The sequence below is a fragment of the Anabrus simplex genome, chromosome 12 (genome assembly GCF_040414725.1).
Source record: "Anabrus simplex isolate iqAnaSimp1 chromosome 12, ASM4041472v1, whole genome shotgun sequence".
Lineage (NCBI taxonomy): Eukaryota > Metazoa > Arthropoda > Insecta > Orthoptera > Tettigoniidae > Anabrus > Anabrus simplex.
The window spans coordinates 80,189,823-80,334,001 of NC_090276.1; the positions used below are offsets into that span (position 1 = coordinate 80,189,823).

Here is a 144,179-nt window from a genome sequence, read left to right on the forward strand (position 1 = left end):
AAATTGTAAACCACATGAAAATCGCCATTGTATCTATGTATAACCATTGTATCTCTAAATGTAAATATGTAACACCATTGTATCTTACCTAATAAAAAGCACAAGAGCAGATACTGCACACTTAGCCAAGAGGCCAAACTCCTTCACATCTCCAAATCCAAAAGCTACTCCCCTCTTAACTACAAACCCCATCAAATCCCCAAACCCCGCCAAATCTCCTGGCCAGAGAGAAGGCGTAACCTTCTAGGTGGCCCGCCCCTCCCCTTCGGGGAGGGGAATGAAAACATCCCCCTTGGTCCCTTGGTCCTTGTCTCGGTGCCACTTCAATAACATCTTTCGCAGTATGTGAACATATATAGCAGGGGGCGGGAAGCGCCTTTTTCTTCAGGCAGCAGTTCATCCACAAGGTAATGGCCGTTTAATAACTTTATTTCTTGCTAGCTCAGCAGTTTAACCCTCGGGGCAGGTTCGAAACCTTCCTCATGTAACCTATATTTAAAATGTAATAGACACTTGGTAAAATTTCGTCTCTTTAACTATAAATTGGGATAGAGAGTGCCTAACCCTCTCGAGCTCCCACTCGTATTGCTTTGAGGTGACGACGTTTTCATAACCGTTTTTCTTCTCCTCGTAATGTAATAAAATTTTCTTATCGTGTCACCTCCATAGTATGGGATTAGCCCCTGTATCCTCTAGAGACCCAAGGTCAAATTTGTTTCGTGAAATATGATTCTCTGAATTAATTTTACTCTTTCAGGCTTGAAAATGGTACTTTCACTAAAAAATTTTTTTTTGGGTTTCCATTGTGGCAGGAGGGGATGTATCATATATGATACAGTGGGTCTGTATCAAGAACAAACATTTATTCTAAGAACATTTATTTACATGATAATACAGGTTAAAATAAGCTCTTTCATAGCCTTTTACTTGTTAGAACTATTAGACATTGAAAGAATGAATTTTAGGGTTGCTTTTCCATACCCATCCAACAGGCAACTCCCTCTTGTGGTATGGAAATCTCGGAAGCAGTTCCTTTGGGAAGTGAAACATAGAAACACGTTACAATCTATGCGTCTGACATATGTTAGTGCAGATCATCCGGGAGCTCTACACCTTGATCTTGACTTCTGTTGAGTCATCATTTCTAGTAAATGCATGGCATTTCTTGATCTTTTTGCCATTGGTGGAAGTGGCTGGGTTGGGGTTCGTTTTCTTTGTTCTTCTGCTAATTCGTCATCTTCGTCTTCACTTTCACTTTCTACACTTTTCCTAGTGATATGAGAGTAGATGAGATGCTCTGCAATACATAGCTTGAATGAGAAATAGGTTAGAATGTCTTTCCTTAGCCACTTATTTTGCACAGCAGCCATTCGATACTCGATCCAAGCGGATGCCAACACAAAATCGAAAAAATGGTGGATTGTTCTAATTGTCCACTTATTAGTCCTATTTCTCATAGCATACCCGCTGAGGATTCTATCCAAGAGATCAACACCTCCCACGAGGTTGTTGTACATTTTGACTAGGAATGGTCGAGGAATACGTATGTACTGATCATCTTTCTTTGACCAACGTCTGCAGTCTTCAATGGGAGGAACACCGTAGTCTGTTGAAATGAATTTACTATAACCATCTTTTCATCTACTCTTACAACCTGGTCACTTCCACCTCTCCTTTCGCGCCTCACATCACCATCTCGTTTCAGTGTCACAGATTTTGGAATCCTGTTTACCATGATTGTACCACAAGCTAAAATGGACCTGTGGGTAAACAATGCATCAAAGAGAGTCACAGATAATAAATATCTGTCCATAAAAATGGTTGAACCAGAAGGTAGATAGTCCAAGAGTTTAAGTACAACCCTTCATCCAATGTCCATTTTCTCTGGGAGAGGAAGCTTTTCCGACAGAATTTCCCTTCCAACTCCTTCGTACAAGGTAAAATCTAAGGGAAGGCCACTGGTACTTGTCATAACAAAGTTTTTTAACCCAACAGGTTGGGGTTTTCCTTTCACATACTGTTTCATCTTCACTTGGCCATGAAAGGGGCATGATGAGATGGCCCCAGAAACCTGAAAAGAAAAACAAACCATAAAATTAGTAACAAGATACTTTTTACTGTTTGAACTACAACACACAATGAGATAATCTGTAGAAATTGGCTTTTATCTGGGTTGATTATTTATTAAATGGACCAGTTGACAAAATTACTCACTCTGTTTTGTGGCGCCATCGCTGAGTAGGATCCCTTCTGGCAGAAATGTCATGATTGGAAACTGTTCCATCATTAGAATCATCATCATCATCATCATCATCATCATAAGCTCCTTCTTTCAGAACGCCAGTACTAACTGCTGGAGCTTGAATATCAGCCTCAACATCCTCATCTTCAATTTCAATATCTGAATTGTTTGGATCTACGCCATCCAACATCTCAAAAATCTCATCATCATCCAGCCCTAACAAAAGAAATCGGAAGAAAGTAACTAGATATGGTTGGGGAGATAGAAAGACTGAGACAATGATTGATCTTATTCTGGTGGAGAAGGAGAAACGTAGACAACTCGAAGATGTGACAGCAATGCCAAGAGCAGATTTCGAACAAGACCATAAAGCGGTGGTAGCCAAATTAAGACTTGGTAAAATAACAAAGTTAATAGAAAAAAGGGAAAGGAAAATAAAGGGATGGAAGCTAAAAGAGAAAGAAGTAAGGGAAAAGTTTCAAGAGGATCTGAAGAAAGAAATTCCCAAAGATGACATGATCAGTGTGGAAGAGGAATGGACATGTTTCAGAAATGGATTTGTAAAGTGTGCAGTAAACACCTGTGGAAGACTATCAGGGAACAGCAGGGTAAAGGAAGCAGTTAAAGGGAAACAAATGGCTTGGAGGAAGTGGATAGGCAGCAATAGTACAGATAATTGGCAAAAATATAAAGAAGCAAAAAAGGTATGTAAGAAAATAGTACAAAAAGGGAAACGGAAGAGCTGGGAAAGTTTCACAGAAAATTTACAGGAGGATATGAAGGAAAGTAAAAAGGTTTTGTATGGTTTGATGAAGAATAGTTTACAAAATAGAGAAGGTAAAAAATTTGTAAAAACTTAAACAGGGCAGATATTGATGCAAAGAGATGACATACTAAAAAGATGGGAAGAATACTTCTCAGAATTGCTAAATATTAAATACATTGAACTGGTAGAATAGAAGGAGCAAGAAGAACCAATGGGGAAAGAAGAAGAACAAGAAAAGGAGATATCAACGTTAGAAATAGAGGAAGTCATACAAAAGATGAAGAGTGGTAAAGCAGCAGGAGTGGACGAGGTAACTACAGAAATTATAAAATCACAGGGGCGGTGCGTGGTATTAATGCAGGGTTGCACAACACCCAATCATTTTGCACTTCATTTGTCGTCTTTTCGTCTAATATTTTAGTTTAATAAACCTAACATATTTTCGAAAACATCTTAAAATGAACCTTCCTCGGTCGTTCACTGTCCTGATGCTTCGTAACGGACCAACAAACTCTGCTGGCTTCGAATCAAACTCAGGGGGTGTGCTTTCCTACGTCAACTTTCTAGCGGACAGCGCGGTGCAGTATACTTCAGCAGGGACGAGCCTAAGCCTGCATAGCATCAGATAGCATGCTCGCCAGCATCGGTCTCAGGGAGTTGTATGAGACTAGCAAGTCCCCTAGCGAGAAACAGTTCTAAATGTCCCCGTTAGATTGCACCACTCTGCGGAGATTACTTCATACCTACTTTCTCTCCTCTCGCAAAGGTAATTTATTTCCATTTTTGCACCGACGCAGATAGGTCTTACGGTGACGATGGGACAGGAAAGGACTAGGAGTTGGAAGGAAGCCACAGCATTTGCCTGGTGTGAAAATGGGAAACCATGGAAAACCAACTTCAGGGCTTCGGACAGTGGTGTTCGAACCCACTGTACCCCAAATGCAAGCTCACAGCTACACAACCCTGACAGCACGGCCACCTTGCTAGGTAATTTCTTTTCCGCGCCATACCAGACCACCCACAATATTACCAACATCTTGCTTCAATGAAAAACAGGACGGCAAATTTTCAATTCATGTGAGGCAAGTAACTGTGCCAGGCTAAGTGGCTCAGGCGGCTGACCTCAACGTGGCAGGTTCGATCCTGGCTCGGTATTTCAACGTGCTCAAATACGTCAGCCTCGTGTCAGTAGATTTACTGGCATGTAAAAGAACTCCGCCGCCTCAGCGTCTCCGAAAACCGTAAAAAGTCATTAATGGTAAGTAAAGCGAATAACATTATTATTAAGAGTAATTGTAGTTAAAGTGTATAATTAGCCTCTTATTAGCCAGATATATTACAGTTTTAGCTGGGAATGTAGTTCATTACTTAACGATAATAGAGTTCCTTGTTATTTCTGTAAGCTATAAAAATGTGACTCTGAAAATGTTGGTGCAACATCCAGCTTCAGATACCACCAGCCGCCACTGTAAAATCATCAAGACCAATAGGGCTACAGTGGCTGTATCGATTATCTAGAGTAATCTGGAGCAAGAAAGAGATCCCAGTGGCTGTATAGATTATCTAGAGTAATCTGGAGCAAGAAAGAGATCCCAGAAGAGTGGGGAAAGGGTTTAATTATCTCGATATTTAAAAAAGGTGATAAAAAAGGAATGCAATAACTACAGAGGGATCACCCTTATTGCCCATGTAGCTAAGATATTTGAGATAGTATTGGAAAGAAGACTGAGGAAGAAGTAGAAGGAGAAACAGAAGAATAACAGTATGGTTTCAGGAAAGACAGATCAATATTTGACCTGATTTTTACATTAAGACATATGGTGGAGAAAAGATGGGAGTTTGGAAAAGACATAGTGATGACATTTATTGACATTGAGAAGGCCTATGACAGTGTGAACAGACAGCTGATTTGGGACAAATTAAGCAAAAAACAAGTTAACAGAGTGGAAGTGCAAATGATAAAAGCTATGTACAAAAATTGTGTTAGTGGTGTGAAGACCAGTATAGGAAAAACAAAATGGTTCAAAGTTGAAACTGGTCTCTGACAGGGAAGTGTACTATCCCCCATACTATTCATCATAGTCATGGATGAAATTCATAATAACATTAAACAGAGGGTGGGAAGACAGGCAACAAAAGCCATGTTCTTTGCAGATGACATAGTGATATGGGGTGAGGATGAAACCGAAGTGCAAAAACAAGTAGATGTATGCATGGGCGCCCCTGGATAGTTTGTAGGGGGGGGGGGGGGAGTGGGGGGCTGGACTTGGGGGTATGTACAGTACTATTTTCAATATTTTGGAAGATGAATGGCGAGTTGTATTCCACGGTAGAATTAAACACACGGTAACCCCTACCACTTCTACGTAATACCGATTTTTAAATCATTTTCTTGAAAGAAAAACACCTGAATATATTCGATTCTTTCCTTTCCCTGAGAGCTAGCCGGGGGGCTGCGTCCCCACCTTGCCCCCGGGCATGGGCGCCCATGGATGTATGGAAACAAGAGAGAGAAAAATTTGGGATGAAAGTAAGCACAGAGAAAAGTAAAACAATAGTGATGACAAGGGAAAGGAATGAAGGGTGGAAGGAAGGAAGGAAAGAAGAGAAAAGATAAAACTGAATCGTAAAATTCTGGAAGTGGTTAAAAATTTCAAGTACTCGGGAAGTGTGATCACAGAAGATGGAAATATAACCGAGGAAATTGGGAAAAGAGTACAACAAGCAAACAGCTCCTACCAGAGTGTAAGTGGTATTTTGATGTCCCAAAGAAATGTAAGAAAGTATTATATTCAATGTATTATGAACCCATACTAATCTACTCAGCTGGATCGTGGACTACAACAAAACGAGAGGAGAGCAGAATACGGGCAGCGGAGATAAAATTCCTATGAAGTATCAAGGGCAAGACCAGAAAGGACAGGCATCTTGAAACTTCAAGAACGGATATAAACAACAAAGCTAAAGTGGTATGGGCATATGGTGAGAATGGGAGAAGAAAGAGCTTTCTCAGAGAAGTTAACAGGAAAGAGACCATGAAGAAGACCCCGCAGGAGGTGGACAGATTCAACATGGGAGTGCATAGAGAAGAGGGGAGGAAAACCAGAATATGTAGTTGAAAAAGGAGAAGACAGGTGGAGAGACGGGCAGCGATTGAGGTCCTTGATTCACAACCTGACCCGGGAAGCTGAAAACGTAAATGAAGATGATGATGATGATGACTCCTTTCTTAACATGTTAAGGGTTATTCGAACTATAGAACAATATTACTGTTTCTTGACTGATGTTTTCATGCGAGTGCTACTGCAGTATGCTTGTGGTGAGAGTTATTGTTGACTCCCAGGTTGAGGTAGGGTATAGATCTGCACCATTTCTAATTTCCACGAGAGTTAACACGTAAGCCAACTTTTCTCAAGAAGAGTTTGAAGAAATGCAAGTATCTTAACATGTCGTTTAATTGTTAACACGGTGTTAAAAAATAACTTGTTAGTATTCATTTAACAATTGTTGATGAAACCCCCAACAGAGGAGGAAGAATGTCACCATATATTCTTTCAATTGAAATGCATTACTTTCATAAAAATATCAAGAACTTAACATTAATTTAGCAAGTGACTAATTTTGCATTTCATTGATACCTTAATTCAAAAGGTGATACAATGAAGTCTTAAAACAGGGAGACATAGCCTGGTGCATTGTATATATTTTTCACTCGTAAATGCTAACCACCTCAGACCATTTTGATTGGCTACGATTTATCACTTGTTCCTAGGTCTCCTTTGCTTAATTACGGTATTTCATCATTGCATGTTTATGGTAGCTGTGTAGCCTTCATATTCATACTTCCTCTGTTTGGTATGCATTCTGCCTCCCCAATACAACTTGTTCTCTCTCTCTCAATAAATACCACAGTGAATTGCTTTTTTTAACGTAATGATTACTTTCTCTTTTCCACCATCCATAAAAATTAGTTAAATTATTAATCTGTACTTTAAGGATATGAATTATCTCGCCTTGTAGGGGAGGGGGCAGCGATAGTGAACACATCTCTCTACATAGAGGTTGGTGTCAGGAAGGGCATCTGGCTGTAAAACTGGTCGCCCCCCCCCCAAGTAATTGCAGAAGACCAGGAAGTTCAAGCTTAACATATTTCCTCTCAACTCGTTCAGAGGTTGGTGTCAGGAAGGGCATCTGGCTGTAAAACTGGTCACTGCCAAGTAATTGCAGAAGACCAGGAAGTTCAAGCTGAACCCCAACTCATTCTTTTCCGAGGTTTGCGAGGCCTAGAGAGTTTCATTTTCACACCCTTCTTTTTTTTTTTTTTGCCAACACTTTAAATTTTTTATCTCTTCCTTTTTCTCCTCTATTTAGTATTAAGAGAGATATTATAAGTAGAATTTTGTAAACAATATAAATTTATTAAGGATGATGTGTGTGTTTAATAGAACAAATTATTAGCGTAAATTGTATAATATTGTATTCTAGGAAAATTTTCTTCGTCTCTTGTTAATTTAAAATTTAGTGCTTGACAATAATGTATTTTAGTGTACCATTTGCCACCGAGGTAGACACCTCACTTGCAAATAAAGAGATTTTGATTTGATTTTGAAGAGAGGATGGTTGTCCGTTTGTACTTTGTCTTAAAATAATTATTACCGCCGCCTCCCGCATAAAATAATTTGTTTTTACTATGACTGAATTCACTTAGGCATGTTGCTACATCAATAAATCGCACACGACTGGCCTTGTTTACCTGCCTGATAGACAAAAGGACATATATATTTCATTTTTTGAGTTCAAATCTACAATATGTTTTATGTATATGTACTCTTTTTTATCAAGCTTGAAACATGATCTTGGAGATTTAGCAACTATAGAATGAGAGAAGAAATCATTTGAAAAGATTCATTGCAGTAGATTGAAGGGGCGTCAGCTTCAACTCCCAGCTGTGCCAGTGATTTTAGCTGTTTCTGGTTGATTCTTTTCGCTCAGTTTGATTACAGCACAACACATTACACTACTAAGCTCCACAGAAATGCAAAATAGTGAACACATTCTTCTACATAAGGCATCTGGCTACAAGACTGGTCGCCATCAAGTAATTTGCAAAAGACAAGGAAGAATATTTCACTGTATTCAACAAAGTTTAAGCTACCTAGCATAACATTATGATGTTACAGACATGAACATTTCTTTTCCAGAAAGAAAAATGGATGGAAGTGCTTCTTTCAATCAAAATTTAAATGCTTGTTAAGTGAATTCATAAATTACTGAATCTGTATAAATTATATCAATAAAATCCCTGAAAACTCCGCCATTGTCAGGTCCCAAGTCCGGAATGAGAAAGGAGGAGGGTTTGCTGGTCTGGCACCCAGCTGTAAAACTGCCAACGCCAAGTGTTGGGCAGCGGGAAATAATCTGAATCCCTAAGGGGGCCAACGGCTTTGGGCGAATGAGCCCCTTTAGGTGGGGTGATGGTCCCCACAGTGGAGGAAATGCCACTGCAGCGTCTGTTCTCCAGGTTAGGGGCGGCTGCACAAGGCGTTTGTACTCCAGAGGAGCGGGCTCATTATCACCTCACAGGATCACATCCAGAGTTGTAATTCGGGACCTAGTCCCACATAGGTGACACCTTGACAGTCAACCATGGAAGGTCTTTTAAGGAATACTCCACCGGCTGAACCAAGAGTTCAGAGAAGGCAGCATTCAGATACGGTGGCCTGCCACCTAAAAGATACCATGAAGTCGGAGGCATGGAAATACGCTAGTACCACATACACGAACAAGACAGAAACAAGAATCAAACCAAAGCAGATAACATACTTCTCTACACACAATATACAGTAAACTCACTCATGCAAACCGGTAAACTAAAAGTGATCACCGACATAATGGACCAACATAATTTTATCATGGGATTACAGAAAATTGGAAACACTGACCAGGATGCCTTGGAATCTCAAGGGTATAGACTTTTTAAAGGTACTAGCAAATGTACCCGTGCTTCGCTACGGTATTCTACATTGTGTACGGATATCAAAGTAAATTACTGTACATGAAATGAATAAGATTTTTAAATTGCATGTCTCTTGGCGTTATCCGAGAAACAGCATAGGGAGGTCCGCAGACGTTGTTTCCAAAGTAAAGTGCGAGTAGCGGAGTAGTGATAATAACGACAGGTCCACTTGTCTACTGCAATTCACTATGCGTAACGTCAGTCATATTTTGATGGGTAAATTTGTTTATAATGGGGGGTACCCTTGCAAGGAGCCACCTTTGCCTACTGACAAACAGAATCCGGTAAAGGAGTTTTGAAAAAAATTGAACACTCCCTTGCCTTCTGCTAGTCAAATCAAGAAGGGAATTATTCATTACAATGGTACACAGGAGTTGGAGGAGGACCCCATTCCTCCTGCCAGTTAAAGTCGATGTGGGGAGTACTGATTACAATATCAGATGCCCTCCTGCTGACAGTCACTGTTGATTTGTAAAGTATTAATTACAATGGCAGACACACCCCATCTAGATCGCTACAAATTGACTTCAATGAATAAATATACGTAGTTCAACAAATGAAAGTCTATGCATGTTCACCTTCATTTACAGAATAACTGTTGCTAAACGGTGCATCATACCGAAAAATGGATTGTACGATAAGACACCTCTGGCCTCACTTAGCTATCTAAGTGGCTGGTCCTATTGATATTTCCTCGTATCTCATCTATTTAAAGGTAAGATTGTTTTAGAAACGTTGAATAGGGTAAAATTTGTGTAAGGTTTTCACACATTGAATTACTTTTTAGATACTTATGTGACAGCTTCAAACATAGAATTTGGCTCACAAATGACCACTGGATGGACCAATATTCATGTAGAATTTGATGATCCTATCTTTCCTATAAGTGATTCAAACCATCAATTATACATGTACAAATTGCGAAATTTAGGTAAATGCAGAAATAGAGCCAAATTTAACATATAAGGGATAGAGATATGACAAAATGTCATAGGACCAAAGTTGTAGATCAAAATTTGGAGTGTCACTACTCACCTCAGCAACTCCGAAAACTATGGATTCAACACTATTTTTGATTATTTTGATACCTGACCCCCCACCCCTAAGGGGGATAGGGATGGCTTACCCCCACAGCGCTCGTCTCCAGATAGCAAATAATAAGTGTTCAAAATTTGATTGAAATTGCTCCAGTGGTTTAGGAGGAGACGTGTCATTTACACACATACATCCATTTTTATATATACTGTAATGTAATAAGATACCTGGGAAGAGAGTGATGAAGAATGTCCCACAATTTGGAACAGGATTTTTGGTCAGCCTTAAAATAAAAAGCCGGCCCCGTGGTGTAGGGGTAGCATGCCTGCCTCTTACCTGGAGGCCCTGGGTTCGATTCCCAGCCAGGTCAAGGATTTTTACCTGGACCTGAGGGCTGGTTCGAGGTCCGCTCAGCCTACATGATTAGAATTGAGGAGCTATCTGACGGTGAGATAGCGGCCCCGGTCTAGAAAGCCAAGAATAACAGCCGAGAGGATTTGTCGTGCTGACCACACAACACCTCATCATCTGCAGGCCTTCGGACTGAGCAGTGGTCTCAAGGGCTGTAGTACCATGGGGTTTTGTTTGTTTTGTTTCTTAAAATAATAAACTCAGTTCAAGAATTCAAATCACAGTCTCCACAACTCCCAACGCTCACCTTAAAGGCATCTAATAAAATCTATACTATAATAAATGCCCATGATAAAAACAACTCCTCAAAAGGCCATGAGGAAACAGAAGAATTTTGGGACCTATTGGACCAGATCATAGATAACATCCCAAAACACCATGTACAATTATTAATAGGCGACTTCAACGCTCAACTAGGCAGAGAAAGAAAATACTGTGACATTATCAGAAAATGGCCAGCACACAAGAAAACAAAAATGGAGAGAGACTAGTTGACCTGTGTAGAAACCATAACTTAATCTCAAAATCTACATGTTTTAAGAGGAAACCTCAAAAACTCAAAACATGGAAACACTCTGACTACACTAAAGGAGAATGGCAACTGGATCACATCTGCATGGACAAATACCACCACAAAGAGATCTATAACGTCAAAGTCCTCCGAGGAATAGACACAGGTTCAGATCACTAAGTAGTTAAAATTAAAATTAAACTCCCTCCCCAGAGGAGACAACAAAAGTAAGCCCTTAAAACTAAAAGAAAAATAGATCCCAACCAGCTAATCAACAACAAATATTACCAGAAAGCAACTGAAAAAATAAAAATCACAGATAAACTTGAAGACTTAGTACACAACCTTAAACAAATTGCAGAAGACCTGGCTCCAATTACCGTAAACCATGTAAAAAACACCAATGGTGGAACAGTGAATGTGATGAAACAGTGGAGAAAAGACATCAGGCATGGCTATTACATCAGTCCCACAAAACAGAAATATCCTATCAAAATCTAGTAAAACAGAGAAAAGAAACTACCCAAGTCTTAAGTAGTATAAAAAGACAACATCATAAGGACACACTGCAGTTAATTGAAGAACAATTCAATAAAACTCAATCAAGGGACTACTACAAAACCTTCAGAAAACAGCTCCAAAAATATGAACCTCCAACCCTACTGATGAAGGATGAAAATGGTAAGCTGGCTAATAACAATAAAGACAATGCAGAAATTCTGGCTAAATATTTCAACAAGCTTTTAAATTGTGAGGAACCTACAGAAATCCTTCATTTGGACACCAACATCCCGATAAAAACACCACCAGAGAACATCAATCCCCCCACAATAAAGGAAGTCCACCAAGCTCTGAATAAATTAAAAAATTACAAAGCGCCAGGAGAAGGTCAGACCTTTGCGGAAATCTGGAAATATGCAGGAAGATCAGCAAAAGTTGCCCTCCATCAACAACTTGTCTCTATCTGGATTAAAGAAGAACTAACAGAACACTCGACAATAGCCCTCATTTATCCACTGCACAAAAAAGGAGACAAATCCGATCCTAAGAACTACAGGGGAATCTCGCTCTTAGGCATAACATACAAAATATTTTCAATAATCATCTTTAATAGGATAAGTTTACAACTTGAGAAAGAACTAGGAGAATATCAAGGAGGTTTCAGACCCTGGAGGAGCTGTCCTGATCAGATCATGAGTCTTAAGTTGATAATGGACTATAACAGGAGAAGAAACAGAGATATGGTCATAATATTTGTAGATTTCAAGAAAGCTTATGACTGCATCCATAGAGAATCTTTGTTAAAAATTTTAAGACACCATGGACTACACCCCAAATTAATAAACATGATAAAATTGACTCTCACTAACACCAAATCAAAAGTGAAGTTTAGGGGTGAAACAACAGAGACATTTGAAATAAAAACTGGACTACGGCAGGGAGATGGGCTCTCACCAGTATTATTTAATTGTGCTCTAGAAATGGTAATGAGGGAATGGTTTAGGAAATGTCCCCCAAAAATAAAGATTGGCCGAAAAATCAAAACAAATTGCCTGGGTTTCGCTGACGATTTAGCATTCATTCATTCATTCATTCATTTATTTAGCTTCCATAGACTGCACAATTACATATTTTGAAATATGCCAACAGTATAGGAGTTGTCAAGTGATTTCCTAATACTAACAATAATATATGCACAATAATGAACATTTTGAAAAAGAAGAAAAACAGAAACACCAAATACCTCAATATTAGGACAGCACATCTTAATTTTTTAAAATAATATTAATAACCAATATTTACAAGACAAAATAAAAATATATTGGTGTGGTGTTAATAATATGTACATAATCAATGTGACATTAACATATTTTTAAGGCTATACCGGTATACTAGATATTAAGAAAGTTTACAAGTTAATAAGTAATAGCATCATTACCAGCACTTCATCATGTATTCTTCTGTACTGTAGAAGCAGCTACTCAGCAGGAGATTTGTTAAAGCTGTGGTAAATGAACTGACAGGACTAATATCTTTAATCCTATTTGGAAGCTTATTATACAACAGTCTACATGTCTCAAGGCATTGGTTTTACTCTTGTGCTCGATAAAAATATTATTTCTTGTTCGTGTCTGGTAATTGTGATTGTAAAAATTCCTTCTGAAGTGATCAATATTTTTTTTCATGTGTAGAATGCATTGCATGATGTACCAGTATATGCTTGGTACTGGGAGTATCCTTAGTCTCTTAAATAATGGTCTGCAATGATCTAACCTGTTACGTCTCGATATAATTCTGATAGCTCGTTTCTGTATTCGAAAAATAACATCAAGATTTGATTTGTAGCAGCCCCAGAGACCAATAGTATAAATCATGACTGAATGGAAATATCCAAAATATGCTATTCTAACATATTCTTCATTACAACTATTAGACAAAATCCTTAAAGCAAAACAAACAGAACTCAGAGACTTCCCTATTTTTTTAACATGACAATCCCATCTTAATTTTTCATCTATATGGACACCTAAAAATGTTGTGGTCAATGTATTTTGAATTGCATTTGCATTTAATATAAGGTTGTGTTTTTTTGCAGTTTTGTCATGGTAGTTAGATGCCTTGAATTCCATGTATTGGGTCTTTTTTAAGTTAAATGTTAATTTGTTTTTCCTGAGCCATGATTCTAACCTAGAAAGGACTGTATTTGCTGTAGTTTCTATAGACATAGGGTCAGAATTATTAATAATTATGTTTGCATCATCAGCATACAGAACTGCTGTTTCTACTTGATTATTGTGAGGAAGATCATTCACATATAACAAGAAAAGAACAGGCACCAAAATACTACCCTGCGGAATACCTAAGTCTATGCTTTTTACCTGAGAGTGATATGTCTCATTATGCCCTTTACTGTTACAATGTGTAATTTCCAGGTATGATCTAAACCAGTCATTAACAATTCCTCTAACTCCAATGTGATATAATTTGCGCAACAATACTTCATGATCAACAGTATCAAATGCCTTTGAAAGGTCAAGAAATAGTCCTATCACAGTTTCATCATTATCAAGAGCATTTACGACCAACTGTGTAAAATGTGATAAAGCAGACAAAGTACTTCTGCCAGCTCTGAACCCGTGTTGTGCATTATTTAACAAGTTATATTTGATTAAAAATTTAGTAAGCCGATCTTTCATAACACATTCAAATATTTTTGAAATAACAGTAGGTATTGATATTGGTAAATCGTTATGTAAATCGTGTAAGTTTCCACTTTTAAAGACTAGGATAACTTTAGCTATTTTTAGGAGATTAGGAAACTGACCACTAGAAAATGATTCACTGATGAGATAAGTTAAAGGCTGTACCAGATAAGGATCACATTTTTTAATGAATTTTGTGCGAACTTCATCTACACCTGTGGAAGTTTTGTTCTTCAAAGACTGTATGATTTTAAGAACTTCCAGTTCTGTTACTAGAGTTAACTGCATAGAGTTTTGCACAAATGTTGGTAATACATCTGATTTATTTGCATTTTCAAGTTTGTATGGTAGAGATAGAAAGAAATCATTTATATCATTAGCCAAATGATGAGGGTCATTCATTTGTATTCCCTTATCATTTTTTATGGCAGCAACTTTATTTCCAACTACGTGTCTGTTGGTTTCTTCCTTGATTACCTTCCATATGGTTCGTGATTTGTTGCACGACTCTTTAACTTTCTTGTTATTGTGCATTATCTTAGCTGCCCTAAGAACTCTTCGATAGACTGATTTGTACTTTTTAACATATTTACAAAAAACCCGGTCACAACTCTGCTGTGCTAATCTACTTAGTAACTTACATTTTTGACTTGAAATCCGTATCCCTTTGTGATCCATGGCTTTTTTGAAGATTCATTAATTACTGCAAGTTTTTTTGGAAAATGTAATTCAAATTGCATTAAAAAATGTTAAAAAATGTTCTATACTTTTGGTCAATGCTATGACCAAATGTTATTGGAGTCCAGGTCTGAAGTTTAAGGCTTTCAATGAAACTGCCACATGTAGCTGCAGAGAAAAAATTAGTTAATTGTGCTTGCTTCATTTTGGTTGAATGCTTGCTAGCATTCTCAAATTCCAGTTGTAAAATTTAGCATGATGATCTGATAATCCAACATTTATATTGGACGCTTGCATTTTAGAACAATGGAAATTAATACAAATGTTGTCTATCGTTGTAGCTGAGGTGGCAGTTACCCGGGTGGGTGTAAAATTGAAGTGTTTTAGATTACAGCTTTGAAGAACATGCAGTAGTTGTGATGTTGACGGAAGGTTCCCTTCAGCAAAATCTATGTAAAAATCACCACAAAGTATTACTTCTGTCCTGCTATTCCTACCGAAAATGTTATGAAGGACTTGATTTAATTTTCCTAAGAAAATCTCCACATCAGCATCCAGTGAACGGTACACGGTTAATAGAATTACCCTTTTACCATAGGGAAGCTTAAATTCCACTGAAGTTAGTTCAAATTCTAATTCAGAATTATGCACTTCAAGATCCTTCCTTTACATTCAATTCCTGACTTAGCAAAAATACAAACTCCCCCATGCTCTTTATTAACCCGACTGTAATTACTTGCCAGATAATAACCTTCAATATTAATGAGTTCAAGTTCATCATTATTACACCAATGTTCATCCAAAAAGATAAACATAACATCCTGTATTAAATTTAAAATAACTTGTAATTCTAAAATTTTATTTTTAAGACACTGAATGTTCTGATGAAATATTTTGAACCGCCTATTCCCACCCTGCAAGTCATTACCGGTATTTAATTCTGGACCCACATTTTCGATTGAAATGTTATTGGGTCCAGAATCTAACACATGTTTCCCAGACTAGGTAGTTCTAGGACAGTCTTTTCCTCATCTTTACTTGTAATGATGTTACTTACCTATTAACTTGCTTACATATTGCTTCCCAAGTCTATTCAAGTGCATGCCATGCCTCGTATGAGAAGTTCGGTTTCATTTACTAATGTCTAACAGTGTAACATTTATGAAATGACTACATATTTGCCTGAATTTTTCATTTGTGTCCTTGACAGCTTTATTCACGATTGACCAGTCAGTTAAATCATGTCTATGGGGTATGTTTTTCACTATCAAATTTGTATGGGTCAGCTTACCTAGAGTCCTTTTCAGAATACTTGCAGCCTGATGGCCTTCATTTCTCGCTACGTCGTTGGTTCCGCCGACAATAACTATGACGTTGTTTGAAAAGAGTTTATCAGCATTTCTCAAGAGGGGTTTCACTACTTCTGAAAAGGGGGCACCTGGTTGAATAACACCTGTCACTTCACTGTCGGCTCGCAACTCTGCTATATTTGCTGAAAGGCCTCGACCGTGACTACCACCAAACAGTTTCACTTTCTTTTCCTTCCTTACTTACTAGCAATGGACATAAAAGAAGCAAAAACACAGGTATCAGAACTTCAAAACATTGCAAATAAAATTGGCTTCAAAATATCATTTAAAAAAACAGAAATTATGCCAAAAAACAAACACAACTAAAATAAGTTACCATAAATGGTAATAAAATCAAAATAGTAACTCAATTTAAATATCTTGAAGAAGTAAACACATAACCTAAATGAAAAAATCTCAATCCAAACAAGAAAAAATAGATTAGCTGAAGCACAAAAATTAACAAAAACAAATGTCTATCAATAAATGCAAAAATAAAACACTACAACAAAGTTATAAAACCGGAAGCTACATATGCAGCAGAAACACTTTTTCACCTGAATAAACAATCAGACTGACAGACTTCAGAAAATTGAAAGGAGGATTGGAAGAACCTGCATCAACAAAAAATGCCAGAAAGATGGACAGTGGCAGATAATACCTAAAAAGTCATGTACAAAGAGCTAGAACCCATTACAGATACTATGCATAAGAGGAGACTGGGATTCCTTGGACATATCATGAGGATGGAGGATTCGAGACTTCTGAAACAACTAGTACAACACAATCTCATCTCAAAAATACCACAACAGGATGTAAATGGATCAGAGAAGTAAGAGAGGATCTGAAGGAAATAGGCCTTACAACAGAAGACACCACAAATAAGATAAAATTGAATACAAACCTCCGCTTTACCCTTACACCAAACAAACCAACAACATGCATATTTTCAACTGAGGAAAGGGCATGAAGTTCGGACCGTCTGAAGATGTACTGGGAGGACCGCAAATCCCAAACAATCCCTTCAAAGAGACCTGAACGATGGACTGACCAAAGTGATCCTATGTGGTCATAAAAGAAGAAAAAGAAGAAGAAAATCCCTGAATCTTACACACCACTTTGTGACGTCATACAAAATGTAATTTCTCTAAAGTAATGATTTTAAAAAAGGCCATCTGTACATAAAAGTGGTAGCAGCAACTAGACTGCTAAAATTTTCACTTGTTACTCAAGATGGAAATACATTCCTGAGTTGGTTCTATCTCTGTACAATTTTACTGTGACCTCCAAGTAGCGAGAATGTAGGAAATTTTGTGTAATACTTGCCAAGTTCTTTGAAACAGGTGTCCAGACAGATGGCATGTAAAACAAAATGGGAGAGAAGTCTTTAGGTGTTTGTTCTGGATCTTGTATGTTGACAAATCCTACAGAAATTGAAGCTACAAGAATAAAATTAAAACCTTAAATGGCAATAATCTCTCTTTTGTTGTTGTTGTTGTTTGAGTTGTCAGTCCATAGACTGGTTTGATGCAGCTCACCATGCCATCATATTCCTATGAAATCATATTCACTAGTCAAAAGAATCAATGTTGAATATCAGGGAAAGAAAAGTATGGTAATTTTACTTTCGAGATTTTACTTGTGTTAGGTATTACTGACATATTTTATTTTAAAAGTAGTATCAAACAAAAATAACAATAGCAATTCTACTGAAATAGGAGACATGCTGAGCATCCACAAAGTGGCAACATCGTCAAAGTCCATTTACATGTCTTATCGGGGCAGGGGGAGGGCATTAAGGAACTTTTGTTTTAAGTTTTACAAGTAATGCAAGGTATAATAGTTGGATAAATTAAGCAACACGTTTTTGAACATTGTGTACAGGATTGCTCCAGGTTTTATTTTTATATCTATCTGCAAACTTCGGTCACACTCAGCGCACAGAATACGACCCTTCCTTTTGATCTATGTCTAGGCTACTAGTGTCAAAGTATAACATTCAAAATGTATTCAATTTGAGATCTTTTCATTGCTTTAATCTTAGAATAATTTTATAAATTTGTCCATACCTTCCATTCTTTTAAAGTGAGAAATAAAATCAACAAATGAAGAAACTAGGAGAGAGAGAGAGAGAGAGAGAGAGAGAGAAACAGGAACGCAGAAGAAATAGTTGCACCTTCTGTAACAATGACTTGAAACTAGCACCAGCAACACAACCCAAGTTCGTTCATTCATTCAGTCAGACACTTTTAAACAACAATAAAATAAGTGGCAGTATCAAACAGCAGCAATCAGAAATGCTGGTGTTGATTTCAAGTATTCTATCATCGGCTTTTCTGCTGTTTTCTTATTTATACAAGAGCCTGCTACTGAAATAGTAGAACAAAAAGAATAAATCAATTGCAGTCTGTACTCAGTAAGGACCACATTGTCTTCTGTTCATCCACTTGTCCAAACTTTTAAAAATATTGCTCTTCACCTCCCACAGGGAAGGGCCCCCACTTGTTTTAAAAACTCAACCAGCAAACACTAAATAAAAAAGTTTTGATCATTAACAAAACTTGCAGCTAATGATGAGAAATGTACTTCATTTATATTTATACACTGACTGACAGAGCAAATGCAACACCAAGAAGGAGTGGTCAGAACTTTATGCCAATTGCAGGGTAGACTGACGTCACTGAGGTATGCTCATGATGTGAAAAGCGCCGCTGTGCTGCGCACGTAGCGAACGATAAATGGGACACGGCGTTGGCGAATGGCCCACTTCGTACCGTGATTTCTCAGCTGACAGTCATTGTAGAACGTGTTGTCGTGTGCCACAGGACACGTGTATAGCTAAGAATGCCAGGCCGCCGTCAACGGAGGCATTTCCAGCAGACAGACGACTTTACGAGGGGTATGGTGATCGGGCTGAGAAGGGCAGGTTGGTCGCTTCGTCAAATCGCAGCCGATACCCATAGGGATGTGTCCACGGTGCAGCGCCTGTGACGAAGATGGTTGGCACAGGGACATGTGGCACGTGCGACGGGTCCAGGCGCAGCCCGAGTGACGTCAGCACGCGAGGATCGGCGCATCCGCCGCCAAGCGGTGGCAGCCCCGCACGCCACGTCAACCGCCATTCTTCAGCATGTGCAAGACACCCTGGCTGTTCCAATATCGACCAGAACAATTTCCCGTCGATTGGTTGAAGGAGGCCTGCACTCCCGGCGTCCGCTCAGAAGACTACCATTGACTCCACAGCATAGACGTGCACGCCTGGCATGGTGCCGGGCTAGAGCGACTTGGATGAGGGAATGGCGGAATGTCGTGTTCTCCGATGAGTCACGCTTCTGTTCTGTCAGTGATAGTCACCGCAGACGAGTGTGGCGTCGGCGTGGAGAAAGGTCAAATCCGGCAGTAACTGTGGAGCGCCCTACCGCTAGACAACACGGCATCATGGTTTGGGGCGCTATTGCGTATGATTCCACGTCACCTCTAGTGCGTATTCAAGGCACGTTAAATGCCCACCGCTACGTGCAGCATGTGCTGCGGCCGGTGGCACTCCCGTACCTTCAGGGGCTGCCCAATGCTCTGTTTCAGCAGGATAATGCCCGCCCACACACTGCTCGCATCTCCCAACAGGCTCTACGAGGTGTACAGATGCTTCCGTGGCCAGCGTACTCTCCGGATCTCTCACCAATCGAACACATGTGGGATCTCATTGGACGCCGTTTGCAAACTCTGCCCCAGCCTCGTACGGACTACCAACTGTGGCAAATGGTTGACAGAGAATGGAGAACCATCCCTCAGGACACCATCCGCACTCTTATTGACTCTGTACCTCGACGTGTTTCTGCGTGCATCGCCGCTCGCGTTGGTCCTACATCCTACTGAGTCGATGCCGTGCGCATTGGGTAACCTGCATATCGGTTTGAAATAAACATCAATTATTCATCCATGCCGTCTCTGTTTTTTTTCCCCAACTTTCATCCCTTTCGAACCACTCCTCCTTGGTGTTGCATTGTCACTGTCAGTCAGTGTATATAACCAATGAGTATGGTATTTTAGAGAGCCATAACAAATTAAATTATAATTAGCTAGATTTAATATCTTGGACAAAGTAGGGAAGAAGAGAGCTCGAGGAAAGGGGAAGAGGGAGGGCTCTAGTCTACAATACAATTTCATACCTCAACTATTAACCTAACTATACAAATTGTTTCTTAATCAGTAAACAATATCAATACAGAATACTTCACGCAACGCTGTTATGATTACAACAAGTATTTACCTGTAAATGTACTTGGAATACCCTTTTAATGCTTAGAAAGTTTTTCTTCTTTATTTTCTTCATTCTTCATATTTGACAGTTCTCGTATTTTTTATGTAGTTTCTTCATTTTGTAAAATAATATTAACAAACAGCTAGTCACATTATGCACCACAATGTATTGCTTTTCCTTACAATTACTGTTGTTTCATTGATCTGTGAGAGTGAAATGTACGGGTGTAATAATTCATTCATACAATCCACTGGTGGTCCATAATCCGTTAGAGGAGAGATCCTCACTTGGACTATGTGTAAGTAGGGTAGCATCCTGCTTCATGAATTTACCAAGCTCAGAACATTTTAAGAAATCCTCGGACCTATGGGAGTAACGGAGTCCCACTCCCATTTGACAGGCGAGGGACTCCTTGGAAACAACTTGTCGAACAAAATGGAATTCGATGGGGAGCTATTAATATTAATGGGGCTTATGGAAGAAATAAATTAGAACTGCCTGAGTCAGCAAAGAGGATGAATCTGGATGTGCTAGGAGTAAGTGACATTCGGGTAAGGAGAAATAAAAAGGAATATGTAGGAGATTATAAAGTGTACTTGACGGGTGTTAGAAAGGGCAGGGCAGAATATGGGATAGGGCTGTTTATCAGGAATACCATTGCACACAACATAGTTTCTGTTAGGCACGTAAATGAGTGAATGATGTGGGTAGATTCGGCAGTTGGAGGAATTAGGACGAGAATTGTCTCAGTGTATTCACCATGTGAGGGTGCAGATGAGGATGAAGTTGACAAGTTTTATGAAGCATTGAGTGACATTGTGGTCAGAGTCAACAGCACGGATAGAATAGTGCTAATGGGCGATTTTAATGCGAGAGTTGGAAATAGAACTGAAGGATATGATAGGGTGATTGGTAAATGTGGGGAAGATATGGAAGCTAATAGGAATGGGAAGCGTTTGCTGGACTTCTGTGCTAGTACGAGTTTAGCAGTTACGAATACATTCTTCAAGCATAAGGCTATTCACTGCTATACATGGGAGGCTAGGGGTACCAGCTCCATAATAGACTATATCTTAACCAACTTCAAATTCAGGAAATCTGTTAGGAATGTACGAGTTTTCCAGGGATTTTTCGATGATACAGACCACTATCTGATCTGTAGTGAACTAAGTATCTCTAGGCCTAGGGTAGAGAAAGTGAAATCTGTCTGCAAACTAATAAGAGTAGAAAATCTCCAGGACGAGGAAATTAGACATAAGTACATGGATATGATTAGTGAAAAGTTTCGAACAGTAGACAGTAAACAGGTTCAGGATATAGAAAGAGAATGGGTGGCATACAGGGATGCTTGGTAGAAACAGCAAGGGAATGCTTGGGAACAACTGTGTGTAAAGATGGCAAAAGGCGAACATCTTGGTGGAATGATGAAGTGAGAGCAACTTGTAAACGTAAAAAGAAGGCTTATCAGAAATGGCTACAAACAAGGGCCGAGGAAGACCGAGATTTGTACGTAGATGAAAGAAACAGAGCAAAACAAATAGTTGTTGAATCCAAAAAGAAGTCTTGGGAAGATTTTGGTAATAACCTGGAAAGGCTAGGTCAAGCAGCAAGAAAACCTTTTTGGACAGTAATAAAGAATCTTAGGAAAGGAGGAAAAAAGGAAATGAACAGTGTTTTGAGTAATTCAGGTGAACTCATGATAGATCCCAGGGAATCATTGGAGAGGTGGAGGGAATATTTTGAACATCTTCTCAACGTAAAAGGAAATCTTCCTTGTGATGTTGCGAACAGCCAAGCTCATGGGGAGGAGGAAAATGACGTTGGTGAAATTACGCTTGAGGAAGTGGAAAGGATGGTAAATAGACGAAATTAGACATGAAATGGTGAAGTATAGTGGGAAGGCAGGGATGAAATGGCTTCACAGAGTAGTAAGATTAGCATGGAGTGTTGGTAAGGTACCTTCAGATTGGACAAAAGCAGTAATTGCACCTATCTATAAGCAAGGGAACAGGAAGGATAGCAACAACTATCGAGGTAACTCATTGATTAGTATGCCAGGCAAAGTATTCACTGGCATCTTGGAAGGGAGGGTGCGATCAATAGTTGAGAGGAAGTTGGATGAAAACCAGTGTGGTTACAGACCACAGAGGGGCTGTCAGAATCAGATTTTCAGTATGCGCCAGGTAATTGAACAATGCTACGAGAGGAATAGGCAGTTGTGTTTATGTTTCGTAGATCTAGAGAAAGCATATGACAGGGTACCAAGGGAAAAGATGTTCGCCATACTGGGGGACTATGGAATTAAAGGTAGATTATTAAAATCAATCAAAGGCATTTATATTGACAATTGGGCTGCAGTGAGAATTGATGGTAGAGTGAGTTCTTGGTTCAGGGTACTTAATGGGGTTAGTCAAGGCTGTAATCTTTCACCTTTGCTGTTCGTAGTATACATGGATCATCTGCTGAAAGGTATAAAATGGCATGGAGGGATTTAGTTAGGTAGAAATGTAGTAAGCAGTCTGGGCTATGCTGATGACTTGGTCTTAATGGCAGATTGTGCCCAAAGCCTGCAGTCTAATATCTTGGAACTTGAAAATAGGTGCAATGAGTATGGTATGAAAATTAGCCTTTCAAAGACTAAATTGATGTCAGTAGGTAAGAAATTCACCAGAATTGAATGTCAGATTGGAGGTACAAAGCTGGAACTGGTGGATAATTTCAAGTATTTAGGGTGTGTGTTCTCCCAGGATGGGAATATAGCAAGTGAGATTGAATCAAGGTGTAGTAAAACTAATGCAGTGAGCTCGCAGTTGCGATCAACAGTATTCTGTAAGAAGGAAAGTCAGCTCCCAGACGAAACTATCTTTACATTGGTCTGTTTTCAGGCCAACTTTGCTTTACGGGAGTAAAAGCTGGGTGGACTCAGGATATCTTATTCATAAGTTAGAAGTAACAGACATGAAAGTAGCGAGAATGATTGCTGGTACAAACAGGTGGGAACAATAGCAGGAGGGTACTCGGAATGAGGAGATAAGGCTAATTTAGAAATGAGCTCGATGGATGAAGCTGTACGCATAAACCGCCTTCAGTGGTGGGGTCATATGAGGCGAATGGAGGAGGATAGGTTACCTAGGAGAATAATGGACTCTGTTATGGAGGGTAAGAGAAGTAGAGGGAGACCAAGATGACGATGGTTAGACTCGATTTCTAACGATTTAAAGATAAGAGGTATAGAACTAAATGAGGCCACAGCACTAGTTGCAAGTAGAGGATTGTGGCGATGTTTAATAAATTCACAGAGGCTTGCAGACTGAACGCTGAAAGGCATAACAGTCTATAATGATAATGTATGTATATATGTATGTATGTATGTATTAATTAATTGCTCGTTGTGCAACGTTAAGTTTGCATCTATAGAATGTCCTGTTAACACAGACTTTTCTAGCCCCCCATTCCCCTACTCCTACTTTACTATTGCATTCACAGAGAAAGAAATCTCATTATGTATAACCATTAGTCACGGCACAAAACACAGTGTCCGCAAGAAGAAGAGACACAGAAACATAAGAGTGAATTCGGCAGTGTATTTTATTTTCACACAGTTACGGATTCTTAACCTATTCAAAGAGATACCCTCAGGGGACAAAACTGGTGGCGGCATAGGCTTCAGGCCCGGCTGCTGCTGCAGGACCTGTGTGCCGTGTTGTCCTCCAACTACGTACTGCATCTGGTCTGGAGGGACTTGGAGGGGTTGCAGTTGTTGAATCATGTTTGGTGATGGTTGCCGTAAGCCTGGATTCACTTGTAGAGCGGGATTCGATGGATACCTGCAACCAAACAATGAGTCTTTTTTAACCTATCATTCTCCATAGTTGGTCCCATCTGAATTTATCTTAAAAGTCATTACTGATATTTTTGTGCACAAATTCAGACAAGTAAGTTTTGAAATGTTTTCGGCCATTTATTAGGTGACAAGGCATTGCTGTCAAGTAGGACGTTATGGTTGATTTAACTCTAAAACATGTCTATACTCCGCACTGCTTTACTTCTAAATTGATTTTTGGCCGATTTTGGCTCTGTCTGGTGGTTATGCGCTGAAACATAGACATACAACCAACCCCAAGCCGCCATTCATATCGACTGATATCGGCAGACTGCGATCTCAAAACCTAGTTGCCAACTATAATATTTACATTCACCACGTGGTTAACCTATCTCGCTCAATGTGTATGGTATTCGGCACGGTTCACAATATTTTGCATTTTTCATCAATAATTAGTGTTTTCATTATTAGTGTCTCTAGTAGCTTGGTGGAAAGCAGTGCAGGTACTCGTTGAACTGTGTGCTTTATGCTATCATTTACAGTTTAGCATAAGTTAGTACAATACTGGTTTAGTAGTTCAGTGCACAAAAATAGCTGTAGTTTTATTTACATCCGTGTATTTTTGTAGTGTACTCAGTTGTGCGTGTTTAGCATGTCTCAGTGTAGTTCAGGACAGACAAGTGGCAAGAAAGTGACTCTGAAATCAGTGAAGTGTTCCCTTTGTAGGCCATAACCTTCTTTCTGTGCCAGCCATTAGTGGCAAATGATGTGTTATTTCCTCATTCTTTTTAATTCTTAATGATATATTCTCTTTTTGTGTCTGATGTTGTTAGTAAGTATAGTGTTTGGGAATTTATTTTCAATCCCGATTCATTAGCTATTCTGAGTGCGGTATTACATTTTACGAGGGCTGATTACCTCAGTCGTATTGCATCAGCTGTTCTCGCATAAGTAGCGTGCTGGCAACAGAGGTAAGACGATGCTCATTTGTTTTGCAAAACGTCAATTTAGAAGTAAAGCCGTGCAGAGTATAATTTCTATTCATCAGTTCTACACCTTCCACATGATTCTTCATCTTTGCTCTTTGATTTTATATCAACTGTTCAGCAAAAATTCTAAATTATTTCTATATTAATTGAGAGGATATTAGATACTTCCTCAGTTGGTATCACAAGGGTAAGTGAATCCCATTCCAGCCTCCGGTCTACAATTAAAATCCTCGGACTGGACAGGAATCGAACACGGGGCCTGGCGGTAAGAGGCTAGCATGTTACCCCTAACCCATTAACTCCAGATAGTCCTAAAAATACACGTACTAACGGTTGGAGATTTATTTGTCTAAACGTGCACATTCCAATAGCACAATATATACCTTGGAGTCCACTGGTTCATGGGAATAAGATGTGGTCCCTCTGCACTAGGCCCCATCTGGATGGTTCTTTGCTTCACCTGCGGCTGGCCAACAACAATCCCAGGAGGATTTCCTTTGAAATAGCCTCCTTGACCATGTGGAGCCTGTTGTCGTGCTGCCTCTTCCTGCACCTGTCACGTACAACATAAAACAATTCATACACTACAGTATTTCAATAAACAATGTGTCTGTAAGAAAATATGAAACATTTAAACAAAATTATCAATATCCCTTGATTTACTTCACGGTGATTTTCACTCCTTAGCAATAAGCTATTTTTCAGATGCATTGTTGCATTTAACATGGTTTATTTCATTTTGTAATAACTTAGTTCCCTACTTTTTTCCATATGTTTGACCTAGATCATTAACATAGGCTTTTTTAAAGTGACAAAATCCCTAGCGCATACTTCCCATGGTGCCAAATCTTTTGTGGTTGCAGTGCTTCTCGTGAAATGTTACAACTAAATAATGGGAAATTGCACAATCCCATGATATTCTGGGTTACATATTCAAGGCAAGTCACGGGTGAGCTGCTCTGTTTATGCGGCATAATAACCTGTCATTAATCTATTAAAGAAGCTAGGCATTTAAAATAGTTTATGTTGGGTCCCTTCAACAGTATATGAAAGAATAAATAATTTTCAGTCATTAAAAGTGTATTGACAAGGTGGACCCAACATAAACTATTTTAAATAGTTTTTTTAATAGATTTAGACAAGTCAATACAGGATCAAACCTGTCATAACGACTGCTCCAATAATGTTTCACAGGTTAAAGCAGCCCTAAAGCTTATTATCATGTCTACAATTACAGGCCGTGAAAGCATCAGTTTTTGATTATGTCAAAGACAATTTTATTAAAGGACAACTTAGTAGATAAGGCAGGCAGCAAACCACTTTTTCTTCCTCATAATTGGAATGTCTTCAAAACCTTCACAGACCACTAACATATGTGAGGTGTGGCATAGAAGATTGAATACATTAGTATGAAATAACCTGGGAGATAAGGTAAACACCAGGAATGCATGATAAATGCGGTGGTACTGTCTATCTTGGGTAAGGCATAAAAAATACTCTACATGTGTTAAGTAATGTTATTTCAAAGTAAAAGTTATGTACGTCATCTAAATCCATTTATCTTCATTTTTCACTTTTAAAAAGCTGTTTAGTTACGATTTATAATTGATACTCGTGCATTAAAGTGCCTTTTGAGAGGGGAACAGCCATTGCAGTACTCAGTAGCGGTTCATTTAGCTAACGTACAACCCATGTGCTTTCTGTTTACTGCTGTGTTCCGAGTGTTATTGGCACGCTAGTGACTTTGCATATTATTAAGTGTTTCTTTCGTGCTATTATTTAGTAATATATAATTATTAATTAAGTTGGTAGTCAGTCTTTGTCTTGGTGTTTAGGATTTAGTTAATAGTTTTAATTTATGTTTACATAACCTTTGGGTAAAGTTCCGTGCGCAGTGAAGATGGGTGAACCCAGCTATTCTAACATAAAACATAAGAAGGGAAGTCGAGAAAAACAGTGTGTTCTCAACGTTTTTAAGAAGTTTAGTGACGCAAATGCTGGTAGTCCCCTCCAAAATGTGACGAGGTTCTTAATGTCATCCCACAGCATGTTAAGGACTCGTGTGGCGAGTATCGCGTAGATGATATCACATTGCAATCGGGAGGTTACCTAATTACCAAATTCTTCTTTAAATCCAATTGAAAATGTGTGGAGTCAAGTTAAAGGCCATGTTGCATGGGACAACAAAACTTTCACTCTTGCGGAAGTAAGAAAAACTGCTGCTGGAAGGGATTGAACTAGAGACCCCTCAACAGTGGGAAATGTGTGTAAAACACGTCATCGAGGGGGAACAAAAACGAATGTGGGATATAGAACAGTTAGTAGATGATGCCATTGAACAGATAGTGATAAATGTGAATGACTCTGGCAGTGATGACGACCACGACATGGAGGGAGTTGAGTAACCTTCCTTTCTTCTGCAGGAGACATTAGTGAGTAAATTAACCTTCAGAATTGTATTGAATATCATCTTGATTCATTCTGGTGATTGTATAAATCTTGTATTCTTCTTATAACATGTTATTACAGATTATTTGAATTAGTTATCGGAATCACGATTTCTTGACTGATGTCTTTTTGCGACTAGTACTACAACGCACATGTGGCCAGACTTGTAATTCTTATCTCCCAGGTAATTTGAGATAGAGTATAGTAGGAACATCCCACCCCTCTTTCTACCATCTCCTAGAATACAAACACACTCAGCACAATAAAATTAGTATAACAATGGGTTAACCAGCCTACAAATTAAAATAATGTGCTACATTTTGGTTTTCCTGATGCAATTAAGCCATTGCTCTACAACATACAATGTCACTTACATTCCTCAATTTCCTAGACAGCTAATGTGGTGCCGAATACTTCTTCCACTGAAACTAAGTTATAATTAGGGTGCAAACTTTTATATACAGTCAAGGTGCGAAATATTTATATAAAATGTAGTAAATATCAGTGAAATATGTAGCAGTACTAATGTTCATATTATGATATGGACAATAATACTGTTTTAAATAACTCCATATTTTATGATCGTTGTTGCTTTAGTTTATTTTCATAGTTTACTGCTTTTTAACTTTTGACAGGGAATATAGTTACTTATTGAACTATCAAATTAAAGATCTGTTCAAAATACTTCAAGTATTTAAAAAATGTTATGCACTGTAAACTGCAGAGTGTATTACACAATTTATGGTTACAGCTAATTTCCTGCTGCCCTTGTGCCCTGAAAATAAATAATAAACGTTTCAAAATAAAGTTTATATAGAATCTGTCTTTAAACCGCACTGTTAAGTAACAAATAGTATAGTAACTTTTATATCATGATGCACAGTGTGTCACCGAGTACCTCTCCATGTTTTGGTGCTAATCCAATAAATCTTCTTGTAGGCTGAGAAGGACCATTCAACAATGCAGGAAGTAGTAGCCTGCTTTCAGTTTGTTAAAAGGTTAAATGATCAATGCAACGCACATTCATAGATAGGATTAGTGCTATTATACAGAGCTGAGGCACTCTGACCTACTGTATTTCACAGCGTAGGAAATCCCGATAGTAATTGTAATATTTTCTTTACAAAAGGAAATTCACCAATAATTTCATTATTCTGAAAAATAAAAAAATAAACTCCTTCCTGGGAGACTGATTACCTCAGATCGAGTAGAGGTATTTTAGTCTCCTTTACAAAGAATACTGCAATGTATTTGAAATGTCGGCAAACTGTATTGCACGTAATGTGCAGAAAACAACACGGTTCAACCCGTAAAAAGAACTAACTAATTCTACACACCGTGGAAGCTTCACTTCTAAGATAGAACTGAAACAATCTTTTAATTACTAGTAATATGTAAAATTAAACCCAACTATAACAATTTGAGAACCACAATTTACTGACATTTTTTGTTAAAGGAGTGGATTATGTAATTACATAAGAATCCGGGCCCTAGTTATAATCAGAGAATGGATTTTTTAAGGTGCAACACCCTTCCAAAAATATAGTGCTTTCAAATTAATTATTGAAATGTGTATGAAATGAAGCAAAATGAACACATATTTTCATGCATCTTTTCGTGAGATTAGCACATTTATCCCCTCTCTCCCTACCTCCTTGATACTTCTGCACCTTATCCGTACCACTTATTTCATGGTTTGTTCAAGAATTGGACAGCTACATAATGTCCATGACGTCGAGCACAATTTGACCACCTGTGACTCATATTCAGAGTGATGAAAGAGTCCGTTTAAGGGGTGTTTAGAATACGTATGAGTGAGGGAAGAAGATGTGTAAATGGATAGCTTCTGTGTGTGTAAATGGTGGTTGCCTTAAACAACAATCACCACCACCTTTATTTTATAAATACTGGTTACTTAAAGATATTTCATATTTGCAATAGTGTTCATTAAAAGAATGTCAATGAAACTTTCTTAACCTGATAAAGGTATTTTACCAGTATTTCTCTTTTTGGCACCTTTTAGCACAGCTTTTGAAAATATTTCTTTCCCTTTTCCATTCACAATTTTGCACCTTACAATCCATTCTTCACTTAACATAAAAGCTTCTGCAAATTTGACAGACCACAACTCACACAAGCCACCCATCTGCACATTAGCTTCCATTTTCAATTCCTCACTCTTACGTATTCTCACTATTCCATCGCAGCCCTTAGCAATACACCCTACACTGGACTCCTCCATTGATTTGATTAACATTTTTGGCATTTTTGGAATACCCCCCCCCCCCACCAATCTACCAGTTGTAAGGTTCTCATGAAAGTGAGCTAGGTGAATAGATTATGGTATTTTTTTGTCATTCAAATTTAATTGACCCGTTAAGTGGGAAGCGCGCAATATGGTAACACCGTTCTGGTGGGGACTAATTTTCATAACTCAAAAAATAATCAAATAAATTCAAGAAACCTTCCAAATCTTGAAATACTTCATAATAAAATGCTACGTATATCCTAATTCTGATATAGAAAGTGATTTTTTGCCTATTTGTTAATATTTGCGGGTGTTTTAGTTTTGGAGCAAAAACAACCTTAGCTTCCGTATTGTACCAGAAAGGCCTAAGTCCTGGCACATATCAATTGAAAACAAACTTTATTCCAGCATAAAATTCCGTCTGACGTATGAACAGCTGAGCGAAGGAATGTTCCAGCATGTGCCAGACTCCACGAGTGGACTAGGCGAGGTCAAGTGACGTCACCTGCCGCTTGAAGCTCACCTACCCTAGAGATATTTCTCGAAAAGATTTTTCGTTTCGCAAGCTTTTTAACGCCTTAACTAATTTCAACGGGACAAACGCTGAATTGTAGCGGACGTCATAAAAGTTAATTCCTGTGAATTTTGAATTAATCTATCCCATGGTTGTTGAGTTATAATAATTTAAAGTCTAAGAAGACTGTGCACTCATGGTCACATGACCAAGAGAGCCACCCCTCCCAGCGCCGATATATATGTCAAGGCTAACAAGCAGCACAGAGCAGTACAAAGACGAGTACACAGATGTGTGTGAGTGAGAGAGAAGGAAGACCGACCCGCGTACAGTATGTCCGCGCAGTCGCGGTGAAAGTACGTGCCGTCGTGTTTCCGGAAGACGAAGTTGTATCGCCGATAAGATTATAAAAGATGTCTTATCGTGTCGTGATTACGGTCTACTTCTAAAGACATTTCAGAACATAATACGAGTGAACTTATTGAAGAGCAAATACCAAATATTTGATGTTCACAGATTATAACATTACGTGTGAACTTAACTTATTTCACATAATATTGAACTACCACAATGAACTGAAAGTAACATGTAGAATTACCAGGACTCATTTCTTTTAGAGTATTGAACTGTGTATTTTTATTCACGTAATGTTCATGCCATATTAGTACACGACTTACAGTAGTAAACGGGGTGAATACTAAGAACTCTTTTTGAGGTAAAGTGATATTATAATAATCAGAAAATCATCCTTAGTGACTCAAAACCCGTGTTCAAAGACTGTGATTAGAGACGGTGATTTGCCTTTCCAAGTGTTTGAACTGTGTAGTTTTGGACGTTCTAAGTGACGACTTTAAATAGTATTTCATACAGCCAGGACTGTGATTATTCATTTAATGTCTTAAAATTAAATTTCGCCATAAACTGTGTTCGACAGTAAATGACAGTGTCAGTGATAACTACTCGCACTAAGTGAATTTTCCGTGTGCGAAAAATCACCTCAACAAGCTGTAATTCTACGAGATCCAGTTCCAGCAATCATCACCTCATCGATGGTACCCATCGCGGGACAGCAACGTGGTGTGTTAATGGAACATCGCTCAACCTGATTCTCCATGGAACATTCCAGAATTCCATTCTTCAACATTTGTAAGCAACATTTTCTTACATTAAGTGACTAGTAACAAACTGACTGAATTTTTTTTCTCATTAATTTTGAACAGTGGAAACCTCAGTGCCGCGTGTGAACAAATATTTCAGAGTTCTCATAATTTCTCAGAAGTTCATTTTTTTGTGGTTAATGCATTTTTCAAATTTAATTTCAAATTTCATAGAAGAATTTTAGGCTTTTCAAGTGTTCTATACATCAAGGTTTACAAACTGAAAAACTCTCAACAGAAATTTAAATGCTTATGTCAATTTACAATTATCAGTGTGTGCTCATTTCATAAAATGGTTTAGAAAGACTGTAGGTGGAAATCCAATACCTAGTAATTTCATATATGAAAGACTTTGATATCAGTGATATTTATTTAATTTTCATGAACTACATTCAAGAAGATTACGTTCAAACGTTTAATTTCAATGCAAGATTTGAATCCCATAATCATATTGCAGGGTGAAAAATCAATAAATTGTTTTTAAAAATTTTATAACCATCTATTATTTGCTCTGCGAGTCTATCCTACTCTGTACTGGCTCCAAAACCAAGTTCCACTCCCTGAGGTCCTACTCATGCCAATTACCCACGAACTTTTCCTGGTACAGTATATTGCAAATATAAATTTCTTTTCGGAATATCTATATTTTCATATTAATTTGAGGAAAATTAAAAACACATACACTGCAAATACACTTCATCATTAACTAATCTACAATATCTGAAATAAATACCGCAGTTGAGAAAAATACATTTCATGCAGGGTTTGCAATTGCAGTAATAAGTTGAGTTTAAGTACTTACAATGGTAGCCTGGTTCTAATCATCTTCACACAATAATTACTTCTTTATTGCAATGAATTTAGACATCAGGACTGATTTCACTAATTATATTATTTACACTATTCACACAGTTTACATCTCACGCACTGTTTTTACATATCTTGCATGTGATAAGCACAGAAACATGGAGCTGCACAGAGAGCGACATCGCAGTCCCTGCACCTGTAGATTGTTTCACGTCTCTCCCTTTTCGCCAGACACACCACGCACCTCTTCACACCAGGGTGGATTCACATCAGGAAAATGCCTACCGTTGAATCTTTCTGTGGGAGCAGCTGGAGGTGGTCTAACTGAAAGGACAGGCATTGCTTCAGCGGGGGTTGAACCTGTGTACTTTTTGAGGATTTTATCAATGAGGTGAATTCTGAACTGTAGGTAAGTGAATTTTCCTCCATGTTGTCAGAAAATGATGAATGAATTGAATACCACGAGGTCCAGAAGATGCCGAAAAATTTTCTGGTAATATTTCTTCATTCGCTTCCTTGCTGTGGAGTACGTAATGACGTACTGATCAGAAAGATCAACTCCGCCCATTGAATCATTTTAGTCAATGCAAACTATAGGTTACTCTTTGGTTTAGTCCTTTCCTCTGATAGGGACATACTACTGAGCATGCAAACGTCTCTCTTGTCCTTCCACGAGTTTCTTTTGATAAGCAGCTGTTACCTCTCCTTTCTTCAGCTTTTTACTCATAAGTTCCTTAGGGAGATTTTACTAGTTGGTTCTAACTGTACCCACTACGTCAGTATTAAGGTCATTTAGCAGGTCGTATAATTCAGGGTTACAAGTAATAAATCTCATTGTGGACCGTATTGGACATCAGAACATGAACATTAAAATAGAATAATAGTTAACACCACCTTTCCAATACCTTCCTTATCTTTCCTTATATTTAGGAAATAAACATTACAACAGGCGTTGTAAGATGGGACATGTTTCGCTTAACAGTCGTAAGCATCATCAGCTGAGAATAAATCTTAGCCTAAAGTTAGGTCAGAGCCCCGAACCTAGTGTCCTTATCATATATGGCACCCTAAGTATCAACATTTATTTTTAGAAGATCAAAATATGCTTAAAACTAGAGTGACAAAAACATAAAATGTTACAACATGGCTAAGAGAAAAAGAAAACACAATCGAGTTGAGTCAGAGGATGGAATAGAAAGTACAATACAGAGCTGGTAGTGAAATAATTAAAATCATTGGATATCATTGCTACCAGTCAGTCAATTAGAATGTTCAAACATAAAACAAGTGTGACAATATATAGTGTTCATCATGGCTGAGTGAGAAAAAATATACGTAATCGAGTTGCCAGAGATTAAAAACAAATTAAAAACAAGAAGTTTTAGACAATAAATTGACTTTTCTTAAGGAATCAAAAACTAAATTCGTCAAATCTTTCAAAACCACAGGAACACCCTTTCCCCAAATCAAAGTTGTTCCAAACACTGTAAATTTGTCCAACACTAACTTTTCAAACAGTGAAATGGATCTTTTGAACAAAGGTTTCAAATTCAATTGGCCCAACCCCAATAAAATTGACGATCTGGTGACCAATATTGCCGAAATCGAATCAAATATTTCAAAACTTCCTATTGAACACCGTAATGATGTTAAATACGAAATTAAAAAGAAGCTCCCGTTACTAACCAGTGAAATAAATTCCAAGCCTTCTTTAAATCTTAACAAGCAAATAATTGAAGTAAAGAACAAAATCAGAAATAATAATATAATAGTCACAAAAGTCGACAAAGGCTCTACAACTATATTATTGAACAAAAATGAATATATTAGTAGAACTGAACATTTCTTTTCCACCAATAACTACAAACTGATTGACAACGATCCCACTTTAAAGATCCAGCGTGGTTTAAAGAACTTGCTGAAAAATTCATCTTTTCTCTTTCAAGAGCACGAACAACAAAAACTCACCATTATGAACCCCAGGTTACCTACTGCTAAAGCCTTACCAAAAATACATAAGAAAGACGTGCCAATGCGTCCTATTATAAACTGTCGAAATAGTCCCACCTACAAGGTTTCTAAATTTTTACACCATTTTTAAATAGCCATTATAAGTTCAATAATGAAGCCTATATCAAAAATTCAGTTGATTTTTGTAATAAACTTTCTAAATTCAAGTTGCATGACAATCACATCATGGTTTCGTATGATGTCACCAATATGTATACTAGTATACTAGTAAATGAGACCATTAGTTTAATAGAAACTAACCTTTTGAAACATAACACTATAAGCAAATGTGAAATAGATGAACTGATCAGCTTGCTAAAATTTGTGGTAAACAATAACTTCTTTACATTCAATAACAAAATTTACCAACAGGAGGGACTAGCGATGGGTGACCTGATATCTGGAATCCTTGCTAACATTTTTATGGACCACCTCTAAGCTACCAAGATAATCAATAAAATCAATGGTCTACAGCTTTGGCTAAGATACATCGATGACACATTTGCCATCATCGAGACACATCACAATAATAGTGATAACATTTTAAAGACCCTTAATGACCTTGACCACAATATCAGGTTCACTAAGGAAGACGAAATCAACAGATCTTTAAATTTCCTGGACTTAACCTTGACCAGAGCCAGTGATAATTTCATTTTCCAAATTTACAGAAAGCCCTCCGCTGCTCCTTTGGCAATGAATGAGTCTTTACACCCTCAATCTCATAAACAAGCAACTTTCTACAGTTTAGTTCATCGAGCATTAAATATTCCACTATCCCCTTCTAACCGAAAGAAAGAGTTTGACTATATAAAAGAACTTGCAAAACTTAACGGCTATAAACCTAACCTGATCGATAAGATTATCGGTAAAATAAAATCAAAAAATACTACAAATTTAATTCCAGATAAGCCCAAAAGAATAAACACTGCCACCTTCACCTTCACTAACCCCACCATATACAGCATTACTAACCAATTTAAGATGCATAACATCAGAATTGCCTACCGAACTCGCAACACTAATCGGAATATATTCTTTAATTCCAACTTGGTAAATACTTCTCAGGACAAATTTTCAAACTCTGATATTTACAGACTCAAATGCCCCCAGTGTGAATTTTCTTACATCGGACAAACTGGCCGCAGTTTCAGAACTAGATACTTGGAACATTATAATGCCTTAAAGCATAAAAAGTACTCTGCCATTAGCAACCATATGAGGGATTCTGGCCACAATTATTCTACAATTGATCAGGACATCCACATTATAAAATATGTAAATAAAAGCAGCTTAATGACTGGATTGGAAAATACATACATTTTCTTGGATCAACATTTTAATAATAATAATAATAATAATAATTTGAATGATGTCCCTGAGAACAACAGCCCAATAATTGAACAAGTCCCCAAGTTACTCACTAATTTTAATATAAATCATAACAATTACACAAAAATCTTCAATTATAAACCTTTAAATACCCCTCCGGTCGCCATAACAGATTCCACCTTACCCCCTCCCCATAATACAACTCCGCCGCCAGCTTCCAGCACTCTCATTGTTGCACCTACCCCTCCCGTCCCAACTTACTCTCCGCCTAGGCAAGCACACAGATACAACACACGCAGCAACGGACATACGTTTAACAGACCCCTTCGAACGGCTAATGTCTCCGGTCAATGCTCATCCAACATAAGAGGTAAGCGATATTAGACTCCCATTTTGAACACCCTATTTTCAAGGCACAAGTACATCTTTTTCTTTTTTCCATTTTTCTGATTTCAGTTCACGCACTTGGCTTCCTATTTTTTCTGTTTTGAACTTGAATTAACAGCAAAAATGAAGCGGCTTCAGGCGTGATCCTTCCTGTTTGAAGTGTTACTACTCCATGTCTGCTACAATATATGATTTCTCTTGCCCGTCTCATGTATCTACACAAGAGTGGGATTTAATTATTTTTTCTTCATTCAAAAGAATATAATCACCATGTTTTGTTATGTATGAACATTCTTATTAACTGACTGGCAGCCATGAGTTTGATTATTACACTGCCAGCACTGTGTTGCACTCTATGTTTTTAACCTCTGGCAACTCGATTACGTATATTTTTTCTCACTCAGCCATGATGAACACTATATATTGTCACACTTGTTTTATGTTTGAACATTCTAATTGACTGACTGGTAGCAATGATATCCAATGATTTTAATTATTTCACTATCAGCTCTGTATTGTACTTTCTATTCCATCCTCTGACTCAACTCGATTGTGTTCTCTTTTTTCTCTTAGCCAAGTTGTAACATTCTATGTTTTTGTCACACTAGTTTCAAGCTTATTTTGATCTTCTAAAAATAAATGTTGATACTTAGGGTGCCATATATGATAAGGACACTAGGTTCGGGGCCCTGACCTAACTTTAGGCTAAGATTTATTCTCGGCTGATGATGCTTACGACTGTTAAGCGAAACATGTCCCATCTTACAACGCCTGTTGTAATGTTTATTTCCTAAATATAAGGAAAGATAAGTATTGGAAAGGTGGTGTTAACTATTATTCTATTTTAATGTTCATAATTCAGGGTTCCCAAAATAGTTGTCCGTTCCTATCAGGTATCCTTGTTTCAGTAGATTATCTGCCGGAGTACACACAATTCTCGTCGGCTTGGAAGACTGTGATAGATCAATGCCGTGGACTTCATTGTTGAGTTCTGTTGATTTTCCAGTATACCACAACATATTCCACACGTAACCCGTTTTTGCTTTGCAAATTTTGTAAGATTCCATTCCGAACTGGGACCTTTTCTGTGGAATGTATACCTTCCAGCCAAGGCGAACTTTCCATAGGAGAAGGCTTTCGTCTGTGGATAGCTGGTCATCCGGAATGTAAGCCTGTTGAAACATTTTCTCAAAGTGATCGAAGACTGGCTTTACATTGTATAGTTGAGGATACATCTGCCCATCGTATGCCTCACTGTCAGAAAAATGGAGAAATTTCAAGAGAAGGAAAAACATCTTTTCCGTCATGATCTCGTAAAATATGGGCGTGGCCAGTTACTTGTTATGAGAGTAATAATGCCCCATTGTAGATTTGTGGATAATCCCTTGAAGAACCAAAAGTCCGAATAAGAGTTTTATTTCATCCTTATTTGTAGGAATCCAGTCTTTTTCCCTACTCCTCCGTTTCATCTTGTTTGCCAGTGTTTTCCCACAAATTTTCTGTTGAGCATAAATATAAGTTTGCTCAGCAATATACTGACAGATAGTATTGTCCACAAACAGTTCGTAAATATCCTCTGGAGTCTTTACATCCAAGAACCGTCCTTTTACTCCAAGAATGAATTTTGCTGGAAATCTACTCTTTTTCTGTCCATCTTCTACCCACATAATAGGCCCTGACATATCACTGCAGTTTGAGTCTGCCTGTATCTCTCCATCATCACTGTCATCACCCGAGGTGTCACTTTTGAACCTGCGACCATTCACTATGATAGCACCAGAATGCTCTCCTGTACCACTTGTGCCTCCTTCTCCAGAGAACGAATTATCTTCACTATCTGAATGGAAGTCACTGAAGTCATGGTCCTCGTCGCTAAACTCCAACATTTCATATACAAGTGAACGCAAGCTGTCATCATGTAATTCTTCAACTCGATGACCTTTAGAAGACATAATTATGACTGAAAAGTACTTTCATGAAACAACAAAAGTGCAACGCATCTATAAGTTCAAATTCACTCCTCCCCATAATTACTCCTTTTCACACTGATATACTATACACTTCCCAGTCTCATGAAACACTAAAGCATTTGAGTAAGCACATAGCAAGAACGCAGCTGATTAGCCTAGTTCCCGCACGAGGCAAACACATAGCGCGCTTTTGCACGGAAGCAAATTTTGTTGAATGATATACAGCTCTGTCTGCTCTGTTTCTTTAAACATAAGGAACTTCATCTTTTTGTCCGTATTGAACTGAGATCACAATTAAATTAGAATCTAGCGGGTTCCACCTTTTCAATACAAAATACAATGTTGTTGGATGATATTTACAACATTATTTATTACAGAACATGTTTCGGTGTTCAGTTTTTGACACCATCATCAGCTGCTTAGAAAGTGTGAAAAAACTTAGCGATCTAAACATTAAACAACATATTGTCATACTTAACTCATTAGTATACATATATACAGACAATGGAATATTGCACTAGTTAAATCCTAAACATCTATATTATGCTATATTAAAAACTCTAATATGTAACAAGAGGATTCTTGTAAGTCATAAATATAAAATTTCTCATCTGGTTGATGAGTTGTCTTCACATTCCTTAATGTCTGTGATTCTATACTCTTGTACTGTCGAATTCAAATGTGAACTTAAGATTGAGGAATTAAAGTTGCATGCAGCCCATTTGATGTTAAAATGTTCATTTCATGTATATATTAGCCACTTTCTTGGATTAAAAGTTCATTATATACAATATGATTGTTAAAACTGAGCTGTCTTCTTAAATTTATTAAGTACAAAAACTTCATATTTTTAATGCTGTATGCATAGTTGGAACTGTAATTTAATTTGTCCTACAGTTGTTAGGCGGACATATCTTCTCAGTTCAATGGAACCCTGTAATGATGAAACCCAATGTTAAAAGAAAAGCGAGAATATTAATAAAGAAAACTGATTGAATCTAACTGTTGATACAGCTGACTCACCTCTACAGCTGTGTACTTCACATGACGGCTGCAGCGTGACGAGTGTGTCTGCTAGTATCTTGTGCTGTGTGATGAAGTGTTAGGGAAGGAGAAGTAGGGGTGGCAAAGGGGATGTTTCTAGAACATTGAACTTTTAGGAGAGGATCCGGGGGGCGTTGTGGACAAAGACAGTAGTACGCAAAGTTGTTACGTAGAGTTCGGAATATGTTCGAATTTTCTGTAATTTAAGTAATAGAATCAAACAATCAAATAATACCTCGGGTTTTTCCGATATTTCATTCATATTAAGGTTAGCGTTATAGTATAGGTCAAGATGTATTAGACATGCTTCCGTAATGTCAAGCTTCTGTCCCTTAGACAGTGTTTCCATGATTTCGAGGTCTTTATCTATGTCTGTGAATTTATGTTTGTACTCATGGATATGCTGGCCTACCACTGAGAATCTGTGATGTTTTACAGCGTTAAGGTGTTCCTGATACCTGATATTAAAGCTACGCCCAGTTTGTCCTATGTATCTGCTTCCACAGTCTCTACATTCGAATCTATATACCCCTCATTTAGAATATGGATTTACTTTGTTGACAACAGAAGCATTATGTAAAGTTGTTGTACTTCTATTATCTGTCTTGAATGCGATCCTAATGTTACGTTTCTTGAAAATATTTGTAATTCTGTACACATCTTTATTAAACGTGAAGGTTGCGATTTCCTTTGCTTCTGTTTTATTTTTCATCAGACTCGTGTGAGGGCGATATTTGAATTTGCTTATTATTCGTTCTATAAAATTCTCTTTAAAACCGTTAGCTTTAGCCATAGCTTGAATGATGTTCAGTTCCTTGTCCAAGTTTCGTTTGGACATTGGTATGCTAAAAGCGCGATTCACCAAGCTGTTATAGGTCGCGCATTTATGAGCTAAGGGGTGTATCGAATCATTTCGTATTGTAACTACAGTTTGTGTGGGTTTTCTGTAAATACTAAAAGAAAATGAAGAGGCGTGCCTATTGATCTTTAGGTCCAGATAATTAATGGATTTTTCTATTTTGGATTCTAAAGTAAATTTTATATTCGTATCTATTGTGTTAAGATTATTAAGAGTCGTAGAGGCGTTGGTTATGCGTTCATCCAGGATAACGAACGCATCGTCTACATACCTAGACCAAAATAGAACATTCTTTAATTTTTCATTATTAATTATTTGTGTGTCCTCTAAAAAATCTAAATAAATTTCTGCCAAAATTCCTGAGGCCGGAGACCCCATTGCAAGGCCATTCTGTTTATAAATGATCTGGTCGAAAGTAAAATAGTTGTTATTGATCAGCAATTTTAAAACCGCCATGAATTCATCAATTTCAAGCTTGCTTAAGCGACTCTATTTTTTCAAATTCTTGGCAATAATGGGAAGCAATTTATTAGTTTTAATATTAGGAAACATATTTACTATATCAAAAGAATGTCTTGTGTGGTGATCCTGTAGTCGAAATTTAATTAATTCTTTAGTGAATTCTACGGAATTCTTTATGGATTTATTTGCAGTGAATCTGTAATGTTGTTTTAAGAATTTTTTAATATACTGAACTAATTTGTAAAGGGGGCTAGGTCTGTAATGCTAATTAATTTCTGCTTCTCTTATTCGTTAAAGAGGAAAGAAGATGTCTTCATTGTTTGTTTCAATTGCTTCTGCAAAGACTGAGTTGGGTCCTTCTTAATAATAGAAAAAGAGTCATCGTTAAATTTTTTTTTGTTTTTTGGATGTTATCAGCTTTATGCATAATAACGGTCATGTTGCCTTTATCAGCTTTAGTGACTATAAGCTCTTCGTTTTTTATTTTAAGTTCAAGTATTTGTTTCCTATCCTTGAAGGAATCTTTAGGGATGACAAACTTATTAATTTTTTTTTTTTTTAATACATCGAGTTGAGCCTCTATGGACTGCGTGGTAACAACCAACTTCATTTCAGTGTCTAGGTCTTGTTCTTGTTCCGGCTTTGACTTCCTGCCAGTATCTTCTGAGCCCAGCGACGAGTGCCTGTTTATGCTCATCAGACAGAGGTCCTTTCCGTCTTCTGGAAGTTGATGCCATTTGGAAACCTTGATAGTTGTTCACCAATCTTCTAAATGTGCTCCTGTTATGAATTTCTTGGTCTGAAATACCAATCTGCATCAGATCTTTTTCGCATTCCTGGAACCATCTCGGCCTTGTTGCCTTAGATTGAATAAAATTCCATATTCTTTTTGTTAGCCGACCATCAGTCATCCTCAAGAGATGACCGTAAAATAATAGCCATCTCTTCTTAATTGACGCTGTGAGAGGTTCTGTCTTGCTGTACAAATCCTTATTTGGTCTCATTCGCCACTGTCCATCAACCCACCTATTACCTAGGATTTTTCTTAGTATCCTGCGCTCTCTTTTTTCCAGCCGATCAGCTTGACCTTTACAACTTAAGGTCAAAGTTTCAGATGCATATAATCCTTCAGGTTTTACAACTGTGTTATAGTGTCGGAACTTGGCCCCTATACTCATAGACTTTTTATTATAGATATTCTTTGTCATTTGGTATGCCTGGTCTAACTTCCTCATCCTGACATTGATTGCTTCCTCTTCTAATCCATTCTGCTGGATGACTTCACCAAGATATCTGAAATTCTTGACTCGACCGATTTTTCCAAGATTAGTGATCATCCATTCTGGTCCATCACAGATGTTTGTCATATATTTTGTCTTTGGAATAGAAATCTGGAGTCCTACCTTTTCAGCAACTTCTGACAGCCTATTGATCTTATTGACTGCTGAATCTATGTTGTTAGCAAAAATGGCCAGATCATCCGCAAAGGCCAGGCAGTCAACGTACACCCCTTTGTGCTTAGGACCAAGTCTGAACTGATCTTCCTTTGTTTCTTCTTGGTCTAACAACTTCCTCCACTCTCGAATGACTTTTTCCAAAACACAGTTGAAGAGGACTGAGGATAGTCCATCTCCCTGTCTGACACCCGTTCTGATTGTAAACGGTTCTGAGATCTCACCCGTAAATTTTACTTTCGACACTGTGTTGGTTAGAGTTTGTTTGATCAAATTTCTTGACGTATCGTCCACTCCAAACTCTTCCAAAATATTCATTAATGACTCGCGGTCAATGGAGTCATATGCTTTCTGAAAGTCAACAAACACAACCACGTAGCTGTGTCCTCCTGTCTTCTTGTACCTTATGATGCTCTTCAGGTTAAATATCTGTTCTGGGGACGAACGGTTTTTTCTGAAGCCAACCTGATATTCCCCAATATGTTGGTCAATGTGAGCTTTAATTCGGTTCTGAACTGCTTGGAGAAAATCTTATAGGGAACAGATACTAATGAGATGCCCCTATAGTTGTTGACATTCTTTTTATCACCTTTCTTGTGCAAAGGGTGGATTAGTGCTGACAGCCTTTCAGTTGGTATCACCCCAGTTCTCCAGATATCTTCAAAAAGCTTGACTAGTACATCTAGAGTTTCATCATTTGCCAGCTTCAGTAGTTCTGCCACTATCAAAACTTCACCAGCTGCCTTATTATTCTTTAAGCTGTTTATAATCTGTTTGATCTCCTCTTTACAAGGAGGGGTTGAGTTGGGTAATTTGTGGATCGGGTCACACACAGGGAATCTTTCTTTTGGTTCTTCACAATTAAGAAGGTTTTCAAAATACCGAGATATGATCGTACAGTTTTCTTTGTTGGTCAACCCTAGCTTTCCATTTTCTTCTCTAAAACAAAGGCTGGGGGCTTGGTACCCTCTGAAATTAGTCTTGAAACTTATTATTATTATTATTATTATTATTATTATTATTATTATTATTATTATTATTATTATTATTATTAACCGTTTTGTTCAGCTGTTTCTTTACTTCTATTCTGACTTCATCCTGCAAGTCGAGTGGCAATTTTCCAAGCACGATTTCTGTTTCTATGATCAGATCTTTAGTTACTTTAGCTTGATTGAAGGTCGGCCAATTATGTTTAGCGCCTTTCTCAAGGATAAGTCTTTCCTCTTTGTTCAAGTTGACATTGGAAAGGTTAATGACTGGAGCACGAAACTGTTTCAATGGATCTTCGTAAGGTGTAAAATTGGACCTTTGAATCGGGGATGAAGTTTGGGTTCGACCTTTTTCTGCTTCCTTCCTTAGCATTTCTAGCTTTTTCTCCAGTGTTAATTGTTTACTTGCAAGTACGTTAGATAATTTGAATTGAACTTTATTTTGAAAAAGGTTCCATTGTGATGTCTTCGTCCACAATGCCCCCCGGACCCTCTCCTAAAAGTTCAATGTTCTAGAAACATCCCCTTTGCCGCCCCTACTTCTCCTTCCCTAGCGCTTCATCACATAGCACAAGATACTAGCAGACACACTCGTCACGCTGCAGCCGTCACGCGAAGTACACAGCTGTGGAGAGGTGAGTCAGCCGTATCAACAGTTAGATTCAATCAGTTTTCTTTATTAATATTCTCGCTTTTCTTTTAACATTGGGTTTCATCATTACAGGGTTCCATTGAACTGAGAAGATATGTCCGCCTAACAACTGTAGGACAGATTAAATTACAGTTCCAACTATGCATACAGCATTAAAAATACGAAGTTTTTGTACTTAATAAATTTAAGAAGACAGCTCAGTTTTAACAATCATATTGTATATAACAAACTTTTAATCCAACAAAGTGGCTAATATATACATGAAATGAACATTTTAACATCAAATGGACTGCATGCAACTTTAATTCCTCAATCTTAAGTTCACATTTGAATTCGACAGTACGAGAGTATAGAATCACAGACATTAAGGAATGTGAAGACAACTCATCAACCAGATGAGAAATTTTATATTTATGACTTACAAGAATCCTCTTGTTACATATTAGAGTTTTTAATATAGCATAATATAGATGTTTAGGATTTAACTAGTGCAATATTCTATTGTCTGTATATATGTATACTAATGAGTTAAGTATGACAATATGTTGTTTAATGTTTAGATCGCTAAGTTTTTTCACACTTTCTAAGCAGCTGATGATGGTGTCAAAAACTGAACACCGAAACATATTCTGTAATAAATAATGTTGTAAATATCATCCAACAACATTGTATTTTGTATTGAAAAGGTGGAACCCGCTAGATTCTAATTTAATTGTGCTCTGTTTCTGTCAAGCGGAAGTACTTACTAAAAATACCACTTGATGACAGGGGCATGCAGATAACGAGGACTGAATTTCATAACTCTGGCTAGGCTGAGAGTCGAGGAAAAAATAAAACAGCAGCGTATGACTGAAGTCGCTCTCCCCACCTGGCTGGTTATTTCCTCGACTGACTTAAGTTGCACTCCCCGGTATACGGGTTTTAACATGATGTCAGTGTTATAAACAAAACAGTTTCAACAATATATCAGACTACTTACTTTCAATTTACATCAGTTGATAACTGTATTTAAGGGGTAAAATTATGAAATAACTTACCTGACAATGTTTTGCACGGTAACAGCACAAGGCAATGGGACAGCCACCATTGGTTTTCCGTTTGCAGAGCTTTGTGTGCTGAACCACTCTCTTCATCTTCTGACAGCTCGGCAGACGACACTTTGCATCTCGGCACTGACAAGTATGCACCAAGGACTGGATACACCTCTGGATCGACAGTTTTCTTGCTTCCTGAAGTGTACAATATCATCATTTGATACGACTCATTTACAAACAACATAATTGATAAACTAACTTGCTTGTGAAGGGCTACTGCTCAAATGACTGGCAATAAGTTTTTCTTTGGTCTTTTGTATTAATAACGTGTTATACAATAAATGCAGCCAACTGATTATACAGATAGGCCTAAAAGTCATATCATCACATTTTATAGCTCTTTTTTTTAAATTTAGAAACACTGCCTCCTAACAAATGTAACTGTTTATATATACAAATACTCATAAATAAAATTACTCAAAAACTGAATAAAATACTTAAAATAAATGAAATTAATAAAAATAATTAATCAAAATGTCCATAGTATGAGTGCCTGAGTTCACCAGAATGGATCCCTCAAATTTAGATAGAGCATGATAATTCTTTATCTTGCAGGGCGTGTACATAATGCTGCGTATTGGTACATCTGCTTCAGGCCTTACCTAACCTTCTGAAAATGACTAAATAGGTAGGAACTGCAACAACTCCACTGATTCTAAAATATCTAACTATATTCTCAATAAAATCCATGCATGAGCACCTCATCAACACACCAAAATATAATACACTCACAAAAGATTGCTGGAAGACGCCATATTTACAACAACAACAACAACAACAACAATGGAAACAGCGGGGGAAAACAAAAGCGAGAACTAATCCACCATTTGTAGTTAGTCCGTTGAACAATGCACATATATGTTCAACGACATTAACACTTGTTTAAAGATATATTCAATTGAGCAACACACGCTTGTCGTTCCTGAACATAAATTATGGAAAGTCTGAGATATAGCACCTCCCAGCTTTCAGCAACATGTAATACCAGACCACCACAAGTGCTACAATACTTCGTGCCTAAGCACTCCACAATTGTAGGTCAGCCACGTTCCACAAACATTTGAAGTCCAGTCCAGTATAGTGCAGCAGTGCCACTCCAGTACCGTATATCCAGTTTCACTCTCGTATCGTGTGTCAGCATTACTTCATTCCTGTACAGTGTGTGTTAGCACTACTTCCTTTCCGTACAGTATGTGTTTCACTTGCCGTATCGTCTGCATATATCTCTCAGCCTTCCCCTTCCTCTCATATGATCTGTCTGGATTCATCCTGACCAGCCAATCATGAGTAGATCCTCTAGTCAAAACCATGTCCTGAACTTCTTCTTGGTCCCAAGACAATAACAAATTCTGGGGTGTTTTACATGAGCCATAGAACTTTCCGATTACAACAATAAGTCCATCCCATCACACACTGGGATATACACATTATTCATGCAAATTTTCCAAGTTCAATATAGCAATGTTTTCCCAGCCGTTGTACAAAACAAATTACTCATACCACATATGGAGACCTCCCAGCTTACAAATATTAATGACAAAATATACCACTGAAATACAGATAATAATAATAATAATAATAATAATAATAATAATAATAATAATAATAATAATAATAATAATAATAATAATCCGTGCCCAGTGGGTAAGATCATGTGTAATGGTGCTGCGTCATTTGTCGGCTTATACAGAAGAACTGTACTTCTTTTATGGCTTCCAAGGAATAATAGTGGTTCTACTTGTGGTGTTACAAATGAGTTAGTGTTATCTTGTGATTTTGTTGTTATATAACAGGGTTTTTGGTTAATATTTAAAATGAATTTCATGCCGTAAATGTCCGCCATATTGGTAAATACGACAATTATTCCATAGATAACACGATCTATAGGTCACTTCATATATCTAGTGAACATTTTTGATATAACTGCACTCATTTTGTTTCCTTTGTCATCAATTCCATAGAAACCACAAATAAGATATGCAATATTCCTTTTACTATCAGCGTTGCCAAGGCCACACTGCCGGCCACTATATTGTCAGCCATTTTTAAGCCTGGCAATGTGACGTATATGTAATAGACAGCATAATGCATTATTACCTGGTCAGCTCACGTGGGGGTTTAGTTCCGAACTGAGTACGAACTAAGCATAACCCTGCGTGAGACACTGGGATGGGGCCCTCAACCCCGACACGGCGCGTCCCAATGACTAATAGGGAAGTCTCCTGTAGATATACAGGACAAGTGTGAATAAGACGTAGTCAAATAAGCACTCGCGGATCAACTGAGGAAACTAGAACTGTGGTCAACGGCTTCGATGGCAGAAGAGGACATATGTCTCAATGGCTGAGAGGGCGGAAGAACCAAAAATAAAATCCACCTCGCGTCTGACTCGGATCGAGCGGTGAAGTGGTCAGCGTCTGTTTACCTAGTAGGTACGGCTGTATAGTTACGTTCCAGGAACTAGCAATCCCTGGTCCTAATTTCCCAGTGGAAACACTGGATCAATCTTTGATTACAAGCTATGATGATTCGTGAGAGTAAAATCAGCATTACCCCAGGTGGTAACCAATCCACCCGTCATGAGACGGCTACTGGGTATTCGGATTCTGGGGAACCCAGGCAATCACGAACACAGAGAAAGTCGGAGTTCTCTGGCAAACTAACATCCAAAACCTTCACATACATTGGCATGTTCAATGTAAATACCTTAATCCAACCTGGTAAATTGCACAATCTTGCAACAGAACTAGATCAACAGAAAATTCAGATACTTGCCCTGCAGGAAATGAGATTCACTGATGAGGACATAGCTGATTATGGAAACTACCGTATCTTCAAGAGTAAAACGGAGCGGAGAGTTGGTAAGGGAACTCCCTTACTAGGAATGGCCTTCATGGTACATAAAAGTATTGTAGACTCAATAAAAGAAGTTACTCCCATAAGTAACCGGCTCATGACAATGCGAATCCAATGTGCTAACAAGAAATATACAATAGTGAATGTACATGCACCCACTAACGCGGACAATAAAAAAGAACCGCAAAAAACTGATGCATTCTGGGCTAAACTTGAGAAAATCATGGCGAAGATTCCAAAAGAGGATACAAAAATTTTGCTGGGCGACTTTAACGCACAAATTGGTAAAGAAAAAGAACATCAGAAAACTGTTGGCAAATTCCCTGCTCACAAATTCACTAACAAAAACGGGTTGAGACTCGTTGAACTGTGTCAACAAAACAATCTTAAAGTCATGTCAACTTCTCTGAGAAAATCTCCACGGAAACAGAAGACCTGGAGGTCTCCCGTTCCAGGGATCGGTGAATTTCAAATCGATCACATTGCCATCTCTCATCCCATGCAGAGAGAGGTACACGATGTACAGGTACGCCGAGGAGCAAACGTCGATTCCGATCACTACCTAGTGAGAATAAAAGTAAAATTCACCCCGAAGAAAATTCATCATAAGAGGTCACAAATACCGAAGTTTGATACGACACAGATTGGAAATACTAATCTGCAAGAAGTGTGGGAAAGGGAACATGCAGGCACCTGGGAGAAATTCCGCAACAAAATCATCCAGAAAGCTCGAGAGCAAATTCCCCTGAAAAAGAATACTAAACACCCTTGGTGGAATTCTGAATGTGAACGTGCCTTGAAGGAACGAAAAGAAGCATTCCAGAAATACAACAGCAAGAAATCACCAGAAAACCAAACATATTTCAATGAAACTAGAAAACGAGTAGCCAAAATCATCAGGCAGGTCAAGAGAAAACACTTGAAGCAACAACTGGACTCGATTGAAGATAACTTTCGTAACTACAATGTACGAGATTTCTACAAGGAATTCGGAGGACAAGTCCGTGGGTATGCTCCTCAAAACCTGGCCTTCAAAAGATCAGATGGAAAACTTGCATTCAGTAATCAGGATAATTGTCAGGAATTAGCACTTTACTTCGCTGATCTCCTCAACTGTCCAGAGCCCCTCACAAGATTCCCTCAAGAACCCCCAAGGTACACTTTCCCAGAATCTCCACCACCGACAGAGGAAGAAATCCGCGGCCACATCCTCAAACTTAAAAACAATAGGACCTCCGGAGAAGATGGCATCATTGCGGAACTTCTGAAAAATCTTGGACCTAACTCCCTCAAGGAGCTCACTCAAATCATCACAGATATCTGGCAATCGGAAGAATTACCTCAGGACTGGAAGTGCGCCCTCATCCACCCATTACACAAAAAGGGAGATAAGACCGACGTAAACAATTACAGGGGCATTTCTCTTCTCCAAGTGACTTACAAAATTCTTTCAGCTTGCCTTTTGAAGAGAACGCAAGAACAACTTGAACAAAGTATTGGCGAATATCAAGCAGGCTTCCGCCCTGGTCGCTCGTGTGCAGAACAAATATTCAACTTGAAGGCAACACTTAAATACAAAGCATTGAGGAACAAACCGGTCATCTGCATTTTTGTTGACTTCAGGAAAGCGTACGACTCGGTTGATCGACAGTCTCTCTTCGTTATTCTTGAGGAACTGGGGCTTGATTCCAAGACCCTCAACCTCATCAAGGCAACACTCACTGACACTATCTCCAAAGTTAAATTCATGGGGGAGATCTCTGAACCATTCCCGATTAAAACTGGCGTCCGACAAGGTGACGGCTTATCTCCGCTTCTTTTCAACCTCGTCCTAGACAAAGTCATCCGTGAGTGGGAAAAGGTATTGAAAGACATGGGATACTGGCGCCCCATACGACTAGGATGACCCAAAGACGGTATTGAGATATCATGCCTCGCTTTTGCAGATGACCTGGCCATACTTACAGATGATGTATTCAGAGCCGTTAAACAAATTGAAACCCTTAGCGAATGTGCTGGAAAGGTTGGCCTACAAATTTCCTTTGAAAAGACCAAGTTCTTCTGCTCAAAACTTGACATCCAAACTTTGAACACGACACATGGGCAAATCAACCGAGTACCACAATTCAAGTACTTGGGAGAAATACTTGAACCAACGGGAAGCGAGAAGGTTGCCCAGAAAATTCGCCTACAAAAATTTCGGAAAGCCTACGGTAGGGTTCACAACATATACAATAAAAAGTGCTTGTCCCGCCATGCAAAGATCAGACACTATAATACAGTAATAAAGCCCGAAGTCTTATATGCCAGTGAGACCCTTACACTAAACGGGAAAGGTGACCTAGAAAATATTTTAAAAGAAGAAAGGAGAATCCTGAGGAAAATTCTCGGTCCCCGAAAAACAGAAGATGGATATAAACTGAGGTTACGCAGAGAGACAGAAGAGCATTCCAACATTGCAGCAGACATCCGTAAAAGACGTCTGAAATTCTATGGGCACGTCTACAGATTGCCGGCAAGTAGACTGACACACAAGATTCTCACCTACATAGAACATCTAAAAAATATTCCATGGGTATTAGAAGTGAAGAAGGATCTGGAAAAAGCCCAGATAAACCCAAATGACACTGCGGACAGAAACCTTTATAGGAAAAAAATTAATGGATGGAAAGTGCAACCAGAGAACTAAGTGAAAAAGAAGACTGGAGCAAAGTGGACAGAAGAACGAAAAAGGATCCACGGAGAAAGGATGACAGCTGTTTGGCAACTCAGAAAACAGAATCGTTAGAGCTTTGCGTGATCCATTGGGTCCATATGCACATAATAATAATAATAATAATAATAATAATAATAATAATAATAATAATAATAATAATAATAATAATAATAATAATCTATATAAATAAAAATGAATTGCTAAATGTGTTGCTAAGCACAAAACTCGGGAACGGCTGGACCAATTCGACTAATTCTTTTTTCAAATAAAGTCGAAGTCCGAGTAAGGTTTTTACGAAGAGAAAAATTGGAAAAAGTGCCAGGAAAAACTGTAAAAGCCCCATTTATCTTTTTCCATTCAAACTGTTCGTCTCTCTTTCCTTCTCCCATGTTTGCGCTTAGCGCTGTCCTCCTCTAATCCAGCGCGTTTACCAAATGTCCGTAAATCTCAGTGTTATCGGTTAAAATGGGTGAATATCGGATTATGTACAAAATTTCAAGCCGCATTTGATGCCGTTAACAAAAAAAAGTTTACAAAATAATTGAGTGTGAAAATTTTAATATAATGGAATATTACCTCAAATGCAAAATCTTCTTTGCATAGAACTTATCATGTCATAACTCCTATTTTATATTCACTATATTAGTAATTTTTTCACTGCTGGTAAAGGAACATTTCAGCTCGACATATATAAATTTGTTTTTAAATTTAAATGATAAGAACATACACTATTTTGTTTCTTTTCAATCAAGTTCAGAGACTTTTATGTGTAGGCACGAAAAATTCAGTCGCTGGCCAACTTCTTTGCTATTGAATTTACATTGGGGGTCAAAGTGAGACAAATGGTCTTCAGATATGGAAGTTATTTTTAAAACAAACCCCAAGTTCTTATCTCACTTAGTTCTTAGTTTGTGACAGGAAGAATGTCTCCTTGGGTTTTGGTTTTGAGCGTACGCTCTCCAGACAGTCGCACCCAGTGTCGTAGTTAGAGACCTTTGTCTACCCTGATTGTTTTTAAATCTTCGCTTCTCAACAAACAAGTTCATCGATTTCTTTGGTTGATTGATTTATTTTGTGTATGCTTCCATATACAGTAAAATCATTTCAAGACTCATGCCGCCTATATGATGCGGGCGGAGCAACTTCGGTCGAAGAACTGGAAAATGCTGCAAGCCAAGCCAATTTTCAGTCTAATCGGACTGCACAAATTTACAAATCAGTGAAGAAATGTACAATGAGGCGTTGATATCAATTGAGAACATGTGCTTGATGATGTCAAACAAAGTATTATCTCAATTAGGCACGGCCACGCCCAATTGTCCGATGCACAACGCTTTTAAACAAGAGTTGCAACGCGAAAAACTGTACGATCTCGGTGCTTTAAGAGAATCAGTTCGAATAAATCTTCTGCTGTTGAAGCAACAACAAAAGTATGTATTTGATACTCTAATGAAAGTTGTAAATGATGGAACTGGAGGGATTTGCTTCTTGCACGCTCCCGGGGGTTCAGGAAAAACTTTCTTAATTTCATTGATTTTAGCAACAATTCGCTCACACAATTAAATTGCACTCGCACTTGCTTCATCAGGCATTGCAGCTACATTGTTGGAAGGTGGTCAAACAGCCCATTCAGCGCTAAAATTGCCATTGAATATGCAAAGCAACGAAACTCCGACCTGCAACATATCGAAGAACTCTGCAATAGCAAAGGTTTTTCAGCAATGTAAATTGAGAGTGTGGGATGAATGCACCATGGCACACAAAACGTCTTTGGAGGCATTAGACCGAACCATGCAAGATCTGCAGAACAATCAAAACCAATTTGGTGGAGCGATGATTTTGTTAGCAGGAGATTTTCGTCAAACATTGTCAGTGATTCCACAGTCAACGCCAGCTGATGAACTTAATGCATGTTTAAAGTCATCAGTTTTGTGGCAAAACATCAAGATACTAAATTTAAGCCAGAATATGCGTGTCGAGTTGCAAAATGATCCATCTGGAGAGATATTTTCAAAACAACTAATTGACATTGGTGTCCGGCTCCATGGCTAAGTGGTTAGCGTGCTGGCCTTTGGTCACAGGGGTTCGATAATCGGCAGGCTCGGGAATTTTAACCATCATTGGTTAATTTCGCAGACACAGGGACTGGGTGTATAAGCTGTCTTCATCATAACTTCATCCTCATCACGATGCGCAGGTCGCCTACGGGAGTCAAACCTAAAGACCTGCACCTGGCGAGCCGAACATGTCCTTGGACACTCTCGGCACTAAAAGCCATATGCCATTTCATTTTTTTTCTTTGACATTGGTAATGGTAAATTCCCTTCAGACGTTCTGACTGGCTGCATTACTTTTCCTGACAATTTTTGTCAGTTTACTGAATCCAAAACTGAACTCACTCAAGAGGTGTTCCCAAACATTGCCCAAAATTACACAGATCAAATTTGGTTGAGCGAACGAGCTATATTGGCTGCCAAAAACATGGATGTAAATTAATTAAATTTCAAAATTCAAAATGAAATTGCCGGTGAACTGAGGATATACAAATCAGTTGATTCCGCTACTAACCAAGATGATGTCGTCAACTATCCACCCGAATTTTTTAACTCGCTGGATTTGCCAGGATTGCCGCCTTGCATTCTTCAATTAAATGTTGCGAAATATCAACCAACCGCATCTTTTTAATGGCACACGGCTAGGGGTAAAAACATTACTGAACAACGTTATCGAAGAATAAAGGAGAAGACGTTTTGATACCACACATCCTTATGATTCCGACTAACATACCATTTGAATTTAAACGACTGCAGTTTCCAGTGCGGCTCGCTTTTGCTATGAACATAAATAAATCCCAGGCGCAGCCATTGAGTGTTTGTGGCATTAATCTTGAAAACCCATGTTTCTCGCATGGCCAATTGTATGTTGCCTGTTCCTGTGTTGGAAAACCATTAACTTTGTTTGTTTACGCGTCAGGCAATCAAACAAAACATATCGTGTACCTTAAAGCTTTACAATGAAAAATATCTTCATAGTGTTGATTGGAATCAGTGTTTTCTATGATAGTTATTTCCTATGAAGAAAGAGGAGTAAGTTTTGCCACATTATCTTCACGCCATCAACTTATCAAATTACTTGATTTGCAACGGGGCGCTGTGAGGCTGAACAGTTCCCATCTACGTTACAGTCAATCAGGGTTATTTCTGGGTAGTGATATGCTGTGACCCATTTGAGCATTTCCTTATTCACTATCAAGATATTAATATTGCAGGTAATGAAAACACATTTTTCCAGAAGTTTGTTACTAACTTTTGGTAGCAGTAGAAAATTAACTCATTTCATGTTGATGATTCATCATTTGCATTATTCAGATTTTTGCGCGCAGTACAGATTGAATTTGAGTTCGTTCCATTGTCATTTATTTTTGACAGAACGACGTTTGTCGGGTCAGCTAGTAGTAATAATAATAATAATAATAATAATAATAATAATAAATCGAATACTGACAATAATATCTCTCACTTCTACATATAGTGTGAGGGTGTGATATATGTACTATCACACAAAGATAGACAGTAAGACTCAGAATACACTTGTTAAGTTTGTTAAAGAATAGTGTAGAATATGTACATGTACAATTTATAGCTCTTTATAGCCTAGAAGTCATGCATTCACTGCTAGAAGTGGGAGGTCACAACAAACTGAACACCCCTTACTAGGTGAGAAAGAGATCTAATATATGGTAATTAGGTGTGGAGAATGAGTGAGAGATGTTAAAGTTATTCGTAGTGAATATCTATAGAAACCATAAGCTTCTGGTGGCCAAAGTGCAGGAGGTAATGACCATGAAGAGCATACCAAGAATTAAAGAGTGGAACTAAAGGAAGACGACTGTACACAGAAGTTCCAAGAAATGATCAAAAGCAAGTTACCAATGTCAGAGTCCAGCTGTAGCGATGTGGAATGGCATAATTTTAAAACTTGTTTCATCAGTAGTGCAGAAGAAATGTGCGGAAGAACAAGCAGGAAAGTAATGAATAAAAGAACGTCCTGGTCGTCCTGGTGGAAAGACAGAGTGAAAGAGGTGATAGAAAAACTAAATAAGGCCAAGAAACTGAGGGATGTTGAAAGATCCACAAACAGTGGCAACAATCAACTGAGAGACGGAAAAATACAAAAGCTAGACCAAGAATACTGAAATAGGAATTAGAGGATTGTGGGAGTAGAGAAGTACTGGGGTGAATTTACACAAAAACTACAGGAGGATAGTAAAGGAAACATGAAAATGATGTACAGTATGGTTAAGAGCAAGAGGTATGACAAAAAGGATATCAAAGCACTATAAACAGTAAATGGAAATATAGTCAGCAGCAAACAAGAGATTAGAAACAAAATGTAGACCTATTTTGATACACTCCTGAATGAGGGAGAAACTAATGAAGAGGTGGAAAATGCACTAAAAGAGGCAAAAAGTAGTAAATCAACTGGGAATGACAAAGTTACTGCCGCCATGTTCAAAGCAGCAATGTAGTGTGAAAATAGGGTTCCAGAGGACAGGGCAAAAAGCATTATTATCCCTTTATTTAAGAAAGTGTGCTTACTATAGAGGTATCAAACATCTCTCCCATGGTCTGAAAATAATGGAAAAAATTTATAGAAACCAGACTGTGAACAGTGATAGAACCTATCCTGGAAGACAACAAGAGCAGACCTGATCTTCACCCTCAGGATATTAATGGAACAGCAATGGGAGAGAGGGAAAGACCTAACTTTAGTGTTCTTACCGTCTTACTAATAAACGGTGTATAACTTTTATACAAGGTTTATACACCGTTTATGTGAAATTCGTTACTAATAAACCGTGTATAAGCCTCCTGTGTATACATCTGTTATAGTTTTTCACTGAATTGCTTATACACACCAGGACCCTTGTATAAGCGCTGTATAGCAGTGAGTAGCGGAAAAAGAAACGAGTGAGCAGTTTATTTTCGTGGTGCAGTAATATGATCGTGGTGAAATATTCGACTTATCCATTTAATATGATGATCTTCACAATATTTTAAACATACAGTAGAAGACATAAACCACTTTGAGGTTATGGAGGCTAGACATCTTCATAAAGTAAAACACTTTAAAGAGACGGAATGACAATGAAAAACTATAAAAGAAATTATGGTTGGGCGTATTTTTGTGTAATAATGTGTTACTGCTTAATAGAATTTTGAAATTGCGAGTTTATTATACATTATCTGCCTCTACAAATATTTTTCTCAAATTTGAGTATAAAAGGGACATATTCCTTGACATAAAAAGATGGTATAACTTGAAAACCATACGTAATATGATTTCCATACTTTGCAGTAGAATATCGTCGTTGCCGGGACAAAACCACCTATGTGAAATATTTTAGCTTAGAACTTTGGCCAGTAAGGTTCTGTCATGTAAGGTGCAATATTGTGTGACAATGGTCAAGGCATTCTCGCTCTTCATAATGTATGTGCTGTGGGTCAGTATATCTCCAAAATATTATCACATAGGAGGTTTCGTCCCGGCAATGATGATATGCAGATAACTTATATGATGTATAAATGTCTAATAGAAACTTTTTTGATCAAACCTTTCTTTTAGCTACAAAACAGTTTTTCCTTTCTCCTGAAAAGTAAGGATTTTCTGAATGTGTACCCTTTTCAATTCACCGATTCAATTACAATTGCTTACATTTTCCGTATTATCCCAGTTGGGAGCTCTTGATCTTTTCTTAAGCTTTTCCATTTATTTCATGGCTTTCATTACACAGGCAAGCTGGAATTCAAGAGGACAAATTGGAGCAAATATTCATTTATAGGTAGGGGAGTTAAGGATTGAAATAACTTACCAAAGGAGATGTTCAATAAATTTCCAATTTCTTTGCAATCATTTAAGAAAAGGCTAGGAAAACAACAGATAAGGAATCTGCCACCTGGGCAACTGCCCTAAATGCAGATCAGTAGTGATTGATTGATTGATTGATTGATTGATTGATTGATTGAAATGTTGATATCAATATAAGCCAATTTCCAGCTGTCTCACTTTGTGTTGCCACTGTCTTTTCGATATGCTGTGCTACTGCGCGACTTTCCGGAAAGTTCTGCTCGTAGATAACCAGCAGAAGCGATCATAAAGGCGGCGAGCGTGCAAAATACGCACAGACATATAGTAAATAGACTGGCAGCACTGTATCTCGTAGCATTGGTGCTGCTGAAGCCGGAAACCTTGCAGCCGCCGCCATGTGACGTCACTACAGATCCACTGTAAACATATGTGCAGTTTTGGTTTATGTTGTTTTTATGTACATTTCACATTAATTTTTCGGCAAACTACGGTGTGACAGAATGGTGAATACCCGCGTTTGGGTGTAGTTTTTCCTATTCACGATGAAAGAAGAAAGGAATAAGAGTTTCAGTACACTGGTAAGTGGCTTACATGTGCAATTAAATTCACTATTAAAGATGCCGAATTATGTAGGAGACAGAGAGCACTTCCTTCCAATATATATTTGTTGGCGTTATACCCCTTGTGAAGGAGTGTGGCATAGGGAATAATAATAATAATAATTGTACTGGGAGGTACACCCCAACACCGCGCATTTAAATCTAGCACCTAAAAGAACTCCTCTACTGGAGAATCCATGAACTTGAAACTAGACTTACCTAAAACTTTACTCACAAGATGTAACAACTAATATCAATGGAATTTTGTTATTTTGAAGTTTCCTGTACTGTGTGAATTTCTACTTGTTTTGTTTGTCCTTCATCAAGAAGTTTGGACATTTCTCCATAGATGACACCACTAAAAAACTATGATCATGCACCCTGGTGCAAAGTGAAAGAACTTTGAGTTAAAGAAATTTTGTATTCATTAGTTTTTTTTTTACTAATTGATGTTCATTTATTTTTGGGTTGGCAATATTTATCTTTTCTTTCTGCCAGTTTTGAATCTAGCCAATCCCTAATTTCTGTAATTAATTTTCTGCCTATCACAGGTTTCTTTCTCGATTCTGAGTGTCACTTTTGAATTTAACCAATAAAATTCTGTGGGTGTGTCTTGATTATTCATGAATGATCTCGAACTTTCCCCGAGGGTTTATAAACTGCGGCTTTTCTTGTCTCTTGGCCAATTGATCGTCGTCTATCTTAGTGTGTGTGTGTCAAGCAGGAGGTGGATGGTGCCTCTTTCATCAGGCAGCAGTTCTTCAGCAAGGTAATGGCCACATAACATCTTACTTTCTTGCTAGCTTCGCAGTTTAACCTGAGGGAAAGGTCTGTAACATTAACTATGTAACCTAGTTTTCCTAAAAATGTAACTTTCTGCTGGCTTATTGTAATAACTTCATAAAATCTTTAAATGTAAATCGGGGATAGAGAGTGATGTACCCTCTCGAGCTCCCCTTCATTTTGGTTTGAGGTGACTATGTTTAGTAACTGGTTTTCTTCCTTTCCGTAATGTCTTAATTTATTCTTCTACGAGTCACCTCCATAGTTTGGGAATAGCCCCTGTTTCACCTTAGGTTTGAAGTGCTCATATCTAGGAGTGCAAGCATCCGCCTCCTTTCATTTTGTGTTTGGGCCATTTATTTAACCGTTTTTCCTTTTACATGAAGGCCCTGTAGGTTGGGTATTAAAAACCCCTGTATAATAATTTTCCTATTGTAAGTTGTGCCTTCAGAGGCCAGATTTTGTAAGTTGGCGTTGCCTTGAATAGGCTTGAAAACTGAGAGCCTGTTAGCTCTTTTTCAAAGTAAGATTACTGTATGCCTCTTGGAGGCTAGATGTTGAATTTTGGGAGCAAGTGCTCCATGAATTTAGGGGATTTCTGCCCTTTGAACAAATTTGTGCTCATTTATAAATTTGAGCTGGGAGCTCAAATATTGTAAAGTGAGGTGCTTGAAGCCCAGGACCTGTAGAATTCACTAAAATTGTGTTTCCTTAACTTGGTTTTAAATTGCTCATTGTACCTGTTACATTGTTATTTGTTAATTTTGAAATTCTAAAGAAATATAACTTTTGTTAAAGTTTTAAATTCAATTCTTGACTTTGTAGTTAGACCCATTCCAGCCTGCACCTTCTTTAACCTCTTTCTGCTCCATGGGTAACCCCGTAATAATAATAATAATAATAATAATAATAATAATAATAATAATAATAATAATACCGAGCTCAATAGCTGCAGTCGCTTAAGTGCGGCCAATATCCAGTATTCGGGAGATAGTGGGTTCGAACCCCACTGTCCGCAGCCCTGAAGATGGTTTTCCGTGCTTTCCCATTTTCACACCAAGCAAATGCTGGGGCTGTACCTTAATTAAGGCTATGGGTGCTTCCTTCCCACTCCCAGCCCTTTCCTGTCCCATAGTCGCTGTAAGGCCTATCTGTGTTGGTGCGACGTAAAGCAACTTGCAAAAAAAAAATAATTGAATAATAGTGGCCTCGGTTCCTTCTAATTTTTAAAGACATATTATAAGGATGACAAACGCACTGATAAAATTAGAGTGGAAGGATTATTACAGATTATTATTAAATATGTCTCAGAATATGTGGTATAATAATTTCATGTGGCTATTTCTTTTTTTTTTTTTTTTTTTTTTTTTTTTTTTTTTTTTTTTTTTTTGCTATTTGCTTTACGTCGCACCGACACAGATATGTCTTACGGCGACGATGGGATAGGAAAGGCCTAGGAATTGGAAGGAAGCGGCCCTGGCCTTAATTAAGGTACAGCCCCGGCATTTGCCTGGTGTGAAAATGGGAAACCACGGAAAACCATCTTCAGGGCTGCCGACAGTGGGACTCGAACCCACTATCTCCCAATTACTGGATACTGGCCGCACTTAAGCGACTGCAGCTATCGAGCTCGGTGTGGCTATTTCTAGTTGGGTGCAACCCTTGTAAGGCAGGCCCTCCGATGAGGGTGTGGCGGCATCTGCCATGTGTAGGTAACTGCGTGTTATTGTGGTGGAGGATAGTGTTATGTGCATTGCAGGGATGTTGGGGACAGCACACTCAGCCCCCGAGCCACTGGAATTAACCAATGAAGGTTAAAATCCCTGATCCGGCCGGGAATCGAACCCGGTACCCTCTGAACTGAAGGCCAGTATGCTGACCAATCAGCCAACGAGTCGGACAGGATTTGTGGTGAAGATGTTAGTCAATTCTCTACAATGTGACACTTGTAGGGAAGTAGTTGTACGTAAAAAAAAAATCCTTATCGATTCATTTCTTTCAAGAATAGAGGTAATTTGGATGTTCCTACGAAAGATGTTGTTCATGTGTGCAAGCTTACTGAGATGTATTTCCGAGAGAATAAATGTAATGGTTTAAGCTGAGTCGTGAAAGGGAACATCCCTAATGAACTCACAGCTGTTGTACGAAACATTTTAGGCTCACATACTTTAGATCTGAACCCAAGGACACGCACGTTTATCACCTTATTAGTGTAATTTCATCACAGGGCTTGAAAATACGTGTGAATCATGCTATAAGAGACTTGAATGGAAACAGATTTGATCATACATTGGTCTGAAACAGGTGGCTATTTTTAAGCATTTATACCAGTGTTTCTCTTTCTTAACAATAAAATAAAAGACCTAATAGGTCTAATTAATCAGAATTTTTGCTATTATTTCTGAGTGCTTTTAATTATTTGAATTACCTCCTGTCCAATATTCCCGTTTCGGCTACTATTTTACATTAATGCGTCGGGGAAGTGTAGTGACGTAAGATGATGGCGGCCGCACGCTTCTGGCTTCAGAATCCTTCTGCTCATTGCCAGTCTATATCTATATGTCTGTGGAAATACGTCAGTGAACTCACGGCCAACTGGATCTCTCGCTGCGCTCCCTATACCGGCCTTGAAAATCGCTTGTGAAGCCCAGCATAAAGCTGTAATTGGAAAGTTTAACCATAATGCCGCTGGAGCGCTGGCCTCCTACTCACTGACAGGAAGCTGTATACTGCAAATTGCCGCATTTCCAGTTTTTATTTATATTGTTTCACTGTCGTAAATGTTTGCAATGTGTTCGCAATGAGGTGCTTGTTGGCTTGATATTGAGAGCTGATAGTTATGCGCTAGTGAGTTTAATTTTTTATTGTATATTGTGATTATATTTTTAAATTGTGTTTACAAATCTTGGAATCTGTGACATTATTCTGCGCCCTTTTGTACTTTGAGCAGAAATTTTCTGTAAACAAGAACAAATGTAATGAGTGGCTCAAAGAGATTTCTCGCTGTAACGTCGTCCTAAACAAGAATATTAATTTATGCGCTAATTCGTTTTTTTAATGGTGTAGTGATTTGCTTTTCTTTAACTGGGTTTGGAAATATTCGAATATGTATTGCTGTGTGCCTTTTTGTATTTCGAACAGAAAAAAAAAGAGCAAAGGGACAATATCATTTCACGAATTCTCTGTAGACCAGGACAAAACTACGAAGTGGCTCAAAGCAGTTAGCACTTTCATCTTAGTTTTCTATTTCTTCTTCTTTCTTTCTTTCTTTCTTTCTTTCTTTCTTAAGTGGTTTACCCCTCCAGGGTTCGCTTTTCCCTCAGACTCAGCGAGGGATCCCACCTCAACCACCTCAGGGGTAGTGTCCTGGAGCGTGAGACTTTGGATCGGTGAATACAACTGGGAAGGCTGACCAGTACCTCGTCCAGGTGGCCGCAACTGCTATGCTGAACAGGAGCCTTGTTTTGGGGATGGGAAGATAAGAAGGGACAGACAAAGAGGAGGGAAGGAAGCGGCTGTGGCCTTAAGTTTGATACCATCCCTGCAGTTGCCTGGATGAGAAGTGGGAAACTATGCAAAAACACTTTGAGGATGGCTGAGGTGGGAATCGATCCCCCCTCTACTCACCTGACCTCCAAAGGCTGAGTGGACCCCGGTCCAGCCTTCGTACCACTTTTGAAATTTTGTGGCAGGGCCAGAAATCGAACCCGGGCCTCCCAGGGGTGGCAGCTAATCACGTTAATCAGGTATGTTTTACCCATAAATTTTCTTTCATTGAATAATCCTTTAGGCGGAGTCGAATTTGCCATATGACAACAACAAAACACATTTTTATCCAAGTTAATCTGAACTTTAACATTTAAACACTGACAAGTAGGGACCATTACTGTTATGACGGTAAGGGCATCGTATGAAGTGTTGTTACCTGAGCAATGAACATTTTACAATGTATTTATGGAAAATACTATTCTCTCACTGAGTTTTTATTTAAAATTCTTCTTCTTTTTCACTATTTGTTTTACGTCGCACCGACACAGATAGGTCTTATGGCGACGGTGGGATAGGAAAAGGCTAGGAGTGGGAAGGAATCGGCCATGGCCTTAACTGAGGTACAGCCTGATGTGAAAATGGGAAACCACGGAAAACCATCTTCAGGGCTGCTGACAGTGGGGTTGGAACCCACTATTTCCCGGGTGCAAGCTCACAGCTGCGCGCCTCTAACCACAAGGACAACTCGCCCGGTATTTAAATTTCTAGTGCAAGGTATGAATGAAATGTAATCTGAAACTATTATATTGAAATTAAAATTTAAACATGTTTGAGTCAAAATATTTATGTTATCCATACAACGAATATAGAAAAAAGTAAGAATTTTATGTTTTGTCCAGCCCCTTTCCTGAGAGCAGCACTTGAAGAATTTAAAAATTCTAATTGAACATCGACTCTTAATCTCAAGATTAACATCAGAAGACAAAAGTATTGTGGTCAGTTCTGCTATGAATCTAAATGCCATGATAATAAAAACAATTACTATTATTACTCACAGTTAAAGAACGCAGTTTCATTTCACGACGTTATTTTGGCACATATCAATGAAAGTAGCCTTTAGGAGTAATCATTTTAATGGTATTAGTCAATGTAACGTACTCCTTTATTCCCTAAATTAAGATAAATTGGCAATCAGAATCAATATCAGAACGTGAGCTGGACTACTACTCCATCTCTCCGCGGTTTCATTTCACTATATAGAAATAATATGAATCACCACCTTATCAATACACTATTTTATTTACTACCAAACTGGTAAATAGGGTCAATACCGGTTTCGACCCCTAAGGGGTCATCCTCAGTTGACACATATAAATATCTATAAAAACATCACATATAATAGTTAAAGTTTAAAATTGATGTGTCGTTAGTATACTGGTAAGTACATATGCATGTATTATGGAATTTATAAGTTTGTTCTATTAGAGCTATTATGTAGATTTTCTGTTTCTTTGTAAACAGTATCAAAAGTATTGTATTGGATGTGGTTCATCCATTTGACAAAATGCTAGTGGATTGAATATGTACATTTGCTGAGAGGTACATGCTATTCTATTTTACAATTTTTGTTTTACATAATATGGGTTAAAATTATTACATTTGCACATATATGGTGATATTAGGTACAATGTAGGGTGTTAAAGATGTACTATTTGAATTTTTAGTATCCTGATTACATTTCATGTAGTGGTTGTAAGGTTTACTGATTCACTTGTTTAGTTCAGTTAAATACATAATGACCTTGTTGGTTTGAATTCTTATGATTAAAATATTGGTATGTAATACCTAGTTAACATGAATCCTTAATATTAATATATAAGTTTGTAGCACCTCTTATTCCCGTTTTCAGTCTTAAAATAGAATTGTGTCTTGACACTTTATTTTGTTAGACATATAAAAGTCTTGTTAAAATAAAACTTTGGGGCTAAAACCGGTATGAAATACCTATTTAAAATACATTAGATAATGGTATTGATATGTGGTGCTATGTGCATATTCAAAAAGTCTAAATGAAATATAAATGTACATATTCAATCCACTAGCATTTTGTCAAATGGATGAACCACATCCAATACAATACTTTTGATACTGTTTACAAAGAAACAGAAAATCTACATAATAGCTCTAATAGAACAAACTTATAAATTCCATAATACATGCATATGTACTTACCAGTATACTAACGACACATCAATTTTAAACTTTAACTATTATATGTGATGTTTTTATAGATATTTATATGTGTCAACTGAGGATGACCCCTTAGGGGTCGAAACCCGGTATTGACCCTATTTACCAGTTTGGTAGTAAATAAAATAGTGTATTGATAAGGTGGTGATTCATATTATTTCTATATAGTGATACCAATCAATACGGACATGAAGCTTATAAATAATAATAGTTTCATTTCACGACATTATTTTGCAAATATCAATGAAAGTAACCTTTAAGATTAATAATTTTAACAGTATTAACTGTACCATTTCATTGCCCTGATTACATCAAAACGAGATGTTACAACACCAATTTTTGCCATGCATTGCTATAAAATGACAAGGATTACATAATAGAATTAAAGAAGCCGTGAATATGTCGAGAGAAATACAGACATAATGAGTCAAGTAAGCCATGATCAGGAAGTAAGACGTTCAGACCTATAGAATCCATGCGGCCGTGATTAAGAAAAATACAGAATCTTTTAAATTGTTAAACCAGCAAAGTGAACAATCACATTATATGTTGAGCATCTGAACGAAGTAACACGTGAGATTCAACACGTAAAGAAGGAAGAAACTGGTTATGGGAGAAGATTTAATGATTGTTTGTAGGAACAATTAATAATATAAAGATATTACGCCAATTCTCGAATAAATATCAAGATTATCGAGCGTTTAAAAAAAATAAACAGAGAAGAAGAAGTAAAGTGACGGAAACCATAGATCGAATTGGAAATTAACAAGGATTACTTAGAGAGGAAATTAGATCTCACCAATTTGAAGTACATTTATGTCAAACTAGAGATTATTTAAAGTACTTTACAAATCTTATAACTGAAGATATAATTGTTTACGGAGGAATAATCTACTTGAGAGTAGAAATTAGATGCAAGGTAGTTCATTATATAATTGAACCGGAACAAATGACGTTGTCAAGTATGTTTTTATCGCATGTATATGACGGCATCATGATGAGCAACTAAGCCGAAAATGGGATTGACAACTGGCGGAGACCACCCTGCTGATTCCGCAAACCTGAGACTGGTGACTACTGCCCGGAAATGACGCAGACATGACCTGGAGCCGATGAACCAAAGAAGATCGAGATGAAATCCAACCCAGTCCAGTAACGTGGGCAGAAATAAGCAAAGTTCCATGTAGTTTAATATTTTTTTAAATTAACCATATTTTACGTGAAATGTAATGTGTTGATGTTTGGAATGTGATTACAGTAAGATCAACATTTATATCTCAGAGAAATGATTTCAATGTGCAGTGTGTTCGCAAAAGAATTCATATAATTGTTTTGAATGATGGGTTTAGGTAGTCTTTGATTACGTAAACTAACATTCATATGTAGGGATGCTAATATTCATTTGTGGAGAGTTTTGAAAGTGATTCTTCGACGTATTGCTAAAGAAATGTGTTATTCATAATATGATCCAATTCAATTGCAATGCGAAATGGAAATAGATCATCTTACAGGACAGTAAAACTTCATTCAACGTCAAATCATCACCAAATGTAAGTAGATATGAGTCTAATGCACTAATGCCTGTATTTCTTTCACAGGAAAAGAGTAATTGCTTGTATTTCAATAATAATCAAACCCATAAAGCATCAATGTGATATGATAGCAGGATATTGAAATATTATGCTACTAAGAGAGGAATAATTGATATTTATATGTGTAATTGAAAGTATATACGATGGAATAATGAGATTAGAGTTGTGAATATTATGATGGATATATTTGCTGATATGGTTAATGTGAAGTTATGATGTTGATGATAAGAATATGATGATAGATAAGTATTTATGGTTAATTGATGGTAATTACACAACATAATACTAACTATAGGTTGTAGTTGTCATAATTGCGTCTTGAATTACGTAGTGGCGTATGATGTTGGGTTGATATGATATACATATGGTTATATATAGTTATTGGATTCGCAGGCTATTAACGGTGTACGGTCGTCAAAATATTATTTCCAAATAAGTGATACTAAGGTATAAACTTGGTATTTTCTAGGAGAATTTTGCATGTTTGTGTTAAGTTTTATTTGATTAATGTCGAAGCTATAATTTATTGGAGGAAGCATCTTCATAATTTGAATTACTGCCATTAACAAGTAAATAGTTGTCAACTACGACATTTCTTGGAAACTTCGCAATTAGGTGATTGAATTTAAAGGAGAATTTAACCCTGGTAGATGTATGACCTTTTTATGAAAGTGATTATGTTATGTTAGGCGATTCCCACACATTTTTCAGGAAATATTGCAGATATATTTATTCAATGACAGATAAAACTTATTTGATTATTTTTTTATTATTATTGGTATATTATAAGAATAGCCATTGGAAACTATAATAAATGGAGATTACTTATTATGCTTACATTATGAATGAAGTTTAAGAAAATAAGAGAAGATTAATGACTTGTGGAAGTCATAAATAAGCATTCTTGATATTTCGACAACATTGCTAGACAATATAATTGATAAATATTTTAACTGATTTTTCCTCATTTTAACATTTCTATTTAATAAGTACAACATATTTTTTTATGAGATAATGGTTTTATTTCTTTTGAATGAGAATACTATGTATGTAATTGAACATTTTGATAATTTAATAATTCATCCTAAGAAACGAAATGATCATGAATAAAACTAGAAGTTAAGAATTTAAATAATTATTATTGCTATTTTATTTCATTATTATAGAAGATTAGTTTAAGTCGAATTATTGCAAGATTATGATTGGATGAACTTGAGAGTTGATTTTTTTAAAAATACATTTAAGAAGAAATGGATATGCTGGTAAACAAGAGAAGAGAATATGTGGTTCCTCAGTCGCTCACACGTTAAAAATAATTTTTTTTTATATACATAATATTTATCCCTGAGAGATGTCGTGCAGCGAATCAGAAACTTATTTGACGCCAATAGTGAAATGTGGGAAGGAGATTGTCGTCCTAATCAAAAATATGTCGGCGAAAGAAAATTTATTTTTGTCGGGTCAATAAAGAGGGGTAGAGCTGCAAGTACACATTGTACAATATAAATGCGTGGTTGTATGTTAATCAGTGATGGCATGTTCAAATGGCCTTCAACTGTGAAATAAGGAAAGGGGAAGATGCCGTGGGACAAAGTGTAGGCTCATTTATTTGGCTCCTACATGTGCGGCAGTTTGAGGAGAGAGGCAACCGGTGCATAACTTATGTAACATTCTCCATAACTTTAAAGTATGATAAATTGGCCATTAAAGTCAATATCTTTTCCATAAAGAAGTATGCATTTCTACCGCAAATAGATAGGCCGCCAGCGCCACGTGTTGGGCTGTGTAACTACTCCGATTACAGTGCGTTGACCCGATTGTCAAGGTCGGTAAGGAGCTAGCTAGAGTGACGCATCAAGTTGGCCATGGTGAACTGCGGGAAGAGATTCCTATGACTTGGAACGAGTGTATATGTGCTGTATTGTAATATAATGTGTATACCACGTTTATTAGTAAGAAAAATATACAACGCTTATACGGGGTTTATTCACTGTATAACTAGGCCTATACTAGTGTTAAGCAACTGTATGAGGAATTTTTATTAGTAAGACGGTTTGACTAAGAAAAGGCATAAAACAGGGCACCTACACCAGTCATATGGAAGTGCCTCAGAGAATTGGGAGTGCCTGAATATCTCATGGGTAAAGTTCAAATGGTGTGCGTGTTGAGCATGACCACTGAGAATGTTTAATACCACACAGGGTGTCCAACAAGAGAGTGCATTCTCACCATTGCTACACAGATTGGTGTTTGCTGACAATGTAGCCATCTGGGGAGAGACAGACTAGGCTGGATAAACGGGTAGCTAAGTTCAAACAGTATCAGATGAAACTAAGCACAAGAAAAACAGCTGCTGTGAAAGATACTGGCTGCCCCATAAAGCTTGCAGGGTAAAACATTCAACGTGTACTGCAGAGTGGCAAGCAGTTCCAATTTCTACAGTCTTGTAAGACAAGGTGCTCATGAGAACCATTCTCGCACATAGACTAGAAACATGTACAGTGAAAGAGAGAGAAGTTAGTAAATTGCAGGCATGTAAAACATGCAAGAACCATGTAAGGAATAATGAAATCACAATGGAACTGGAAATGTACTCTATAGAAGAGAAGCTAAGGATTTGAGCACACCATGTGCATGCTTAGGAAAAAAAGGTTGAAGGGAGAAGACATAGGGATGGCTACACCAGCTGAGGGAAGAGGAGGGAACTGGAAGTCAGTGGCAAGAGGGAGGCATTTCTGGACAGACAACAATAGCAAAGACTTGTTCAACATCATCTCAATTTCTTCTCCATCCTATCACTCAGTTTTTCTACCCCTATTTCTTTTCTGACCTTAATTTCTCATACTTTTCTCTTCTTGTCTTCCCTATCATACTAAGAAGTTCAACACCACCCTACCCAGCACACTGGAGGGATTCTATTATAATAATGATAATGATGATGATGATGAGTGTGAGACAGATTTGAAAGCTTGCCTGAGGATTTGCTTGCTTTTGATCGGAAGATGAGGACCCATCGTCGAGGTCCAAACACAATTTCTCTATTTTGTGAGGATAGCCATCCTTCTCGTAGCACTGTATACAGAGGTCGAAGTCCTAGAAACACAAAACCGAACGTTCTCAGGCTCTGAAGGTTCTACACAATACACAACATGAATACAGTCTTACCTCCCTTTTTCCAAATACAAAAAGAACATACATATTTAAAGGAAACATTGTTTTGTGTAGATTTGTTTATCAATCTACACAACATCCTTTATCAGCCATTTATATTCATTTACAACTCTTGTGTGAATCTCTAACAATATTTTTTCTTTTCCTTATTTACCACATTTTTTTACAATTACTGTTAATTTTCTGATACTGAATCTTATTTCCCTCTTTCCTACCTCTATTCCATTCTTTTCATGATGATTTTCATTTGTTTAACAACCTCCTTCACCTTTCCATTCCACCAACGGGTCTCCTTTGCCTTCACTCTTACCGAAGTTCTGCCACAAATCTTCTCTGCACAGCTTACAAATATGTTTTTAAATTTGGTCTATTCTTCTTCTCCACTTTCCATTTATGATATAGGGATGTGTTGTTTTAATTCCTCCTGAGTTCCATACCTTTATTTTCTGTTTACTCTATGCAGTTAAGATCCTCAGCCCGACCATTCAGCCAAGGAACCTGATTACACAATATAATCCAGCTGTTTGAAGCTACCTTAGTTATGTTAATAACAGATGCCATGCCAATTAACTAACATATGCATTTAAAAATAAGAAACATTTAATTTTTTATCAGTACAATTGTTCTACTGACTTTCCTGAGCTCACTATGGAAAGGATGGAGGTTTAAACTTTATATACTACCACCATTGTCATACAATGGCAATGAAAATAAACAACAACAAGTGCCTTGGATACGTATCTGTGACAGGCATGCAGTGGAACTCTTAGTCTGAAAACAATTTACGAGCAACTAAGAAGAAGAAATGTACTCACATCTCAGACAGTACAGCGGTAGCGAGTCTTGACGTGACCTTTACAGTTGTTACATGTGTACACGCAGCGATCCTGGCGCTGGTTATGCAACTCGTACAACATGGACGTAGATGAGAACTTGGCTGGACACAGTGACAAGAACTCGTAATGTCGTCACAAGCCATCGTCAAGAATGCATCGTGACCATCCACCAGGTCACAGTTGATAAATGGATCAGGGTCTTGGATGGGCTGTAATAGAAGGAAGAATGAAAATAGGACAATTTCCATGAACACACAATGAAAAACAGGTAAAAATGGAAGTGATCATTAACCTCTAAAACAGTAAAGATATCTCACAACAATACGCAGGTTGTTTCTCGACAAGTTAGCTCATTTCATTTTCTTCTGTCACCTGTAGATAATGATTGCCTGTAGTGAAGTTTTACCGTATTTACTAGTGTATTAGGCGCCCGTTTTTCCCACTTTTACAGTCAAAAATGCAAGGGGGAGGGGTCCAGTATGCTCAAATTATGTGCAGTGAACACATGGCTTCTAGCCTATAAAGAGCTATAAATAATACATATAAACATTTACGCTATTCTTTAACAAACTTCAAAATCAAAATCTCTTTATTTGCAAATGAGGTGTCTATCTCGGTGGCAAATGGTACACTAAAATACATTATTGTCAAGCACTAAATATTAAATTGACAAGAGAAAAAAAAATTCCTATAATACAATATTATACAATTTATGCTAACAATGTTTTCTATTAAACACACAGCTCATCCTTAATAAATTTATATAGTTTACAAAATTCTACTTATAATATCTCCTGTACTACTTACAAATATAGTCAACTGATACACAGTATGTGGAATTACTTCAAATGATACTATACAACTGGTATAAGATTAATATTTACATTGCATTTATTTACTTGTTTACTATTATTATGTTTTGTTTTTTTTACCGTTCTGGAACCTAAGTAGCATAACGACCTGCTGCGTCTTAACCAGAGCCCCTTTTGCCACCACTTTTCAGAGTTCCTGAAGGGCCTTCACAGCTACCGTAGCGGTCCCAGGGCCCTCGAAGTCCCCACTGTACTTCACCCCTACAGGCAGTCCCCTACTTTGGCTGTCCAAACTCCTTAGACCAGGGGATGGAATTAATTTAATCACACACATTTTTTTATTTACAATAACCTGCACTGGTCGAATGCCCTCTAACACTTCATTTATTTTCTCTGTTGCTGTTTATTCTCTTCTTGAATATCTGTACAGACTTTGGAAAAGGATCAAACACTACCCCTGGTAAACTGTTCCACTCCTTCACACCCTTCCCAATGGATTAAAATTTACCCCAATCGCTTCTGCTAAAATTCCTTCTAATTTTATATTTGTGGTCAGTCCTGCCGATATAATTATTTTCCAACTGAAGCCTCTCACGGATATCTCCCCATGCTTCTTCCCTTGTATAGGCTCTATATAATCCTATAAGTCTAGTTTTCTCCCTTCTCTTACTTAAAGTTTCCCACCCAAGTTCCTTTAACATTTCTGATACACTACTCTTTCTCCTGAAATCCTCTGTTACAAATCTTGCTGCTTTCCTCTGCACACTATCTATTTCTTTTATTAGGTATTCTTGGTGAGGATATCAAACACTGTTTGCATATTCCAATAATGGACGAACCATACTCAAGTAACTTTTTTCTTTTAATTCTTTGTTGCATCCTTTAAGTAGCCTCATTATGACATGTAACGATCTGTATGCTTTCCCAACAATGTCATCAACATGACCCTTCCAGTGCAAATTACTTTCAAATCTCACACCTAAGTACCTAAGTATTTACACTTGCCATCTTTTGGGATAACTACCTCATCCAAAGTATATTCAAATTCAGTTTTAACTTATGAATGTATTTGAGTTAAACTGGCTATTTTCATTGGAAGGCAGTATTTCTAAATGTAAAAAGACAATAAATGTCGAACACGACTTTTAGGCTTACATAAAGTAAAATTAGTCGGCTTTAGTTACTCATTAAAGTCATTCATTTCATCTCATTAATTCCTCTGATGAGGTTGATGTCAGGAAGGGCATACAGTTGTAAGGTGCTACAAATATTTGTCTCGCTTCATTCTCGACCCCATAGAGAAAAAGAGTACAGGTTTCGTATTATATTATGCAATATTGATACAAAAGAATTTAATAGCCAATCATTTGTCTCCGTCAGTCAGTTGAGCAGCAGCCCTACCAGGTCTTGTGCTGCCAACTTCCCTGCTACCGGCGTGTCGTCATCTTCCCTGCCATTTCATCAGCCATGCACTGCCATCGAGAGCATTCGAGGTCCCGTCTTTTGAAGCTTTTAAAAATAGTTTTGTTCCCGACTATACGGTCCAAACTGTGAGAATCTATTCCCAGATGGTTTCTGGAGATGGTATCTTATATTCTCAGTTGGTCTATGTGTAGTAGAAGCCACTCCTTCCAAATAAAGCTGTGCTGTAGAAAACGTGCCAAACCCAGATGACAACTAGCGTATGTTACAAGTTGTATTGCCGAATGTAATCCATTGTGACTGGAAGCATTCTATGGACAACTGCGGCTGTTGAAAGCCAGACCCTTATTTTTAAGTATATTTCATGATTCAGTACATTTATCACTTCAGGATTTACCTAAACAGCTGTAAATGAGATAAGAGAGAGACCGCATTGTTAAGGTTATATACGCTATCAAATGCCCGGATAGTGCCAGAAGTTTCACGATGGAAAGGATAAAAATAAATAACAAGAACGTTTGTCGCATTTATGGATATTTACAGGTGTGGCGGTAATGTGTTTTATTATCATAATGTTTAATTTTGTACATCCATTGTCTCCATTTTTTTATAACACATAGTATGTTTTGTTTGGCATTTCCAAAAATCATTAAAATTGGGGGCATAAAATCATCATTATTATTATTTGCTAGGCACGTTGGCGAGTAAAACAATCGTTTATGATTGGATTGTTTTAATCACGTTGTAAACCTACTTCTCTCAACAAAAAAAACCAACCTGCACCGAGCTCGATAGCTGCAGTCGCTTAAGTGCGGCCAGTATCCAGTATTCGGGAGATAGTAGGTTCGAACCCCACTGTCGGCAGCCCTGAAAATAGTTTTCCATGGTTTCCCATTTTCACACCAGGCAAATGCTGAGGCTGAGGCCACGGTCGCTTCGTTTCCACTCCTAGCCCTTCCCTGTCCCATCGTCTCCATAAGACCTATCTGTGTCAGTGCAAAAAAATCCCTACATTGGCCCAAGTTGCGAGATACTAAACTTCACTTTGTTCATGATCTCGCCTCCAACTTGTAAGGGATCAAGGGACACATTAGCAAGCTTAGGCATGATTGCGGATCGCACTTTAATGAGAGGCCAATTTTTGTAAAATTCCGCATGGTTCAATTGAAACAAAGGTTTAATAAGTTAAATTACTTAAAATGCTATTTTATTATTATTAAATGGAAAGTGCACAATTTGCAAAAACAGTTTTTGTACAGATGGTCAACTATGCTAATGCCATTCTTATTGAGGTTGTCCTCATTTTGCAGTTTTGTGCATGGTATCTTTCACAATGATCGTTGCACAGGTTACATATACAGTCTTCGTTCGGCTGGTGGAAGTTTTTGGTTTGGCAGAATCTGTGGTGAAATCCATGAATGGCGTAACGTGTAATTACGTGCCATAGCTCATAATTTTCTTGCTTCCACTCTTCCATCATTATGGTGTCCGTAGAATAGAAGTCGGACCAAATAGCATTTCTTTTCTCGTTTAAAGTTTGGCGTGCCTTCTCGTAGGGCTTGGTGTTTGGTAGACAAAAGAGTGTTTTGATATCGTCAATGAAGTAGTCCTCTTTGGTTAGAACACATGTTAACCTTGAATGGGCTGACTTTCCAATGCCTAGAATTCTCTTGAGATATCGGGCCTTGACTTTTTCTATTGTCATCAAGTCGCGGAGTGTGAGTTTTTCCCAGGTGATGCTAATCCCACAGATTGCTATTGGTGATATGGCTGTCCTGAACAGTAGCATTGCTGTACCCAATGATATTTGTTGAGGTTGTTGAACGTTGTAGATGGCTTTTATTGCTGCGGCTGCTCTTTCTTTGACGTGGATATTGTAGGATGTTAGAGTAGTTTGGAGGGTGACTCCAAGCTACTTGAATTTTGGCACTACTTCTAGAGCTTTGTTGTGCATGGTTATTGTATTTTTAGGTGCATGTTTTCCTCCTTTCCTAAAGGTCATTTGTTTAGTTTTGTTGTGGTTTATTTGCAAACCGTTTCTTTCTGCTCATGATGTGAGCCTATTGAGGACCTCTTGGAGCTCTTCTATGTTTTCTGAGCCTATTGCCATATCATCTGCGTAAAGTATAAGCAATGCTGAGGTATGTGTGATTATTTCTGTGATGTCTGCTGTCATGATGTTGAGTAAAATTGGGCTGATTGGGTCACCTTGTAGGACTCCGTTTGTTTGGGTTACGTTTTTGGATAGGGTTTTGTTGTCTGATATTTGGACATAGTTAAATTTGAGGATATTCGAGATTATGATTGCTATCAGATGTGTAGCCCCTATTAAGTAATTGAGTTTCTGGACGAGTGATGCTCTATCAACAAGGTCAAAAGCCTTACGATAGTCTACGAAGACTACAAAATATTTCTTTCCTGGATGCCTCAATGTATCTTGGACTTGTTCTATTAGGTATTTTACGGCATGTAGCGTGCTTCTTCCCTTTTGGAAGCCGAATTGATTTTCTGGTATCTGGGAGTCTATTTCTTCTGCAAGCCTGATTGTTAAGATTTTCATGAAGATTTTGAATGATGTATTTTCAACGGCTATACCTTGATATGAATCAGGATTGTCAGTTTCTCCTTTCTTAAACATCATTTTGATTGTTGACAATCTATTTTACAAGTGCATAAAAGAGTGAAATTAAAAATAAACACCAATATACCCAAGATAACTTAATTTTGAAGAATGTCAGTTCATTTGAAGTAATATTTGATGAATGACAAAAAGGAAAAAAGACCTAAAGACAAACTGAAATGAATAACATAGTTAAAACAAAACTCGAGGAACTGGTGAGAAGGGAACATTGGTATACAGTTGTGCAGCCAGTACTACCAATGAGTAGGGACATGAAAAATTAGCATCTATTTGTTTCAAAATTAGCATCTATTTTTTCCAAAATTAGCATCTATTTACAAAGTTAAAATAATCGCATGTCAGTGCGACGTAAAGCAAATAGCAAAAAAATAAATAAATAAATAAATAAATAATCGCACGGTATTATTAATTTTAACAATTTCAAGTACATGAAGTGCAATTATTGTCCTTTGTTCACACACAATACAAATTCATTGTTCAAACGAAAGCATTGTCAGTATTTCGGCATTGCTTTTTTCAAATTGCACCGTCTGTCTGTGTTGTAATGAGACAACACGTGCTCGCTATCTGCATTGTTCGTTGGGGTCCACAACAACTCAAGACAGTTGCTGAACTCTGTCTGAACTGCAGTTAATGCAAGCATGACATCATATTTTTCACTTTCTTTCATCTGGGTTTGAATTGCATGTTTCAAAGAACAGTAACCAGACCAGATATCGTTTTGAGAGAGATCTGTTACTCCAAACAATTTCTCAAGCTCATCTAATTTATCATTGTTATTCAAAATTATATTTTTTTGGTTTCAAAGCTGAGAAATTGACACAAAATGCTTATGGTTGGGGTCTTTAGTTTTCAGTGTGGCTAGCTTGCACTGTGAAGAATGAGCAGCTTTGACAAATGTGTCTCTACATGCAGCCTACTGTAGAGGAGTGAGCTTAATTAAAGCATCATTATTTTTTTTTGCTAGTTGTTTTACGTCGTACCGACACAGATAGGTCTTACGGCGACGATGGGACAGGAAAGGGCTAGGAGTGGGAAGGAAGCGGCCGTGGCCTTAATTAAGGTACAGCCCCAGCATTTGCCTGGTATGAAAATGGGAAACCACGGAAAACCATTTTCGGGGCTGCCGGCAGTGGGGTTCGAACCTACTATCTCCTGAATACTGGATACTGGCCGCACTTAAGAGACTGCAGCTATCGAGCTGGGTAAAGCATCATTTGTTGCCGCAGAAAAATTCCCCTCACGAATTAAGGTAAACCTGGAGACAAGGTTATGTAGTTTGGGGTAAAGGAGATGAGAGGTAGGATACAGAGGCTCTTCAAGTTCAGTAAGAAGGTCAACCAATCCAGCTGCATGATCTGTGACGAAAGCCATGTGGGAATGAAGCCTATTCACTTCTCGGTCACTCAGATCAGTCAGGTACTTAATACCACAGTTGTTGATGTCTTTCATGTCAGACATCTTGAAAAATGTAACAACATCAGTAAAGTAAGCACTCAAATAGAAGACAGCCTGAAACCAGCTATTTCATCGGGTTATGACAGGTGCAGGAAAAAGCTTTGCTTCCTTTGAAGCACCATACTTTGATGTTAAGAATTGTAAATAATTATATTTTCGCTTTCTTATGTTCAAAAATGCAGACTTTACCATCACAACCACATGATTTAAATCTGTCATCACTGCGACCCAAGTATTGCCAACCAAGCTGATCTTATGTGCCCAGTACTGTACATGCATAAAATGATCCCCTATGACCACACTTAATGTTTCATAACACCGGGTCATGTACGGGGCACTGTCACTAACAAACACTGTAACTGCACAGAGCTTCTAAAACAGCATGAGAGCAGTTTTTAGCTTTTCCTGCATCAAGATAGATAGTTTTTTTTTTTTTTTTTTTTTTTTTTTTGCTTTACGTCGCACCGACACAGATAAATCTTATGGCGACAATGATAGATAGTTCACAGAAACAATGTGCAGCTCTCTTTTTGGTCCGGCTGGGACTTGGAATATGATGATGAAAACACAACGACCCATTCTATCTGAAGTATCATCACAGAGTATGTTGATGTTCTTCCCCACTAGAGCCTCTGCTGTTCTTTTCTGGTGGTCAGATGCAACTTCTAGAAAGGAAGAATGACCTCAAATTATAACAAAATAATTTAAAATTACTGGATCAATTGGGTACAGGTAAGATAGTTCGATATGGAAATAGCACTCAAATTCGGTATCCTTCAATTTTGCGCGTGATTTCGATGTCGTAATACCTAAACCGTACCCGATCAATGAAATCGAAACTTACCCGGTAAATATACTTCACGTAGAGTTCTCACACATGGCAGCTCTTCATTTGGAAACTCAGTAATCCAGGCTCTTAGCTCTTTGTTTTCCAGCTTTTCCAGAGGTATATTTGCCTTGGCAAATACTTCAACTGTGCGTTTCGAGAAGTTATCTCTGGAAATTTGTTGTTGTGTACAACTATCTAACTGTAAGCACAGAAGATTGCTTTTTTTGAGACGTACTAGCAGCATTGGTTGAACTTTCGTTATCGCGTCGCTTACCCACGTGTTTTTTAGAATGAACATGTTTCACAATGCTATCTTTTTTTTTTCCCACCCAACTCGGCAATTACAATACTTGCAAAACACTGTCACTGAATCTGTGGCATATAAACCACCCTTTGCATATTGCTGAGCCCTTTCGTTCACAGTTTTTGTCGTGCGCCCCATAACCTAAACGATCGCTGGACTTTCTACTCTTCACTGGTTTGTTTTGAACAACAGGAAAACAACGCTGCATCTATCTCGTTACGTGGCACTCAATTTACATTTCGATAATAATCGATACATATTTTATTCCTCTTGCTATTCCCATTGTAAATATCGATTAAAGTCAGCAAGCAGCAATCGATCGGCTACTTTCCTTCATCGATCGGAACTGTCGAAAGATTTATGCATCATATTTTGAGTATTTCTGACGATTTTGCCTAAATATGTTGTTTTCGCCAGTAATATAGCACATTTTCACAGAATTCGCATCAAAATCACATATTCACACTAATTTCGCATTTTGGGTCACAATTCACATTTTGTCGCACTTCTATTTATGTGTAAAAATGTTTTTATTCCACATTACAATTACCGTAGGCATCGATTCAGTACAAAATTAAAAAATTTGCATTTATCGCAAATGCGATTTTTTCAGGTCCCTACCAATGAGAGAAGAACCGCTTCTTCCACCAATTTCAATATAAGTATTGCACGCTATGTTGGTTGGCATGGATCCCAGTCATTTTTATAATGGTTAAGATCTAGCACTGGCATTTGTGAGGGCTTATTTTCTGCCAAAATTTGGATTTTATAATTTATTAAATCAAAAATAATCTACTCAGATCAAGTTAATACTTAAAACATGAAATATTAAAGAATTAATTAGTTCTAACTTGGGTGTATAAAGGATATAAAAATGAACATTTAGACTTTCATGGCCCATGTAATGAACTATATAAACACTCTCGATGCGTTTCAAAAGGAACCTTGCCTTTCTTCATCAGGAGACAGCAGAGAAATGAAATATGATGCATGAAAGGTTGCTAGGAGAAAGCAACAAGGAACTTCGAATGGTGTCCTAAGATGTAAAACGGACGCCATTTTAGCCCCATGCTAGAGACAACGAATGGCAACAGCAAAGAATCATTCTCTAATGGTTCTGATAATAGGTAGCCATGATTTACTGAGGTTGTAGCCTGTATTGCGGTTGAAATTATCTGGGCATTTAGGTATTTCAACTGCCTCCCTGATGATTCTTTGGCGATATTGTCTTTTATGGGCAAGAACATCCACTTCTTGGAACATCACAGCATGACCAGGTGTTAAGGCATGATCAGCAACAGCTGATTTATCAGGTTGGTTGAGTCTGATACACCTGGTTATGTTCTTTGATGCAGGTGCATACCGTTCTCAAAGTCTACCCATCATAAACCCCGTCACAAATATAGGGAACTCTGTAGACACCACATAGTTGCAATTTAGGCAAACTGTCCTTAACTGGTCGCAGCAGTTGCCTAATCTTAATTGATGTTAAAACAACCCATTTCGTCCATGGTACGTAATGTAAGATTTTAGCAATACGATCCATCATGTTATGTATGTAAGGTAGGTAAGCAATTCCTTTTACATCTCTTTCCTTAACAGATGTCTGATTATGTGTTGATTTCAGAACCGTAGTGATCAAAGCCTCGCTGTAATCGTTGCTCTCAAAGGTGGTTCTCAAGGTATTAATTTTCTCTTGTAGAGCTCATACTTCACAAATACTCCTGGCCCTGATAGTTAGAGTTGTAAGGATACCACACAGATTCTCACCATCACCCTGCCCAGAAACATGGTATCCTTACAACTCCTAGAGCCAGGAGTATTTGTGAAGTGTAAGACATCTCTTCAGTTTTGACTCAGTTAATTTATAACTGCTACGTTCTTCAGTCTGCCAAAACTAATTTTGAGTAATACATTTGTAAACTACCTGAAAAAGAATACATAATATAACAGTATTGTATCTGGGAGAGAAAAAGAGAGACGGAGACAAAAGAAACAACTGAATTAAAATAGAATAAAAGAATTAAGTTTACATATTTTACGCCCACATTGGAGCACTGAAATCAATACATTTGAGTTAATTTCTTCTTCTTCTTCTCCCAGAACTTTTCATCCTCTCCGACCTGGAAGCCCTTTGTGTGTCCGATATAGTATATTGTTTCCGTTCAACTGCTTTTAGTTTGAGACTTATGCTTTTGTTCTTCAAAATCCTCTTCTCTTTTCTGTCTTTGATTTGTTGCCGAGTTATACCCAATTCTTCCAAATCGTCCTGAACTTCTTTGAACCAATTATTATTGATTTTATTCTTCAAAAAGTAATCGAATAGTTGTTTCAATATCCTGGTGTCTGCTAATCTTGATATGTGACAGAAAAAGGAAATTCTTCTTTTACGCATTGTAGATATTATTGATTCACATTCACGATAGACAATGTTGTTAGGCAACAATCTCCACTGTCCATCAACTTGGTGTTTTTTATTAATAATTGTTCTAAGAATTCTTCTCTCAGTTTTCTGTAATTTGTCTGTTGTAGATTTTACATTTAATTTGAATAAAGTTTCACTAGCATAGGTTGCCTCTGGTTTAACTATGGAATTATAGTGTTTCAGCTTAGCGTTTATCGAAAGAGATTTTTTTTTATAGGTTGGCCAGGTAAGTCTTTGTGCTTGTTTAAATTTAGTTGTTCTGTGTTCTATTGCTTCTTTTTCATTTGTGTTCCATGTTATTATTTCCCCAAGATATTTGAATTTCTGAACAATTTTAATCTCTTTATTACTGTTCAGCTGAATAACTGGTAAATCTATTTTAATTAAATCTAAATGGCAGATGTGCTGAAAGCCTGCAATATAACATCTCAGAACATGAAAATAGGTGCGGCAAGTTTGATATGAGTACTGTATTATCATTTCCAAGACTGAAGTGATGTCAGCGGGAAAGAAATATAAGGGAACTGAATGTCAGATTGGAAACTCAAGCTGGAACAGGTACATCACAGAAGTATTTACGATGTGTATTCTCCCAGAATGGTACTGCAATGACTTGAAATGAATGTGCTAATGCAGTGGGAATGCGGTACTTGGAATAACGAGAAAAGTCTAAGTCAGGAAATAAATCATTGGATGCCGTGGTACACATAAACATTCGGTCGTGGGGTTATGTGAGCAAATGGAGGAGTATTGGGTTATCTAGTAGAATAATTGACTAAGACATGGAGGATAACAGAAGAATAAGGAGTCTAAGATGACGAAGGTTACTCCGCTTCTAATGATTTAAAGATACGAGATATGGAATAAATTTACAGAGGTTTGCAGACTGAATAGTAAAACGCGTAACAGTCTATAATGAAGAATTATGCATTAAAATAAAATTAATGCTGCAAATGAGAACAGAACTTCTAGCCACATAGTGACCAATAAGAGAAGTACCTTCTTCATAAACTGGCAATGACCAATAAGACAATGACTTTCTGCATTCACAGTGTCCAATAAGAGAAGAACCTTCAGCCACTGCAGCAACATGCAGAAACAGGAGGAGGTTCAAAACATATTTTAGGGTCTGCAACCACATGCTTAAAATCGACAGAAACCATTAACCGAATCGGACGGTTGTGAAAGAATGAAAACATGGAAAGCTTCCCATCAAAATTGGAACAGTTTGTAGAATCTTAAGAAAGACCAAGAGAATTGCATCATAATACTTCAATTCTGGATCACTACTTACCGCATTTGCAGCTGCAGCGTCGGCAGCCTCGGCTTGCTTTCACTTTTCTTCCTCTTCCTCATCCAACTATTTGATACTTTCTTCAAGAACGTAGGTAGAGATCTCTCTCAAAATATGGCAACTCAGTTGCTGAGGTAAGTTTGTCCTCGACAGCCTGTTTCAAGATGTCCTTGTAGTCAAATACTATCCTCTCGATAATGCCCTTCTCAAGCATTTCCTTATACCACTCCAGGAGATGCTTGGGTTTGGGAAACTTCTGCTCTGCTGGGTGACAGTGAAATATGTAGTCATCTCCTTTGGACATGCCCATTTGTGAGCCACTATGTACCTAAAATTAAAGACAAAATATTTGAAAAAAGTTTAGAATTTCCCGGGTTTCCTATGACATTCAAAATGTTAATCTCCCCAGTAAAATATGTAAATACTTCTTATCTGACATATTTGAACTTGCTTCAACACAACACTCTGATAAGCCCAAAAATGTCAATGCCGAACAGTTTGTGCTACTGCACAGAGTCTCGAACTCCTCGACATTGAATAATTCAGAAGAACACAATTGGACTTCAGCTTTGGACAGTGAGATTAAATAATAAATAACTATTCAGACTGGAATGTTGAAGAGACACAGAAACCATGAATCAGACCTTCAACACTATATTAAATTTGCTTTTTAAAGTCTTTTGACAATTTTAATTTGGAACATTTTATTAGTGTCAAAATGTTTGAGTTGTATCAGTGTTTATGATGTGTTACTGTCAACTATTATTACAATGTTGCACATAGCATGGGCTGACTGATTAACTGTTAACTTCACTAAAAATTGGCCAATACAAATGCAATTAGACCGTTTTCTTCTTTTATTATACTAAATCTAACATAATGTGAAGGTGGATTAAGAAACAAAATGGTTGTAATCCTTATGACTTGAACTAGAAGTTATGCAAAACATGGGCATAACACACCACTCTGCAGAAAACTGCAAAGTTAAATTCAAAGGTACCAATAAAACTAACATTATTAAGTTAATTTACTCACCCTAGCTGTTTAAACTTAGTCCAAGTACCCCAAAAGCATCTCATGATACACAGCCGTACGGAATTGGCGAGGCATGAAGAATTGAACCGAGTCCAGGTACGCAATGTATACTCGCCTCGTGTTCGGGCAAGGGCATTCCGAGCCATACCCCTCCACGTGCATACCAAAAAGGCATACATCCGTACAATCAACCTCCTCGGATGCAACAGGCAACTCACTCTATAAGGCAACTGTTCTGGTAAAACTCCAGCATCCACAAACCTGAAGCAACAAACTATCAAATTAACTCTGTTTGACGTCTAGCCCTTAATATACTGCACAATCCATCAACAGTCTTGTATAGGATAAAAAAATAAAGAACTCAAATTAGCTATCTTCCCAGAAATATTGCCAGAAAGTTAGTTTCTATTCTGATCTTTGACAAGAAATTTTGGGACACATCATTCTTTATTTTATACCCATCATAATTACTGGCTCTGTATATTGTTTTCTTTGGGATCTAAACCTTTCTTTGTAGGCCATTAAAACTATGGCCAGTAAAATAAATACTGTATATTCGCAAATATTCTTCACATATATTTTCCAGGGTTTAGCGAATAAAAACTTGGCTGCACACATTATTTGAAATAAGGTTGGTACTGCTTCGCCTCAAACAATGAATCCTGTTGTACTATAGCATTGCCTGGCCTTGGCCTGTGCGGCATAAATAGCATGTTAGAAGTGAAGTACGAGCATCATATGAAGTATGAATACAAGTTCTCATAATTGCTTGTTCCCGGATTAAGATATACTTAGGGTTCTCGAAGATACCGAGAACATTGGAAACCATGCAGCATGACGCAAGTACACATAATTGGCTTTATGCTCACCAACACAGATAGGTCTTATGGCGACAGTGAGAGAGGAAAGCAGCCATAGCCTTAATTAAGGCACAGTACCAGCATTTGCCTGGAGTGAAAATGGGAGAAAACGGAAAGTGATATTCAGGACAGTCGACAGTGGGGTTTGAACCCACTATCTACTGGATGCAAGCTCATAGCTGTGCTCCCCTAACCACACGGCTTGTATGAAGACAGTACGATGTCAGAGAAAGTTGAACTCGTGACTAACAAAAATCAAACACTACTTAAAAAAACACAATAATTGTTGGGCATTTCACACAACACAATCGTATACATCTATTAGCAGTCATTACAACAACAGGCAGGTGAAACTAGCCAATTATAAAAATCAGCTGCAGGTAAGCAAATCATATGAAAATTCTGATCAACGGCGTTGTCTACCTGTGTGAAGCGTTTGATGAGTTTCTTAGAAACAATTTTATGTTTTTTCTGTATTCGGTTTTGGAGTCCATCATTAAGTAAAAATAATTTGTTGTAAAGAAATTACAAATTAAATACAATTTTCTATTTTTTAAAAAATTCTCTCCTAAAAAATTAGGATGCCTAATTGTATCAATAGGATTCAATGGCGTGGATTATTTGTGGCATACAGTATGAAATGTGCGATTCCCTGGTATTTGTTTGGTGCAGTAAAAAGAGATGGAAATTACGTGTTTTCCAAACAAGAAAATACATATCTGCTATCGGTGATTCACAATACAGTTTGGTAATATTGATTATAAGTTTATTTCGGTAGACTAATAGTATCAGGTACCAACTACAGGAGAACAAATTGATTAAAGGATTAATGTTATCAGTTTTGCATCCCGTTAATGACTTTTAAAACTTTTGGAGACACCAAGGTGCTGGAAGTTTTTCCACGGGAGTTCTTTTACATCAGAAATACATTTCAGGTTCCCTATAGGAATCAATGCCGGCCCTGTGGTGTAGGAGTAGAGTGCCTGCCCCTTACCTGAAGGCCCCGGCCAGGTCAGGGATTTTTACCTGGACCTGAGGGCTGGTTCGAGGTCCATTCAGCCTACATGATTAGAATTGAGGAGCTATCTAATGGTGAGATGGCGGCCCCAGTCTAGAAAGCCAATAATAACGGCCGAGAGGATTCATAATGCTGACCACACGACACCTCATAATCTGCAGGCCTTCGGGCTGAGCAGCGGTCACTTGGTATTCAAAGGCCCTTCAAGGGCTGTAGTGCCATGGGTTTCTTTTTTTTATAGGAATCAATATCTTTATCAACTAATGGCCAGGCAGGCATCACGTTTTGAAAATGAGACGAAGTGTAACATAGTGCATTTTTACAGCCGGTGGCTCCAGTAACCTACGCAGTGATCTCCAAGGTATGCACTAGCAATGCATCTTGGTAGGTGTGCTATTTACCAACTGATGAGCCCAACTTAGCACACTGGGGCGAAACTCTGGCAACCAGGAATGAATTAGGTGAAAAATTTGTAATGTTCATTAACGGACCAACTACATTGGTGTTGGGAATGCACTTCGAAAACGATAAAACAAGGGTACAATTCCACAATAATCGAACACATTTATTTTAACACACACATATACATGGAAGCCATCTTGCGAACTACAAAAATGATACCAAACTAAAACTTGAAGTGTCTTTCTTTGCTTATTTCAAAGCTCTTGTAAACAAATCTCAGGAGTAACAAGAATCAAAGAGGTTACACTAACTGATCTCACACAACATCCTCCCACCTAAGTCAAATGAATGTTAACATGAATTGACTTACACCCTTCATGCACAAATTGCCACTTTCATAAAATAGTCCTGAAACAATTACAAAATGATAAAATTCAATAATATAAACACAAATAAATATGTTAATTGACACATATCACAAATTTAACTTTTCTGGCCTGTGAATCAATCATCCTAGACGAGTTATTTTCACTGTCTGCTTTGAAACTTGAGGACCATCTTCAGCAGGAGTAGAAGAGTCACATGTTCCGGCCTCGTGATTATCCTTTATATTTTCCTCACTTGGAACAAAGTCTTTCCTTAGGTGGTTTCGGATTTCCTGGGTATCCTTAGGTGGTTGAAACTCGAGTTCTAGTGGGTATATTCTTTGAACTGGCCTTATAAGCTCGCCTGAAGCAGTGACGACACGAACTACTCTAACATTGCCATCCTTTCCCTTAACAAGCTCGACAACTCGTCCCAATGGCCAATCCATTCTTCTAGTGTCATCATTGCCAACCAAAACAATTTCTCCCAGTTTGAGATCATGTGGCTTATCCTTGCTGGCGAATAACTTCAACTGACCTAAATACTCAGTACGAAATCTTTCTCTAAGATTCTTTTTCAACTGAAGGCGATACTGCAGTCTTTTCCGAAGATCAGCTGCTTCGAACAGGTCATACTCAGGTACTCCTACTTCTTCTATGTCGTGTAGAAACATGTTTGGAGTTAGAGCAGCCAAATCTGATGGGTTGTCAGACAAATAGGTTAATGGCCGAGAATTTATGACGGTTTCGCAGTCACAGAGGATTGTCTGCATCTCTTCATAGTTGACAGATGATTGACCAAGCACTCGACGGAGAAGAGTTTTGAGCATTCCTACTAGTCGTTCCCACCAACCTCCCCACCATGGCGAAGCTGGAGGATTAAAACGCCAATCTATCTTCTGCGCTGAACTGTATTGTGAGATTGCATTCCAGTACAGTTTGTGACAGGAGTTCTTAAACCCAACAAAATTTGTTCCCTGGTCACTGTAGACAATGACAGGTCTTCCTTGTTTGCTGCAGAAACGTCTGAAAGCTTGTAGAAAGCTATCTGTTGATAACGAAGATACCAGTTTCAATCGAACTGCATGGTAAACTCCACAAGTGAATAAGCAAACCCATGCCTTCTTCGAGGTTCCATCATCGGCTTTGATGTAGAGAGGACCAGCAAAATCAACTCCAGTAACTTCAAAAATTCTTGCGTCACGCACTCTACTCTCAGGTAAAGGTGAAGGATGAGCTGCCAACTTCTTTGAACTATGACGTTTACAAATCATGCAGGAGTTAATAACAGCTCTAATTGTTTGTCTACCTCCTAGAATCCAATACTGTTGCCTCAGAATTGACAAAAGCATCTGCGTACCAGCATGACAGTTGCTAAGATGGGCGTCCATAATCAGTCGCTGAACGACTGGGTGATCCGCCTTTGGGAGCACAATGGGATGACAAAAGTCCCTGACATCATCCCGGTTTGATATCTTGGTCATCAACCGAATCAATCCCTGTTCGTCAACAAACGGAAGTAAGCTCTTTAGTTTGGAATTGAAAACATCTATGAACACTTCCTCCTGCACCCACCGTAAAATCTTCCTTTCTGCCGTGACAAATTCCTCACTTGTCAGGTCACAATGTATGCGTTGAGCTTTGCTGATGCGACAGTTGGTCAGAAAGCGGAACATCCAGCCTACCATCCTTACAATTTTCTTGTACTGAGAAAAGTGTTGGTAATACCAATCTTTACCGATGTCTTCTGAATTACTTGATATCAATAAAACGACATTCTTCCTTCTCTCCGAATTTATCTCTTCCTCATTATAAGAAAAGTCAGTTTGTGGCCAGCAGTCTGGATTTTCTCTCAACCAACCAGGGCCTTCCCACCAACGGCATTGTATCAACTTCTTCACAGAACATCCGCGTGATGGAAGATCTGATGGGTTTTCTTTTCCAGGAACATGTCGCCATTCGCAACCAACTGACAGTTCTCGTATCTCTTTAATCCGGTTCATGACAAAAGCATCCCATGCTTCACTTCGCTGAATCCAAGCGAGAACAGTTGAAGCATCTGTCCAAAAAATTGCCTTAATATCGGGAATACAATAATCCTTTACAATCGATGCATATAATCTCGTTGCTATTGAAGCTGCTAAAAGTTCTAACCTGGGAATGGTCAATCCCTTGCCTGATTTTCCAGTTGGTGCAACTCTTGACTTGGCAGCCACCAAGTGAACACTCACTTCACCCCCTTGCTCAACACGCAGGAATACAACTGCTGCATATGATGTCTGACAGGCATCTGAAAAAATGTGAAGTGTCCAGGAGTCGTCTGGGCTGTTGCAGTTAGACAACCAACGAGGAATCTTGACTTGAGCTAAAAGAGGAACTTCTTCAAGCCAACTCAAGAATTTCATTTTGATCTCTTCATTGACTTCTTCATCCCATGTCAAACCTTCTCTCCAAGTCTGTTGAAGCAACAATTTTGGTATTAATGCTACACTACATGTCACACCCACCGGATCAAAAATTCTATGGGCAGCACTCAAAATAACTTTCTTTGTTATTTTCTCGAAGCTAATCGAAAGAAGGTTATCTATGTTGATTGCTAGGGAATTGTCGGACTTGTTCCATAGGAGTCCTAACACATTGGTAGGTCCGGAAACATCATTACTTCCGGTCAACTCCCACCCTCGAAGACAAAATTGCCGTTCCCTCATGACACCTGAAGCTACATCAATAAACTGTTTAGCTTGTTCTTCATCGTCCAAACTGGCAAGGCAATTATCAACATAGAAGCTATGGGTAAGAAGTTCCACAAATGACTTGGGCCATGGTGACTTCCCTTCCTCACACAGTACTAATGTATTTTCAAGGTGAAGTTTGATGCATGATTCTAATAGAAAAGGACTTGGAGAGACTCCAAATACAACACGACAATGTCTGCATGTCTTGAGACTTCCATTTCTGTCTAACCACAAGAATCTCAAAAAATTTCTGTCTCTCTCACGAATGCTGATCTGGAGAAAAGCTCTTCTTATGTCTCCAACAACTCCCACCTTCTTCAGTCGGAAACGAGCCAACACGGAAGGTATTTTCTCAATTAAATTAGGGCCTTTCTCAAGACATTGATTGAGGTTGGGCTGTTTATCTTCTTTAGACGAGGCATCGAACACGGGGCGCACTGGTGTTGTTGATCCAGGTTTCACAACGTGACGATGAGGTAAATAGTGGCAATGAACATCCATTTCCTGAGGAGGCACTTCTTCTATCACCCCTTCCCTCAGCCAATCATCTAGTACTTCCTGATAAGCATCATAGTAACCTTCAGTCTTCAATCTCTTAACAGTAGACATCAGTCTCTTCAGTGATAATTGGTAATTATCAGGCAGTGGAGGATGGTTCTGAACCCATGGGAGGTGAACTTCAAACCGCTCTTCTTCATTGACTGATACTGTATCAAGGAAATGTTGCTGTGTAGTAGACTCAATCTCAGATCTGCTGCGTTTCTCAGATGGATCGCTAATCCCTAAAGTATCTAGAGTCCACAAATCTGTGATGGTGGCTTCTCTTGTTAGCATAGCAGTCACCACCATAGCCATACTTTCCTCATTCCTATGTTCTGAAGGTACTTTGCCCATTAAAATCCATCCCAAACGAGTTTCCATGGCCACTAGTCCAGTACTTAGTATCTTGTGGCCTCCTGTAAACAATTTGTCTGCAACATCAGCTCCAATTAATATTTCTATTGGTCCATAAGATTCGATGTCACTCAAAACAATGTTCTGACTACTTAGTTCTTCAATCCAAGGACCTTGCTGTACTGAAGGTATGGCACCACAAATTCTTGTTTGGTCTAATGCTTCAAAGTGACAGTTGTAGCTACCATCCAGACTAGAGAGATAAATAGTGTACACACAATGATGGTATACTCCAGTGGTTGTACCTCCAAATAGCGAGTGTTGGATATTTTCCTGTCTGCCAGTTTGATATCCCATTTCCGTGGCTGTACTCTTCAAAATGTAGGAACGTTGTGATGCTGAATCAATTAATGCTCTTACAGTCCGCTCAACTCCTTGGCCCCGAACCTTGACAACTAGTGTTTGCATCAGCACCCCACAATGGTTCGACAAACTAGCTAAAGCTTCATCTTTCTGGACTTGCGCACTAGAAGCCATCTTGTCTCCTGTTGAGTTCGGTCTCTCTTCGGCTGAGTCTACCTGGGTTTGTGGCAACTTATCACACATAACCACAAAGTGTCCTCGACTACAAATGATGCACCTAGGCCTATTTCTACATTTCTTCGCTGGATGTCCGACCTTGAGACAAGAAAAACAGCATCTTTTAGTCTCAAGTGCAAGACGACGTTCTTGCAAAGTCATCTTCTGGGCCTTAATACAGTCTTGAGACTTGTGATTAGACGAACAAAAGACACACCCTGCTGTTTCTCTACCAGATGCAGTAAGGAGACCTGCTGCTGTGGGAATGTTCTCATTCGGATTAGTGGTGTAATTCAAGCTCTTTTCCTTCTTCTTTGGACCTCCCTTGACAGCTACCGAAGACAAAACACCAAACCCTGACATAGCCAAAGTAATCTTCTGTTCCTGTTCTACTTCACATCTAAGAAATTGCATCAAACTGTCTAAACGATTCTTGGAATTCACACTCTGGTCACCGACACTAGCCCCCCCTGGTTCAACAGCTGAATTTGAAGAAGACTGGCCAATGAGCGCGATTGAAGAAGTTCTCTCCCAAGTTCTTAGAATGTCCTCAGGCAAACATGACTCTACTAGTGGTAAAAGCATGGAATTACACTTGTCCGTTGTGACACCTAAGGTTCCTAGGGCTCCTATATGGCTCTGAAGCTTATCATAGAGGGATGATAAACACACCTTATTAGGGCTCACAGCATTCTGTAAGATTAAACTTAACAACTCCCTAATGTACACTTCTACCAGCAAATCATCCTTCCCATAGCGTGCTTTGAGACTTGATTTTGCTTTACAGTAATTTTCTCCGGTAGCAGGAAAGCTCTCAACTAAATCTCTTGCTCTGGATCCAGAAGTGGTGGCCTGTATGAGGTATTGGAATTTATCACTAGGGTCTAAAAGAGGGTCCTCATCAATTTTCTTAAATTGTGACCAGAAAGGAAGCCAATCTTTTAGTTCACCTCCGAACTTTTTCAATTCCAACAAAGGCAGTTTGTATGAACGCTTAACTTGGAGTGACGAGTTAGAATTAACTGATATTGCAGTAGCTTCTGAGTTCCGGTCTTCATTTAATAATTTCGTAACAACAGTCTTAACCTTATAAAATTTGAACTTATACTCGTCAGCCATACTGATTTCTTTGTCTAACTCGTCATCCCTAACCTCCACGTTCTCAATCATATTAGTGAAGATAAGAGTATCCATACCTGTTAATTCATGAAATTTTGTTTCTAATAGATCCATATGTGCACTAATACTTTCCGTATCTTTCTCCGGCATCTGTAGTAACGCGTCGAGCTCATTGTAGATCTTGGTTATTGATCGCCGTAATACCGCTCTTGATTTCTTTGTCACAGCTATATTCACTTCCATGCTTGAAATACTACGTATGAAACTGTTTATATGATTATATAACTGTCTAATGTCTTGTCACGGTCGCCAAATGTTGGGAATGCACTTCGAAAACGATAAAACAAGGGTACAATTCCACAATAATCGAACATATTTATTTTAACAACCACATATACATGGAAGCCATCTTGCGAACTACAAAAATGATACCAAACTAAAACTTGAAGTGTCTTTCTTTGCTTATTTCAAAGCTCTTGTAAACAAATCTCAGGAGTAACAAGAATCAAAGAGGTTACACTAACTGATCTCACACAACAATTGGTATTAGATCTTGTACATGGCAGCAGATTTACCAACACATGGCTGACATATTTGACTTTCTACAAATATCACTGGACTGAGAAAGGATTGAATCTACGAACTTGGGCTCAGAAAGCTGCCCATTAATAGTCAGAGCCAATCAGCCTGGCAACTACAGAACAAAAGTCAGGGAAACGTAAATTGGATGGGGGGGACCTTGAAATTGCAGAAACCTTGAAGTACTTGGGAAGCAAACTGACAAGATGAAGGAATGAACATGGAGACCAGTACTGTCGGACGATACAACAGGATATTGCATTTTACCAGAAGATAAGGAACTTGATCTGGAAGCAGGGATTAGCAATGAAGCGTAAAGAGGTGATGTATAACATGTATTATCACCCCCTATTGACAAATGCACCAGAGCTCTATACACCGAAAAGACAGACCAGTGAGATGTATGGTATAAACGGGTGTCACTGTTAAATTTATAAATGAACTGAAGAAATCCAACATTATGATAACAAGATAGGCGTGAACTTGTCAAATCTGAAAAAAGTAAAGGTTAAACTCACAGCTAAACTAGCAGCCAATTGAGCCGAATGCAGCCTGGTCACAAATAAAGAAAAACCTTCTTTGTGTTTCTCCATTTTGGCAAAGAACTTGGCCGACAAACCATTCCAGTTTGAGGTGTATTCAACTTCTTACTGTCCTTCCTTTCATTTGCTTTGGACTTGATGATTTCTTGGCATTCTCTTGTCCCCCCTTCTTGCCTTTGGGACCAGTTTCACATCTCTCTCGCAGCAACAAGAAGATCTGACACACATGCAAGTGCGCTACATGAACAATACATACAAATTTGTCTCTACTCCTGCCTTCAAATTAAAGTGAGTCATTGAGCAAATCCCTACTGAGTTTGGTTTACAAATAATTAATGAATTAATAAAATTAAAGAACAAATAAACAAACCCCCCAACCAACCAACCAATAAAACAGGGAAGTCTACATATCTACAATCATGAATACCATGAGTTTCCAAAAAATTTGTAATATCTGAAGCCATCTCTTCAGTTCTGACTCAGTTAATTTAATAACTGATAGGTTCTTCAGAGTGCCAAATCTAATTTTGAGTAATACATTTGCAAACTACCTGAAAAAAGGGTATATAATATAACATTATTGTACTTGGGCAAGAAATAAAGAGAGAGAGAAAAGAAGCTGAATTAAAATAGAATAAAAGAACTAAGTTCTTCTTCTTCTTTTATGACCACATAGGATCACTTTGGTCACTCCAACGTTCAGATCTATTTGAAGACATTGTTCGGGCTTTGTGGTCCTCCCTGTACTTCTTCAGACGGTCCGATCTTCGTGCCCTTTCCTCAGTTGAAAATATGCTTGTTGTTGGTTTGTTTCATGTAAGGGTAAAGTAGAAGATTTTATTCTTGAGTTTTGTATTCAATTTTATCTTGTTTGTGGTGTCTTCTTTTGTAAGGCCTATTTCCATCAGATCCTCTCTTACTTCTCTGAGCCATTTACATCCTGTTGTGGTATTTTTTGAGACGAGATTGTGTTGTACTAGTTCTTTCAGAAGTCACGAATCATGCGTCCTCATGATATGTCCAAAGAATCCCAGTCTCCTCTTACGCACAGTATCTGTAATTGGTTCTAGCACTTTGTACACGACTTTGTTAGGCATTATCTGCCACTGTCCATCTTTCTGATATTTTTTGTTGATGCAGGTTCTTCCAATCCTCCCTTCAATTTTCTGAGGTCTGTCAGTCTTTGATTGCTTATTCAGGCGCTTCATATGTAGCTTCCGGTTTTATAACATTGTTGTAGTGTTTTATATTTTGCATTTATTGATAGATACCGTATTTCATTTATTTTATTTTAATTAAATCATAATGGCAGATGCGCTGAAGCCTGCAACATAACATCTTGGAACATGGAAGTAGGTGCAGCAAGTACGATATGAGTACAGTATTAGCATTTCCAAGACTGAAGTGATGTCAGTGGGAAAGAAATGTAAGGGAAGTTAATGTCAGATTGAGAACACAAAGCTGGAACAGGTACATCATAGAAGTATTTAGGATGTGTATTCTCCCAGAATGATACTGTGATGACATCAAATTGAGATGCTAATGCAGTGGGAAGGCAGTACTTGGAATAAGGAGACAGGTCTAAGTTAGGAATTAATCCTCTGGATGCCATGGTACACATAAGGATTCGGTCGTGGGGTTATGTGAGGCGAATGTCGGAGTATCTGGTTATCTAGAAGAAAAGGGAGTCTAAGATGACGAAGGTTACTGGGCTTCTACTGACTTAAAGCTAAGAGATATGGAGTAAATGTTCGTAGGTATGCAGACTGAATACTAAAAGGCGTAACAGTCTATCATGAAAATGTATGCATTAAAATTAAATTAAAGCTGCAAATGAGAACAGGACTTCTAGCCACATAGTGACCTATAAGAGAAGTATCTTCTTCATAAACTGGCAATGAACATTAAGACAAGGACTTTCTAAATTTGCAGCGCCCAATAAGAGAAGAACCTTCAGCCATTGAAGCAACATCCAGAAACAGCGGGAGGTTCAAAACATATTTTAAGTTCAGCAATCACATGCTTAAAATTGACGGAAACCCTTACCAATTCGGGCGGTTGGGAAGGAATGTAAACACGGAAAGCCTCCCATCAAAACTGGAACAGTTCGTAGAATCTTTAGAAAGACCAAGAGAATTGCATCATAATATTTCAACTCTGGATCACTACTTACCGCATTAGCAGCTGCAGCTTCGGCAGCCTCGGCTTGCTTTCGCTTCTCTTCCTCTCTCCGATCCAAATTCTTGATACTTTCTTCAAGAAAGTTAAGTAGAGATCTCTCTCAAAATATGGCAACTCAGTTGCTGAGCTAAGTTTGTCCTCGACAGTCTGTTTCAACGTGTCCTTGTAGTCTAATACTATCTTCTTGATAATGCCCTTATCAAGCATTTCATTATACCACTCCAGGAGATGCTTGGGTTTAGAGATCTTTTGCTCTGCAGGGTGACAGTGAAATAGTATGTAGTCATTTCCTTCAGAGGGTGGACATGCCCATAAGTGAACCGCTGTGTACCTAAAATTAAAGACAAGTTATTTGAAAAAAGTCAGAATTTCCCAGGTTTCCTATCAATTCAAAATGTTAATCTCCCCAGAAAAACATGTAATAAATAAAATTAACAGTCAATACCTTTTATTTGATCAATTTGAATTTGCTTAAACAGAATACTCTGATAAGCCAAAAAATGTCAATGAAAAACAGTTTGTGCTACAGCGCAGAGTCTCAAACACCTTGACGTTGAATTATTCAGAAGAACATAACTGGACTTCAACTTTGGACAGTGAGGTTAAATAATAAATAACTATTGAGGCTAGGATGTTGAAGAGGTACAGAAACCATGAATCAGTCCTTCAACACTACTGTATATTAAATTAGCTTTTGAAAGTCTTTTGTTCATTTTAATTTGGAACATTTTATTAGTGTCAAATTAAATGTTTGATATGACAGTGTTGAAGGTGTGTTACTGTCAACTATTATCACGATGTTATACATAGCATGGGCTGACAGATAAACTGTATCTTTATTAAAAATTCGCCAATACAATGCAATTAGACCGTTTTCTTCTTTTATTATATCAAATCTAATATTATCTGAAGGGGTATTAACAAACAAATGGGGGCAATACTTATGACCTGAACTAGAAGCTATGCAAAATATGGGCATAACACACCACTCAGCAGAAAATTGTAAAGATATGTTCTAAAGTACCAATAAAATGAACATTATTAAGTAATTTTACACACCCTAGCTGTTTAAACTTAGTGCAGTTACCCCAACAGAAACTCATGATACACGGCGGTACAGAATTGACGAGGCGTGAAAAAATGAACCGAGTCCCGGTACGCAATGTATACTCGCCTCGTGTTCGGGCAAGAGCATTCCGAGCTATACTCCTCCACGTGCATACCAAGAAAGCATACACCTGTACCATCGACCTCCTCGAATGCAAATAGGGCATTCACTCGATAAGGCAACTGCTCCGGTAAATCTCCAGTATCCACAAACCTGAAGCAAGAAACTGGCAAATTAACTCTGTTTGATGTCTAGCACTTAATATACTGCACAATCCATCAACAGTCTTGTATACAATAAAAAAATAAAGAACTTCAAATTAGCTATCTTCCCAGAAATATTGCCAGAAAGATAGTTTCGATTCTGATCTTTGCACAAGAACTTTTGGGGCACATCATTCTTTTTTTTTTACCCAACATAATTACTATCAAGAGCTCTGTTTGTTGTTTTCTGTAGGATAAAAGCCTTCTTTGTTGGCCATTAATACTACAAGAAGTAAAATAAATAATGTATATTCGCAAATATTCTTCGCATATATTTTCCAGAATTTAACAAAGAAAAACTTGGTTGCACGCATTATTTGAAATAAGGTTGGTACTACTTCGCCTCAAACAATGAATCCTGTTGTATTATAGCATTGTGTGGCCATGATCTGTACGGCATAAATATCATGTTAGAAGTGAAGTACGAGCATCGTATGAAGTAGGAATACAAGTTCTCATAATTGCTTGTTCACAGATTAAATATGCTTAGGTTTATTGAAGATACCGGGAACATTGGAAACCATGTAACATAAAGCAAATAAAATACACATAATTGGCTTTATGCTTCACAGTCGCAAATAGGTCTTATGGCGAAGGTGGGAGAAGAAAGGGCCAGGAGGGGGAAGAAAGCGGCCATGGACTTAATTAAGGCACAGCCCAAGCATTTGCCTTGTGTGAAAATGGGAAACCACAGAAAGGGATCTTCAGGACTGTCGACGGTCGGGTTTGAAATAACTATCTCCCGGATACCTGCTCACAGCTGTGCTCCCTTAAACACACGGCCGGTACGAAGAAAGTATGTTGTCAGAGAAAGTTGTACTCATGACTAACAAAAATCAAACTCTACACAAAGAAACGCACAAGAATTCCTGGGCATTATGCACAACACAAACCTATAAAACTATTACCAGTCATTACAACAACAGGCAGGTGAAACTAGCTGATTATAAAAATAAGGTGAAGGTACGAAAACCATACAAAAATTTTGATCAACGGGGTTGTCTACCTGCGTGAAGATTATGATGAGTTTCTTCGAAAAAAATTTATGTTCATTTTGCTTTCAGTTTTGGGGTACTCCATTATGTGGAAATAATTTGTTGTAAGTAAAACACAAATTAAAGCCATAACTCTCACTTTTTTTAAATTCTGTCCTAAAATTAGGATGCACAATGGCATTCAACAGGATTCATTGGTGTGGATTAATTGTGGCATACGGTATGTAATGTGTGATTCCCCGGTATTCATTCGGTGCAGTAAGAGGAGACAAAAATTAAGGTGTTTTGCAACAAGAAAATATCACCTATCGGTGATTCCCAATACAGTTTGGTAATATAGATTATAAGATTTTTCAATGGACTAACAGTATCAAGTGCCGACTACAGGAGATTAAATTGTTTAAAGAATTAATGTTATCGGTTTTCATCCCACTAATGACATTTACAACTTTTTTAGACATCAAGGAGCTGGAATTTTTTTCTGTGGGAGTTGTTTTATATGAGAAATATATATCAGGTTCCCTATAGGAATCAATATCTTTATCATCTGATGGCCAGGCAGCCATCAGTTTTTGAAAAAAGAGAATAAGGTTCTCATAGTGCATTTTTACAGCTGGTGGATCCAAGAGCCTACGCAGTGGTCTACATGGTTTCCACCAGCCATGCATCTAGGTAGGTGTACTATTTACCAACTGATGACCCCAACTTAGCACATTGGGTCCAATCTCTGGCAACCAGGAGTGAATAGGTGAAAAATTTGTAAAGTCCATTAATGGACCAACTATATTGCTATTAGATCTTGTATATGGTAGCAGATTTAACAACACATGGCAGACATATTTGACCCTCTTCAAAATATCACTGGACTGAGAAAGGACCGAACCTATGACTCAGGCACAGAAACCCACCCCTTAACATTCAGAGCCAATCAGCCTGGCAACTACAGAAGAAAAGTCAGGGAAAGGCAAATTGGATCGCGGGACCTTGAAAATGTGGAAACTTTGAAGTACTTGGGAAGCAAACTGACAAGATGCAGGGAAATGCATTTTACCAGAAGATAAGGAACTTGATCTGGAAGCAGGGATTAGCAACGAAGCGTAAAGAGGTGATGTATAACATGTATTATCACCCCATATTGACAAATGCACCAGATATCCAAACACTGGTAAGACAGACCAGTGAGATGTGTGGTATATACGGGTGTCACTGTTAAATTTATAAATTAACTATAGAAATCCAACATTAAGATAACAAGGTAGGCATGAACTTGTCAAATATGACAAAAGTAAAGGTTAAACTCACAGCTAAAGTAGCAGCCAATTGAGCCGAATGCAGCCTGGTCACAGATAAAGAAAAACCTTCTTTGTGTTTCTCCATTTTGGCAAACAACTTGGCCGACAAACCATTCAAGCTTGAGGTGTATTCGACTTCTTACTGTTCTTCCTTTGATATGCTTTGGACTTGATAACTTCTTGGCATTCACTCATCCCCTCTTCGAATGCTAATAGGGCATTCACTCTATAAGGCAACTGCTCCGGTAAATCTCCAGTATCCACAAACCTGAAGCAAGAAACTGGCAAATTAACTCTGTTTGATGTCTAGCCCTTAATTTACTGCACAATCCATCAACAGTCTTGTATACAATAAAAAAATAAAGAACTTCAAATTAGCTATCATCCCAGAAATATTTCCAGAAAATTAGTTTTTAATTTGATATTTGCACAAGAACTTTTGGGGCACATTATTCTTTTTTTTTACACCCAACATAATTACTATAAAGAGCTCTGTTTATTGCTTCCTGTGGTACAAGAGTTCTCTTTGTAAGCCATTAATACCACAGGTAGTGAAGTAAATAAGGAATATTCGCAAATATTCTTCGCATATACTTTCCAGATTTTTTCAAAGAAAAAATTGGTTGCATGCATTATTTGAAATAAGGTTGGTACAGCTTCGCCTCAAACAATGAATGGTGGTGGTGGTGGTGATTATTGTTTTAAGAGGAAGTACAACTGGGCAACCATCCTCTGTATAACACTAATCAGAGGGAAAAAAGGAAGGGATCCGACACTTCAAAAAATGAAGGTATCGGCCAAAGGAAGACAAGGGCCACGAAGGGCGCGATTATGAAAGACTCCCTAGCCCTCGCAAACCTAATAGCGTCGGGGTCGGAAAAGAACAAGAGTTGACCAAGGGAGGTCGGATAGGATAGATTAAAGTGAGGAGCCTTCCACAAGTAATTAGAAGCAATGCCGGAACTCAGCTGAGGGCCCATTGGTCGCCAACCGACGCTCCAAATTTGAGAGCCCCTGGGGCCCCTTTTAGTCGCCTCTTACGATAGGCAGGGGATACCGTGGGTGTTATTCTACCGCACCCACCCACAGGGGGATCAAACAATGAATCCTTTTGTATTACACCATTGTGTGGCCTTGGTCTGTACGGCATAAATAGCATGTTAGAAGTGAAGTACAAGCATCATATGAAGTATGAATACAAGTTCTCATAATCGCTTGTTCACAGATTAAGATATGCTTAGGTTTATCGAAGATACCGGGAACATTGAAAACCATGCAACATGAAGAAAATAAAATACACATAATTGGATTTATGCCTCACAGACGCAAATAGGTTTTATGGTGACGGTGGGAGAGGACGGCGCTAGGAGAGGGAAGAAAGCAGCCATGGCCTCAATTAAGGCACAGCCCAAGCATTTGCCTTGTGTAAAAATGGGAAACCACGGAAAGGGATCTTCAGGACTGTCGACAGTGGGGTTTGAAATAACTATCTCCCGGACACCAGCTCACGGCTGTGCTCCCCTAACCGCACGGCCAGTACGAAGAAAGTATAATGACAGAGAAAGTTGTACTCATGACTAACAAAAAACAAACTCTACTTAAAATATGCACAAGAGTTCCTAGGCATTATGCATTGTACAATTCTATACAACTATTACCAGTCATTACAACAACAGGCAGGTGAAACTAGCTGATTATAAAAATCAGCTGAAGGTAAGCAAACCATACAAAAATTTTGATCAACAGGGTTGTCTACCTGCGTGAAGATTATGATGAGTTTCTTAGAAACAAATTTGTGTTCCTTCTGTATACAATTTTGGGGTACTTCATTATGTAGAAATAATTTGTTGTAAAAAAAACACAAAGTGAAACCAAATCTCTCTCTTTTTTTAAATTCTCTCCTAAAATTAGGATGCACAATGGCATTCAACAGGATTCATTGGTGTGGATTATTTGTGGCATATGGTATATAATATGCGATTCCCTGGTATTTTTCATTGCAGTATGAGGAGAAAAAAATTAGGTGTTTTGCAACAAGAAATTACATCACTATCGGTGACTCCCAATACAGTTTGGTAATATTGATTATAAGTTTTTTCGATGGACTAACAGTATCAGGTGCCGACTACAGGAGATTAAATTGATTAAAGAATTAATGTTATCGGTTTGCATCCCACTAATGACATTTACAACACTTGGAGACACCAAAGTGCTGATTTTATTTTTTGTGGGTGTTCTTTTATTTGAGAAATATATTTCAGGTTCCCTATAGGAATCGATATCTTTATTATCGGATTGCCAGGAAGGCATCCATTCTTGAAAAAGGGACAAAGGTTCTGATAGAGCATTTTTACAGCCGGTGGCTCCAGTAGCCTACGCAGTGGTCTACACGCAATGCACCAGGCATGCGTCTTGGTAGGTATACTATTTAGCAACTGATGAGCCCAACTTAGCACATTGGATCAAAACTCTGGCAACCAGGAGTGAATAGGTGAAAAATTTGTAATGTCCATTAACGGACCAACTATATTGCTAATTAGATCTTGTACATGGCAGCAGATTTACCAACACGTGGTTGATATATTTCATCTCTCCAAATATCACTGGACTGAGAAAGGATTGAACCTATGAACTCGGGCTCAGAAAGCCACCTCTTAACAGTCAGATCCGATCAGCCTGGCAACTACAGAAGAAAAGTCAGGGAGAGGTAAATTGGATGGGAGGAACCTTGAAAATGTGGAAACCTTGAAGTACATGGAAAGTAAAATGACATGATGCAGGAATGAACATGTAGATCAGTACTGTAGAAGGATACAACAGGGAAATGCATATTACCAGAAGATTGCACAATCCATCAACAGTCTTGTATACAATAAAAAAATAAAGAACTTCAAAGTAGCTATCTTCCCAGAAATATTGCCAGAAAGTTAGTTTCTATTCTGATCTTTGCACAAGAACGTAATTAATAAAAAGAGCTCTGTTTATTGTTTTCTGTGGGACAAAAGCTTTCTTTGTAGGCCATTAATACTACAGGTAGTAAAATAAATAATGTATATTCGCAAATACTCTTCGCATATATTTTCCAGAATTTAGCAAAGAAAAACTTGGTTGCACGCATTTTGTGAAATAAGGTTGGTACTGCTTCGCCTCAAACAATGAATCATGTTGTATTATAGCATTGTGTGGTCTTGGTCTGTAAGGCATAAATAGCATGTTAGGAGTGAATTACGAGCATCGTATGAAGTAGGAATACAAGTTCTCATAATTGCTTGTTCACAGATTAAATATGCTTAGGTTTATTGAAGATACCGGGAAAATTGGAAACCATGCAACATGAAGCAAATAAAACACACATAATTGGCTTTATGCTTCACAGACGCAAATAGGTCTTATGGCGAAGGTGGGAGAGGAAAGGGCTAGGAGAGGGAAGAAAGCGGCCATGATCTTAATTAAGGCATAGCCCAAGCATTTGCCTTGTGTGAAAATGGGAAACCACTGAATGGGATCTTCAGGACTGTCGACAGTGGGGTTTGAAATAACTACCTCCCGGATACCAGCTCACAGCTGTGGTCCCCTAACCGCACGGCCCGTACGAAGAAAGTATAATGTCAGGGAAAGTTGTACTCATGACTAACAAAAATCAAACTCTCCTTAAAATATGCACAACAATTACTAGGCATTATGCATAGTACAATCCTATTCAACTATTACCAGTCATTACAACAACAGGCAGGTGAAACTAGCTGATTATAAAAATCAGCTGAAGGTAAGCAAACCATACAAAAATTTTGATCAACGGGGTTGTCTACCTGCGTGAAGGTTATGATGAGTTTCTTAGAAACAAATTTATGTTCCTTCTGTATTCAGTTTTGGGGTACTTCATTATGTAGAAATAATTTGTTGTAATAAAACACAGACTGAAACCAATTCTCTCTCATTTTTAAAATTCTCTCCTAAAATTAGGATGCACAATGGTATTCAACAGGATTCATTGGTTTGGATTATTTGTGGCATACGGTATGTAATATGCGATTCCCTGATATTTTTCGGTACAGTGCGAGGAGAAAAAATTAGGTGTTTTGCAACAAGAAATTTCATCACTATTGGTGATTCCCAATACAGTTTGGTAATATTGATTATAAGTTTTTTCGATGGACTAACAGTATCAGGTGCCGACTACACGGGATTAAATTGATTAAAGAATTAATGTTATCGGTTTGATCCAAATAATGACTTTTACAACCCTTGGAGACTCTAAAGTGATGAAATTTTTTTCTGTAGGACTTCTTTTATATGAGAAATATATTTCAGGTTCCCTATAGGAATGATTATCTTTATCATCAAATGGCCAGGAAGGCATCAATTTTTGAAAAAGAGTCAAAGGTTCTGATAGAGCATTTTTACAGCCAGTGGCTCCAGTAGTCTACACAGTGGTCTACACGGTTTGCACCAGGCATGCGTCTTGGTAGGTATACCATTTACCAACTGATGACCCCAACTTAGCACATTGGGTGGAAACTCTGGCAACCAGGAGTGAATAGGTGAAAAATTTGTAATGTCCATTAACGGACCAACTATATTGCTATTTGATCTTGTACATGGCAGCAGATTTACCAACACGTGGCTGACATATTTGACCCTCTTCAAATATCACTGGACTGAGAAAGAATTGAACCTATGAACTCAGGCTCAAAAAGCCACCCCTTAATAGTCAGAACCAATCAGCCTGGCAACTACAGAAGAAAAGTCAGGGAAAGGTAAATTGGATCGGGGGACCTTGAAATTGTGGAAACCTTTAAGTACTTGGGAAGCAAACTGACATGATGCAGGAATGAACATGGAGATCAGTACTGTAGAAGGATACAACAGGGAAATGCATTTTAACAGAAGATAAGGAACTTGATCTGGAAGCAGGGATTAGCAACGAAGCGTAAAGAGGTGATGTATAACATGTATTATCATCCCATATTGACAAATGCACCAGATATCCAAACACTGGTAAGGCAGACCAGTGAGATGTGTGGAATATACGCGTGTCACTGTTAAATTTATAAAATAACTAAAGAAATCCAACATTGAGATAACAAGATAGGCATGAACTTGTCAAATATGACAAAAGTAAAGGTTAAACTCACAGCTAATCTAGCAGCCAGTTGAGCAGAATGCAGCCTGGTCACAGATAAAGAAAATCCTTCTTTGTGTTTCTCCATTTTGGCAAACAACTTGGCCAACAAACAATTCCAGTTTGAGGTGTATTTGACTTCTTACTGTTCCTCCTTTGATCTGCTTGGACTTGATTACTTCTTGGCCTTCTCTCGTCCCCTCTTCGAATGAAAATAGGGCATTCACTCTATAAGACAACTGCTCTGGTAAATCTCCAGCATCCACAAACCTGAAGCAAGAAACTGGAAAATTAACTCTGTTTGACGTCTGGCCGTTAATATACTGCACAATCCATCAACAGTCTTGTATACAATAAACAAATAAAGTACTTCAAAGTAGCTATCTTCCCAGAAGTATTGCCAGAAAGTTAGTTTCTATTCTGATCTTTGCACAAGAACTTTTGGGACACATCATTCATTATCTTATACCCAACATAATTAATATAAAGAGCTCTGTTTATTGTTTTCTGTGGGACAAAAGCTTTCTTTGTAGGCCAGTAATACTACAGGTAGTAAAATAAATAAAGAATATATGCAAATATTCTTCGCATACTTTCCAGAATTTAAAAAGGAAAACTTGGTTGCCCACATTATTTGAAATAAGCTTGGTACTGCTTCGCCTCAAACAATGAATCCTTTTGTATTAAAGCATTGTGTGGCCTTGGTATGTGCGGCATAAATAGCATGTTAGAAGTGAAGTACGAGCAACGTATGAAATATGAACACAAGTTCTCATAATTGCTTGTCACAGATTAAGATATGCTTAGGTTTATTTAAGATACCAGGAACACTGGAAACCATGCAACATGAAGCAAATAAAAAACACATAATTGGCTTTATGCCTCAAGGACACAAATAGGTCTTAAGGCAACGGTGAGAGAGGAAAGGGTTAGGAGAGGGAAGAAAGTGGCCATGGCCTTATTTAAGGCACAGCCCAAGCATTTGCCTTGTGAGAAAATGGGAAACCACGGAATGGGATCTTCAGGACTGTCGACAGTGGGCTTTGAAATAACTATCTCCCGGACACCAGCTCACAGCTGTGCTCCCCCAACCGCACGGCCGGTACGAAGAAAGTATGATGTCAGAGAAAGTTGTACTCATGACAAACAAAAATCAAACTCTACTTAAAAAACGCAGAAGAATTACTGGGCATTATGCACAACACAGTCCTATACAACTATTAAAAGTAATTACAACAACAGGCAGGTGAAACTAGCTGATTATAAAAATCAGCTGAAGGTAAGCAAACAATACCAAAATTTTTATCAACGGGGTTGTCTACCTGCGTGAAAGTTACGATGAGTTTCTTAGAAACACATTTATGTTCTTTCTGTATTCAGTTGTGGGGTACTTCAATATGTAGAAATAATTTGTCTTAAATAAAACAAAAACTAAAACCAATTCACTCTCTTTGTTAAAATTCTCTCCTAAAATTAGCATGCACAATGGCATTCAACAGCATTCAATGGTGTGGATTATTTGTGGCATACGGTATGTAATATGTGATTCCCTGGTATTTTTCGGTGCAGTATGAGGAGACAAAAATTAGGAGTTTTGCAACAAGAAATTACATCACTATCGGTGATTCCCAATACAGTTTGGTAATATTTATTATAAGTTTTTTTATGGACCAACAGTATCAGGTGCCGACTACAGGGGATTAAATTGATTAAAGATTTAATGTTATTGGTTTGCATCCCACTAATGACATCTACAACCCTTGGAGACACCAAGGAGCTGGAATGTTTTTCCGTGGGAGTTCCTTTATATGAGAAATATATTTCAGGTTCCCTATAGGAATCAATATCTTTACCATCGGATGGCCAGGAAGGCATCAATTTTTGTAAAAGGGACAAAGGTTCTGATAGAGCATTTTGCAGCCGGTGGCTCCAGTAGCCTATGCAGTGGTCTACACGGTATGCACCAGACATGCGTCTTGGTAGGTGTAATATTTACCAACTCATGAGCCCAACATAGCACTTAGGGTCGAAACTCGGGCAACGAGGAGTGAAGAGGTGAAAAATTTGTAAAGACTATTAACGAAACAACAATTTTGGTATTAGAAAGGATTGAACCTATGAACTCAGGCTCAGAAAGCCACCCCTTAACTGTCAGAGCCAATCAGCCTGGCAACTACAGAAGAAAAGACAGGGAAAGGTAAATTGGATCGGGGGATCTTGAAATTGTGGAAACCTTGAAGTACTTGGGAAGCAAACTGACAAGATGCAAGAATGAACATGGAGATCAGTACTGTAGAAGGATACAACAGGGAAATGCATTTTACCAGAAGATAAGGAACTTGATCTGGAAGCAGGGATTAGCAACGAAACATAAAGAGGTGATGTATAACATGTATTATCACCCCATATTGACAAATGCACCAGAAATCCAAACACTGGTAAGACAGACCAGTGAAATGTGTGGTATATACCCGTGTCACTGTTAAATTTGTAAAAGAACTAAAGAAATCCAACATTGAGATAACAAGATAGGCATGAACGTGTCAAATATGACAAAAGTAAAGGTTAAACTCACAGCTAAACTAGCAGCCGATTGAGCAGAATGCAGCCTGGTCACAAACAAAGGAAAACCTTTTTGTGTTTCTCCATTTTGTCAAACAACTTGGCCTACAAACCATTCAAGTTTGAGGTGTATTCGACTTCTTACTGTTCTTCCATTGATATGCTTTGGACTTGATGACTTCCTGGCATTCTCTCGTCCCCTCTTCGAATGCTAATAGGGCATTCACTCTATAAGGCAACTGCTCCACTATATCTCCAGCATCCACAGACCTGAAGCAAGAAACTGGCAAATTAACTCTGTTTGACGTCTAGCCCTTAATATACTGCACAATCCATCAACAGTCTTGTATACAATAAAAAAATAAAGATCTTCAAATTAGTTATTTCCCAGAAATATTGCCAGAAATTTAGTTTCTATTCTGATCTTTGCACAAGAACTTTTGGGACACATTATTCTTTTTTTTTGTACCCAACATAATTACTATAAACAGCTCTGTTTATTGTTTTCTCTGGTACAAAAATTTTCTTTGTAGGCTATTAATATCACAGGTAGTAAAATAAAGAATGAATATTTGCAAATATTCTTCGCATATATTTTCCAGAATTTAGCAAAGAAAAACTTGGTTGCACACATTATTTGAAATAAGCTTGGTACTGCTTCGCCTCAAACAATGAATCTTGTTGTATTACAGCATTGTGTAGCCTTGGTCTGTACGGCATAAATAGCATGTTAGAAGTGAAGTACGAGCATCGTATGAAGTATAAATACAAGTTCTCATAATTGCTTGTTCACAGACTACGATACGCTTAGGTTTATTGAAGATACGGAGAACATTGGAAACCACGCCACATGAAGCAAATAAAATACACTTAATATACTTTATGCCTCACAGACACAAATAGGTTTTATGGCGACGGTGGGAGAGGAAGGGGCTATGAGAGGGAAGAAAGCGGCCATGGCCTTAATTAAGGTGCGGCCCAAGCATTTGCCTTGTGTAAAAATGGGAAACCACGGAAAGGGATCTTCGGGACTGTCGACAGTGGGCTTTGAAATAACTATCTCCCGGACACCAGCTCACAGCTGTGCTCCCCTAACCGCACGGCAGGTACGAAGAAAGTATGATGTCAGCGAAAGTTGTACTCATGACTAACAAAAATACAAACTCTACTTAAAAAACACACAATAATTAATGGGCATTAGGCGCAACACAATCCTATACAACTATTATTAGTCATTACAACAACATGCAGGTGAAACTAGCTGATTATAAAAATCAACTGAAGGTAAGCATACGATTCTAAAATTTTGAACAACGGGGTTGTCTACCTGCGTGAAAGTTCTGATGAGTTTCTTAGAAACAAATTTATGTTCTTTCTGTATTCAGTTTTGGGCACTTCATTAGGTAGTTATAATTCGTCTTAAATAAAACAAAAAAATAAACCAGTTCTCTCTCTTATTTAAAATTCTCTCCTAAATTTTGGATGCACAATAGCATTCAACAGGATCCATTGGCGTGGATTATTTGTGGCATACGGTATGTAATATGCAATTCACTGGTATTTTTCGGTGCAATACGAGGAAACAAAAATTAGGTGTTTTGCAACCAGAAATTTAATCACCTTTCGGTGATTCCCAATACAGTGTGGTGATATTGATTATAAGATATCCAAACACTGATAAGACAGACCAGTGAATTGTGTGGTAAGGCCTATTTCCTTCAGATCCTCTCTTACTTCTCTGATCCATTTACATCCTGTTGTGGTATTTTTTGAGACGAGATTGTGTTGTACTAGTTCTATCAGATGTCATGAATCCTGCGTCCTCATGATATGTCCAAAGAATCCCAGTCTCCTCTTACGCACAGTATCTGTAATGGGTTCTAGTTCTTTGTACACGACTTTGTTAGGTATTATCTGCCACTGTCCATCTTTCTGATATTTTTTGTTGATGCAGGTTCTTCCAATCCTCCCTTCAATTTTCTGAAGTCTGTCAGTCTTTGATTGTTTATTCAGGTGCTTCATATGTAGCTTCCGGTTTTATAACAGTGTTGTAGTGTTTTATATTTTGCATTTATTGATAGATACCGTATTTAATTTATTTTATTTTAATTAAATCTTAATGGCAGATGCGCTGAAGGCTGCAACATAACATCTTGGAACATGGAAGTAGGTGCAGCAAGTACGATATGAGTACAGTATTAGCATTTCCAAGACTGAAGTGTTACTGAATGTCAGATTACGAACACAAAGCTGGAACAGGTACGTCATAGAAGTATTTAGGATGTGTATTCTCCCAGAATGGTACTGTGATGACTTCAAATTGAGATGCTAATGCAGTGGGAAGGCAGTACTTGGAATAAGGAGAAAAGTCTAAGTTAGGAATTAACCCTTTGGATGCCATGGTACACATATGGATTCGGTCGTGGGGTTATGTGAGGCGAATGTCGGAGTATCTGGTTATCTAGAAGAAAAGGGAGTCTAAGATGACGAAGGTACCTGGGCTTCTACTGACTTAAATATAAGAGATATGGAGTAAATGTTCGTAGGTATGCAGACTGAATACTAAAAGGCGTAACAGTCTATCACGAAAATGTATGCATTAAAATTAAATTAAAGCTGCAAATGAGAACAGGACTTCTAGCCACATAGTGACCTATAAGAGAAGTATCTTCTTCATAAACTGGCAATGAACATTAAGACAAGGACTTTCTAAATTTGCAGCGCCCAATAAGAGAAGAACCTTCAGCCATTGAAGCAACATCCAGAAACAGCGGGAGGTTCAAAACATATTTTAAGTTCAGCAATCACATGCTTAAAATTGACGGAAACCCTTACCAATTCGGGCGGTTGGGAAGGAATGTAAACACGGAAAGCCTCCCATCAAAACTGGAACAGTTCGTAGAATCTTTAGAAAGACCAAGAGAATTGCATCATAATATTTCAACTCTGGATCACTACTTACCGCATTAGCAGCTGCAGCTTCGGCAGCCTCAGCTTGATTTCGCTTCTCTTCCTCTCTCCGATCCAAATTCTCGATACTTTATTCAAGAAAGTTAAGTAGAGATCTCTCTCAAAATATGGCAACTCAGTTGCTGAGCTAAGTTTGTCCTCGACAGTCTGTTTCAACGTGTCCTTGTAGTCTAATACTATCTTCTCGATAATGCCCTTATCAAGCATTTCATTATACCACTCCAGGAGATGCTTGGGTTTAGAGATCTTCCGCTCTGCAGGGTGACAGTGAAATAGTATGTAGTCATTTCCTTCAGAGGGTGGACATGCCCATAAGTGAACCGCTGTGTACCTAAAATTAAAGACAAATTATTTGAAAAAAGTCAGAATTTCCCAGGTTTCCTATCACATTCAAAATGTTAATCTCCTCAGATAAACATGTAATAAATAACATTAACAGTCAATACCTTTTATTTGATCAATTTGAATTTGCTTAAACACAACACTCTGATAAGCCAAAAAATGTCAATGAAAAACAGTTTGTGCTACAGCGCAGAGTCTCAAACACCTTGACATTGAATTATTCAGAAGATCATAATTGGACTTCAACTTTGGACAGTGAGGTTAAATAGTAAATAACTATTGAGGCTAGGATGTTGAAGAGGTACAGAAACCATGAATCAGTCCTTCAACACTACTGTATATTAAATTAGCTTTTGAAAGTCTTTTGTTCATTTTAATTTGGAACATTTTATTAGTGTCAAATTAAATGTTTGATATGTCAGTGTTTAAGGTGTGTTACTGTCAACTATTATCACAATGTTATACATAGCATGGGCTGACAGATAAACTGTAATCTTTATAAAAAATTCGCCAATACAACGCAATTAGACTGTTTTCTTCCTTTATTATATCAAATCTAATATTATCTGAAGGTGCATTAACAAACAAATGGGGGCAATACTTATGACCTGAAATAGAAGCAATGCAAAACATGGGCATAACACACCACTCAACAGAAAATTGCAAAGATCTATTCCAAAGTACCAATAAAATGAACATTATTAAGTAATTTTACACACCCTAGCTGTTTAAACTTAGTGCAGTTACCCCAACAGAAACTCATGATACACGGCGGTACAGAATTGACGAGGCGTGAAAAAATGAACCGAGTCCCGGTACGCAATGTATACCCGCCTCGTGTTCGGGCAAGAGCATTCTGAGCTATACTCCTCCACGTGCATACCAAGAAAGCATACATCTATACCATCAACCTCCTCGAATGCAAACAGGGCTTTCACTCTATAAGGCAACTGCTCCGGTAAATCTCCAGCATCCACAAACCTGAAGCAAGAAACTGGCAAATTAACTCTGTTTGACGTCTAGCCCTTAATATACTGCACAATCCATCAACAGTCTTGTATACAATATAAAAAGAAAGAACTTCAAATTAGCTATCTTCCCAGAAATATTGCCAGAAAGATAGTTTCGATTCTGATATTTGCACAAGAAATTATGGGGCACATCATTCTTTTTTTTAATACCCAACATAATTACTATAAAGAGCTCTGTTTATTGTTTTCTGTAGGAGTCATTAATACTACAAGAAGTAAAACAAATAATGTATATTCGCAAATATTCTTCGCATATATTTTCCAGAATTTGCCAAAGAAAAACTTGGTTGCACGCATTATTTAAAACAAGGTTGGTACTGCTTCGCCTCATACAATGAATCCTGTTGTATTACGGCATTGTTTGGCCTTGGTATGTGCGGCATAAATGGCATGTTAGAAGTGAAGTACGAGCAACGTATGAAGTATGAATACAATTTCTCATAATTGCTTGTTCACAGATTAAGATACCCTTAGGTTTATTGAAGATACCGGGAACATTGGACACCATGCAACATGAAGAAAATAAAAAACACATAATTGGCTTTATGCCTCACAGACACAAATACCGGTAAGTCTTATGGTGACGGTGCGAGAGGAAAGTGCTAGGAGAGGGTAGAAAGCGGCCATGGCCTTAATTAAGGCACAGCCCAAGCATTTGCCTTGTGTGAAAATGGGAAAACATGGAAAGGGATCTTCAGGACTGTCGACAGTGGGGTTTGAAATAACTATCTCCCGGATACCAGCTCACAGCTGTGCTCCCCTAACCGAACGACCGGAACAAAGAAAGAATGATGTCAGAGAAAGTTGTATTGATGACTAACAAAAATCAAACTCTACTGAAAAAATGCACAAAAATTACTGGGCATTATGCACAACACAATCCTATACAACTATTATCAGTCATTACAAAAACAGGCAGGCTGATTATATAATTCAGCTGAAGGTAAGCAAACCATACAAAAATTTTGATCAACAGGGTATTCTACCTGCATGATGATTATGATGAGATTCCTAAAAACTAATTTATATTCTTTCTGTATTCAGTTTTTGGATACTTCATTATGTAGAAATAATTTCTTGTAAATAAAACGCAAACTAAAACCAATTCTCTCTCTTTTTTTAAATTCTCTACTAAAATTAGGATGCACAATGGGATTCAACAGAATTCATTGTTGTGGATTATTTTCGGCATACGGTATGTAATATGCGATTCCCTGGTATTCATTCGGTGCAGTAAGAGGAGACAAAAATTAGGTGGTTTGCAACAAGAAATCTAATCACCTATCGGTGATTCCCAATACAGTGTGGTGATATTGATTATAAGTTTTTTCGATGGACTAACAGTATCAGGTGCCGACTACGGGAGATTAAATTGATTAAAGAATTAATGTTATCGGTTTGCATCCCACCAATGACTTTTACAAGTTTTTGAGACACCAAGGTGCTGGAATTATTTTCTGTGGGAGTTCTATTATATGAGAAATATATATCTGGTTCCCTATAGGAATCAATATCTTTATCATCTGATGGCCAGGCAGGCATCAGTTTATGAAAAAGGGACTAAGGTTCTGATAGTGCATTTTTACAGCTGGTGGCTCCAGGAGTCTACGCAGTGGTCTACATGGTATGCACCAGCCATGCATCTTGGTAGGTGTACTATTTACCAACTGATGACCCCAACTTAGCACATTGGGTCCAATCTCTGGCAACCAGGAGTGAATAGGTGAAAAATTTGTAATGTATATTAATGAACCAACTATATTGCTATTAGATCTTGTACATAGCAGCAGATTTAACAACACGTGGCTGACATATAATACCCTCTTCAAATATCAATGGACTGAAAAAGGACTGAAGCTATGAACTCGGGCTCAGAAGGACACCCCTTAACAGTCAGAGCCAATCAGCCTGGCAATTACAGAAGAAAAGTCAGGGAAAGGTAAATTGGATGGGGGGACCTTGAAAATGTGGAAACCTTGAAGTACTTGGGAAGCAAACTGACATGATGCAGGAATGAACATGGAGATCAGTACTGTAGAAGGATACAACAGGGAAATGCATTTTACCAGAAGATAAGGAACTTAATCTGGAAGCAGGGACTAGCAACTAAGCGTAAAGGGGTGATGAATAACATGTATTATCACCCCACATTGACAAATGCACCAGATATCCAAACACTGGTAAGACAGAGCAGTGAGATGTGTGGTATATACGGGTGTCACTGTTAAATTTATAAACCAACTAAAGAAATCCAACATTAAGATAACAGGAAAGGCATGAACATGTCAAATATAATGAAAGTAAAGGTTAAACTCACTGCTAATCTAGCAGCGAACTGAGCCGAATGCACCCTGGTCACAAATAAAGAAAAGCCTTATTTGTGTTTCTCCATTTTGGCAAAGAACTTGGCCAACAAACCATTCAAGTTTGAGGTGTATTCGACTTCTTACTGTTCTTCCTTTGATTTGCTTTGGTCTTGATGACTTCTTGGCATTCTCTCATCCCCTCTTCGAATGCAAATAGGGCATTCACTCTATAAGGCAACTGCTCCGGTAAATTTCCAGCATCCACAAACCTGAAGGAAGAAACTGGCAAATTAACTCTGTTTGACGTCTAGCCCTTAATATATTGCACAATCCATCAACAGTCTTGTATACAATAAAAATATAAAGAACTTCAAATTAGCTATCTTCCCAGAAATATTGCCAGAAATTCAATTTCTATTCTGATCTTTGCAAAAGAACTTTTGGGACACATTATTCATTTTTTATACCCAACATAATTACTATAAAAAGCTCTGTTTATTGTTCTCTGTGCTACAAAATTTTTCTTTTAGGCCATTATTACTACAGGTATTAAAATAAATAATAAATATTCGCAAACATTCTTCGCAAATATTTTCCTGAATATGGCAAAGGAAAACTTGGTTGCAAGCATTAATTGAAATTAGGTTGGTACTGCTTCGCCAAAACAATTAATCTTGTTGTATTAAAGCATTGTGTGGCCTTGGTCTGTATGGCAAAAATAGCATGTTAGAAGTGAAGTACGAGCATCGTATGAAGTATGAATACAAGTTCTTATAATTGCTTGTTCACAGATTAAGATATGCTTAGGTTTATTGAAGATACCAGGAACATTGGAAATCACGCAACATGAGGTAAATAAAATACACATAATTGGCTTTATGCCTCACAGACACAAATAGGTCTTATGGCTATGTTGGGAGAGGAAGGTGCTAGGAAGAAAGCGGCCATGGCATTAATTAAGGCACAGACCAAGCATTTGCCTCTTGTAAAAATGGGAAACCAGTGAAAGGAATCTTCAGGACTGTCGACAGTGGTGTTTGAAATAACTATCTCCCGGATACCAGCTCACAGCTGTGCTCACCTAACCGCACGGCCAGTACGAAGTATGTATGATGTCAGGGAAAGTTGTTCTCATGACTAACAAAAATCAAACTCTACTTAAAAAACGCACAAGAATTACTGGGCATTATGCACAACACAATCCTATACAACTATTACCAGGCATTACAACAACAGGCAGGTGAAACTAGCTGATTATAAAAATCAGCTGAAGCTAAGCAAACGATACGAAAATTTTGATCAACGGCGTTTTCTACCTGAGTGATGATTATGATGAGTTTCTTAAAAACAAATATTTGTTCTTTCTGTATTCAGTTTTGGGATACTTCATTATGTAGAAATAATTTGTTGTAAATAAAACACAAACATTGTTGTGGATTACTTGTGGCATACAGTATGTAATATGCGATTCCCTGGTATTCATTTGGTGCAGTTAGAGGAGACAAAAATTAGGTGTTTTGCAACAAGAAATTATATCACATATCGGTGATTCCCGATACAGTGTGGTGATATTGATTATAAGTTTTTTCGATGGACTAACAGTATCAGGTGCCAACTACAGGAGATTAAATTGATTAAAGAATTAATGTTATAGGTTTGCATCCCAATAATGACACTTATAAGTCTTGGAGACACCAAGGTGACGGAATTTTTTTCTGTGGGATTTCTTTTATATGCAAAATATATTTCAGCTTAACTATAGGAATCAATATCGTTATCATCTGATGGGTAGCAGGAATCACTTTCTGAAAATGAAACAAAGTGACTCATAGTGCATTTTAACAGCCGGTGGCTCGAGTAGCCTACGCAGTGGTCTACACGGTATACATCAGCCACGCGTCTTGGTAGGTGTACTATTTACCGTCTGATGAGCCCATCTTAGCACTTTGGATCAAAACTCTTGCAACCAGGAGTGAATAGGTGAAAAATTTGTAATGTCCATTAGCGGACCAACTATACTGGTATTAGATCTTGTACATGGCAGCAGAATTTCCAACACGTGGCTGACATATTTAACTCTCTTCAAAAATCACTGGACTGAGTAAGGATTGAACCTATGAACTCGGGCTCAGAGAGCCACCCCTTAACAGTCAGAGCCAATCAGCCTGGCAACTAGAGTAGAAAAGTCAGGAAAGGTAAATTGAATCGGGGGACCTTGAAAATGTGGAAACCTTGAAATACTTGTGAAGCAAACTGACAAGATGAAGGAATGAACATGGAGATCAGTACTGTAGGACGATACTAAAGGGAAATGCATTTTACCAGAAGATAAGGAACTTGATCGTGAAGGAGGGATTAGCAACGAAGTGCAAAGTGGTGATGTATAACATGTGTTATCACCCCATATTGACAAATTCACCAGAAATCCAAACACTGATAAGACAGACCAGTGAGTTGTGTGGTATATATGGGTGTCACTGTTAAATTTATAAATGAACTAAAGAAATCCAACATTAAGATAACAAGATAGGCATGAACTTGTCAACTGGGACAAAAGTAAAGGTTAAACTCACAGCTAAACTAGCAGCCGATTGAGCAGAATGCAGCCTGGTCACAAATAAAGAAAAACTTTCTTTGTGTTTCTCCATTTTGGCAAAGAACTTGGCAGACAAACCATTCCAGTTCGAGGTGTATTCGACTTCTTATTGTTCTTCATTTGATCTGCTTGGACTTGATTAATTCTTGGCATTCTCTCGTCCCCTCTTCGAATGCAAATAGGGCATTCGCTCTATAAGGCAACTGCTCCGGTAAATCTCCAGCATCCACTAACCTGAAGCAAGAAACTGGCATATTATCTCTGTTTGATGTCTAAACCTTAATATACTGCACAATCCACCAACAGTCTTGTATACAATAAAAAAATAAAGAACCAATTTAGCTATCTTCCCAGAAATATTGCCAGAAAGTTAGCTTCTATTCTGATCTTTGCACAAGAACATAATTAATATAAAGAACTCTGTTTAGTGTTTTCTGTGGTACAAAAGCTTTCCTTGTAGCGCATTAATACTACAGGTAGTAAAGTAAATAATGTATATTCGCAAATATTCTTCGCATATATTTTCCAGAATTTAACAAAGAAAAACTTGGTTGCACGCATTATTTGAAATAAGGTTGGTACTAATTCGCCTCAAACAATGAATCCTGTTGTATTATAGCATTGTGTGGCCTTGGTCTGTACGGCATAAATAGCATGTTAGAAGTGAATTACGAACATTGTATGAAGAATGAATACAAGTTCTCATAATTGCTTGTTCACAGATTAAATATGCTTAGGTTTATTGAAGATACCGGGAACATTAGAAACCATGTAACATAAAGGAAATAAAATACACATAATTGGCTTTATGTTTCACAGTCGCAAATAGGTCTTATGGTGAAGGGTGGAGAAGAAAGGGCTAGGAGAGGGAAGAAAGCGGCCATGGCCTTAATTAGGGCACAGCCCAAGCATTTGCCTTGTGTGAAAATGGGAAACCACTGAAAGGGATGTTCAGGACTGTCGACAGTCTGGTTTGAAATAACTATCTCCCGGATACCAGCTCACAGCTGTGCTCCCTTAAACACACGGCCGGTACGAAGAAAGTATGATGTCAGAGAAAGTTGTACTCATGACTAACAAAAATCAAACTCTACATAAAAAAACGCACAAGCATTCCTGGGCATTATGCACAACACAAACCTATAAAACTATTACCAGTCATTACAACAACAGGCAGGTGAAACTAGCTGATTATAAAAATAAGGTGAAGGTAAGCAAACCATACAAAAATTTTGATCAACAGGGTATTCTACCTGCGTGAAGATTATGATGAGTTTCTTAGAAACAAATTTCTGTTCATTCTGTTTTCAGTTTTGGGGTACTCCATTATGTGGAAATAATTTGTTTTAAATAAAACACAAAAAAAAACCATAACTCACACTTATTTTAAATTCTCTCCTAAAATTAGGATGCACAATGGCATTCAACAGGATTCATTGGTGTGGATTATTTGTGGCATACGGTATGTAATGTGTGATTCCCCGGTATTCATTCGGTGCAGTGAGAGGAGACAAAAATTAAGGTGTTTTGCAACAAGAAATTATATCACCTATCGGTGATTCCCAATACAGTTTGGTAATATTGATTATAAGATTTTTCGAAGGACTAACAGTATCAGGTGCCGACTACGGGAGATTAAATTGATTAAAGAATTAATGTTATCGGTTTGCATCCCACTAATGATATTTTCAACTTTTTGAGACATCAAGGAGCTGGAATTTTTTTCTGTGGGAGTTCTTTTATATGAGAAATATATATCTGGTTCCCTACAGGAATCAATATCTTTATCATCTGATGGCCAGGCAGCCATCAGTTTTTGAAAAAGAGAATAAGGTTCTCATAGTGCATATTTACAGCTGGTGGCTCCAAGAGCCTACGCAGTGGTCTACATGGTTTGCACCAGCCATGCGTCTTGGTATTGTACTATTTACCAACTAATGACCCCAACTTAGCACATTGGGTCCAATCTCTGGCAACCAGGAGTGAATAGGTGAAAAATTAGTAAAGTCCATTAACGGACCCACTATATTGCTATTAGATCTTGTACATGGTAGCAGATTTACCAACACATGGCAGATATATTTGACCCTCTTCAAATATCACTGGACTGAGAAAGGACTGAACCTATGAACTCGGGCTCAGAAAGCCACCCCTTAACATTCAGAGCCAATCAGCCTGGCAACTACAGAAGAAAAGTCAGGGAAAGGCAAATTGGATCGGGGGACCTTGAAAATGTGGAAACCTTGACGTACTTGGGAAGCAAACCGACAAGATGCAAGAATGAACATGGAGATCAGTACTGTAGGACGGTACAACAGGGAAATGCATTTTACCAGAAGATAAGGAACTTGATCTGGAATCAGGGATTAGCAACGAAGCATAAAGAGGTGATGTATAACATGTATTATCACCCCATATTGACAAATTCACCAGATATCCAAACACTGGTAAGACAGACCAGCGAGATGTGTGGTATATACGGGTGTCACTGTTAAATTTATAAATTAACTATAGAAATCCAACATTAAGATAACAAGATAGGCATGAACTTGTCAAATATGACAAAAGTAAAGGTTAAACTCACAGCTAAAGTAGCAGCCAATTGAGCCGAATGCAGCCTGGTCACAGATAAAGAAAAACCTTCTTTGTTTTTCTCCATTTTGGCAAACAACTTGGCCGACAAAGCTTTCAGGCTTGAGGTGTATTCGACTTATTACTGTTCTTCCTTTGATATGCTTTGGACTTGATGACTTCTTGGCATTCTCTCATCCCCTCTTCGAATGCTAATAGGGCATTCACTCTATAAGGCAACTGCTCCAGTATATCTCCATCATCCACAAACCTGAAGCAGGAAACTGGCAAATTAACTCTGTTTGATGTCTAGCCCTTAATATACTGCACAATCCATCAACAGTCTTGTATACAATAAAAAATAAAGATCTTCAAAGTAGCTATTTCCCAGAAATATTGCCACAGCTGTTCTCCCCTAACCGTGAGGCCGGTACGAAGAAAGTATGATGTCAGAGAAAGTTGTACTCATGACTAACAAAAATTTAAAATCTACTTAAAAAACGCACAAGAATTACTGTGCATTATGCTCAACACAATCCTATACAACTATTACCAGTCATTACAACAACATGCAGCTGAAACTAGCTGATTATGAAAATCAGCTGAAGGTAAGCAAACCATACGAAAATTAGGATCAACGGGGTTTTCTACCTGCGTGATGATTATGATGAGTTTCTTAATAACAAATTTATGTTCTTCCTGTATTCAGTTTTGGGATACTTCATTATCTAGAAATAATTTGTTGTAAATAAAACAAAAACATTGTTATGGATTATTTGTAGCATACGGTATGTAATATGCGATTCCCCGGTATTAATTCGGTGCAGTAAGAGGAGACAAAAATTAGGTGTTTTGCAACAAGAAATTATATCACCTAACGGTGATTCCCAATACAGTGTGGTGATATTGATTATAAGTTTTTTCGATGGACTAACAGTATCAGGTGCCGACTACAGGAGATTAAATTGATTAAAGAATTAATGTTATCGGTTTGCTTCCCAATAATGACTTTTATAAGTCTTGGAGACACCAAGGTGATGGAATATTTTTCTGTGGGATTTCTTTTATATGCTAAATATATTTCAGCTTAACTATAGGAATCAATATCGTTATCATCTGATGGGTAGGCAGGCATCACTTTCTGAAAATGAGACAAAGTTTCTCATAGAGCATTTTAAAAGCCGGTGGCTCGAGTAGCCTACGCAGTGGTCTACACGGTATGCATCAGCCATGCGTCTTGGTAGGTGTACTATTTACCGACTGATGAGCCCAACTTTGCACTTGGGGTCAAATCTCTTGCAACCAGGAGTGAATAGGTGAAAAATTTGTAATGTCCATTAGCGGACCAACTATACTGGTATTAGATCTTGTACATGGCAGCAGAATTTCCAACACGTGGCTGACATATTTAACTCTCTTCAAAAATCACTGGACTGAGTAAGGATTGAACCTATGAACTCGGGCTCAGAGAGCCACCCCTTAACAGTCAGAGCCAATCAGCCTGGCAACTAGAGTAGAAAAGTCAGGGAAAGGTAAATTGAATCGGGGGACCTTGAAAATGTGGAAACCTTGAAGTACCTGGGAAGCAAACTGACAAGATGCAGGAATGAACATGGAGATCAGTACTGTAGAATGATACTAAAGGGATATGCATTTTACCAGAAGATAAGGAACTTGATCGTGAAGGAGGGATTAGCAACGAAGCGCAAAGTGGTGATGTATAACGTGTTATCACCCCATATTGACAAATGCACCAGAAATCCAAACACTGATAAGACAGACCAGTGAGTTGTGTGGTATATACGGGTGTCACTGTTAAATTTATAAATGAACTAAAGAAATCCAACATTAAGATAACAAGATAAGCATTAACTCGTCATATATGACAAAAGTAAAGGTAAAACTCACAGCTAAACTAGCAGCCGATTGAGCAGAATGCAGCCTGGTCACAAATAAAGAAAAACTTTCTTTGTGTTTCTCCATTTTGGCAAACAACTTGGCCGACAAACCATTCCAGTTTGAGGTGTATTCGACTTCTTACTGTTCTTCCTTTGATCTGCTTGGACTTGATTAATTCTTGGCATTCTCTCGTCCCCTCTGCGAATGCAAATAGGGCATTCACTCTATAAGGCAACTGCTCCGGTAAATCTCCAGCATCCACAGACCTGAAACAAGAAACTGCAAATTAACTCTGTTTGATGTCTAAACCTTAATATACTGAACAATCCATCAACAGTCTTGTATACAATAAAAAAATAAGGAACTTCAATTTAGCTATCTTCCCAGAAATATTGCCAGAAAGTTAGTTTCTATTCTGATCTCTGCACAAGAACATAATTAATATAAAGAGCTCCGATTATTGTTTTTGTGGTAGAAAAGCTTTCCTTGTAGGCCAGTGGGGTTTGAAATAACTATCTCCCGGATACCAGCTCACGGCTGTGCTCCCCTAACCGCATGGCCGGTACAAAGAATGTATGATGTCAGGGAAAGTTGTACTCATGACTAACAAGAATCAAACTCAGCTTAAAATATGCACAACAATTACTAGGCATTATGCATAGTACAATTCTATACAACTATTACCAGTCATTACAACAACAGGCAGGTGGAACTAGCTGATTATAAAAATCAGCTGAAGGTAAGCAAATGATACAAATTTTTGATCAACGGTGTTGTCTACCTGCGTGAAGGTTATGATGAGTTTCTTAGAAACAAATTTATGTTCCTTCTGTATTCAGTTTTGGGGTACTTCATTATGTAGAAATAATTTGTTGTAATAAAACACAAACTGAAACCAATTCTCTCTCTTTTTTAAAATTCTCTCCTAAAATTAGGATGCACAATGGCATTCAACAGGATTCATTGGTTTGGATTATTTGTGGCATACGGTATGTAATATGCGATTCCCTGGTATTTTTCGGTACAGTGCGAGGAGAAAAAAATTAGGTGTTTTGCAACAAGAAATTTCATCACTATCGGTGATCCCCAATACAGTTTGGTAATATTGATTATAAGTTTTTTCGGTGGACTAACAGTATCAGGTGCCGACTACATGGGATTAAATTGATTAACGAATTAATGTTATCGGTTTGATCCAAATAATGACTTTTACAATCTTGGAGACTCTAAAGTGATGAAATTTTTTTCTGTGGGAGTTCTTTTATATGAGAAATATATTTCAGGTTCCCTATAGGAATCAATATCTTTATCATCAGATGGCCAGGAAGGCTACAATTTTTGAAAAAGAGTCAAAGGTTTTGATAGAGCATATTTACAGCCGGTGGCTCCAGTAGCCTACGCAGTGGTCTACACGGTTTGCACCAGGCATGCGTCTTGGTAGGTATACCATTTACCAACTGATGACCCCAACTTAGCACATTGGGTCGAAACTCTGGCAACCAGGAGTGAATAGGTGAAAAATTTGTAATGTGCATTAACGGACCAACTATATTGCTATTAGATCTTGTACATGGCAGCAGATTTACCAACACGTGGCTGACATATTTGACCCTCTTAAATATCACTGGACTGAGAAAGAATTGGACCTATGAACTCAGGCTCAAAAAGCCACCCCTTAACAGTCAGAACCAATCAGCCTGGCGACTACAGAAGAAAAGTCAGGGAAAGGTAAATTGGCACGGGGGACCTTGAAATTGTGGAAACCTTGAAGTACTTGGGAAGCAAACTGACAAGATGCAGGAATGTACATGGAGATCAGTACTGTAGAAGGATACAACAGGGAAATGCATTTTACCAGAAGATAAGGAACTTGATCTGGAAGCAGGGATTAGCAACGAAGCGTAAAGAGGTGATGTATAACATGAATTATCATCCCATATTAACAAATGCACCAGATATCCAAACACTGGTAAGGCAAACCAGTGAGATGTGTGGTATATACGCGTGTCACTGTTAAATTTATAAAAGAACTAAAGAAATCCAACATTGAGATAACAAGATAGGCATGAACGTGTAAAATATGACAAAAGTAAAGGTTAAACTCACAGCTAAACTAGCAGCCAGTTGAGCAGAATGCAGCCTGGTCACAGATAAAGAAAATCCTTCTTTGTGTTTCTCCATTTTGGCAAACAAATTGGCCGACAAACCATTCCAGTTTGAGGTGTATTTGACTTCTTACTGTTCCTCCTTTGATCTGCTTGGACTTGATTACTTCTTGGCATTCTCTCGTCCCCTCTTCGAATGCAAATAGGGCATTCACTCTATAAGGCAACTGCTCCGGTAAAACTCGAGCATCCACAAACCTGAAGCATGAAACTGGAAAATAAACTCTGTTTGACGTCTAGCGCTTAATATACTGCACAATCCATCAACAGTCTTGTATACAATAAAAAAATAAAGAACTTCAAAGTAGCTATCTTCCCAGAAATATTGCCAGAAAGTTAGTTTCTATTCTGATTTTTGCACAAGAACTTTTGGGACACATCATTCTTTATCTTATACCCAACATAATTACTATAAAGTGCTCTGTTTATTGTTTTCTGTGGGACAAAATCTTTCTTTGTAGGCCATTAATACTACAGGTAGTAAAATAAATAAAGAATATATGCAAATATTCTTCGCATATTTTCCAGAATTTAAAAAGGAAAACTTGGTTGCACACATTATTTGAAATAAGCTTGGTACTGCTTCGCCTCAAACAATGAATCCTTTTGTATTAAAGCATTGTGCGGCCTTGCCCTGTGCGGCATAAATAGCATGTTAGAAGTGAAGTACGTGCAACGTATGAAATATGAACACAAGGTCTCATAATTGCTTGTCACAGATTAAGATATGCTTAGGTTTATTGAAGATACCAGGAACATTGGAAACCATGCAACATGAAGCAAATAAAAAAACACATAATTGGCTTTATGCCTCAAGGACACAAATAGGTCTTAAGGCAACGGTGAGAGAGGAAAGGGTTAGGAGAGGGCAGAAAGTGGCCATGGCCTTATTTAGGGCACAGCCCAAGCATTTGCCTTGTGAGAAAATGGGAAACCACGGAAAGGGATCTTCAGGACTGTTGACAGTGGGCTTTGAAATAACTATCTCCCGGATACCAGCTCACAGCTGTGCTCCCCTAACCGCACGGCCGGTACGAAGAAAGTATGATGTCAGAGAATGTTGTACTCATGATGAACAAAAACCAAACTCTACTTAAAAAACGCACAAGAATTACTGGACATTATGCAACTATTACCAGTCATTACAACAACAGGCAGGCGAAATTAGCTGATTATAAGAAATCAGCTGAAGGTAAGCAAATCATTCGAAAACTTTGATCAACGGGGTTTCTACCTGTGTGAAAATTATGACAAGTTTCTTGGAAACAAATTTATGCTCTTTCTGTATTCTGATTTGAGGTACTTCATTATGCAGAAATAATTTGTTTTAAATAAAACAAAAACTATAACCAATTCTCTCTCTTTTTTAAAATTCTCCCCTAAAATTAGGATGCACAGTAGTATTCAACAGGATTCATTGGTTTGGATTATTTGTGGCATACGGTATGTAATATGCGATTCGCTGGTATTCATTCGGTGCAGTAAGAGGAGACAAAACTTAGTTGTTTTGCAACCAGAAATTATATCACCTATCGGTGATTCCCAATACAGTTTGTTAATATTGATCATAAGTTTTTTCTATGGACTAACAGTATCAGGTGCCGACTACAGGAGATTACATTGATTAAAGATTTAATGTTATCGGTTTGCATCCCACTAAGGACTTCTACAACTCTTGGAGACACCATAGTGCTGGAATTTTTTTCTGTGGGGTTCTTTTATATGAGAAATATATTTCAGGTTCCCTATAGGAATAAATATCTTTGTCATCTGATGGGTAGGCTGGCATCACTTTCTGAAAATGAGACAAAGGTTCTGATAGAGGATTTTTACAGCCAGTGGCTCCAGTAGCCTACGCAGTGGTGTACACGGTATGCACCAGGCATGCGTCTTGGTAGGTGTACTATTTACCAACTGATGAATTAGCAATGAAGTGTAAAGGTGTGATGTATAACATGTATTATCACCCCATATTGACAAATGCACCAGATATCGAAACACTGGTAAGACAGTGCAGTGAGATATGTGGTATATACGGGTGTCATTGTTAAATTTATAAGCCAACTAAAGAAATCCAACGTTAAGATAACAGGAAAGGCATGAACATGTCAAATATAATGAAAGTAAAGGTTAAACTCACAGCTAAACTAACAGCTGATTGAGCAGAATGCAGCCTGGTCACAAATAAAGAAAAACCTTCTATGTGTTTCTCCATTTTGGCAAAGAACTTGGCCGACAAACCATTCAAGTTTGAGGTGTATTCCACTTCTTACTGTTCTTCCTTTGATTTGCTTTGGTCTTGATGACTTCTTGGCATTCTCTCATCCCCTCTTCGAATGCAAATAGGGCATTCACTCTATAAGGCAACTGCTCCGGTAAATCTCCAGCATCCACAAACCTGAAGCAAGAAACTGGCAAATTAACTCTGTTTGATGTCTAGCCCTTAATATACTGCACAATCCATCAACAGTCTTGTATACAATAAAAAAATAAAGAACATCAAATTAGCTATCTTCCCAGAAATATTGCCAGAAATTTAATTTCTATTCTGATCTTTTCAAAAGAACTTTTGGGACACATCATTCATTTTTTATACCCAACGTAATTACTATAAAGAGCTCTGTTTAGTGTTTTCTGTGGTACAAAAGTTTTCTTTTAGGCCATTATTACTACAGGTATTAAAATAAATAATAAATATTCGCAAATATTCTTCGCAAATATTTTCCTGAATTTGGCAAAGAAAAACTTGGTTGCAAGCATTAATTGACATAAGGTTGGTACTGCTTCGCCTCAAACAATGAATCTTGTTGTATTAAAGCATTGTGTGGCCTTGGTCTGTACAGCTTAAATATCATGTTAGAAGTGAAGTACGAGAATCGTATGAAGTATGAATACAAGTTCTCATAATTGCTTGTTCACAGATTAAGATATGCTTAGGTTTATTGAAGATACCGGGAACATTGGAAATCACGCAACATGAGGCAAATAAAATACATATAATTGGCTTTATGCCTCACAGACACAAGTAGGTCTTATGGCGACATTGGGAGAGGGAAGGGGCTAGGAGAGGGAAGAAAGCGGCCATGGCGTTAATTAAGGCCCAGCCCAAGAATTTGTCTTTTGTAAAAATGGGAAACCACTGAAAGGGATCTTCAGGACTGTCGACAGTGGGGTTTGAAATAACTACTGGTATTAGATCTTGTACATGGCGGCAGAATTTCCAGAACGTGGCTGACATATTTAACTCTCTTCAAATATAACTGGTCTGAGAAGGGATTGAACCTATGAACTCGGGCTTAACAGTCTGAGCCAATCAGCCTGGCAACTAGGGTAGCAAAGTCAGGGAAAGGTAAATTGAATCGGGGAACCTTGAAATTGTGGAAACCTTGAAATACTTGGGAAGCAAACTGACAAGATGAAGGAATGAACATGGAGATCAGTACTGTAGAAGGATACAACAGGGAAATGCATTTTACCAGAAGATAAAGAACTTGATCTGGAAGGAAGGATTAGCAATGAAGTGTAAAGTGGTGATGTATAACATGTATTATCACCCCATATTGACAAATGCACCAGATATCCAACACTGATAAGACAGACCAGGGAGATGTGTGGTATATACGGGTGTCACTGTTAAATTTATAAATGAACTTAAGAAATCCAACATTAAGATAACAAGATAAGCATCAACTCATCAAATATGACAAAAGTAAAGGTAAAACTCACAGCTAAACTAGCAGCCGATTGAGCTGAATGCAGCCTGGTCACAAATAAAGAAAAACCTTCTTTGTGTTTCTCCATTTTGGCAAAGAACTTGGCCGACAAGCCATTCCAGTTTGAGGTGTATTTGACTTCTTACTGTTTGACGTCTAAACCTTAATATACTGCACAATCCATCAACAGTCTTGTATACAATAAAAAAATAAAGGACTTCAAATTAGCTATCTTCCCAGAAATATTGCCAGAGAGTTAGTTTCTTTTTAGATCTTTGCCAAGTACTTTTGGGACATATTATTCTTCTTTTACATCCAACATAAATACTATAAATAGCTCTGTTTATTGTTTTCTGTGGTACAAAAGCTTTCTTTGTAGGCCATTAATACCACAGGTAGTAGAATAAATAATGAATATTCGCAAATAATCTTCGCATATATTTTCTTGATTTTAGCAAAGAAAAACTTGGTTCCACGCATTATTTGATATAAGCTTGGTACTGCTTCACCTCAAACAATGAATCCTGTTGTATTAAAGCATTGTGTGGCCTTGGTCTGTGTGGCATAAATAGCATGTTAGAAGTGAAGTATGAGCATCGTATGAAGTATGAATACAAATTCTCATAATTGCTTGTTCACAGATTAAGATACGCTTAGGTTTATTGAAGATTCCGGGAACATTGGAAACCACAGAACATGGAGCAAATAAAATACACGTAATTCGCTTTATGCCTCACAGACACAAATAGGTCTTATGGAGATTGTGGGAGAGGAAGGGGCTAGGGGATGGAAGAAAGAGGCCATGGCCTTAATTAAGGCACAGCCCAAGCATTTGCCTTGTGTAAAAATGGGAAACCACGGAAAGGGATCTTCAGGACTGTCGGCAGTGGGCTTTGAGATAAATATCTCCCGGACACCAGCTCACAGCTGTGCTCCCCCAACCTCACAGCCGGTACGAAGAAAGTATGATGTCAGAGAAATTTGTACTCATGACTAACAAAAATAAAACTCTACTTAAAAAACGCAGAAGAATTACTGGGCATTATGCACAACACAATCCTGTACAACTATTACCAGTCATTACAACAACAGGCAGGTGAAACTAGCTGATTATAAAAATCAACTGAAGGTAAGCAAACAATACCAAAATTTTGAACATCGTGGTTGTCTACCTGCGTGAAAGTTATGATGTGTTTCCTAGAAAGAAATTTATGTTCTTTCTGTATTCACTTGTGGGGTACTTCAATATGTAGAAATAATTTGTCTTAAATAAAACAAAAACTAAAACCAATTCACTCTCTTTGTTAAAATCCTCTCCTAAAGTTAGGATGCACAATGGCATTCAACAGAATTCAATGGTGTGGATTATTTGTGGCATACAGTATGTAATATGCGATTCCCTGGTATTTTTCTGTGCAGTATGTGGAGACAAAAATTAGGTGTTTTGCAACAAGAAATTACATCACTATCGGTGATTCCCAATACAGTTTGGTAATATTGATTGTAAGTTTTTTTATGGACCAACAGTATCAGGTGCCGACTACAGGGGATTAAATTGATTAAAGAATTAATGTTATTGGTTTGCATCACACTAATGACTTCTACAACCCTTGGAGACACCAAGGAGCTGGAATTTTTTTCCATCAGAGTTCCTTTATATGAGAAATATATATCAGGTTCCCTATAGGAATCAGTAACTTTATCATCGGATGGCCAGGAAGGCATCAATTTTTGAAAAAGTGACAAAAGTTCTGATAGAGCATTTTGCAGCCAGTGGCTCCAGTAGCCTACGCAGTGTTCTACATGGTATGCACCAGACATGCGTCTTGGTAGGTGTAATATTTACCAACTGATGAGCCCAACATAGCACTTTGGGTCGAAAATCCGGCAACGAGGAGTGAAGAGGTGAAAAATTTGTAAAGTCTATTAACGAACCAACAATTTTGGTATTAGATCTTGTACATGGCAGCAGATTTACCAACACGTGGCTGACATATTTGATCCTCTTGAAATATCACTGGACTGAGAGAGGATTGAACCTATGAACTCGGGCTCAGAAAGCGACCCCTTAACTGTCAGAGCCAATCACCCTGGCAACTACAGAAGAAAAGTCAGGGAAAGGTAAATAGGATCGGGGGACCTTGAAATTGTGGAAACCTTGAAGTACTTGGGAAGCAAACTGACAAGATACAGGAATGAACATGTAGATCAGTACTGTAGAAGGATACAACAGGGAAATGCATTTTACCAGAAGATAAGGAACTTGATCTGGAAGCAGGGATTAGCAGCAAAGCATAAAGAGGTGATGTATAACATGTATTATCACCCTATATTGAAAAATGCACCAGATATCCAAACACTGGTAAGACAGACCAGTGAGATGTGTGGTATATACGGGTGTCACTGTTAAATTTATTAATGAACTAAAGATATCCAACATTAAGATAACAAGATAAGCATTAACTCGTTGAATATGACAAAAGTAAAGGTTAAACTCACAGCTAAACTAGCAGCCAACTGAGCCGAATGCAGGCTGGTCACAAATAAAGAAAAACCTTCTTTGTGTTTCTCCATTTTGGCAAACAACTTGGCCTACAAACCATTCAAGCTTGAGGTGTATTCGACTTCTTACTGTTCTTCCTTTGATATGCTTTGGACTTGATGACTTCCTGGCATTCTCTCGTCCCCTCTTCGAATGCTAATAGGGCATTCACTCTATAAGGCAACTGCTCCGGTATATCTCCAGCATCCACAGACCTGAAGCAAGAAACTGGCAAATTAACTCTGTTTGATGTCTAGCCCTTAATATACTGCACAATCCATCAACAGTCTTGTATACAATAAAAAATAAAGATCTTCAAAGTAGCTATTTCCCAGAAATATTGCCAGAAATTTAGTTTCTATTCTGATCTTTGCACAAGAACTTTTGGGACACATTATTCTTTTTTTTGTACCCAACATAATTACTATAAATAGCTCTGTTTAATGTTTTCTCTGGTACAAAAATTTTCTTTGTAGGCTATTAATATCACAGGTAGTAAAATAAATAATGAATATTCACAAATATTCTTCGCATATATTTTCCAGAATTTACCAATGAAAAACTTGGTTGCACGCATTATTTGAAATAATCTTGGTACTGCTTCGCCGCAAACAATGAATCTTGTTGTAAAACAGCATTGTGTAGCCTTGGTCTGTACGGCATAAATAGAAGTGAAGTACGAGCATCGTATGAAGTATAAATACAAGTTCTCCTAATTGCTTGTTCACAGACTACGATACGCTTAGTTTTATTGAAGATACGGGGAACATTGGAAACCACGCACCATGAAGCAAATAAAATACACATAATTTACTTTATGCCTCACAGACACAAATAGGTCTTATGGCGACGGTGAGAGAGGAAGGGGCTATGAGAGGGAAGAAAGCAGCCATGGCCTTAATTAAGGCGCAGCCAAAGCATTTGCTTTTGTAAAAATGGGAAACCACGGAAAGGAATCTTCAGGACTGTCGACAGTGGGCTTTGAAATAACTATCTCCCGGATACCAGCTCACAGCTGTGCTCCCCTAACCGCACGGCCGGTACGATGAAAGTATGATGTCAGCGAAAGTTGTACTCATGACTAACAAAAATCAAACTCTACTTAAAAAACACACAAGAATTATTGGGCATTAGGCACAACACAATCCTATACAACTATTACCAGTCATTACAACAACATGCAGGTGAAACTAGCTGATTATAAAAATCAGCTGAAGGTAAGCAAACGATTCGAAAATTTTGAACAACGGGGTTGTCTACCTGCGTGAAAGTTATGATGAGTTTCTTAGAAACAAATTTATGTTCTTTCTGTATTCAGTTTTGGGGCACTTCATTAGGTAGTTGTAATTTGTCTTAAATAAAACAAACAAAAAAACCAATCTCTCTCTTTGTTAAAATTCTCTCCTAAAATTTGGATGCACAATAGCATTCAACAGGATTCATTGGCGTGGATTATTTGTGGCATACGGTATGTAATATGCGATTCCCTGGTATTTTTCGGTGCAGTACGATGAAACAAAAATTAGGTGTTTTGCAACAAGTAATTTAATCACCTATCGGTGATTCCCAATACAGTGTGGTGATATTGATTATAAGATATCCAAACACTGATAAGGCAGACCAGTGAATTGTGTGGTAAGGCCTATTTCCTTCAGATCCTCTCTTACTTCTCTGATCCATTTACATCCTGTTGTGGTATTTTTTGAGACGAGATTGTGTTGTACTAGTTCTATCAGAAGTCATGAATCCTGCGTCCTCATGATATGTCCAAAGAATCCCAGTCTCCTCTTACGCACAGTATCTGTAATGGGTTCTAGCTCTTTGTACATGACTTTGTTAGGTATTATCTGCCACTGTCCATCTTTCTGATATTTTTTGTTGATGCAGGTCCTTCCAATCCTCCCTTCAATTTTCTGAAGTCTGTCAGTCTTTGATTGTTTATTCAGGTGCTTCATATGTAGCTTCCGGTTTTATAACAGTGTTGTAGTGTTTTATATTTTGCATTTATTGATAGATATTTCATTTATTTTATTTTAATTAAATCTTAATGGCAGATGCGCTGAAGCCTGCAACATAACATCTTGGAACATGGAAGTAGGTGCAGCAAGTACGATATGAGTACAGTATTAGCATTTCCAAGACTGAAGTGATGTCAGCGGGAAAGAAATGTAAGGGAACTGAATGTCAGATTGGGAACACAAAGTTGGAACAGGTACATCATAGAAGTATTTAGGATGTGTATTCTCCCAGAATGGTACTGTGATGACATCAAATTGAGATGCTAATGCAGTGGGAAGGCAGTACTTGGAATAAGGAGAAAAGTCTAAGTTAGGAATTAACCCTTTGGATGCCATGGTACACATATGGATTCGGTCGTGGGGTTATGTGAGGCGAATGTCGGAGTATCTGGTTATCTAGAAGAAAAGGGAGTCTAAGATGACGAAGGTACCTGGGCTTCTACTGACTTAAATATAAGAGATATGGAGTAAATGTTCGTAGGTATGCAGACTGAATACTAAAAGGCGTAACAGTCTATCACGAAAATGTATGCATAAAAATTAAATTGAAGCTGCAAATGAGAACAGGTCTTCTTCCTAAACTGGCAATGAACATTAAGACAAGGAGTTTCTAAATTTGCAGCGCCCAATAAGAGAAGAACCTTCAGCCATTGAAGCAACATCCAGAAACAGCGGGAGGTTCAAAACATATTTTAAGTTCAGCAATCACATGCTTAAAATTGACGGAAACCCTTACCAATTCGGGCGGTTGGGAAGGAATGTAAACACGGAAAGCCTCCCATCAAAACTGGAACAGTTCGTAGAATCTTTAGAAAGACCAAGAGAATTGCATCATAATATTTCAACTCTGGATCACTACTTACTGCATTAGCAGCTGCAGCTTCGGCAGCCTCGGCTTGCTTTCGCTTCTCTTCCTCTCTCCGATCCAAATTCTTGATACTTTCTTCAAGAAAGTTAAGTAGAGATCTCTCTCAAAATATGGCAACTCAGTTGCTGAGCTAAGTTTGTCCTCGACAGTCTGCTTCAACTTGTCCTTGTAGTCTAATACTATCTTCTCAATAATGCCCTTATCAAGCATTTCATTATACCACTCCAGGAGATGCTTGGGTTTAGAGATCTTCTGCTCTGCAGGGTGACAGTGAAATAATATGTAGTCATTTCCTCCAGAGGGTGGACATGCCCATAAGTGAACCGCTGTGTACCTAAAATTAAAGACAAATTATTTGAAAAAAGTCAGAATTTCCCAGGTTTCCTATCACATTCAAAATGTTAATCTCCCCAGATAAACATGTAATAAATAAAATTAACAGTCAATACCTTTTATTTGATCAATTTGAATTTGCTTAAACACAACACTCTGATAAGCCAAAAAATGTCAATGAATAACATTTTGTGCTACAGCGCAGAGTCTCAAACACCTTGACATTGAATTATTCAGAAGAACATAATTGGACTTCAACTTTGGACAGTGAGATTAAATAGTAAATAACTACTGAGGCTAGGATGTTGAAGAGGTACAGAAATCATGAATCAGTCCTTCAACACTACTGTATATTAAATTAGCTTTTGAAAGTCTTTTGTTCATTTTAATTTGGAACATTTTATTAGTGTCAAATTAAATGTTTGATATGTCAGTGTTTAAGGTGTGTTACTGTCAACTTTTATCACAATGTTATACATAGCATGGGCTGACAGATAAACTGTAATCTTTATAAAAAATTCGCCAATACAACGCAATTAGACTGTTTTCTTCTTTTATTATATCAAATCTAATATTATCTGAAAGTGCATTAACAAACAAATGGGGGCAATACTTATGACCTGAAATAGAAGCTATGCAAAACATGGGCATAACACACCACTCAGCAGAAAATAGCAAAGATATATTCCAAAGTACCAATAAAATGAACATTATTAAGTAATTTTACACACCCTAGCTGTTTAAACTTAGTGCAGTTACCCCAAAAGAAACTCATGATACACGGCGGTACAGAATTGACGAGGCGTGAAAAAATGAACCGAGTCCAGGTACGCAATGTATACTCGCCTCGTGTTCGGGCAAGGGCATTCTGAGCTATACTCCTCCACGTGCATACCAAGAAAGCATACATCTGTACCATCAACCTCCTCGAATGCAAACAGGGCTTTCACTCTATAAGGCAACTGCTCCGGTAAATCTCCAGCATCCACAAACCTGAAGCAAGAAACTGGCAAATTAACTCTGTTTGACGTCTAGCCCTTAATATACTGCACAATCCATCAACAGTCTTGTATACAATATAAAAAGAAAGAACTTCAAATTAGCTATCTTCCCAGAAATATTGCCAGAAAGATAGTTTCGATTCTGATATTTGCACAAGAAATTATGGGGCACATCATTCTTTTTTTTAATACCCAACATAATTACTATAAAGAGCTCTGTTTATTGTTTTCTGTAGGAGTCATTAATACTACAAGAAGTAAAACAAATAATGTATATTCGCAAATATTCTTTGCATATATTTTCCAGAATTTGGCAAAGAAAAAGTAGGTTGCGAACATTATTTAAAATAAGGTTGGTACTGCTTTGCCTCATACAATGAATCCTGATGTATTACAGCATTGTTTGGCCTTGGTCTGTGCGGCATAAATAGCATGCTAGAAGTGAAGTATGGGCAACGTATGAAGTATGAATACAATTTCTCATAATTGCTTGTTCACAGATTAAGATACCCTTAGGTTTATTGAAGATACCGGGAACATTGGAAACCATGCAACATGAAGAAAATAAAAAACACATGATTGGCTTTATGCCTCACAGACACAAATAGGTCTTATGGCGACGGTGGGAGAGGAAAGGGCTAGGAGAGGGAAGAAAGTGGCCATGGCCTTAATTAAGGCACAGCCCAAGCATTTGCCTTGTGTGAAAATGGGAAACCATGGAAAGGGATCTTCAGGACTGTCGACAGTGGGGTTTGAAATAACTATCTCCCGGATACCAGCTCACAGCTGTGCTCCCCTAACCGCACGACCGGTACAAAGAAAGAATGATGTCAGAGAAAGTTGTATTGATGACTAACAAAAATAAAACTCTACTGAAAAAACGCACAAAAATTACTGGGCATTATGCACAACACAATCCTATACAACTATTATCAGTCATTACAAAAACAGGCAGGCTGATTATATAATTCAGCTGAAGGTAAGCAAACCATATGAAAATTTTGATCAACAGGGTATTCTACCTGCATGATGATTATGATGAGATTCCTAAAAACAAATTTATATTCTTTCTGTATTCAGTTTTGGGATACTTCATTATGTAGAAATAATTTGTTGTAAATAAAACGCAAACTAAAACCAATTCTATCTCTTTTTTTAAATTCTCTACTAAAATTAGGATGCACAATTGCATTCAATAGAATTCATAGTTGTGGATTATTTTCGGCATACGGTATGTAATATATGCGATTCCCTGGTATTCATTCGGTGCAGTAAGATGAGACAAAAATTAGGTGTTTTGCAACAAGAAATTTAATCACCTATCGGTGATTCCCAATACAGTGTGGTGATATTGATTACAAGTTTTTTCGATGGACTAACAGTATCAGGTGCTGACTACAGGAGATTAAATTGATTAAAGAATTAATGTTATCGGTTTGCATCCCACTAATGACTTTTGCAACTTTTTGGCACATCAAGGAGCTGGAATCTTTTTCTGTGGGAGTTCTTTTATATGAAAAATATATATAAGGTTCCCTATAGGAATCAATATCTTTATCATCTGATGGCCAGGCAGCCATCAGTTTTTGAAAAAGAGAATAAGGTTCTCATAGTGCATTTTTACAGCTGGTGGCTCCAAGAGCCTACTCAGTGGTCTACATGGTTTGCACCAGCCATGCGTCTTGGTAGGTGTACTATTTACCAACTGATGACCCCAACTTAGCACATTGGGTCCAATCTCTGGCAACCAGGGGTGAATAGGTGAAAAATTTGTAATGTCCATTAACGAACCAACTATATTGCTATTAGATCTTGTACATAGCAGCAGATTTAACAACACGTGGCTGACATATAATACCCTCTTCAAATATCACTGGACTGAAAAAGGACTGAAGTTATGAACTCAGGCTCAGAAAGCCACCCCTTAACAGTCGGAGCCAATCAGCCTGGCAACTAGGGTAGAAAAGTCAGGGAAAGGTAAATTGAATCGGGGGACCTTGAAATTGTGGAAACCTTGAAATACTTGGGAAGCAAACTGACAAGATGAAGGAATGAACATGGAGATCAGTACTGTAGGACGATACAACAGGGAAATGCATTTTACCAGAAGATAAGGAACTTGATCTGGAAGGAGGGATTAGCAATGAAGCGTAAAGAGGTGATGTATAACGTGAATTATCATCCCATATTGACAAATGCACCAGATATCCAAACACTGGTAAGACAGACCATTGAGTTGGTGGTATATATGGGTGTCACTGTTAAATTTTTAAATGAACTAAAGAAATCCAACATTAAGATAACAAGATAGGCATGAACTTGTTAAATATGACAAAAGTAAAGGTAAAACTCACAGCTAAACTAGCAGCCGATTGAGCAGAATGCAGCCTGGTCACAAACAAAGGAAAACCTTCTTTGTGTTTCTCCATTTTGTCAAACAACTTGGCCTACAAACCATTCAAGTTTGAGGTGTATTCGACTTCTTACTGTTCTTCCATTGATATGCTTTGGACTTGATGACTTCCTGGCATTCTCTCGTCCCCTCTTCGAATGCTAATAGGGCATTCACTCTATAAGGCAACTGCTCCGGTAAATCTCCAGCATCCACAAATCTGAAGGAAGAAACTGGCAAATTAACTCTGTTTGATGTCTAAACCTTAATATACTGCACAATCCATCAACAGTCTTGTATACAATAAAAAAATAAAGAACTTCAAATTAGCTATCTTCCCAGAAATATTGCCAGAACGTTAGTTTCTATTCTGATATTTGCACAAGAATATAATTAATATAAAGAGCTCTGTTTATTGTTTTCTGTGGTACAAAAGCTTTCTTTGTAGGCCATTAATACTACAGGTAGTAAAATAAATAATGTATATTCGCAAATATTCTTCGCATATATTTTCCAGAATTTAGCAAAGAAAAACTTGGTTGCACGCATTATGTGAAATAAGGTTGGTACTACTTCACCTCAAACAATGAATCCTGTTGTATTATAGCATTGTGTGGCCTTGGTCTGTACGGCATAAATAGCATGTTAGAAGTGAATTATGAGCATCGTATGAGGTATGAATACAAGTTCTCATAATTGCTTGTTCACAGATTAAGATATGCTTAGGTTTATTGAAGATACCAGGAAAATTGGAAACCATGCAACATGAAGCAAATAAAATTCACATAATTGGCTTTATGCTTCACAGACACAAATAGGTCTTATGGCGAAGGTGGGAGAGGGAAGGGCTAGGAGAGTGAAGAAAGTGGCCATGGCCTTAATTAAGGCATAGCCCAAGCATTTGCCTTGTGTGAAAATGGGAAACCACTGAAAGGGATCTTCAGGACTTTGCAAGTGATAAAAATCATTGTTATCCGTATTGAAGATACTGAATGTAGGATGCTAAAAGGTTTGTTTTTTCCACCTATTCAATACATATAAATTTTATAAATTAGGAATTTATTATTGATTGCACTTGAGACATGTTTCGCCCTTCATTGAGGGCATCATCAGTCAAAATATCACCTCAAGGTAAAAAATCAGGTAACTGGTTAGTAGTTGACATGTACAAATTAATACATATTATTAATACAACTACAAAAATTAAGTATGGGAAATAGTTGTACAAAAGTGATGGTTGAACATATAGGTTTATAGATGAAAAGTCTGCACCAATGCCTAAAATGAACATAGTAGAGTTCGGCAGTGGTGCTCTGGAGAAACAGTTGACGCAATCTTAGGAAAATAAAAAGTTTAAAAATATTTACATTATAACAATTAAGGGAGAAAAGGTGTAGTTTTCGGCGTCAATGTTTGTAACCAAAAATTAATGTCAAAGGTTGGTAACTATACAGTATTTACATTGTTCAATTGAACAGTTGAGATAAAGTTTTAAAAATATCTACATTATAACATTCAGCGTAAATGTTTGTAATAAAAACTAATGTCAATGGTTGGTAACTATAATAATTACATTATCTAATTGAATAGTTGAGAATTTACAATTATATACATACACAAGAGCAGCTGGTGCGCAAGAATAAAAATTTTCAGTACCAAGTGCGTCCTGATGTTTTAGAGGTTGGAAGAAGGAATTAGCATTGACATTTCAGAAATATGTAGAGCAGTTTATTTTAGTTAAAATCACCGGGGGTAGGGAAATATTTCATAGCCAAATGAGGTTTTTTAGGCATCAAGCTGAAAGTTTCCACCTATAGAGCATATCGAAAATCAGATCAAACATTAGACGTATGGCTTTTCCGGCATTTGCTCTATTAACCAGCGTTTCGTCTTAGGTCTGACACTAGACTCTTCAGAGTGGAATGTGTCAGACCCTACCCACTGACGCTGGGGTGTATGCAGGTGAACTTATCAGAAGGTTATTCATGGGAACTGAGAATTTCCATATTGCATCAATTTTGTAATTTGTCGAGCCTTCCCAAATTATTCCTCTTCATCTTGGAGTATTCACCTTTAGGACGGACACCCTTTCTCAGAAGTGCACCAAGATTATATTTTACATGTTGTTCTCTTTCTTACATTTACATCTTCATAATCTTTTTCTTGGTATTAGGTGCCTAGAGGGAAAATTATGTCTCTTGTTATTGTTAAAATGAATGTTAATTTCGTTGTCGTTATGCTGAGCTGTTAATTTCGGTTAAATTGGTAGTTTGCTTATGGGTTATCAAGATTTTCATTCCTGTTATTTTAAATTCGTCAATAGTGAAATATCTGAAGGTATCACAATTTAGTTCAGTTAGTCAATTTTCCTGCTTGTTTTGTTTTATTTAGTTTTCTTCATGTTAAAAGTTCTTGCATTATGGGTTCGTATCTTAAAAATTTATGTACTCAATGTAAAGAAGAATGCGATTCTGTAGACTGAGTACAGTTCAAAATTTGGTTAGCCATGCTGTATCTGTTCCACCGTTTTGCAAATAACTGTGTGTTTGTCTTGGGTAGGCACATGTGTGTGTGTGCTGAGACTTATGGCAAAAAGGTGCTGAGAGGCTATTCCTCTTCTGGGAGTACGATATTGGTCCTAAAGGGCCCTTTACACGCTCAGACTTGTCTGCGCAGACCACGTTTGCAACGACCGTCTGCACATCTGGTCTGCACTGTCCACGCTGCGTTTACACGTTCCGACCATTTGTACAGCTTTCGCACAGTCCTGTCGAGACGAGCAAGGTAGTATTTCCTGACCATGGCCAGATTAAGTAAATTAAATTACAAAGCGGTACTTCTGTCTAGTGTTGTTATTTCGGAAGTTAAAAAGAGGAAGAAATTACAACGTAGAAGGTGGGCAAAAGACTGGCTTCTACAACGTGTTTCGCTTTCGCACGTTAATCTTTTGAAGGAGTTAAAACTGGAAAAAGATGACTGGTTTAACTACCTGAGAATGGATGAAGAGACATTCTTAGTGCTGTTGCAGTATGTCACACCGTATATAAGGAGAGAAGACAGTGTAATGAGAAAATCGATAAGTGCATTTGAAAGACTTGTAGTAACATTGAGGTTTCTGGCAACGGGAAGAAGCTATGCGGACCTTAAATTTTCTGCTATAGTGTCTCCTTCATCGTTAAGCCACATCATTCCGGAAACATGCCGTGCTATATATGAAGTACTAAGAGAGGAATATTTAAAGGTGAGAATTCTAAGGCATTATTTTGCTTAGCTAAAATAGATTGCGTGTTCCTTCCTCAGCTGCTGGAGTTCCATAGCTATAAATTGAGTGCATTCATTCATTCATTCATTCATTCATTCATTCATTCATCAATAATAAGGGCTCTCTCTTCAGCCGGTGGTTATCCGTGACAGGGAGAGAAGAGTACCGGTATTTATTGGGTCATGCAAATATACATGAATACAATTCAATCATGCAATCATTTATTCATTCATTCATTCATTCATTCATTCATTCATTCATTCATTCATTCATTCATTCATCTATTCATGCAGTTATTCACAATGTGTGTTGTAATTGTAGTATAACTGTACCAGTACAGAATTGTGACATGAAGCACTAACTGAACTCACTAAGTGTTAAGATAGGCCTACATGTTTTCCTAGATCATATAACACTGTTAACATCTAGGACAAAATTAACTAATTAATTAATTAATTAAAATACAATTTAAAGATTGGGTGTAAATAGTTAGTTGGCTTAATTTTAATGTTTAATGTCGTAATAGATGAAGAAGTTGTGATAAGGAAATGTTGCGTATCAAAACAACATTTGGATTGCAATCTCTCCTAGTTTCAGGTGATCCGAAATTGGTGGATGGAAGTAATGTATTTTATTCTCTACCAGTTTTAGTGTGATTAAGTTAATGTATTCATGTGCAATCAAAAAAATAAGTGGTATTGCTGGATTTATTAATTAATTAATACATGGTAGTAGGAACAACGTGAAACCATAATTGTAAATTGTAAAAAGTATAATATAATGGAAATAATATAAACATAAAGCAAAAGGAAAATCACATTCTAACTGATTAAAATGTACTGTTTTCATTTGGATCAAATGTTTGCACAAACTGGGCCACGATGTTGCTGTTTTCAGGTCCCCTATTTGATAATTCTTGGAAACGTATTTGATCTCGAAACAGAGTAGTCCCCTGAGGTTGCTGCATATTAGGCCTAAACTGTCCAGAAGTATTGTGATCTTCTAGTGCGGTTAGTCTCGTGTATCTGCTAAGATTTTTAAGCTGTGCCTCGAAGAAAACTTCGCTAATGATCTTTTCTGCATATATTCGTTGAGTTGGATCTAAGCACCTCAACTTCTCAGCATACACTTTACCGACAGCATCGGTGCCGTCTTCTTTTTCTAGTTGATTTAATTTCGCAACTACTACCGATAGTGGATCTTCTTTCATTGGTCTTTTTCTCGACCTTCTGATGGTTACACCCTTAGATGTTGATGGTGTGGTAATGCATGAGGAAGAAGATCCTGGGGTAGAAATTCTTTCCAACGTACTGCATTCTTCTGGGTCCAATTCCGGTTCCTTCCTTTGATCCTCACTTTCTTCTGAATCATCTGGAGGCGGAACCTCTTGCATATCCTGCAGGAAATAGGCACATAATTAATATGTTATTATACGAATGAAAATAATATATAAGTAAAGCAAAGTCATCTCTGCACAGACCATGAAGGCCCTCGGAGAAGTGGAAGGTTGAAGGCTACCACACTATCCGTAACCTCGGCACTTGGTGGGATAGAGTGGTCAGCTCTACACCCGGCCACCTTTGCCACCAGAACCCCTTAACTTGATCTGACGCTTAAAGGCATCAACAGCTCTCACACGCGTATTGTGTTTGATACCTTTAGGCGTTTTTCTAATTCCAAATGTATTCATTCGTATGCTGTAGGTGTCTGGCTATTTTTAATCACTTCTACCATAGGTATACTAGCGTTAAGGGGTTAACCTGGTACTCATTTTTGTTGTAGGCTAAGCGTACTTCTGGCCGGCCCCGCGGTGTAGGGGTAGCGTGTCTGCCCATTGTCCGGATGCCCCGGGTTCGATTCCCGGCCAGGTATGAAGTTTTTAACCTGCACCTGAGGGCTGGTCCGAGGTCCACTCAGCCTACGTGATTACAACCGAGGAGCTATTTGACGGTGATATGGCGACCCGGTGAAGAAAGCCAACATTAACGGCTGTCGTGCTGACCACACGACACCTCGTAATCTGCAGGCCCACGGGCTGAGCAGCGGTCGGTTGGTAGGCCAAAGGTCTTTCAAGGTTGTAAGGCCACGGTATTTTTCTCAGTGAATCTCAGGGCCATGTGCACCTCCGTAAGTGGAAGTCTCGTTTCTTACATTTTTGGCTTCCTGACGGGGAACCGAACCCGCGTCCCTCCGGTTGGGCCGAGTACACCTTCACCGCCTCAGCTAGACAGTCCCTCAATAAAAATAAAATGAAGTTAAAGCAAATTAAAAGATTGGTTTTTAAGTAGTTAGCATATTACACATTTTCCTACAGAATTAACAGTTACCACTGTATTGTATAGCGAATTTCAAGATAACGTTTGCCTGAAAATGTGTTTGTGTTTTTATTTCTAGTTTCCAAAGTCCGAGGAGGACTGGAGGCTCATTGCAAAGGATTTTGAAGAAAAATGGAATTTTCCACATGCACTGGGAGCCGTAGATGGAAAGCATGTACGGATTATTCCTCCAGCTAATAGCGGTTCATTCTATTTTAACTACAAAGGTTATCACAGCCTCGTTTTATTGGGTATAGTCAATGCTAACTATGAATTCATACTGGTTGATTTTGGTGTCAATGGTCGTATATCGGATGGAGGTGTCCTGGAATATACGGAGTTCTACAGAAGGCTAATAAGTAATAAGCTGAACGTTCCCAAACCTGCGACATGTGAGGATCTACCGTTTGTTTTCATCGGAGATGAAGCGTTTTCCCTGCGAGAGAACTTTATGAAACCATTCAGCCAGAAGAATTTGACAGAGGACAGACGTGTTTACAACTACTTCTTATCACGAGCTCGAAGAGTTGTGGAAAACGCGTTTGGAATTTTAAGTGCTAGATTCAGGATTTTCCATACTGCAATCTCCTTGAAACCAGATAACATAGATGCCGTTGTAATGGCATGTTGTGTGTTGCATAATTTCTTGCGACGAAAGTGTGCTTCATCTTACATTACTGCAGCAGATCTGGAAGGATCTACTACCGAGGATAATCCTCTTGTAGGGTTACGGATAGGGCACAACAGGAATTGTTCATTAGATCCTAAATCCGTTCGAGAAATGTTCGTTTCGTATTTCAGAGTAACAAGTACAACTTAATGGTTAATGGTTTTCAGTTTTCGCTGTGTTTTGAAATGAAAAAGACTTCACAAATATTTTGATGGTTGTGCAGTAGACAACATTGATTACCTTACACTGTACTGATGTGTACAACTGTATATTTGTTCGTAACTACATTGTATTAATTAAAAGAGTATATTGCAACTACACTGGCTGTTTAACTTACCGTTTGTTGTGCTGGTTCGTCCATGTTGGAGATCGATGGCCGAGGCAGTTCTTGATCTTGTAGAAAGGACAGCATATCAAAGTACCACAATGTTGGAGTATATACTTCATCACTTCCGGCTCCTGAGCGCTTTGAGTGCTGAACTTTCTTTAACTCCCTTCTGTACGCACTCCGAAGATTGTTAATTTTCTTCACAACCATTTCACGGTCCGCACTGATTTCCACTTCTTTAAGTTTAGAAACTAATACATCATATGCCGCGTTTTTTTTATTCCGGTCACTGTATTCTTTGCACTTGATTTTCCAAACACTTGGCAATGATTTATAGAGTTCTATGAATTCAGTCATAAATGTACGAGTACAATTACGCGAATCTTGAGTAAACTCACTCATAGCTGTTCTTGTATTGAGAGCAAACACTAGGCTACAGTACAAACTACAACACTACACACACGCTCCCAGACGAAGGACTGTGCTATCTGTCTGCAGCGTTGTCTGCGTAAGCTTTACACGCTCAGACTTGTCTGCGCGTGGTCTGTGTTAATTCAAACTCCGCCAGACTTTGCACAGGCCGAACACAGACCGCAGTTCAGACCAAAATTCCGGTCGGTGATTCATTTACACGCAACGACTTGTCTGCACAAACAAGGTCTGTACAGACAGATCTGTGTAAATGTCTGAGCGTGTAAAGGGCCCCTAAGAGTCTCATTGTCGTGTGACTAAGTTCAAGTGTACTTGAGGTCATGTTCTGTCCTTTTCTTTTGTGGCTATTACTTGATATGTCATCGCATGGATGTTTATGTGTGGATGTGTGTGTATGTGTACTGTGTTTTGGTGATGTTGTGTGATGGAGTCGGTGTTGAGGTCGTTCGTGCCTTTTACCACAATTTGGTTATGCTGATTCAGGGATCGTCGCACTTGTGTTTTTGGTGGTTTGATGTTGTCTGTGTGTATGTCGGAGGACAGATGAGCTTGGTAGTCTTGTGTGTCGTGTGGTTATCTGGTAATCTCTGGTGTGAAGGTTGTACTTGTACCTTTTTGTTATTTATATCAGTGAGTTGGATTTCTGCATGCACACTCTTGTATAACTTTCGTTTTTCATTTTTGAGTTCCTGTTGGTAAAGTAATGTGACTTTGATTTGGTATTTCTAGCTTAATCATGTTTTAATTTGACTGGTCTGGCATGTAATGCGTAATGTGAGTTATCTGTATTAAAAATTTTATGAGTGCCTACATGACAGGGTAAATAAATAGTGACTTACTAACCTCAATTCATTGAAATGGTTGCAAGCTAACGTGATTAAGTGTATATATTTTTTTTCTCCCTTGTTTTGTGTTCCCTTGCAACATTCTAAATTCATCCTTTTATTTGTTTGGTTCTTTTCTTAATGTTGGGTGATTAAGAATGCACACGGTAATTTGTTTTTGTAGTTATAAGGAATTAGTTGTAAGCAAATTCTAGTTAATGGGCTGGCCAGCTGTTTTTCCGGATTCTACAGTTAATAATTTAGTTAAGTCACCTTAGTTGTAATGGGAAGTGTCATTTATGATCATGTTAGATATAATTTAGTATGTATTTTGGGGTAGAATTAAGATCTTCATAACTAGGGATGGTTGTCAAAATTTGGGAATCAGGGTAAACTCCGGTAGAGTTTTCTGAGTTTCTTTTAACCATTTCCTAAATTTTATCTTGAGGTATCCATAGTGCTGGCCTGAATGGGGGGCTAAGATAGTCCCAAGCCTGTGGAGAAACCTCCCAAATGAAGGTCGTGGAGACACCGGTTGGGTGCCTCCAAGCTCTTGTCCACCAGGGTGGCTTTAGCTTTTGAAATTCCCTGTCTGCTGCGGATAATTTTCTGTTGCAGTGGCCGGAGGGGGATACAATCCCCGTTTCTGCTGTCCTGCCTAGAGGAGAGGTGCGTTATGTCTTGGGCTCCGCCGTTTTGCACTGCAATCCAGTGACCAGATGTCCAGGTGACAACAACTGTTCCTGCCTGACAACCTGACGTCCCTAGTCAAAAGGGGCACTGTCTGCATGGTGGTGACCATCATCCCATGCCAAGATCCTGATTAAATATTTACCAGACATACACTCACTTCGCATTAGTGGCACGTAGTTTCATCTATACTTGGACGTGTCAATTAACAGCGCTGTAACCGGATATTCTAATGACGCCAGTCATGCTAGGCTGTGCGCAGTCACCCAGTTTGAACAGTAATGTGGAGGCTGAAGACAGCGGCCGCGTCGTCAGTCACATGAGCAGCAAGAACTCGTGGTGCTATAGTATAAATAAATAAAAAACCTCAAAATCTCAATCCAAAAGATGTCTTTCTTATTTTGTGTGGCCAGTTTTTTTTTTCTCCAGGGAACGTTTGAGTTTTTTTTTAAAGAAAATAATTTGAGTGTGGTGTTTTACGAACATGAGAGGAATAGTAAAAAGGAATATTTTTATCTCTTTAGTGTATATTTTATGCACTTTCTCTTTCAATGAACATTATGCTATATGTCCTTTATTTTTCAGTGAAGTTTTTTCCTTTTTTTCAGTGATTTTTTTAAAGAAGTGATTAATTATTTTTAAATTATGCAGAAACTGGACTGCTAAATTAAGTGAATAAAATTTTTATTTTTGGAGCTGTGCTCCAAATTAAAGGGGAGGAGTATGTAGTGATTATTTGGATTTGATTATTTGGACTCGGAAGACGGCGATGAATTGTATATGTAATGTATTTATTAATTTTTTTTTTTTTTTGTCTCTCCTCGGTATGTTAATTTTGGAATTGGTTGATTTTATTATAGCTTAAAGATTGGTTCTTTATCATGGGAAAAGTAAAGTAAGATGTATTAGGAAACACCACTTCCTGTTGTGTACACGTGCCAGATCGGCATGGATATGTCCGGATATTGCATCAGTTTCGTAATTTCTCGAGCCTTCCTAAATGGTCTTGGTCAGCACTAATTTATGCACTCCTATTGGAGAAAATAAAAGTAAATGTGATTGGTAGGTGAAGGAAAGGGATCGGATGCTCATTGGCCGTTGTAAGATTTCATTATTTCCGGAGAGAAGCGTTGTCGCTAGAGCCTTGATCTGCCAAGGCATCTTTTCTGTTTGGCCAGTGAAGGGAAATGTCGCCTTCAAAGGTACGGGTCTTCTTGCCCCGCCATCAGGTAAGCATGTAATTGTTTTTCACCTTTCAGGTATTTCGTTTCAAATGTAGTTGTTCATTTAATTAATTTTACCGGAGATTACCCGTGTTTCCGTCAGCTTCCAAATTTTATTAAAATGACCTAGCCGTTTTGATAAGTCGCGTCACTTTTGTAAAGAGACAGTTCCCATTTTGTTGATTTTGTAAATTAGATATTCAACGCCTGTCGATGTAATCACAATATGTAAATTACACCTTGGGGCTGTCTCGTTTATTGTGCTTCATCTTGGAGTATTCACTTTTAGGACAGACACACTTTCTCGGAAGTGTTTTTGAGGGGGCTACCGACTGAAGGTGCGCTGCACCAAGATTATATTTTAAATGTTGTTCTCTTTCTTACATTTACATCTTCATAATAGTGTAACGTTACCTTCCTTTCCTTTCTTTCCATCTGTTTCATGTGTATTAAAACTGTTGGCACACAAAGCGGGAGAGGAACGTCATATGTGATGTTCGGTCATGTCTCATGTTAGTGTGCAACTATGTGAATGCACAACGGTAGCAAACCTTAATATTCTTTTTATTATTCCTACTTCATTTTTTGGACATCTAAACAGGACACCAGAGAACAGGATCATCGGGAGAAGAATAGAAAAATTATGGAATAGTAAGTGCAACATTAAGTGGGTTACAGAAATCAAGGAAGATATGGATGAACTACAAATTACAGTGGAAGACCTAAGAAACAAATCCGACAAAATCAAGAAACTCACTGCAAATCAGAATCAACAAACAGACAATAGGAAGGGTGATTTCCGATGAAGAAAGAAGGATAAGATCAGAGAGAATGAAGAAGTACTGGGCTGTCAGGAAACTAAAAATTCTTTGTATAAAGTTGGCTAGAGTGGTCCAATGAAGGCCATAAAATGTAAATAATAATAATCATAATAATAAAAATAATAATAATAATAATAATAATAATAATAATAATTCCTATTAGTTGTAACTTTACCCCTTTTGGGAGGTTACAATTACAACAACAGGCAGGTGAAACTAGCTGATTATAAAAATCAGCTGAAGATAAGCAAACCATACGAAAATTTTGATCAACGGGGTTGTCTACCTGCGTGATGGTTATGTTGAGTTTCTTAGAAACAAATTTAATGTCTTTCTGTATTCCATTTTGGGGTACTTCATTATGTAGAAATAATTTGTTGTAAATAAAACACAAACTAAAACCAATTCTCTCTCTTTTTTAAAATTCTCTCCTAAAATTAGGATGCACAATGGCATTCAACAGGATTCATTGGTGTGGATTATTTGTGGCATACGGTATGTAATATGCGATTCCCTGATATTTTTCGGTGTAGTAAGAGGAGACAAAAATTAGGTGTTTTGCAACAAGAAATTATATCAACTATCGGTGATTCCCTATACAGTTTGGTAATATTGATTATAAGTTTTTTGGATGGACTAACAGTATCAGGTGCCGACTACAGGAGATTAAATTGATTAAAGAATTAATGTTATCGGTTTGCACCCCACTAATGACTTTTACAACATTTGGAGACACCAAGGTGCTGGAATTTCTTTCTGTAGCAGTTGTTTTATATGAGAAATATATTTCACGTTCCCTATAGGAATCAATATCTTTATCATCGGATGGCCAGGCTGGCATCACATTTTGAAAAAGAGACAAAGGTTCTGATAGTGCATTTTTACAGGAGGTGGCTCCAGCAGACAACGCAGTGGTCTATACGGTATGCACCAGGGATGCGTCTTGGTAGGTATACTATTTACCAACTGATGACCCCAACTGAGCACACTGGGTCAAAACTCTGGCAACCAGGAGTGAATAGGTGAAAAATTTTTAATGTCCATTAACCGACCAACTATATTGCTATTAGATCTTGTACATGGCAGCAGATTTACCAACACGTGGCTGAGATATTTCACCTCTTCAAATATCACTGGACTGAGAAAGGATTGAACCTATG

The 144,179-nt window shown here is 38.0% G+C and overlaps 2 protein-coding genes across 3 annotated transcripts; one reads left to right on the forward strand and one right to left on the reverse strand.

Annotated features, from left to right (window-relative positions):
• Positions 1 to 19,851: 19,851 nt before the first annotated feature.
• LOC136884159 (histone acetyltransferase p300-like) lies at positions 19,852 to 89,203 on the reverse strand. Of its 2 annotated transcripts, XM_068229857.1 has the most exons (6): positions 89,141 to 89,203; positions 81,092 to 81,352; positions 80,057 to 80,384; positions 44,655 to 44,846; positions 25,668 to 25,837; positions 19,852 to 24,299 (listed from the first exon to the last, which is right to left on the reverse strand). In XM_068229857.1, exons 4-6 carry the CDS (start codon positions 44,748 to 44,750, stop codon positions 23,990 to 23,992), a joined length of 576 nt encoding a protein of 191 aa, XP_068085958.1. In that variant the 5' UTR covers positions 44,751 to 44,846; positions 80,057 to 80,384; positions 81,092 to 81,352; positions 89,141 to 89,203; the 3' UTR covers positions 19,852 to 23,989. The 2 variants fall into 2 exon arrangements, 1 of the variants encoding a protein (XP_068085958.1); XR_011018865.1 differs by lacking the exons at positions 19,852 to 24,299; positions 25,668 to 25,837; positions 44,655 to 44,846; positions 89,141 to 89,203 and adding exons at positions 67,837 to 67,957; positions 68,851 to 69,080 and having other exon boundaries at positions 81,092 to 81,382.
• A 48,628-nt stretch (positions 89,204 to 137,831) lies between these two features.
• On the forward strand, positions 137,832 to 138,997 carry LOC137502809 (putative nuclease HARBI1). Its single transcript, XM_068229817.1, has 2 exons — positions 137,832 to 137,843; positions 138,111 to 138,997. Exons 1-2 carry the CDS (start codon positions 137,832 to 137,834, stop codon positions 138,849 to 138,851), a joined length of 753 nt encoding a protein of 250 aa, XP_068085918.1. The 3' UTR covers positions 138,852 to 138,997.
• Positions 138,998 to 144,179: the final 5,182 nt, after the last annotated feature.

What these genes read in the sequence shown, in the direction of transcription:
- LOC136884159 (XM_068229857.1), bottom strand. Translation starts at nt 44,750, where the DNA reads ATGAAGAGAGTGGTTCAGCACACAAAGCTCTGCAAACGGAAAACCAAT. An exon ending in ACCGTGCAAAACATTGTCAG is followed by an intron (nt 25,838 to 44,654) that starts GTAAGTTATTTC and finishes TGTACGTGACAG; the next exon opens with GTGCAGGAAGAGGCAGCACG. An exon ending in ATGAACCAGTGGACTCCAAG is followed by an intron (nt 24,300 to 25,667) that starts GTATATATTGTG and finishes GTTTGGTTGCAG; the next exon opens with GTATCCATCGAATCCCGCTC.